The sequence below is a fragment of the Ceratotherium simum genome, chromosome 12 (assembly GCF_057802395.1).
Source record: "Ceratotherium simum simum isolate JZ-2026a chromosome 12, ASM5780239v1, whole genome shotgun sequence".
Lineage (NCBI taxonomy): Eukaryota > Metazoa > Chordata > Mammalia > Perissodactyla > Rhinocerotidae > Ceratotherium > Ceratotherium simum.
This window is the reverse complement of record NC_141911.1, coordinates 53,196,568-53,340,746: the sequence shown is the minus strand read 5'-3', so window position 1 is coordinate 53,340,746 and position 144,179 is coordinate 53,196,568. Positions and strand designations below refer to the sequence as shown.

At 41.4% G+C, this 144,179-nt stretch overlaps 1 protein-coding gene across 6 annotated transcripts; it reads left to right on the top strand.

Annotated features, from left to right (window-relative positions):
* The first annotated feature begins 81,354 nt into the window (after window positions 1-81,354).
* JADE1 (jade family PHD finger 1) lies at window positions 81,355-140,316 on the top strand. Of its 6 annotated transcripts, none has more exons than XM_087437626.1 (11): window positions 81,355-81,505; window positions 98,922-98,999; window positions 109,858-109,943; window positions 113,063-113,220; window positions 115,369-115,556; window positions 118,136-118,347; window positions 121,957-122,124; window positions 123,415-123,531; window positions 126,953-127,474; window positions 132,912-133,029; window positions 136,498-140,316. In XM_087437626.1, exons 2-11 carry the CDS (start codon window positions 98,948-98,950, stop codon window positions 137,403-137,405), a joined length of 2,529 nt encoding a protein of 842 aa, XP_087293752.1. In that variant the 5' UTR covers window positions 81,355-81,505; window positions 98,922-98,947; the 3' UTR covers window positions 137,406-140,316. The 6 variants fall into 6 exon arrangements, with proteins under 6 accessions (XP_087293752.1, XP_014640011.1, XP_087293750.1 ...); XM_014784525.2 differs by lacking the exon at window positions 81,355-81,505 and adding an exon at window positions 82,909-82,990; XM_087437623.1 differs by lacking the exon at window positions 81,355-81,505 and adding an exon at window positions 82,935-82,997.
* Window positions 140,317-144,179: the final 3,863 nt, after the last annotated feature.

Below are 144,179 nucleotides of genomic sequence, written 5' to 3'. Positions count from 1 at the left end.
AGTAAACATAGAATCAAAAAACTCACCAATCCAGTTCTCAAAGGGATGTTTTCCTTTGTAGTGGACACAACATATTTTCTTAATTAATTTGAGCTCACAAGTAGACAAACAGACAAACAAAAAGACTGACAAACTGGATTAGGTATCATCTATCGTCTGATAGAAAATAGATCCCCTTATTCATCTGACAGAGATCATCAAATGGTCAGATCATAAAACCAAATTCCACATAATAATCAGAGTTATATATGTACAGGGTCATCTCTTAACCATGGAATCACAACCCGCCTAGCAGTCCTGGGTCTGGCTCTAGATTGGGACATGGCCCAAACCACAAGTTTTATAAGGATGCTCTCTAGATTATGCAGTTAACCAGTCTAGTGGTTAGAGACAAGACATGGACTTACCAGTGCCTGGAACCAGTTGTGAAAAGAGACACGTCAGTTCAGATACAGCATCTATCCCCAAAACAAGATACAGCATCTATCCCCTAATATGTAGTATTTGCCTATTTCTATGGTCTAAATTTTCCCATAATGGCTGTTTTCAAGCCACCAACACAATGCCATCAGTGCAGAATTGGGACTGATGCCTGAGTTTGGTTCTTACCAACCAGTATGATCTGCTCCAGGACAAAATTGTGCTTGACCATAAGTTAATCAAAACACAGCCAGTCTAGCAGACTTAGCCAAGAAACAGAAACAAACAGGAAAAAAACCCACAAAATCAGAAAAAGAAAGAAAACCCATAGAATGCAGAGTTAGTCATTTGGGATTCACTCTGGGGCACAAGAAAAGACGTGCATGGGTTTAGCCAGACCATGAGGTACACTTCTCAGGCCGTACAGCTTAATGGCACCAATAAGTAAGTCTACTTCAGCATCCCAATAGATCTTCCAAAATGGTCCCAGTACTCAGTACTTCAGAAGACAGCTTGTTTTATTTGTGAACAATTCTCGTCATTATAAAGCTTCTCTTACACTCAGCCAAAAATCTATTTCCTATAATTTCTAACTAGAGAGCTTAGTCATGCTCTTGGGAAACGCACAAAATAAATCTAATCCTTCCATTATTCAATAAACTTACAATATTATGTACAGTTATCTTAGGATTTTAGAGCTAGTCCAACTCATTCATTTTACAGATAAAGAAACTGAGACCCAGAAAGATTAATGACTTTCCTCAATTCATACAGCACGATGATTTGTCACATTTGATGGAATCAGGGATGAAAAAAAACTGTCACAACACATCCCTATTGAGTCTTTGTTCCTTAGTTCTATTAATACCTTGTCTAAAACATTTTCAAGACCTCTTATCATCTTAGTTGCCTTCTTCTTGTAAGTCTCTGTTTAGACAATGTCACTCTAAAAGTGAGGTACCCAGAATCTAATCAAATGTCACAGACGTCAACTGATTAGTGCAGGGTACAATATGTGTTCTGAATTCTGATTTATTAATATTTTATTAACCATTTGGACAACCATTTCATTTTTTAACTCATGTCTTTGTCAAATATAGTTTTCAAAATTAAAACCATGACTTTCATAGAAATACAGAATGAACACAGATCAAAAATTTATTCAACTCATTAATTAATGAAGGAACCAGTAAGATAATAAAGCTGGTTTTAAAGATCTTTGAGAAACTGAGACTTACATAGATCATCCAGAAAGGCATATTACAATGAGTTTTTTTTATTTAGAAAAAAATCTAGTTAATTTCCTATAGGACAATAAAGCATAACTTTTGAGATGATCTTTCCCACCAAAGAGAAATCATTTGCATCTCTGTCAGGTAAAAACCTACAAGTTAACATGTATCTTCACAGTGGGCTCTAATCAATAGTAAACAACAAAGCCAAACAAGCACACTTTCCTAGAAAATTAAAAAGTCCTTAAGTGGGCCTCTTGAACAATGTCCTAGTATGACGTTGGGAGGACATAAGGCCCTCCCTTTCGCTTTGTCCTCAAGTATCACAGAACATTTCTTAACATCTTTTTTGTATGAACCACTGTTTTGCTAGTCTCCTACAACCTGTTAAAATATAACAATTCAGGACTTTACATTTATTTATCTGAAGTTATTTCTGTCTGTTATTTCAGTTTAGCTTCCTTCCCAGTGCAAGATTCTTTTCTGTAATGTCCACGGCAAGTGACACTCAAGGGGAAGGAGTTCTCTCCTTTACAAGGTAGCTCAATTTGTTGTTAGAAATTCTAGTTCTTAGTGAGGTACTGACAGAAATATGCCCCCCTGTAATTTTTACTCAGTGGAGAGTTGAATTAAGGAGTGGTCAAACCAAGTAGCTCCTGAGCATTAATCGAAAAGGGGTGTTAAAATATCCCTAAACTCAATTGGGAAATGGTGCCAGTTAATATCCACGACTCCTCACCTAACTGAGGTCGTGTAAACTGGTCCTGCTACATGGAAGCAGACAGTGCTTTCGAGGGGAAAATTTTAAAAAACATATATTCCTCATCTACACTAAGCTATTTCTGTTGAGTATTTTTGAGAGACAAACTCATAAGTAGCACAAGGCAACTAAGGGCTAGTCCCCCAGTTTCACCACTTGCTCACTGGAGTCTGATGATAGGGTCATCTGAAATTCCAAAATCCATTAATGCCATGATATTTGCTAGGAATGGGAGGTTTATTTTATGATCTAAATAACAAACCCTTTATTAGGCCATTTTCCACTGAGATAATTGTAAAGTAACGTAGGAAGATTATAATACATTAAGTATTGGATAAAAGAAGGAAATGTGGGCTAACATAAAAGTCAGATAAAAGAACTCTTAAATAAATTTGGACAGGATACTTAATGACACCCACGTAAATCACCTCTATTCTTTCTCAGTGAGTGTGACTTATGCTATCCAGTTGTGAGTGACATAAAAACTGGAAAAAATTTCAAAAGGTTAGAATTTTATTGTTAAGTCACCAAATGTAATAAATCCTTTATTTGGAGCATAAAGAACTACAAATTTTATTAGCAGAAAAAATGGTTTCTCCCCACTTTTGCCAATTATGTGTTTAGCAAATATTGAAGGAATACAGGCTTGTATTGTTGCCAAATTATGAGCCTACATGTCTCACTCTAGCTCTGCTGATTGGTTCTAGTCCTAACATCTGGAACCATGCAAAATAAGTTTAATCCAGTTTCCATGTGATTGACCTTCAAATACTTGAGAACAGTTACCCTATCCTCTTGCAGTCTTCTCTTCTTCAGATTAAATAAGCATGCTGCTCATTGGGCATGGCTTCAAGATTTGTCATTTTCATGATTACCTTCCCGCAAAGGTCTTCTAGTTCACCAGTGTGTCCAAGTGTGACTTCCAGTATGGAATATAACATAACAATGTCTGAGGCCACGTTTATATCAGGCAGTTATCTTGCTCAATCTGTTTTGCCAAGTCTGTGTTAAATAATGAAGGAAGTTAAGGGAAACTAAACATCCCATATCCCTTTAATGGAGTGGCTTAGTCTCTTAAACTTTCTGGAGCAATTTAAAGTTCTCACCAAGCCCAGGAGCACCCAGTCAGGGCCCAGTCAAGAGACGGAAACCACACCAATTATTTGAAAAGAAAGGATTTAATATAAAAAACTGTTAGCAAGGTAGTAAGTTGTTTACTAGGTAACTAAAAGGGTGAAGAGGAATACTAAAGCATCACAGAGTAGTAACTGCAGGAAGCTGCTATGAGCCTATGTTAGCCTACTTCAAGCTAATACTGAGACAGGATTAAACCTGTAAGGATTTCATTAGAAGAAGGGCCTATGTGACAGCAAACCCAGAGGGAGCCTGGGACTGTCAGACTGAGATGCAAATATAACCTGGGTAAAACAGAAAGGGACCATAAAATCTAAGGAAGTTTCCACAAAGCCGCAGAAAAGTCACTGAGCCAAAGTTGCCAGTCAGAGGAGCCCCAGGTCTCCCAGGAATCTGCCTCAGTATTTGGGCACACTCAGTCACTACAGAGAGCAGGCCCTGGGACACGTGGCCTCAGAGCAAACACAGCATGGATGGATTTCAAAGAGCAATAGTTGGGGCCCTTGGTCAACTAAGCTTAGGTTTGCCAGATAAAATACAGGACATCCGGGTTTAAATTTGAATTTCAGTACGTAGGATATTCTAATATTAAAAAGTTCTTTGTTGTTCAAATTTAACTAGCATCCATCCTGTATTTTCGCTTGTGAAATCTAGAACCCTAATTATACTCTCTAGAACTGAAGGTCTGTGAAGGGCATTCTCCTGGCTGCCACACACTCTTGGGGCTAGGAGAAGAAAGGTCAAGGGTTGGATTTCTTAAAACTTCAAAACTTAGAAGAGGGTCTTGAGACGCTGAAACTCAGACATCTAAGGAAAGGGTCCCTACCAGCTGGTGCTAGTGGTGGGGAGAGGATAAAGCTGGTTCTACAGGTGTTGGAAAACTACCAAGTGGATTCAACTGCTACTACGGGAAGGAACTGCTGCTTCAGGGACGAAGTGTTGCTGGAGTGATGCTCACAGGAACCACAAGCAGACAGGAAGCCAACAGGAAGCAAACAGAAAACAAAGAAGCAGCAGCAAGTCCCTTCTCCCTCCTCCAGCCTTGCGGCCTCCCTCAGCACCCACTGTTGACAGAGCCTATCAGCAAGCAGCTGGCGAAGCAGAAATGCAGAGCAGTGTATCAAAGACTGGGTTTGGACCTGAAAGTAAAAACTTAATAACTGGTACAGATGCAGAAGATTTCCAAAGATCACACTCGGTTAATGAAATGCTGACAAAAGATTGGCTATTGGCCCCATATGATTTCAACATGATCTCAGACTTATGAATTTCATGGTTTGCTGGTGATGGGGTTCAGGACATGGTACCCCCAAATATGACACCTTGGCATACTGAATACTTAGGCTGAAGGAACTTGAGAAACAGCAAGTGTTGGAAGGACTCTCTGACCTTCTACCACAAAGCAGATCATAAGAGAGGTGAGAGGTGCCCTCCCCATTCCCACAGGAAAGGAACATCCTTATCTCTGAAGATGGAGGGATGCTGGGAGGAATCTGAATGGACAGACTTTGCTAAGTGTCCCCCAGTTTACTACCCTTACCTCATACCATTTTGTCCTATTGAAGCCAGGTAACTGAGGGTTACTGTAAATATTCAATAAGAATATAGTTACGCTTCAACCTTGTTCCCAACACAGACACAGATGAAAAGAAGTTAATCTTGCTCATTTGCTGTTTTCTTGTTTAACCTGAGGGGTGACTCAATGGTCATATGGACTTATGAGCTTGTTTTCCAGAAGAAAAAGAATGCCTTTAAGGAAGTTACGGCCACCAGATAACCAGCCCCCAGCTGCCACTGATCCCTAGAAGTCTGGTTGCCCAAGGGCTTATGTGGAGTGAAAGGATCATGGACTTCCCCTTTTTTCTCTGAAACTCCACCTCCCAAGCCCCTTAGCTCTACAAAAAAAAAAAACGCCCTGCTTTCCTCATTTGTTAAGGTGGATTTGAAAGAAGCAATCCTCCTGCCATCTCGTTTTGGCCAATTCAAATACAGCTTTCTCCATCTCCAGGCACCAGATGCCTCAGTGACTGGCTTATCTTGCATCGGGCACATGAATTTGAGATTAAGAGGTTCGGTATCACAATCACATTTTCCATGACTTTCTACTCTTCATCACATGTAGTATAAAAATGTCCAGGTTTAACTGCCTCTTCAGGTCTTCATCTCCTTATGAAGGATCCTACATCATACAAAATTTGCATTAACTAAGTGTGTATGCTTTTGTCTTATTAATCTGTCTTTCATTACAGAGCCCCAGCCAAGAGCCTGGAAGGGTAGAGGGAAAAATATATTTCCCCTCCTACATTGTTTTACAGAAAGGTGTTAGTCACCAACTCCCTTCCACCATTTCAGATAGATTCCATTAACAGCTAACTTGACTAGAGATAGGTTTGCCTTTGCTTTTAAAATTCACTTCGTGAAAAAAACACGTGAGTTAGGATTTCCAAGCCCATCATGAAGATTCGCAGGGTGTCTTGTGTTATGTAGAAAGAGCAATGAATCCAAAAGACTCCATTAAACCTCATCACCAAGGAAAATAGGTACTACTAATTCCAGGTTGCCCGTGGATTCTAATCCCTTAGGAAATGGAAGACCTTAAGGTAGTATAGACCATTAAGGAAGAGAATATGTCATATGTCATACTTGTACATGCCTTACAGTTTATAAAACATTCTCCCAGACGTTATCTTGTTTTGAGCCCTGTGTATAACCACACATGGGAGGGGGGAGATGATGACTGACTTTAATCCAGAATATAATGGGTAACCTTTGAAAGCTTTTGACTGAAACATTGATATAGTCAGATCTGCGACTTAGAAGAAAATTTTGCCAGAGGGCAAAAGATGAGGACTTCTCAGTAATTCATTCAAGAGGCAATGAGGCCCTAAATTAAACTAGTACCTTGGAACTAACATCAATCTAAAACTGAAGCATTTTCTCCAAAACAAATAAGCATTTCAAAGGAGACAAAAGGTGTACAATATTTAATGAGTAATAGGGGAATTGTATCTAGCTTTCAGTTTTCTTAACCCTTTTTGGTGTTTCTGCTCTGTTCACATCCATGCATTCACATGCAAAAAATGCATATCAACATTTCAAATGTGAACAGATGGAAAGAAAAGTAGAGATTCAGAGCATTTTGGGTGGGATTTATGTGATCCAAATGAATGAGAATAAAATGTAAATAGCTGGGAAAAAAGTCTCTGATTGCATAATAATTATTATTTTCATTTCAAGAGTGTCAGGAATAGAACAGTATCCTCTACTAATTGCTCCCTATATTAGTTATCTATTATTGCATAACAAATTTCCCCAAAACTTAGTTGCTTAAAACAACAATAAACATTTATTATCTCTGGCAGTTTCTATGGGTCAGGACTTCTGGAGCAGCTTAGCTGGCGGTTCTGGCGAGGGGTCTCCCATGAGGCTAGAGTCAAGATATTAGCTGAGGCTGCAGTCATCTGAAGGCTTCATGGGGCTGGAGGATCCCCTTTCAAGGTGGCTCACACATGTGACTGGGTGTTTGAGGGAGGGCTCAGATCTTCTTCACATAAATCTCTCCCAGGGCTGCTCCAGTGTTCTCATGGCATTGCAGCTGGCCTCCCATGCCTCCTCCAAAGTGAGCCAAGAAAGTGAGAGGCAGACAGAAGCAATCCTTTTTAATGACATAGCCTTGGACGCATCACAGTATCACTTCTACCGCATTCTATTCATCAGAATCAGTTCACTAAATCCAGCCCACATTCAAGGGGAGGGGAATTAGTTTCCACCTTTTGAAGGGAGGTGTGTTAAAGATTTTGTGAACATGTTTTTAAAACACCACATTTTTTTACCCTGAAACAGGTTTTTTTACTTTGTGCTCCAAATGAAATTCCCAACTTACTGAATAGCTTCACAAAAGCAAGTGACCTGGGGACTGGTATCTCCAGTTCTTTGGTCAACAACAGCTTGTCAGTTTGCTTGGAGATGTCTAAGATTGTGCAGTCATAAATGAGAAAAGTGTAACTTTGTAATCCGAAGAGGAACAACTCTAAAATTTCAAATCACAGTAGTTTCATCATTTGAATTATTTTCCTTAAATTTCCATAGAAAGGACAATTTTTGATATTCAACCTTCAGTGTCAGAAGGGAGGGAAAAACTTGACTAGTTCCTAGGAGTATAAGCTATAAGTGATGGAATTACAACTTGATACTTATTAGGAATCAGGAAGAACGTCCCTACCTGGAAAACCAAAATATTACTACAGCCAAACAAGAAACATTTCTGCATTTATATCTTTGTCCACTTGGGCCACTATAACAAAAGATCGTAGACTAGGTGGCTTATAAACAGCAAACATTTATTTCTCACAGTTCTGGAGGCTGATTCCGTGTCTGGTGAGAACCCGCTTCCTAGACAGCTGTCTTTTTGCTGTAACCTCATATTGTGGAAGGGGTGAGGTCTGGGGTTTCTTTTTTATAAGGGCACTAATCCCATTCATGGGGGCTCTGCTCTCATTACCTAATCACTTCCCAAAAGGTCCTACCTCATAATACCATCACTTTGGGGGTTAGGATTTCAACACATGAATTTGGAGGGACATAGACATTGCAGTTTAGCTAAGTAGGGGGAAAAAAGAATCGTCAAGATTTTGAGAATGCTGCAAGAAGGCACAAAGACCAGTGCCCTAATGACTTGGGTTGCTTTTCATCTTGGGTTGCTTTTCATTTTCATTGATGTGACGTTTAAACTTGGAGCCTTGGCTTGTTTTGTTCTGTTACTGCTTTCCTTTTTGGAAGTTCTGCAACTGTAGCTATTAGACCTAAAAGATAGGTGACCTTTGTATTCTGCCTCTTGGTTTGAATCTTGGCTTGTCAGAATTTCTTTGCATCTGAGCTGAAATCAGGAGTTAACTTCAGAAAACAAAACCCAGGGTGTAAGGCAAGTGTAGCTAAAAAGCAAAATAACCCTTTGCCAATAGCAGCAATATTAACAAGGACTGTGTCAAACTGGTGTTACTCCTTTCCCTCAGGAGTAGTGGAGAAACATAAAATCCAATGGTTACTGCTCTCTTAAGAAAGAGGAGAGAATGTGCAGCTATGACATACAACTATCCACTGGGGCTTCGGGGGAAAAATAAATAAGTAAAATTAAAAAAAAAAAAAAGAGGAGAGAAATTGTGTACTGTGAATGGGGGAGGGGATAGGATTGGTGTCTTTGGGACCTTAAAAGGAAGAATGAAATGAATTTAGAGAGACCGAAAAGCAACCAAGATCATCCACATTGGCAGAAAACTGAATGTCTACTTGTAAATCATGGGACTTGATGTCAGAGGCACCATGGTGTTTGGTGTAAACTCGTAGGAGAGAGACAAAAAATGGAAAACAGAATACTAAAAATTTAAGAGCTTGAGAGTGTGGGGGGAGCCCAGAGGCTTCCTATCCCCCTTGGCTTCTACACCTATGTTTGTTCTAGAAAAATAAAGATCATATTGATCCAGGTCAAATTCATCTTCTGCCTCTGCAAACCAGACTGATTTAAAACTTCACACCGTCTGTTGGTGGGAGCGGTGTGATTCTCTCCTATACTAATTAATAGCTCATCAAGGGCTCCATATACAACAGAGGCCAACAACAACTTCAAGGATTGGGTCATGAATTTTTGGCAATTTCCACCATGAAGAAATTAAAGTTTCATGTTGATCTAAACCAATGTCCTTCTGCTTGTCGCCATGCCCTCTGGGATCTGCCTTCTGACTTTCAGGAAGTTCAATTTTCTCCTTTTTTCATCGTTTCCCTGCCCCTGCTACCATATTTCTACTGTATACTTCAAGAGAAAGTTTCAAGTCTGTGCCTCTAAGAAAAACTTTTAGAAAATGTACTTTTACCTCTGTTAACTTCAGTTAAGACAACCTCTCCTTTGTTAGATCCCTTCACACTGGAAAGGAAGTTTGAAAGTATTTTAAAAGAGTGAGAAATCCAGTGTGGAAAGAAGAGAAAATTAGAAAGAAAGAAATGTTAGCTTTCAGAATAACTGTTTCACAATGCAGTGTAATAACCACAGGAATCAAGAGTCTTGATTTTTACACACCTGGATTTACTGCTGAATTATGGATGGCCTTGTGAAAGTCACTTAATTTTCTGGGTCTTAGTTTCCTTATTTCTCAAATGAGAAATTTGGACCAATTACTCTAATGTATGTTATAATTCTAAAATGACATGATTATATATCAACACACCTCAGAAATTATTGACCATGTGATGTTTGCCACTATCTGCAAGGCCTAACACATTATGTTGTATACCTGGACATGACCCCTTCTAAAACCAGTGTGAAAACTGTTCCAAAATGTACTTGAGAAATAAGCGGGCAATTGGAGGGCAGCTGAATAACGGTTGCTTGTCCAGCTTCAGAATAAGACCACTCTTCCCCTCCTCGACCTACCACTACTTTCCCTTTCTACTTCCCTCAGTGCTTCCCCACGCCATATTCCTATTACCTCTCCAGGGCCTGGAGTCACAGAGAGAATCACCAGGTCTTCAGAGCCATCCCAGATTGTATCACCTGTGGGCTCTGCCTGTTAGGTGGTGGGGCTAGCAAAATATCTTACGTTTTAAAACTAAAGATCATCTAGTGGGAGAGGTAGAGATTGTTTCTGGACTTATTTGGTTAGTCTCTTCTCTTCTCAAAATAAACATCTTTATGCTCAGTTAAAAGCTTTCCAAGATGTTCACAAGAGAAGGGGAAATTCTTGCCAAAAACGTAAGCCCAGCCAGACAGGGATACTGAAATGTTGCTGCCTGTGGAAACACATGGCCAGGCAGGACTTTGGCATGAAAACAGTAATTTGTGCTTAAATGATGGCAGTGTGGACTTCTGGTGGTTCAGAGGCTAGGTTCGGGGTACCCAGGCACACTGTGTGGGGTCTGACAACTCCACTGACAGTTCCCTTTCAGTTACTGTTCACAGCACACTCCTGTCTATTTACAGAACTTACGACTCGGCAAACCTTGGTCCTTATGGTTGGAGGGGTAAAGAGAAACACTTCTCTCACTCTTCTCACAGTTTTAGTTCTGCTTCCAATTCTTAGCAGTTGCAAAACGCTTCAGAAGATATGGGCCCAAGAGCCCTGTCTGCAATTTTACAGCGTTGTGACCTTGGGCAAGACACTTAACCATCTCTGAGCTGCAACTTGCTCGTTCATAAAATGGTGATAATAATGCCTATTCCACTTTCCTTATAAGAATTTTGTGAAGATCAAATGAAATAACATAAATAAAAACACTTTGTACATTAAAAGGCACTGTGTAAACACAAGCTATTTTTAATTGTCAGGTGTCTCCGCTTCTCTGGTCTTTCCTTTACTGCGTCTGTTTCTCTGCCCTTTAAGCATCTTTGTGGTCTTTTCTTAGTCCAAGATTTTCAGTGTGGTTAATGCTCATCTTCTTAAACATGGGTTGGTTACCAAGCAGGCTAACTCGCATCTACAGGTCTATCTAGCTCCCCATTCAGAGACCAATCTACAACCTTTAGTAGAACCCCATTCATATCAGCAGTCATGTACGGAGCACTTAGTGACTCGGTGTCCTGTGTGAGGGATGCAAAACTGAATGGGCAGGTCCAGCCCTCAAGGAACACACCCATCAGATCTAAGCATCTCAGACCAGTCAAAGAGATTAATCAGGTCTATATAAGCTGCAGCTGAATCTTCTCTCTCTGGCCTCTGGTCCTGGAAGCTGAGATACATCTGAACCATTTGGGGCAAAAGATAAACTTTGAAGTCCCTCAATCCTGCTCTTCTGGAGAAAGCAGGTAACTTTATCCAAGTCTCCTTAAAATTATTTTGCACATCCCTGTGTTGACTGGCTCCATACCTCCCTCTCTTTTTTCCCTAATTCAATACCTAATTCAATGTTGAGGTTCTGCCAGTGTGGGATTCTATATTAGGCAATGAGAACTGAGTCTACTTGCATCTAGAAAAATCTTGCCCAGGAAGATAAACCTGTAGAGCAATAAATAATTTCCCTGTTTGCATCAGGAAATTCCCCCAAATCAATTTATTTGAACAGTAAATTGCTCATCTAGGCAAACGGCCCTGTTTTTAGGACAGTAGATTACTTAGCTGAGCATTGATTCTCTTGTTAAACAACTGTTTACTTATCAAGACTCACTTCAAGACCCTCTCATAGCTGTGTCCATCAATCCCAAACTACTATATCATAAACTTTTCCCAGTCCTAACTTGATCCCCACTTTAAAAGACCCACACCCCAAACCCCATACATTTCTGCCTCTGACTTCCCCTTCTGAAATATTGCTGGGACTCTGTCAAGGTGGTACTCTCCTTCGTTGTGGTAGGTTTAACAAATTTAGCCATCCTTAATCAACAGATTATACTGGTAGCTTCTTGGGGAGTTTGCAGTTGACAACTTCATGCATCAATCAGCAGAGCAAGAGAAACAGAGGAAATTTTTTTCTTAATTTAACATCTGCCATTTCTTTAAGAAAGACCTCTATAGTCATTATCACGTAAAAACTCAGAATTTTGTTGGAGTTCCTTATTCTTATTATATGATTTGGAATAGTTTTTATTTTGAATTACATATGAGGTAGTACATCATAATTTTTTATTGCTTGGAGCTTCTAGAGGGTTCCATTCAGTCTTGGGTACCTCCAAAGATCTTTCTGTCACAAAGCACTCTTTTCTATCCATTGCATTTCCATTGTATGTTAGAAAGTGATTAGCTAGTTGTGTTCATACTAAAGTAATTGGCTAATATTTGAGGAATTTAATTAAAAATCTTGAGAGGGGCTGTATGAGAGCTAGTTTGCTGTTCACACCAAGCAAAATGGCTTGTATTCTGGCTCTCTTAGCCAGTCTGAAACCTGGAAGTTTATCAAAAATGTCACACATGGAAATGAGCACTTGGGGCACTTGTTTAAATTCATGAAATCACAGTCATTTTAGAGAGAGGAGCTTCGTGAGTCAGAAGCCGCTCTTACAGTTCAGTTTGATTCCTGCTGAAACTAGCCTATTCTGAGTTTATAAACTGAGAAAGTTGAAACCAATACAGCAATCATGATAGGTATCATGATCCACGATACCATGGATCCTGATACCATGATATGGCCTATATATTTTCTAAAATGTTTTAGTCTTCAAAAGGAAATATTTAAATTCAGTGTCTATCTTTCATTGATTTCAAAAGACTTATAATCTTCCTTGTAAGTATGCATCCCATGGTAAATTGAGTCTTAATTTTCCCCTCATGGATACCTTTTATTTTAGGTTTATTTCAGAAAATCCAAAGGTTGTAATATTTGAAATTAGAGTATTTTGCCGGCAGAAATTCAACATAGCCTCATTTCCTAAGCAGGTAAGATAAGAAGACTAACATTTCTTGAGTACTTGTCTGCCCAGCAGAGACCAAGATACTTTCAAATACATTATGTTGATTTTGACAACAACCATGTGAGGTGGGTAATAATCTCCTTATTTTAAAGCAGTGAAGCCAAAGCTCAGAATTTAAAGACCATGCAAGTGGTAGTGTCAGGATGGAATGCAGGTCTACCTGATTTCAAAGCCTCATGTCATTTTTAGCTTACCACAGTGTCACAGATTTTCTCTTTTTTTTTTTTATGAGGAAGATCAGCCCTGAGCTAGCATCTGCCAATCCTCCTCTTTTTTGCTGAGGAAGACTGGCCCTGAGCTAACATCCATGCCCATCTTCCTCCACTTTATATGGGACGCTGCCACAGCATGGCCTGACAAGAGGTGCGTCAGTGCGCGCCGGGATCTGAACCGGCGAACCCCGGCCCCCCGCAGCGGAGCGCGCATGCTTAACCGCTTGCGCCACCAGGCCGGCCCCCTGTGTCACAGATTTTAAGTTCTAACCATTTTTGAGTTGTCTTTATCTTCCCATGCTATCATTAATAGGCATTAGTGAATGATATCATTTTCAAAGAACATATAAGGGTTTTTTAAAAGCAGGAACCCAACCTCAAATAATATATTTATTTATTTATTTATATTTATTTATTATAATTTTATTTATTTATTTTCCCCCCAAAGCCTCAGTAGATACTTGTATGTCATAGCTGCACATCTTTCTAGTTGCTGTATGTGGGACACGGCCTCAGCATGGCCGGAGAAGCGGTGCGTCGGTGCGCGCCTGGGATCCGAACCTGGGGCCCCAGCAGCGGAGTGCACGCACTTAACCGCTAAGCCACGGGGCCAGCCCTCAAATAATATCTTTATATACTGACGTGCTAATCAAGATCCAGGATCCTACTTAAGCAAGCAAATTATTATCCCAAGATGAAAGTATGAACCAAACTCTAATTCATGAATTTGGTAATTTATCTTCCCTGTTTGAAAACGTTACTCTCTGTTTCTGATATATATATATATATATATATATCCATCCTTACATATTTTTAAGTATTTCACCTATGGACATATTATATGTGTTTTTTATTTATCTTATCAAAAATTTACTTTTCTAACATTGAAGTTATAATTTGTATCCTACTACATTTTACAAAATGATCAAATGGCAAAACATAATTTTTCAAAAATCCACTTGATTCACAGTAAATAAAATAGGAAACTATAGCATCTTTATTTAAAAGAAGAAACATCTACTATATTCAGTACATCTGCATTTTTTTTAACTAAAAGTTCAAGATACTGAAGATATGAAGTTGTACTGGACTAGTATTTCTCTTTTTTAAATAATATTTAACAAGTTCTGTGGATAAATCAGAAGGGATTCTCTTCTGCTGCTTATTTTCATTTTCTGCTTTTTTCCTCTTGGTCTGTTTTCTATCCCATTTCATTTTTACGCCTTCTTACTTTTAAGGACATTTATCACACTCTGAAAATGCTGCCTGCGCTTCTCTATTCCGTTTATGAGTAGGGTAGTGTCATTGGCATTTTAATACTTCACAGCGGCAGTCATGACCAGACACTCTCCTCTTTCTTTTTCTTTTTTCCTTTCTCTCTTTTCCTCTTTATTTTTCTTAAACCTGAATAATAGAGCACATATACAAAATTGAAAGAAAGCTGGCTTTTAAAAAGGGATGACCATAGCTTTCAGGAAAAAATCCCATACGTACCACGACTGCTCCCCAAGTAGCCAGCTAGCAGGAAGCTTGGAATGTGAAGCCGGTGGAAAGGTCGCAGCTCTGTTGGAAGAGGAGAGGTTCTGGTTGGCTTGACTACTTGAGAGAGGTTATAAAAGTGTGGAAAACTTGACCTTTCTTAAAATGAGGAAAGTCCTTAGGGAATTGCCCACACACAACAAATAAAGCCTCAACAATCATCTGTGTGTTTCCATTCTACGTGCAGAGCAAGGCAGCAAATTCTTGGTTATTTTTGGTAGATTTTTTTCTACTATGGCAAAAAGCCTGAGCTGTTGACATTCCAGATGTGTATTTAAAATGGTGTCTCTGAATGGGTAAAATAACATAACTGCTGTCTCCAACTCAGGCATAGCGTAAAAGCAAAGAAACAAGCACTGACTTCTTTGTTTACACACTAGCACTTCAGCCTCTCTGTAGTTTTTCACTCACATTTCTTACCCTCTAACCATTAAAACTCTCAGTAGTAAATGTAGTAAGTGGTTTAATTTTTTAAATTTTCCCCCCACCAAAGCCCCAGTAGATAGTTGTATGTCATAGTTGCACAGCCTTCTAGTTGTGGGACACGGCCTCAACAAGACTGGAGAAGCGGTGCATCGGTGCGCACCCGGGATCCGAACCCAGGCCGCCAGCAGCAGAGCATGTGCACTTAACCACTAAGCCACGGGGCCAACCCCTGCAGTAAGTGGTTTAAAGGACATCCATGCTCTTGATGAGAGAAATATGTGAGTTATCAAAGCCCTAAATTACTACTAATAATAGTACTTTGTATGTGTGGAATCTTTTTTTATTTCACAGTACTATCAAATTTATCCATTCATTTGTCAACCATTATTTATTGAATACCTACTATGTGCCAGAAACTCTTGGGTGATGGGGGATACAGCAATGTACAAGACAGGCGAGGCTCCTGCTTCCATGTATCTCATATTCTAGAACAGTGGAGGATGGGAAGGAGACGACAATAACAAGTAAACAATAAATGAAGAGAATATTTTCAGATAATGAAGACAATAAAACAAAGTACTGTAAAAAAGAATGACTCTGGACTGTGACTATTTTAGATTGGGTGGTCAGAGTCTCTGTAAAGGGAAAATAGGGCAGAATTTCTTAAATTTTGTGAAGAAATTTAAAACCTATCTATTCCACCTTACCTTCCAGGTAAGGTATTTTCCTTACCTTATAGAGGAGAAAACATGGGTTCTGGGAATTTATCTGTACTTATGGATGAGAAAAGTAATAGAGGTTAAAGTCTTGTTGTCACAGACAAGTGCACAGCTATCCCATACAGCGTCTGAGCAGGTATAGCCCTGCAGGCAATAGGTTGGCCACCAGACAGCTCCTTGGTGCTTATTAGAAGACAGTGCCCCTTTCTCAGGGCAAATGCTCTTACGCAATGCACAACCTACACAAATGTACATGGCCTTCCTGTTCACGAAGCTGGTATATCTGGGAACCAGAGGTGACCCCCTGCTTCTCTGACTGGGTAGAATAACATCTAGGGTAGAAGTCATCTAGGAACAGATGGGCTTTCCTCAAAGAGCATGCAGGTGACTTACACCCCTTAGTTATGTAAGTCAGGATGAATAATTACTGACTCTCTGCGGGGGAAGATGTAGTGAAAATTTGAGGGGCCTGTTAAAATCAGGTCTTACCCCTTGGTGAGCAGAGTTTTTTGCTGAAAAGGATAAGGAAATCATCCTTAGGGAATTTCCCTAGAAGGGACTGACCTCTCTTAACTGAAATTTCAAATCAAAGAAACCTATTAGTATGGACCAGAGATCCTAACTAAGGCTCAGTGTCAGATAAGAGCAATAGCATACCTGGTATAAAATTGGCTTGAGGTGTAAAAAGGTGGAAGCAGAGAGTATTGAGGTACAAGGGAGAAGTCAGGGGTGTGGGTCCATAAGGTGGCAGATTATATCAGTTAGAATTAGGTTCATGTACAAGTAAGAAAGACCCCAAACAGTGGTTTAAACTACATAGCTTCTTCCTAGCTCATAAGAAAGGAAGTCTGGAGGTGAATAGTCTATGTCAGGGACCTGGGCTACTTCTATCTTTTTGTTCTGCCATTTTTAATTTCTATTCTTTTTTTTTTTTAAAGATTTTATTTATTTATTTATTTTTCCTCCAAAGCCCCAGTAGATAGTTGTATGTCATAGCTGCACATCCTTCTAGTTGCTGTATGTGCATGGGGCCGGCCCCGTGGCTTAGCAGTTAAGTGCGCGCACTCCACTGCTGGCGGCCCGGGTTCGGATCCCGGGCGCGCACCGACGCACCACTTCTCCGGCCATGCTGAGGCCGCGTCCCACATACAGCAACTAGAAGGATGTGCAGCTATGACATACAACTATCTACTGGGGCTTTGGAGGAAAAATAAATAAATAAATAAAATCTTTAAAAAAAAAAAAATAACACCATGGCTCAAGATTATATCCGCATTCTAGGTAGCACTAAAGAGAAAGGAGACAAAGAAGATGCATGGCCTCCAGAAAGTTCCACTTAGCTCTTCTGCTTACATCTCATTGGCCAGAATGCATTCATGTGACCTTTGTGCAAGGGAGGCTGGGAAATATAGTCTGTTAGCTGAGTGGTCGTATGCTCAGCTAAAATCAGTTTTGCTTTTAAAAAAGAAGCAGAGAATGGATATTGGAAGTCAACCAGTAGTCTCTGCCATGGCACGCAGACCCAGATCTCCTGTGTCAGATCTGTGGACAGGCAGTGTCAGTGTGTGAGAACTGAAAGAGCTGGTCGTTAAGAGTTGTAATATTTGGGGGCTTAGTCTACCACTTACTAGCCACGTGACCTTGAGCAATTGACATACTCTCTTTTAGCCTTAGATTCTTTACCTATTGGGATAAGGAAGACAGCATCTAATGTACAGGGTTTCCTGATGATTAAGAGGTAATATTTATAAAAATAAAGCATCTAACAGTACCTGGCATGTGAGAGGCACCTAGTAAATACAATTTTCCTTCTGTTATAAATAGTTTCCCCAGCTCTGCCTATTGAAGCTCCTTATTTTTCATTTTTGACTGATTTTTTTTTTAAAGAAGGTCTTGAAATGAACCTGTTTATTGCCATCTCTCCCTGCCCCCTTCTCCAACAATTCCAAACTACGTGCTCAAGGAGCTCCTTATGCTTCAAAATTCTTGCACCAGTCGGGCTGGCTGGAAGGTCTTGTCTGAGCCACTGGAGAAATGCCCCTTTCGGGGTGGGTAAATTGCAAGGCTGCCATGCAGTGATGGTTACAACCTGTGATTGTACAGGTGTGTCCAGCACAGAGCACCTGGCCCAGGGCTGGAGGAGGAGCTGACATCTAGCCTGATATTCTCTTGCATCAGCTGGGAAAGAAGAGTTCTTTTCTAAAGGGTCTACTCTGAAGGGGCAATTCCTATACCTGCAGGGGCCCTATTTTTCGAATCCCACAAAGGAATCTTCCCTGGGGCTTCTGCCCTGCCAGTATTGTCTCCCCCTCCCCCCACTCCGTTATCAGAGCAGGTGTAAACTTCAGCCATTCTCCTTTCTTCAGTGCCTTGGCCACCTTCCCACTCCATACATGACCAAGACGCACGGGACCTAGATCTGCTTGTTCAATATGTACCTTTCCCTGCTGCCTCCATTACTTACGAGTCATGAGTATGCATAGTGGTCACTTGGCTCCAAGTTTTTTTTTTTTTTTTTAAAAGAAAAAGGCAAAAACTTTGTGGCTTAAAAGTAGAAGTGTCAAGATGGTGTTACAATTATAGCACCAAAGTCTGGAGAAATGCCTCAGACATGGAAAGCATTAAAATATAGAAAGCTGGTTTTCTAAAATAGTTTTATGGCACTGATTTAAATGGTTTGGATTTTTCCCCTTTTCTTTTTAGGTTTATTTTAAAGTTTATTTTATTTTTTTCCTCTTTTGATTGTAATCAGTCATCTAAAAGACAACTGGGAGAGGCTTTTGGGAACAGTAGTTTTTAAATGATAAGATATCAAAGTGACTTTAAGAGGAAAAAAAATGGAAACTACACGCACAATGACTCAGAAAGTAGCTACATGCATGCAAGGAGGTATAAAACTTCAGAGCTTAAGTTCAAGGCCATTTCCCATTGCTTAAAGGCTTGAAAATAACGAAGTTGAAAATTCCACAACCCCAAACAACAGCAATATAGAAAATTGTCACCCAAAGTCTTTCTTCCCAGAGAAAAAATGTCGAGGGTATTTCTAAGTTAATTGAACAGACCATCAAGAGTGACTGTTCTTTTTAGATGTCTCCTTTCTTTGAAAAACTTTTGGGTTGATATCTCTAAACCAGTCTCTTCAAGAAGATATTTTGTCTTCAGCAAAAATGTGTAGCAAGTCATATGCTCTTTCTAATTTTTAACATTTTTAGAGCTAATTCTTTTAGGCTACCAACTCTGATGGGTCTCCTGCGCTAGATGATTGCTAATGTAAGAGTCGCATAATCCTAGACCCTGTAACACTCTGGAAGTCCACCAGGGTGGGTGCTTTGTCGGTGTCTGTAGCTTCATGAAGAGCTTGCAGTGTGTTTTTGTCCGGTTCCACCGTCTTCTCATTAAATTAATGAATGCCCCCACAATAAAAAAGTACCATTTTCTGAACTAGAGAGAGGAAAATAAGGTAAGATACTAATATGGCTAGCCATTTCTTTTGGCTACATATCAACACCTGTAGCATATGCCATAGCATTTTCCATTTCATGTAAATATAGCCTCCAAAAGTGCTCTTTTTTGTCCCACGCCTACACTGCAAAAAGATAAAAGTCAAAATTTTAGTTTAAAGTTCATTTTTTTAAAGTTTATGTAACCAACTTATGAGAGCTAGTATCATAACCAGAGATAATTCAAGTAAAAAAGCCTAGTTATGGTATACTGGAAAAAGAGTAGCAGGCAGATTAATGTAGAATGCAGCCTCAGTGATAAATGACTCTGTGTCATTTGGCTTGTCAACTGCCTGCAAAAGTGTCAGGCAGTTCACAAAGCAAAAAGCAAGCTGTAAACAGCACTAGGCAGAGAGCAGTCATGTTATGCATGTTGTTGTTTGAAAGGCCTGCGTGGCATCAGTCATTTCAGTTACAACACACAGATACATAATATAGAAAACCTCTGTGATAAAACCCAACTAAAAGGAAAATTGACATATGTGTATAAACAGAAAGATTTCAAAGACACCCCAAAATATACTACTTTAGGTGGCGTGGCATTAAGCCCTGAAGGAAAGATAATAGGCCACAGAAAGCATCTATTCATTTATTCATTTAGCAAAGATTTATTGAGTATCTACTAAGTACCAACTACTAGTATGTCCTGGGACCACAAAGATAAAAAAAAAGTACAGTCCCTGTGCTGTAAATTGCAGGTTTTATTAAAACAAATGCCCTCTACGTATATATACAACAGACACGCATTCATATGCGCACCAAAAGATAGTACAAGAATTTCATAACAGCTCAATTTGTAATTCCTCCAACTAGAAACAAGCCAAATGTCCATCAACAGGAGAATGGATCAACTATGGGGGATTCACACCACGAAATGCTGTTCAGCAATGAAAAGAACAGCACCCACAACAATATGGATGAATTTTCCAAACAATGTTGAGCAAAAGAAAGTAGATACAAAAAAGTCATACTGCATAATTCCATTTATTTTACATGGCAAAAATAAAATGTGGCAAGCGAGCACATTCTAGGGCTTACAGTGGGGCTAGGGGAGTACCAACTGGTTGGTGAACAAGGGAGGCTGCTGAGTGATGTTTCGTTTTCTGATCTGGGTGGTGGGTACACAGTTGTGATCACTTTGTGAAAATTTGTTGATTTATGCATTTACATGCATATTTGCACTTATGTTACATTTCTATTAAAAAGAATATTGAAAAATAAATGCCAGCGTTTTTAAGGGATATATCTTAATGTATATTAATTGTCGGTAGTGTTTCCATTCTAGAACCTATTCTTGGCCTCTCTGTGACTTGACTCAATTTTCCCATGCTGGGCCTTTGTTCAAAAGAGAATGAGTATTTTGAGATATATCATTGAAGACATCATTAAAGACCTTTAAAGAATTATTGCTTTTCTTCCAGTTTTGAAAAAAAGTAACCACATTGGTCCACTCATAATTTAACAACTGCTCTAGAATGTTTAGAATTCTGCCAAAAATTTACCCTAAGAGCAAATTAGTGCACAAAAACTCGGCTAATATTTTTTAAAATCAAGTTCAGATCTCAAATTAAATAGTTATTTGATGTCTTCTTCATATTAAACATCTACAAAGAGGACTTTGTCAGTATTTTAGATTCGGAGAGATATCTGGTTTGAGCACAAGAAAGTTATAACCCTGCAAACTACCGTTTTAGTAGCTTTTGCTTATATGGGCAGAAGCCCTAGATGAAACCAAAATTTGTTAAATTCTCGTATGGTGTTGGGAGAGCACCATAATTCATATTTGCCCAGGGCTAGGACTTGGAGTTGACAAGTTTCGCCCATCTTAACTAGTAAAGCTTAAAATTTCCACAGTGCCTTTTCACCTAAGTCCATGAGTGTGTTCTCAGAATGAAATGTACTTTATGGGCATTCTGGAGGTATAAGATCTCCTATTTCATCTAAGTGGCCCGGCTTGGGGACTCATTCAGTGTTTAATTTATAAATGATATTTCATAAAGCACAGAATTCAAGAGCTAGAAAATGTTGTCTTACACAGTGAGTAAGCAGGAAATAAACAGTCCTTCAAGAATAGTGAATTATAACATGAAAACAATGCTGGAATGAGCATAACCTAAATCCTGGCCACATGTGTCCTTTAAGTGCTATGATATTGTTTGTTTTAAAATAGGATGAAAAATTCTTAGCTGTAAATTCCAAGGAGCAGGTAGACGGACATCAATATCACACCCCACCAAATGCACCAAAACATCCATTAAAAAATACACTTAGTTATAGAAATGTTTAAACATACACAAAAGTAGAGAGAAAGCACAATGAACACCCATGTACCAATTACCCAGTTTCAATAATTTATTTTATCAGTAATGTTTCATCTATCCTCTCCCCACATACTTTTTTTCTTTCTTTCTTTTTCTTCTTTCTTTCCTTCCTTTCTTTCTTCCTTTTTCTTTTTTACTGAAAAGTTTTAAAGACAGTCAGATATCGTTTCATTTCCCTTGTAAATGCTTTAGTAAACATCTCTAATAAGACTTCTTTTAAAAAACATAATCACCATACCATTGTCATACCTAACAAGATTATAAATAATTTCTTAACATCCAATGCCCAGGCCATTTTCAAGTTTTCCCAGCTGTCTCAAAGATCTATTTTCCAGTTGGTTTTTTTGAATTAGGATCCAAAAATGGTCCATACAGTGCATTTGTTTGCTATGGTTCTTAAGTCTCTTTTATTCTATAAGGGCCTAACCCTCCCCATTTACCTCATCTTTTTCTTTTTATGCATCAATTTGTTATAGAAACTGGCTTATTTTTTCTGTAGGGTGTCCCCCATTCTGGATTTGGCTGACTGTTCCCTTGTGGTTATTTAACTTATTCCTCTATCCCCTGTAAGTGGTAGTTAAACCTAGATATTGATTAGATTCAGGTTCAATTTTTTTTTTTTTTTTTTAGAAATATAGCCATTTTAAACCTTAGTCTGTTCTAGTTTAATATGCTCTTGGACTCTGCGTAATTTTCCTCTACAACTTTTTTGTTTTTAACTCCTATTTTATAGGTACTTTATTCTGTTGGGGATCACCCAGCCACCTATCGGCAGAGCTGAGAATAGAACCTAGGTCTTTCCAGGCCTCATCCTGGGCCTTTTCCATCAGAGAATGCCTCTGGAAGGAGAAGAGCTCCCTTCTCCTATTTCTCACATCTGCCGTAATCTTTTGAAATTAAAACCTTGCAGCAGTCTTGGAAGAAGTTCAGTGCCACTCTACCCAGTCAGGGTCTCATAAAACCCCACAGTAAAGGCAGTGTTTATGTCAGTGTTTCAGCTGAAAATTTTCTTTACCATTCAGACATTACTTTTACAGTATTAAACAAAGCTGAATGCTGGGCCAGAGGAAAGCAAGTTTCTAGTAATTGACTACCATTCTTTTTGTTTTCTCCTGTACAATTTTTCAGATCAGCTTGTCATATTTCCATTGTGACTGTCTTAATTATTGTAGCTCTCCCTAGCATTAAAATTCTTGTTTCTCAAGACTGGCAAAACGTTGATAATTGTTGAAGTCAGATAATGAGTAATGCGGTTCACTATAATAACCTCTCTTTGAAAATAAAATAAAATAATAAAGCTAGAAAATTGTTTTTTCTCCTCTCCTCATGCCTAAATCAAGCATCCAGAAGATAGCAAAACCTTAAGCCAAGTTATTTGTCACATTGACTCAGAAGTTTTGAAAGTTGTCATTTGGCTCGGTGACTCAAACAAGCTTAGGACTTTTCTGGTATGGAAAGGCCACTGTGTTTGGTGCTATTTATTACAACTGAAGTCAGTTGTGTGATTTTAGCCTTGCCTCTGTGGAAGCCTATCTATTATCAAAAGCTGCTACACACTTTATGTTCAAAGACACCCAGTAATGGATATGAAGTCAGTGGTGTTCTAGATCAGGGGGATTACCGCATCACTGAAGAACTGAGGGAAGGAGATTACAAGGTACCTGTCTGAGCCCTGCATGGTCCTACTGAAGTGAAGCCGTAAAACACATCAGGCACATTTTTTCAAATGAAAAGAAATGTGGCATTTTGCATGCAATTATGGACTTTTAAAGGCAAATAAACTAGCATTAGAGAAGCATTATAGCTTCTTTACTGAAACTAAAGATCCTTAAGACCACTGTGGGAAGAAACTCTCCAACACCATCCCATAAGTGTAGCTGAATTTTGGTGAAGAATAATTCAACAAATAAAAAACTAAGTGTGGGTAATTAAATGTTTCCTATCTAAAGACTATATTTCTTGGATTCTGAGATTTCCTTCTACATATTTTTTGTTTGCTTTTAACTCTTATTTTATATGGTACTTTATTTTGTTAGTGGTCTCCTCCAAATCATGTAGTTTTACACTGAATGGGTTTGGGGCAAATTTTACCTTCTTAACCACATTCAGCTTCTGAATTTCTAATATTTAATTGCATAGATTAAATTCTATTATAACCAGCGTAGTGGCATTTTTCAGTTGTTTTATTGTAATGCTATGAAACCGTGAATGTTGAGCTAGAAGTCATAGTTTCATTTTAAAAGAAGTGAAGAAAACATTGAGAATTTAGGCGTAGTTTTCTGACTATGGTTTTTATATTTTTGAGGCGGAGAGAAAGGGAACAAGTTAAAGGAAAATGACATCTTGTGTGTTGGATGAAAAATGACAAAGTGCTAAGACAGCTCATCTCTTTTCTCTCCTTCTGCACATAAAACATCAACAGCATCAATCAGGGAATTCTATTGGTAAAGAGTCAATCTTTCCAGGATGGAGACCATAGAAAATGAACACTGTCCAGGATTACTTCTTGTGCCCAGAGCAGCAAAATGTTTTGATCTGCTCAAAAATAGAAACGTTTGATTAAATAGAGCTCTTATTAAAATTCTACCTGTATTTGTTTGAGATTTGAAAGAACTATACATTCCCATCATTTTTACTTAAATGAATATAAGTTTGTGAAATTAGATATTCAGGAATATGTTTTACATTTGGACAAGAGTTTATGACACTGGCTAACCGCAAAAATGTATTTTATGGTGTTAAAATATTCATATTAGGATTTAGAAGTGTTGCAACAAATTCCTATAGCTACTAATCAGCAGAAGTTATCATGACTGTTAATATTTGTGTTTCCCTCTGTTTTCACTCTTATCCAGTGCTTGTAATTTGACTATTGCTGGGCACGGTACAAGATGAGTTTAATAAATCAAAAAGCATGGATTTCATTGGCTTAGGTTTTAATTTTATATGTATTTTTTCTTTGTACCTGTTATGATTTTCAATATGCAGCAGCAGGAAACTATAGGGTGATTTTTTCCCGTGTAAAACAGGGAAATTTGAAATTACATAAACTAGTTCCTCCAAAGTGTAAATAACTTGAGTTTTACAGCAATTGAATGTTATCCTGTATAAAACTAGTACACGTGTACATGTGTGTATAAACACATACATATGTATATAAATGTATATATTGATATGCTTGCCTTAGTAAAATCATTGAGACCTCTAAGAAGGGCATCAGATGGAGAATTTGGGGATTCTTATCAGGAATGTTGAATCCTAGTGACCTTAACCCCTCATGGATAAAAATAATAGAATGAAAGTGTAGAGAATTGCTCTATAATATCCAAGAACAGAGGCTGGGAAGGGAAAATAGCAAGCCAGATTTTGTTTATATTTCAATAAACAGTAGATATTTTAAGAATTAACTAAAATCTTTACAGTATTTGCAATTTCTGCAATGTATGTTATATTATTTCATCTGTTGCATCGAAAACCCTTAAAATGAAAAGGACTCTTTGCAGGAGAGGAATCAGGAGAAATGGAAATATTTATTGTATGTTCTACCCCAACAGAAGAACTCTAAGAGGTAGGACAAGTGGTTATAGCTGCAGAAAGAGGCCCTCTAGCCAAATCTCAAGGGGCTTTGGGAAGAAAGAAAGATGTTAGCCTGGGATGAAAAAAGCAATGGAGAAGTGGGGGGGGAGCTTTAACCAGCCTGAGAACTAATGGTTTCCTCAGTAGGTGATGGATTTATGCGGTGGTCCTCAACTCTGCTGCACATTAGAACTACCTGGGTAGCTGTTTTCAACATACCTGTGCAAGGCTGCTATAGCTAGGTTGAGAGGGGCCTGGGCCTGTGCAGTTTTAAATGCTTCCAGGTGTTTCTTGTGTGTTATCAGGGTTTAGAACCACTGAGTTAAGGTTTTTCTCACTTAATATATTTCTTTTTGCAAGTTCAGCATCTGAAGATGTTTCTTTCTAGTTTATAATGTGCAATTACTCTATCCTACTATTACATGAGTAATGATCCCTTAGTTCTGTGGGTCATGGTCTAGTGAAGCTTAAGTATAAGAAACTGAGAAAAAAATATTAGCACACTCAAATTTTTTAAAGAAAAAGTAAAATAAATTGTACTTTAAAAAAAACAGCTAAATACAATTAGAATTACTATACGCCATATTAAGATAATACTTAAAATAAGATTTAAAGAAATAAATACCTAGAAATAATCTGGTATCTTTGTCACTAATCCCTACTTGTTACCAATAGATGTTTATTCTCAGCTTGGTTATTTATAATCAGACTTATTTAAAATGTTTCCTCCACTCTCTAAATCCTTCTCTTAGCAATAGACCTCTTTATATTAAACACTAGTATAGTCCTAAATGACTATTTTCATCCAAAAGAATTTTCTACTTTTTGCAAAGAAAATTGAAATACTTGTCCATTTTTCTATACCTCGTTAATTCCCTTATGTCTTGTGTGGGTCAAAAATGTAATGCACTTTATTCACATTAACAATCATACTACAAATTTATTTCTGATATATCTTCTATATAAAGGAATGCATTTATTTGCTGTAAAACACTATATTTTAAAACAACATTTGGTAAAAGAAATGATAGAGTTGGGAAATTACCATTTTGCAACCATGATAGAAATAACTGATTCAGGCCGGAATTGTCAGTGGATGCTAAAACCATTGAGTTCAACTTTGACGGGATATTTACTTAGTCTTAAAGTGTTTCCCCACAAATTACAATAACAAAGGGAAAAATGGTAACCTTATTGTGAAGAAACCCGGGGGACACTGCCTTAACCAAGAGAGAATGCAGAAGAATGGACAAGCTGGTGTCACGTGCCTCCTAATGTGATGCACTGAGGACACAACATCACCTGTGTAGTGTTCCTGCCAAAATTATAATTAGCCTGAAACTAATTATGAAAATGAGTCAGACCAACCCCAACTGAGGGACATACTGTAAGTGGCCTATACTCTTCAAAATCATTCATATCATGAAAGGCTGAACTGTTCCAGATTAGAAGAGACTAAAGAACACAACATCTGAACTAAATGCAGATCATGGATTGGATTCTGAATAGAAAAGATAATTGTTTTTTCTGTAAATGACAGTAAGGGGACAACTGAAGAAATTTGTGTATGCATTGTACAGTACTGCATCAATGTTAAATTTCCTGGATATGATCATTGTACTGTAGCTATGCAATACAAAGTCATTGTTTTTATGAAATACATGCTAAAGTTATTTAGGGGTAAAGAATCATGATGCCTGCAGTCTACTCTCTAATCTTTAACAGTTCATCAAAAGTAGTAATAAAATTATAATAATTATATATATATTGAGAGAGAGAGAGAAAGATAATGTGGTAAATTGTTAACAATTGATGAACCTAGATGACAGATATAAGAGAATTCATTGTACCAATTCTGTAAATTTTTTATTTTTTTCAAAAGAAAACATTTAGAAAACCCATAGAAACAGTATATTCAATAGCCTTGTAAAGAGATAGACTTAGTAAAGCAAAGGTCTCCAGTATATTTTATTTTTTTCTTCACCTTTTCCTTTTACTCACTTTTAATTGCTTTAACAAATGTTTAATGATTCGTGAAGAGACAGTAAAACTCTGGGAAAGAGTCTTCCTTAAAGAAAATCATGAAAATTGACAAATCCTTTTATAGTCCAATAACCATCTCCTGATTTATTGGTTTAATAAATTCAGGTTTTTTGGTAAAGTTAATTCTGTGTTTTTTATTGTAGTAAAATATACATAAAATTTACCATTTTAACCATTTTTAGTGGTATTAACAACATTCACATTGTTGTACAACCATCACCACTATCCACCTTTTTCATCCTCCCATACTGAAACTCTGTACCCATTAAACACTAACTCCTATCCACCCCTTTATACACCTTTATACATTCTGGATATTAATCCGTTATCAGATATGTGATTTGCAAATATTTTCTCCCATTCTGTGGGGTCCCTTTTTATTCTTTGATGCACAAAGTTTTTAATTTTGATGAAGTCCAATTTGTCTAATTTTTTCTTTTGTTGCCTGTGCTTCTGATGTCATATCCAAGAAATCATTTCTATTTTACTTCTTAAAGTGGTAAATAGCCATAGATATTTTTCTTTGTGTTTTAGAATAGGAATGATAATCCTAGTTATTTATAATTTCTGGAACGTGCAACCCATACATTTTGGCCTCAGCAGTGTAACTTCGAAATGAAGTTACGTTTCCTTTTTGCAACTAAATTATCACTGTTCTGTTTGTGAAATGTAGTGCTTTTAAGTCTTCCCTCTGCTATTTTTGGAAATTTCTCAGGGGGATTGCTCCAGAACAAATTGCTCAGTTTGGTTTTTTTTTTCCATTCAAGCCTCTTCCTTTTGCCTTTGCTGTGAGTGACCCTTGTGAGATGTCCATGCTGCTGGACACAGATGTCCTCCAAGTGTATCTGCCACAGAGGTCTCCAACTTGCCCTCTGACCCAGAGAGACAGGAAACTCTGCCTCTCCCTCACCCCTGATGCATGTACCTTGAGCTTCTTGGTGTAGACGCCTATCTTGACTTCTCTGCCCCCGAGTGGGCAGAGCAGGTGGCAGGAGGGGAAATTGGTAGGCCATGTGCCAAGTCTCAGGGTGGGAACCTGGAGTGCTGTTAGGAAAAAAATTAGTCTGACGCTTAGTAAAACAGTAAGGAAGACTTTATTCAGGACTGTCGCAATAGGTGTCAAGACTATGGCAATAGGGGACAGAGTTCAGGCTCAGCTCTGAAAACAGCAAAGACGAATGGAGATTTATAGCCAAGAAGCAGAGTGAAAGGGGTCAGTGGATGGAAAATTACTAAGAAGAGACATCCAGGGTAGGGGAATTCTGGTTAAACTGACTTAACAGCGTTCTTGCTGAAGACAAGCCAGAGGGATCAGATATCAGGGCTGAAGAATCTGATCAGATATCAAGGGTCGGGGAGTCTCTCCAAACTGACTTAGCAGGATTCTTCCTACAATTGGGCTATGCAGGCCCAGCAAGGGTGGGGGACAAGGCCAAGGCCTAGTCAAGAAGAGGGCTCAGAGGAGCCTGAAGTTTGGTCAATCCCTCCTCTTATTCAAGGGAAGAAGAGACATTCTTCCTTCCTTTAGACATATAAGTCCATTTCTCATTGGTCGCCTTTTGTTCATTAAGCACTAGCTGGCTGAACCATCTGTTGAGACTTGGTAGTAGGGCAGCCAGTCAGGAAGATTTCCAGATGTTGTGCTTGAAACATCCTTAGATGGTGGAGTGAGGACAGCTGTGGAAATCTGATGGATTTCCTGGTTTGCAGTTTGAACGTCTTTGATGACAGCATAGACATCAGCGTCATAGTCGTGGTTATTTCCTGAAGTAGAGCAGGGAAGATGCAGGTTTTCCATTGAACTTCCTGAGTGGCCCACACAGCAGCAGCTCCAGGTACAAAGGTTGTCCAACATCTAGCTGCAGCTTCCAGGGCTTCTCCAGATACAAGACAACCTAGAATCCCCATAAGGATCTGGTCAGTCAGGCTCCAAGGCAGGAGGGTGGAGAAAAATTGAAAACATTAATTTGGAGAGTTGTAACCAAATATTGGAGGAAGCTAGAAGAATTGAAAATTTGGTAAGGGACAAAATATGCAAGACTGCAAAATATATCACACAATCTGCAAAATATGCAGAATCCAGTCCAATTTACAGCTAGATAACAAAACCTCCAAGACAATGAATAGGACCAGAATCTGATAACCCACAAAGATGTGCTATAGTTTTCCTATAATTCATGAAACATAAATATTTCCTATAGTTTATGAAACATGAAATTTCTCTCTAGAGGCACCCTCCTTTTTGATTCTCATTTACAAAATAAATCTGGTCTCACTAGATTTGGCTTGATTATTTACATAAGTTCAGCAACAATGTAATTGACCACATAGGTCTTTTTAAGTCTATTTTGCTGGAACTTTTAATAAGGAATCTCAAATTAGACTTTTAAAATCCTCTTGAGGCTAGGAAGCCAAGCCAAGAAATTGCCACTAAATTTTACCTGCAATACCTATAGATTTGGGTGATTTCCTCTCTTCTCCAGGTTCCCAAAATATCCTAAGGTTCCTGGACCTGCCAGGAAGTGATGTTCCTTAATCACCTATAAGACCAGGAACACTGTAAGTCAGATACCAGGCTGGTTTTCCCAAGAAGGCGTTGTAAGCATTGGCTTCATAAAGTCAACCTTAGTTCCTTAAAACTGTCTGTTTGTATCTGATTCTATGCATGTCATTCTCAAGTATGACATTCCAGTCAAAGCTTGGTTATATAACTAATTTTTCCAATTGTGTTCCGTTACTAGGAGGACAGATTCTTATTGAACGCATGCAAATAATTATTTTGCCATGGAAATAAGAACACTCAATAAGAATTTCTTAATATTGGAGGGATCAGGCAGAGAAAAAAAATAAGTGTTCCATTTCTATTTATAAAAGTATAATCACTAAATGTTTGTGGGTTAGACATAGCTTAAGAGAAAAGATAAAGGGGTACATTATATCCAGAAAATAGAACATTAAAGAACTAGCAAAGTTCCAAAAAAAAAGCCATAATCATCCTTAATCAGATCATTCAATCCCATGTAATTAATTCTTGTTTGGCTTGATTTTGGGTTAGCAGTTTTATGAACCTGTCAGCTTCTCAACTAGAGTTCTGGAAATCCTTACTCAGTCCAGTGGTATGGTCTCAGAGTTATTTAAACAATACCACCAAAAGCCTGTCTCCCAGAGTACCTGTCATATTCTTTTAAGACTGTCTCTTTTTGTTGAAGATGAAGCACTCTGGCTGTAGTTGATGGCAAACACTTTCAGGAAAGTATCAGAGTAAAACAATAACTATCTGTGGATAACAAAGGACTTAAAATGGCCATGGTTAAAGATCTGATGTGAGTTCATTTGACCAGGGGATTTGGTTATTTCTGTGGCATACAACATTTAAAAATAATAACTGGAATTATGACTGATAACATTATACTGGATATATCATGGACAGTGAGAGTATTGACAAATTTCTGTGAACTTCGTACGATTTCTGAAATATTTATATTAATGACATTTACCCATACGACTATAACCTAGGGAAGGTCAAGCATCCCTTCCTACTTGACAATGGTTTTTATGCCATTCAACATACAAATAAACCTGATTATTTTTTAACACCTCTCTTTTACAAGATGAAAGAACAAATCCTTTGAGATTTCCCAGAGAGCCTCTGGAAAATCTCAAAGTCAGTTCAACATCAAGATTTCATTTAGGATTTGATTTTGGGAAGGCAAAATTGTCAAAAATTCAAAAGGTATGAACACTTTATTAAATAAGATCCTAGGTCACTGTGAAACAATACTGAGCTATGTATTTAACCAAGCTGACAACAAAAGAATTCAAAAGTAACTATAGGAGGTAACATGATTGCAAAAAACCTTAGTTCTTTTAAAAAGTGAGAAGATTTGGTTCTCTTAAATAGTCAAGGACATGATAAAGGTTAACAGAAAGCACAGGAAATTATTCTGATAAGGCACAAAATCTTGGTTTCCTAGGCATATTATACAAAAGGTAAAGAAAAAGCTTTACACTCTCTTATTAAGAGCAGGCCAATAATCCAAGAAAACTTTATCATTTTTAATGGAAAGAAAACCAAATTCTAGTTTGGCATCAGTGTACTTTTGAAATCAAAGTTCATTTTTTTAAAAAACCTTATACATAAACCCAATCTGAGCCAGCTTTGACCACATGAGATAAGAGTCCTTTTCCAAGATTCCTTTTCTGCAAACCTTCTACAACATTGTATATCCATTAAATTTTTGTCCTACAATTTTCCTCTTTCTCATTCTCGAGCAACCAGTCATTTCATTTAGGACAAAATTACTCTTTTTCCTTTAATAAAAACACATCCTACATTCCTTGTATTCTTTTCATGCAAAGTTGTTTCTCTTCACCCTCATTATTTGTAGTAGTTTAATTTACATATACTTATTACAATTTTTAGTCATTTGTAACTTTTTTTTACAGAGAACATTAGAAAGTAGACAATTGTGAATTGTCTGTCACATACTACCGCACTGTAGCAGACTAGCAAATTTTATGAATATACCATCTGTATTAGTCAGGACTCTCCAGAGAAACAGAACCAATAGTATATAATTGGATATATATGAGAGAAGATTTATTATAGGAATTGTCTCACACAATTATGGTGGCCAAGAAGTCCTGCAATCTGCTGTCTGCAAACAGGAGAACCAGGAAAGGAAGTGGTGTAATTCAGTCCGGGTCTGATGGCCTGAGAATCGAGGGACCAATGATGTAAGTCCCATTCTGAGTCCAAAAGTGCAAGAACCAGGAGCTCTGATGTCCAAGGGCAGGAGAAGATGGATGTCTCAGCTCAATTAAAGAGAGAGAATTTGCCTTCCTCCACCTTTTGTTCTATTCAGGCCCTTGTTGGATTGAATGATGCCCACCAGCATTAGTGAGGGCCATCTTCTTTACTCAGTCTACTCATTCAAATGCTAATCTCTTCCTGAGACACCTTCACAGACACACTGAGAAATAATGTTTTACAAACTATCTGGATATCCCTTAGCCCAGTCAGATTGACACATAAAATTAACTGTTACCCAACCAGGTTTGTTTTTGCCGGTTGCCCAGAAAGACAAACACTGAGATGAGGTGAGCAGCAGAGAGAGGGTTTAATCACAAGGCAGCCAAGTGAGGAAACGGGAGAATGAGTCTCAAATCTGCTTCCTTGAAAATAGGGACTCAGGGATATTTATGGGCTAGGGGGCAAGGTGGTCTGAAATGTGGAGATAGATGCTTGGAGGTGAGGAAAGGTGAGGTAATTGATAATCTGCACATGCGTAGTCAGACTTCATACCTCTTCATAGGACACGTGTTCACAAAATGGCAGCATTAGCATGATCTGAGGGTGGAGTTTTTAGCCTCTTGACGTCAAACAGTCACTTATCGGACATCTGCGCGGGCCCAGTTGATGGCTTGGTGGTCTCCACTGGCCTGAAGTGGACAAGGGGTTCTAATTTCTGAAAAACAGCTCAAACACCCATGGTGACCCAGGCTCCAGGGAGATGTTATCTATAGGAACCTAGTGGGAGTCAGATAGCATATTGCCTAAACAGCACAGTTAACAATGGGTGGGGGAACAACTAAAAGCTAGAATCAGCAATTGCAGAAAGGGAAAAAAACTTTGGTTACTAGCTATTTAATCATCAATGGCTCACTGTTTGCTGGTTTCATAACCATCACTCCATCTCACAATTTTTATAGATATATGCTTCCTCATGGAACAACTTTTCACTGTGGCAAAAAGAACATGTTTAACAGACCCAAATACATTTAGCTTCTCTGTACCATATAAAAATAAGAAGCCAAAAGTAAACTTAAACTTATGCTTAGTAATGAACATTTCAGTAGTTTATCTTACTTAGAAATGATCTAGATATTTAACAAATATCTATTACTTAACTTAGCGTAATTCTAAGGTTGCAAGTTACCAAAAAGACTTTGGAAACTATTTTCAGGCAGACATATCATTAAACAAAGCTGGCTATCATCTCAAGTTATTTCCCTGTTAACTATTTTTACAGCATATGCATGTTAGGCAAATATCACAAAAACAAAACCTATAAAAGGTTAAATACATGGGCTTTTTGTTTTACTGTTGTGCTTGTTAGACATGAAGTCGTGCATAATGGAGATCAACAAATTCATTTTTACTGCATGTTTACTTGTCCATTTGTTCTTAGGTTTAATTTATATCTTTTATCTTAAACATCTAGTAGATATAATATTACCTTATTTGCCTAGTAAACCCAAGTAAAACAACCATGTATGCTCACATTATACTTAATGCTGAAACTCTGAAGACATAGTCATTTTTATTAAACCAATAATACCAAACTAGTCTTATTTATCAAAGATTTACTCAAGTCACATGAACTTTAAAAACATTTGGGTTAGTTTCTGTATTTCTGAGAGTATTAGGAATATTTTCTCTATATAAGTGCTTATTAATCTCTAAGCCAGTTTGAATAGAGCTCCTTTATGGGATTTTGTAAATTAATTTGGTAATACCATCCAGAGGTAGAAAAATATCATTTACATGACATATTCATACATAAACATATACAAACATACAGACAGACACAAATAGAGACCAAACAGCTTCCATTCTAAAATTTTAGCTATGAGTCTGATAAACACAGTAATATAAAATTCACTGGTTTACACGACATATTGGAGCTTATCTTTGCTCCACATTATATTTTTACCTGAATTGTGCTTCTGACAAGTGGGACAAGTGGAGGTTACCTACTCAATAGAGGGCTGAAGGGTTTTTCCAATATTTGTGGAGAAAACTTGAATTTTCTTTTGCCCTGGTATGTAATCTTACGGAAGCTGTGGACTAAATTTTAGGTGAGAGACTGAGGGGCCATCAGTCAGCTGTCTGAATGTTTCCAAAGCTCATCTGAGTGGATAAAATATCCAGTCTGTTTACAATTAGGTTTTTTTGCCTTTTCAGCCTCAGGTAGCTGCTTCCAGGGGCTCCAGAGTCTCTTGAGAGGGCCCAACGGGGCCAGGGGGCTTAAAGTTCTGGTGACTGTAGGGAGTTGAGAGCCTGGAGTAGGAAAGGAAAGTCTGGCAGGGGCGGATAGAAAGATGGAGGAGGCAGGAGTTTGAAGGTGGACATATCAAAAGATTTAAGGGATGAAGGGAAGTTGAAGGTGGTAAAAGGAGTACAGCTGAGGGAAAGGGAGAGGTCTTAGTTTGGAGAGAGCCCAAGTTCCAAATGACCCTTTGTAAAATCATGACAACAAGAAAGAAAGTGGACAGTTAGTGCCAAAATGGTGGAGCATACGTGTAGTTAGCATGAGGTCGAGAATTGGGTTTCGTCGACTAAGTTCCCATGGGAGAAGCAGGATCAAATAGAGAGAAGAAAGGGGCTTCATAAGGAGCCAGGAAACAAATTTCCAGCCCAGGAGTCAGGGAGTGAATCTCCATTTGAAACAAAGAGCCAGGCAGAACTTCCAGCCTAGGAGGTACCTTTCAAATGAAAAAAATCTGAGACTATAACCTAGCCTCAGAGAATATACTCAGAATCCAAGGACTCAAAACCTGTCCTTACTGTGCTTCAATGGACTGTCATCCAAAGCACTGTCTCAGAAGTCAGACTCACCACAGCATTCCTGATCAGTCAGCCAGGAGTGAAGACAAAGGCTTCAGAGATGCACACTTGGGATCTTGAGTGAGAGGTCCAGGGGTCTGATGATGAATCTGATTCTATGTGAGTTGCAGCACCATAACTGTTAAAGAAAAAGTTATTCTGACATTTGTTAAAGCAGTAAGGAAGACTTTATTCAGGACTACTGCGATAGGTGTCAAGACTATGGCAATAGGGGAGAGAGATCAGGCTCAACTCTGAATACAGAAAGGACAAGTGGAGATTGATAGCCAAGGAGCAGAGTAGGGGGTCCAAGGGTGGAAAATTACTAAGAGGAGGCATCAAGAGTAGGGGGATTCTTGTTAAATTCACTTAACAGGATTCTTGCTAAAGGAAGGCCAGGCTGATCAGGTATCAAGGGTTGGGGGCTCTCTCTATACTGACTTAGTAGGATTCTTGCTACAGTTAGGCTCTGCAGCAAGGATGGGGATTATGGTTGAAGCCTAGTCAAGAAGAGGGTCAGAAGAATCTGTCTAAAGTTTGATCAAGGAGAGAGTCTTGTCAGTACCTGTGAGGGGATCTGCACTTGCCCCTGAGTATTCCGGTGCCAGACACAGAGTGACATTAAATAGCAAATAAAAAACACCTCAAGAGGTAGAGAAAGAGACAATGGAAAAAAGGAAAAAGCTTTATATTATAGTACCCTTAATGGGGTTTTTTTCTTGCTTTTTGAACAAGGGACTCCACATTTTCATTTCTCAGTAGGCCCACAAATTGGGTAGCTAGTCCTGTATACAGCCCAGGTAGCGTGAACACATACTCAACTATTTCCTTGGGATTCTATTTCCCCAGGCATAAACTGGAGACAAGTTTAGCCTGAACATCCTCTTGCCAGAGTCTGGTTTCCTGATCTCCTTGTGAACAAATGCTTGGACAAGACCAACCACACGTCTCCCAAGGAAGAAATAATTTTTAGGTATGGGGCAGTTGAAATTCAGATTATGGAGGAAAATATTTTCTGTCTCTGCAGAGGCAAGGTTCTGCTGATAATGAACTAATTTAAATGATTAAGCAGAACATTAACATGAGTTTTTGCATTTGTGTGACTTGGTTCAGGGCTTCCCTTGAGGGGTGATGCTAGGCTCTGTCAGTTTGTGTTTCCCCAAAATTCACATGTTGAAATCCTAACAGCAAAAGTGATGGTTTTAGTAGGTGTGGCCTTTGAAAGGTGCTTAAGTCATGCTAGTGGAGCTCTCATGAATGGGATTAGTGATTTATGAAAGATGCTCCGGAAGGACCACTAACCCCTTCCATCCTATGAGGACACCGCGAGAGGGCACCAGCTGTGAACCAGGAAGAGGGTCCGCACAAGAATGTGACCATGCTGGTGCCTTGATCTTGGACTTCCAGCCTCCAGAACTCTGAGAAATAAATTTCTGTTGTTTATAAGCTACCCAGTCTATGATATTTTGTTATAGCCACCCGAATGGACTAACCCAGGTGGAGACTAACTGGCCTCGTGTTTGTATTACTAAAAGATTTACCAAAGTGATACATCCTGAACAGAAATGAAGAGTTGACCTAAGGACAAATTCCAGTTCCCTGCCTCCAACCAGAATGCAGAAGCAATCCCCCAAATTGCAGATTTCCAACTTCAAACACTTGCAGATCCAGCCTCCACCTATTTTCCCCGATAGCAAAAGCTTTTTCTGCAGCAATTATTACACTGATTCCTTGATTTTATTTTCATCAGGTTTTATAGTATGCACTTTGTCTTAGAGTCACACTTTTCTGCCTTCTGAACTTGCACTTCAACTGTCTTCTTCACATCACTATTTGTAGAACAGGACAAACTTCATAGGAGAGGTGAGAAAGGGTAAATTATTATAGAAAATAAAGTTATTTTCTGGTCTCTCTTTTCTGTCTACATTTTAAATATTTATAAAAATACATCATATCTTAGTCTCTGATTAAGTAAAACAGGATAAGAAATGGATTGAAAGTCTAGTGTTTTCATTCTAAAAAATTACTGCTTTATGAAATCTTCATCTGCACCAGACAGACAGCGTACGGAGTGATTATTCACACTACAGTCTAATCTTCCCCTTTTCAGAATATTTTATATAGAACTGCTCGTTGCTCCAAATTCATGCCCAAACCTTTCCTTTCTTTCATCTCTACCAAATATTTTCCCATGTTATCAGGTCTTACAGTCTGTTGATAAAAACATTTGAGCTTTAGAATTTTTATACCTGAGAATGACATTGTGTCTGACATTTCATTTAGTTTTTAAGACTTCAAAGCTTTACCTCAGAATAGCAAATAATTTCTTCTAGAGATCTAACACTAACAGTTGATAGTGGTTCTCTGCAGTGCATTGAGAAGTAATGTAAGGGCACATCTGAGTTTAGCAAACAGAAAATCATGGTAGATTAGTGCTGAAGGTGGGATGGCGAGTGACGGCACGGGTGCTACATATTTTCTAACCTTTGTTAGCCCAAAGGGAGGGTAATACGACATTTTCATGATGGAAATGAAATGACGCCACGACAGAAACGGCCTGTGGTAGGAACCAATAAAGGAAGACAGTTTAGATTGAGAAGGCCTTTCAATGCCTCTAAAATCTCACTATGCCTTTGCTTCTAATTATGTATCCTCATGGTCTTGCCTCCTTCTGGTTGGTCACCTTTTGATGACTCTCCTGTCATTATATGTAACCCATGATGGAATGAGTGATAGAACATATTATATAAGGTGTAATACAAATTAGTCAAATGTGACTTTTTAACTGAGCCAGTTTCATTTAATAGGCCCAAATACCTCTTCAGGGTTATAAATGTTTCTAGAATTTTGTAGGGGAGGAGAAAGAATAAACAGATCAAGACCACAGGGTGGACTTAACACATGTGTTTGAACATCCTAGACTACTGAAATGCTCAAACTGCTGGTAGGTGACCTGATGATAGTGGCAGGGAGAAGGGCATGTCAGAAGACCATGATAAGTACAACTTTCGTGAGGAAACTAATAGAGGATGGGTTTAAAAGTTTGGGTAAAATGAAGTTTGTACTTTGTTTGCCATACCTATCTCTGATTATTGATAATGAGCTTCAGGATATTTCAAATGAACTTACATATCAATCTTCTCAAATGTCTTTGCTTATCATCTAGTTGTTACTTTAACCTATCATGACAGTGACGTTTTTTGACATATTTTCCTAAAATCTGGCATCAATCCTTTTGATTTGGAGACTATGTGGTTGCTCAGCAGTCTTTAGGTGGCACAGCTGCAATATACAGAGCCTGAGTTCATCAGCAGAGTTCTGCTGAGTTTAAAGATTTAAGAGGGATGGAGGAATGAGAGGTTTAGTTTTGCTTAAAGAGACCCCAGGAATAAAAACCTAGGTTACATTCTCTGTAAGCTGGTTTAGAATTAAAGTTCAGTTCTGAGAATTGAATTGGGTCAGATGAACTCTAGAGGACCTCAAGGTTTCTGGGATTCTGAAAAGCTACTCACTGCCAGAAGACTCAAATCAAGATAAGCCCGGAAGCTGGCCAACAAATTAAGGAGAATCCTGACTATAGAAACGGATCCTAAAATAGCTCTTCCCTCTCAAGGCAACCTCAGTTTCCTCCAGGACTAACACAGAAGCAAGCCAAGGTATCTAATTCAGTATTTTCAGCAAAACATGAGAGTGTATGTTGGGTTAAAGGGCATAGGGAATCCTTTTGGTCACATCGTGATGGCTCTTTATTTTATACTCTTTGAGTAGAGAAGAATCCAGAAGGAAACTCCTCAACACAAATCACAATGGCTTCCACAATGGATAGTGATGCTTGAGAAATATCATGTCACTTGACACTCAGGCTTTTTGAACTGTGCATCAAAGTATTTGTGTAAAATACTGCTGTGAGGGTCCCTCATGCAAAGATGTCTATAAACATTTTCATTTTCTTGTAAATAATTACTGTAGGAAAAAAAGTCCAAATAGAAGGAAGGAGTTCAGCATCCTAAGTTCTTGTGCTCCATCCAAATTTGCTTTATAAAGTCTCTGTGGAAGAGCCAGGAATATGATTTTAATGGCTTGGGTGAGTTCTTGCATTATAAGTCTACAAAGCAGTGCGTTGAGAAAGCTTAGTGCTCTGAATCACCCAATGTACTTTATACATTTATTTAGAGAAGAATAGTTTAGTTTTAATTATTTATGATAATAGCTCTCAGTGCACTAGTAAATGTCCTTGGGTGCATATTTTGTAAAAGTAATGAAGTCTTTGCAATGTGAGCTTTCTCTTCAGCTATAAGCTGCCCTCTCTTTGCTAAAGAACTGGGGCAGAGGAGAATGTGTTTTTGTATAAGAGTGTATATAAATTGCCGGGCTTGAAGTTTAGCAAGAAGCTATTGAACTTGATTGAGGATTTCTAAGAATTATTCCTGGATATACACACTACTCCCATCCTCCAATCACCCTCCCTCCCAACCATAACATTAGCAACTTGACCAAACAAAACATCACCAAGAGGGAGATGAGCAGCCAGTTAGAATATTTTTGTTGTTGTTGTTGTCTTTCAGTATTTTTCTGGTTGTTCTTCCTCTGTTGCTACAATATTATGGTATTGTAATAACACACATAGCAAAAAAGAATATAAATCTACTATATTTCCCTCTGGCCTAAGTTATATATACTGTAATTTATGGATAGGTCTTATTATGTCAAGGAATCTTCTCTCTTCTTCTTTTGCAATTTTCTTCTGCTCCTTTCTCCCTGTCTCCTCTACCTGGTATTAGCTTTTTTTTTTTTCCTCTTTGGGAAATTTTACACACCAAAAGCAGAGAAAGTGTCCAGAGAGCAATTAGCATACATGTGTTATCTATTTAGCTAACAATTTAAAAGGCTAAGACCACCAAAATTACAGATTCTGTTTTATAATTTTTAGTAGCCCCCATAGTGCCTATTTAGGAGCCCAAGAAATCTTGAAGATGATAATAATCAATATTCACATTACAGTCAATAGTGCAAACCCTTGGCACACTTTGATTTAACATCTACAGCTTTACTATTTGCAGATGACCTAAAAGGAGCTGGGGTGTTGTAGTTTGCAATAGGATTTCCTATTTCATAGGGGTTTTGTGAAAATTATGTGAGATGATGTCTGTAAAGTACTTTTCAGGAAAGAATCAGCCAGGCTTGAAAGCTGGTGGGTGAGAATCACTTAGCTGGTGAACAAATCTAATCATATCTTAATTACTGATGCTGGAGATTTGGAGACTCAAGAATTTTCTAGATATAGCCCTTAAAATTTTACTATAAAAATGTTACTCCATTTAGACTCACCATTGGTCCATAGGCTCCAATTTAGAGACTGATTATTAAGAAACCGTATGTAAGTACATCATTCTCAAATGAGATTCCAAACAAGTCATCGTCATTTGGACAGGAAAATAGTTCTAGTAATATTAAAATTATCCACCTACAAATTAGACATGGCTTCTGTGCAAGTGGAAGACTGATGAATTTTGCTTAAAATTTTTCTGTCTCCAGAAAAAGAGCCTCCTGGACACTGGATTTGAAATAAATGGGTCACCACTGAAGTACAAGCAATGGCAGAAACCAGATAACTTGGCCATGGACAGGGCACTGACTCTCAAGGGGCAAATGCAGTGTGTGATCCATGAAGCAACAATGCCAGACAAGACATGTAGGGAACATGTTGGACTGATGGGGCATCCTGTACACAGGGATGCGTGCAAAATGGGGAGCAGTTTCTAAAACTAATGGCAACGCACCTGCCCATCAAGGTTGAAACGCCAGCTCATAGATGCAACAGAAAGGACATTGAAAAATGCTTTAATTAACCCTTCTATTCACAAAGTTTTCTCTTTAAATGAAAGGAGACTGTTGCAGTTATCTATTGCCGTGTAACAAACTACTCCAAAACTTACTGGCTTAAACCACACCATTTTATTTATTTGCTTACAATTCATGTTTAAATCCATTAGTTCATAATGAGATTCCTCTCCCTCCTCCAAAAATACAGACACACAATCTTATTGATCACCTTTGGAGGATGCTGGGAATCAATTGGCTAATTTAAAATCTGGTTAATAAAGAGACAGAATTAAGAATTTATCCTGTCTTTCCCATATCATCTGCATCTAAGTATAACTGAATATTTGATGTGGAAACGTTTTCTCTACAAAAGCTTTTCAGCTAATAAACAAAGAGGCAAAAAGAAAAAAATCTCCATTTGTAACCCCTAATTAACTACTGATTCTAGGCAATGACCATCAGTGTCTGATAACGTCATAAGAAAAGGCAATCGGACATTATGTGCCTCCTGATAGATGTGTTCAATGTCATCCATGATGTCATCTTGCCAGCAACAACACACACACAAAGAAACAAAGCCTTGAATCTGATCAAGCCTTTAATCTATCTACAATTTCACAGGAAATAAAAGAGACAGTGGAACATGTTTTCTTAAAAAACACTACGAGGATGAAATCAGCAAAATCTAGACTGTGGGAAACTCAGTAGGTCAAAAAACCAAGTTTCTTCAATTAAAAAAGAATTACAAGATAAAACAGAGAAAGAGAAGGAAAGGAAACTGAGAGAGAGAGAAAGAGAGAGAGACTTAAAATACTTATCAACAATTGCAACGTATGGACTTTATTTGGAGACTGATCCAAACAAGTAAACTGTAAAAAAAGGATAAAAAATTATAAGACAAGTGAAGACAATTGGGGAAGTGTGAACACTGACTGGATATTTGATAATATTAAGGAATTATTGTTAATATTTTAGGTGTGATGATAGTATTATATATTTTTAAAAAGAGTCTTTATCTTTTAGAGATACATCTAAATACCTATACATCACTCTAACTAGAAACTTGCCAAATCATATTTCAAAAGTCTGTAAAAGACTTGATGCTCTTGGAATCGCGTCTTAGGGGTGGTGTTTGGTCACACGCATTAGGCTGTCCCTGAATAGCCACCACGGCAGCAGGCAGGCTGAACTTAGCTCACCAGGTTGGACCTAAGGGTGATGAATAGGTAAAATGATGTACTGTCTAGGATTTCTTCAAAATAATTAGAGGTGGAACAAAATTGGCTATTTATTTATATACCTGGTAAAGCTCGGCAATAGATACATTGGGAAATTTATACTATTATATCTATTTTTATGTGTTTGAGAAATCCCATCTTTTTTTTTTAGTTAATGGAAACCACCAAAAGAAATGAAACATTGTAGTTTCCAAACCAGCAAAGGAGGAAAGGAGGACAGAGAAGGCCAGGGTAAAAAAAGAAAATGCTATCAATCTAATAGAAGGGAAAGAAGGAAGGAAAAAAATTTGCCCAAATAGTAGTCTCCCAGTAAATGAAAGCTCTTTACTAAGCCTTCCGTAGCCATGTCTAGGTTCTGCAAATCCAGCTTCTGTAGTGAAAGTGCATTTTGAGGGCCGGCCCCGTGGCTTAGCGGTTAAGTGCGTGCTCTCCGCTGCCGGCGGCCCAGGTTCGGATCCCGGGTGCGCACCGAGGCACCGCTCCTCCGGCCATGCTGAGGCCGCGTCCCACATACAGCAACTAGAAGGATGTGCAGCTATGACAGACAACTATGTACTGGGGCTTTGGGGGAAAAATAAATAAATAAAATCTTTAAAAAAAAAAAAAAAAAAAGAAAGTGCATTTTGAGCTAGAACACCAGGTTCTAATCCTGGCCCTCTCTGCAGCAAGTCATAGAGCTCTCTGGGCTAAGGTGTGTATGGATCCTCGCGTTATATTAAGAGCCTGGACATCCTTTGACCATTGGCAGCTTTGTGACAGCTGGCTGGGGCTAGAGATTCAGTTTGCTGCCACTGAAGATAGCCAAGCCAACGGGTCACATGAGGAAGTAATTTAAGCCCTTAGCTCCAACCTGGTGAGCTAAGTTCAGCCAGCCTGCTGCCGTGGTGGCTATTCAGGGACAGCCTAATGCGTGTGACCAAACACCACCCCTAAGACGCAATTCCAAGAGCATCAAGTCTTTTACAGACTTTTGAAATATGATTTGGCAAGTTTCTAGTTAGAGTGATTTGCAGCCTATTTGAAAGAAAATAAAAGTCAAAAAGGGGGAAAAGGGGGTTGGAGGAGTGAAAACCACAAAGACAGCTGCATCCTAGTGACTGTATTTTCAGAGGGCACGGGAATTCACTCTCTCAAACATTGTTGTGAATTTAACCTCTTTTCTTCATTCCAGGTTCATCCTTTCAGCTGCTTTCTAGTTCTTTTCCCATACGTCCTCTGATTTTTCTCCCCTTTGATTTCTCTTTTCAAAGTGGAACTGTGCTTATTTGCAATCTACTAAGTACTGCATTCATTCTCACATTTCTCCCTGGCTATGCAACTTTCTTATTGCATTTCCCATCTCCGTTACTGTTCCCATTACCTCTTTGTCAAAACTTGCTCTTTTTTAAAAAAAAACTCTCCTCTTCTTTTTCCTCTGAATTTCTAGACCTTATTCTCTCTGAAACACTATGGCTTATGCTGCTCCTGCTCCTGTCGCCTCTAGTGCAGATGACATCCATGAAAGGATTAAGTAGCAAAAAGTGCTCAGAGGGAGGTCAGAATGTGCCGTGACGTGGACAACTTCTGTAGTAACTGTGCTTTATTGGTGGCGGTTGTTGTCCCTTTTCATCCTCCTGGAGCACTTACTAGGTATAATATCTGGATTTTTCTTCGTTTTGCTCATAAAATCTCTTAGGGCTCTGAAAGTCAGGTTGCCTTTTCCTTCTTAACTTGCTTCTCAGTTAGATTATCACCTTAAGTGGCGTCTGGTTGAAGGTGAGAAAAAAGAATTCAGAGAAAGAAATAAAATGAGAAAAAAATGACCTGTGTTACCTACCAAAACCGAGCTTGGGTTTAGATAAAGTCATAGCTAACTTTTCCTGTGGGACATTGAGGTATACCAGCAGAGGAATAATACATTTTGATGATGTTGGGGATCTAGAAATGTTCTAAAAAGGGAAAACTATGTTAAAGATAGTAAAAAAAAAAAAAAAAAAAAAAAGAAACTATTAAAAACAGAGAAAGTAAAAAAAGTCCCAGATAGCAGACCCACATATTATTTATTTGGGTAGAAACAACTAAACTTACTACATCAACACTGTTCTAAGTACTTTATATCTACTCACTCATAATCTTCTTAAACTTATGGGGTAGGTACCATTACTAGTCCGACGCTGCAGGTGAGAAAACTCAGGCACAGAGAGGTTAAATCTCTTACCACGGTTACACAGCTGCTAAATGGTAGCCCTGGGATTTGACGCCACGCTGTCTGGCTACACTGTCCACGTGATTAGCTACAGTAGCATTTTGGTATCTTACATAATTTGTATTTGCTTTCATTAATAAAGCTTTAAATGAACTTTATTTCTCCAATATTTCAGTAGAAAGATAAGTTTCAAGCTATGGACAACCTAAAAATTTTGTGTGAACCTGATCACATTCCAAATCTTTGTTCATATCCATGATTCCAATAAAGTTATAATGAAGAATGCTTAAAAATTTGTCACAAAATTTTCAACAGTAGCAGTAAAGAACACAAGAAAACTATCATTGTTAAATGATAGTTTTCAGAGAAAAATATTTTACATGGAAAATTCTAAGTAGAAAATAGAACATGACTCAAAATTTTTAAAAAAAGCAAGAAGAGAATCTGTTAAGATTAAATTGTAAGAAATCCGAATATATATACTGGAAGAAAATATGGGATTTTAAAAATCAATATGCAAAATTTAATTTAGAGGAATTTTAATATAGAAATATACAGCTGTGACGTGGATGTGCTATTGATGAATGTACTGCAGGTGAATTGTCAAGATGATATAACTTTACCAATGCTGGTGGTAGCAAGGATAAAACTCAGATATATAAGCCAAGTTAGGAATTATCTATCACTCAGAAAAAGAATTATCTCCAAAATGTAAGATTTTGACAATGAGCCAGAAGAAGGCTGTGGAGTTTTACTGTTAGTTCTTGTCCTGTGAGGCTACAGAAATGCTGTATTTCTTGTGTTGTTTACAGTGAATTGACTATAATCCTTTAATGGTTGGCAATGAATTTGCTGGGATAGCTGAATGATTATCAGTTCTTATACTATACAGATCAATACTCCATCATTAAACTTAGGACATAGATTTCAGTTGGCTGGGAGGAGGAAGAAGCTGACCAAGTTGCTTTTCCGACATCCTCATGGCAGGTGGTATAGGAAAGTAAACTGAGATTGCAGCTCGTCATTAAATATCTTATAGATTTTTTTAATAATTTTTATTTATTTATTTTTTCCCCCAAAGCCCCAGTAGATAGTTGTACGTCATAGGTGCACATCCTTCTAGTTGCTGTATGTGGGACGCGGCCTCAGCATGGCCAGAGAAGCGGTGCGTCGGTGTGCGCCCGGGATCTGAACCCGGGCCACCAGCAGCAGAGTGGGCGCACTTAACCACTAAGCCACGGGGCCGGCCCTCTTATAGACTTTTAAGTTTAGGAGATTACTCCAGAAGATTGCGGGTGACTTAGACCCACCTCTTCAGTAAATGGTTCTGGTTCTGCTCTATCCACATCGGCAGGTGTTATGTGTGGCTTCTAGGCCTGATAACAGACTTGGAACTTCTATCTTGGTCTCTTCTTTTTTTTTTCTTCCTAATATAGGGTTGAGTTAGCGGCATTGTGGTACAAAATTTTTTGATGTATGTGTATAAATATGTATATATGCATGTTTGTTGTCCCTATTCCATATCATAAATATTCAAGAAATTTTCTTTTCTGACCCATTAATTTTTAAGTTTAATTTCTTTAATTTTTAAATATATAATTTACATAATCCAAATTTTTAAAAATATAAAAGTATATACAGTAAGAAATCTTTCTCCCCTCTCTGTTCCCATTCCAACCAACCCGTTCCCATTCCTACAAACAACCAATGTTATTAGATATTGTGTATCTTTCCAGAGATATTTTATGTATATAGAAGAGAAAACTATATAGATACACTCCTTTTTTTTCCCTTTTTCACACAAATGGCAGTCTATTTTATACATGTCTTAGTTTACTTTTTTCAGGTAACAATAAATTTTTTTTTTAAGATCATTGGGGTTTATTCATTCATTCAATAAACATTTGCTGAGGGCCTACTATGTAACAGAGACTCTACCAAGTACTGAGGAAAGTGAGATTGCCAAAAATAAGACAAGACCCCCGTTCCCAAAGAGCTTATGACGAGGGACACAGCTCAGCCAAGTAAATCTATACAGCATTCTCTGCTGAGTATGGTGACATACATAGCCACAGGATGCTAAAAGCAACATGCTAAGAGCAAAATAATTCACAATTTCTTTTTTATTTCAACATGCCTTGGCTTAAAAGATGAAATTAAAGGGCTGGCCCAGTGGCGTAGCGGTTAAGTTCACACATTCTGCTTCGGCAGCCCAGGGTCCTCCAGTTCGGATCCTGGGCATGGACCTACTCACTGCTCATCAAGCCATGCTGAGGTGGCATCCCATAGAGAAGAGCTACAACTCTGCAACTATGATACACAACTATGTACTGGGGCTTTGGGGAGAAAAAAGAAAAAGGCAGCAGATGTTAGTGTAGGGCCAATCTCCCTCAAAAAAAAAAAAAAGATGAAATTAAACTGGAATGTCAGGCTCCAGTTGTGAAATAGAGAAAGATTCCTCTGGGGATCATTTATCAAATGATCCCAGGATCCCTGAATCCACAAGGTAGAGCTGTCCATCAATGTTCACAGAAAGCTTTCAGAAAAGATTCCAGTCCTCTGCTGATGGGGGGAATGGCAAAAACAAATTCTTCGAAGTCCGTCATGTGGTCTCATACATGTAGAGTCATGTGAAAAAATTAGTTATCCTGTGAAGTAACAATAAATCTTGATATCTTCTAACACTTTCTCCGCCCTGGCTGTCTCTCCTCTCTTTTCTACTCTCCCATTTCTCACCCCTAATATGCATTTACTCCGCACTTTTGTATGCTGGAAACACATTAGTCCATTCACTGATGAGTTTACTTCTTATTGTGCTAAATCTTATACGTGTTTATCCACTCAATATTGTCTGTTTCAATGTAAACCCCCAAATGATGTAATACACACACTCATGTCCTTTTTTGGCACAGAATCTGGCATAGCAACAAGAGTAATTAAGAGTTTAGTAAATATCTTTTCCTGACTTTGACTTCTGATTTCTTTGCCACCCACTTAGTATTTTGAAACCAGTTCTATCTACTGTTACTACTATTCAATTAAATTCTAGCTTGTTAACAGACAACATGGATTGGCCAGATTCTGATAGAAGAGATATGGGATCTTTCCTTTACTAAGTCAGTATGATAGGAAGAGAGACATGAAATAATTATAAACCTGTCAGTTCTTTTGAATTGTATCTATAAACTCAGTACAACCTTAATCAAAATAGCAGATTTTTTTTTAAGAACTTGAAAAATGTATCTCAAATTTATATGGAAAAGACATATGAATAGCTAACTTAATTTTTAAAAAACAAGAGTAACGGGATGTTAAAATATACTAAAAAACCTTAGTAATAAAACCAGGATAGTATTGGCACAAGAGAAAATCAATAAATGAAACAGAGTAGAATGGACAGAGATATACCAAATTACATGTGATAATTATTGTTAATTTTGTGGTACCACAAAATAATGAAAAGAAGATAGTTTAGTAGATGGTTTTGGGAAAACCTCCCCATTATATAAGAAAAAAAAAATAACTAGATCTCTGCCAAAAACCACATAGGTTAAAGAACCAGACATGAAAGTTGAAATTATAAAACTAATAAAAGAAAATGTAGAAAACTCTTTGTGACCTAGGGGGAGGAAAGAACTTGTTTTCATTTTTTCATGTTTAAAATTTTCAAATATGTCAAAAGTAGAGAGAATAGAACAATGAACTCCCATATAACCATCACCCAGACTTTAAAATTAATAAGATTTCATCATGTTTGCTTCTTCTACCTCTTTTTTCCATTAAAATTTTTTTTTTTACTTTGCCAAAGTATCTGAGAGCAAATCCAAGATTTCATATCATTTCATCCTATGTAGTGCACACTGTACTCTTAAAAATGTGGACACCTTTTCTGTACGTGTCCACAATGCCGCCATTGCAGCTATAAAAGATAACAATAACTAGATAAGGAATTTTAAAACAAGATTTCAAAATGTAAAATATTGAGGCATTTGATTAGATCAAAGTTAAAAATTTCCCTTCAAGGAAGAACACATTAAGAGATGACAATGCAGAGTGGAGAAGATATTTGCATTATCTAAAACTGTTAACAGATTAGTGTCTAGAATATACAAGAAACTCTTGCAAATCCACAAGAAAATGACAGCAAACTCAAAGGGAAAACAGGCAAAGGTTACAAACAGGCCACTTATAAGAGAGCACACCCAAAGGCCAAGGAGCATGTGAAGAGATGCTCAAAGTAACTAATAATTAGAGAAATTAAAATTAAAACAACAACAAAGTGTTACCTTACACTTACTAGCCTGGAAAAAAATAGCTAGCTAATGCCAAGTATTGGTGGGGATACGTGCTGGTTGGAATGCAGACCAGTATAATTTGGGAGCACAATCTGGCTCTACTTAGTTAAATTAAGTAAATAGGTATTCCAGGATCCAGCAGTTCTGCTTCTGAGTATATATCTCAAAGAAATTCTCACAGATCCACTCAAGGATATGTATAAGGATGTTCGTTGTAGGGTGATTTGTGGTTATGGGCAATCTGGGAGAGTGAATAGATGAAATGCAGAGCACCAATCAGCAGTTAGAAGCAAGGTACAGATGCACACATAGTCACATTAAAAATATAGTTGAGGGCCAGCCCCTATGGCCTAGTGGTTAAGTTCAGTGTGCTCTGCTTCAGCAAACTGGGTTCAGTTCCCAGGCACAGACCTACACCACTTGCCTGTCAGTGGCCATGGTATGGCAGCAGCTCACATACAAAATAGAGGAAGATTGGCAACAGATGTTAGCTCAGGGCGAATATTCCTCAGCAAAAAAGAGAAAGATTGGCAACACATGTTAGCTCAGGGCAAATCCTCCTCAGCCAAAAAAATACTAATATATAGTTAAAAATAATAATATAGTTGAGTAAAAAAAGAATGAAATATATAGTATGATACCATTTTCTTAAGTTAAGAACACCTGAGCACAAAACAATACACATTTTACAAGAAAGTACATATGACCAAAGCAATACACACTAAGTACATTAGAATGGTTTTCTGAGGGAGGCGGTGGGGGGGTGGGGGGAGAGGGAAAGGGAAATGGGAATGGAGTATGGAGATAAAAGAGAATAAATAAGTAGAATAACTGCAAAAACTTACATATACCAGTGATGATCACATACCGTGAACTGAGGAATATGGTTAACTTCTTTCTATGCCCAGGCAGGGGCAGGGATGGGAGGTAGATGACAGACAGTTTATATCTTTGGATTAGCCTAAAATATTGGGTGCCTTCATCACAAGATCCAAGAAACTAGACCCAGATACCTGAAAAAATATCTCTTCTACTGCCTGAATCTCAATATTAGAGACTGACTATTAAAGATTCTTTCTTAGAATAAAAAGGAGTCATGAGGTGCTCAAAAACAAAACACCATACTGATGGAGGTATATCAGAGGGTCTCAAGAACCAAGTGAAGAGCTCCCAATAGCCAAAGTTGGAACAATTTAAGCAACTAAATAACAAAGTAGTATTGGACTATAACCCAACATATAAATATCCATGAGTCCATACTAATATAAATAAATGATTGAATAAATTAATAAATGGAGAGAAGAGACAAATCTCTCATGTTCTCGTGCAGAAGAATTCCGAATAATTTATGTAGACACTCCATCCCCAATGAGGGGGAGCATAACTCCCCATTCCTTAGGTGTGGGCTGCACATGTGACTTCTTTCCAAAGAGCACAGTATGGAAAGGGAAGAAAGGAGAAGAGAGTCACTTTCCAGTGGAGAAACCTGACAGACACTACCTCAGCCGGGGGATCAAGGGAGCGTCAACAGTCACAAATCACATTGATGGTATGTACTCCAGATATGAGGTGACGAAAATGGCACTATACCCCAGCGATCTTCTTCCCAACACTCTGTTACCCCGGTCTAATCACGAGAACAACCCCAGACAAATTCCAATAGAGAGGTATCCTACAACGTACCTTCCAGGACGCCTCAAAACTGGTAAAAAACTGCCATTAAGGGGCCGGCCCGGTGGCGCAAGCTGTTAAGTGTGCGCACTCCGCTGAGGCAGCCCGGGGTTCGCCGGTTGGGATCCTGGGCACACACCCACGCACTGCTTGTCAAGCCGTGCTGTGGCGGCGTCTCATATAAAGTAGAGGAAGATGGGCACAGATGTTAGCCCAGGGCCAGTCTTCCTCAGCAAAAAGAGGAGGATTGGCAGATGTTAGCTCAGGGCCGATCTTCCTCACACACAAAAAAAAACCTGCCATCAAAAACAAAGAAAGTCTGAGAAACTGTTACAGCCAAGAGGAGCATATAATGTGGTATATGTGGTATACCATAATGTGGAACAGAAAAAGGATGTTAGGAAAAAACTAAGGATATCTAAATAAATGTGGGCTTTAGATGTTAATAATGTATCAATATTTGTTCATTAATTGTACCGTACTAATGTAAGCTGTCATTAATAGGGGAAACTTGGGGGTTGGAGTGGGGTGAGGATGCAGTATGGGAACTCTGTGCTATCTTCTCACTTCTTCTGTAAATCTAAGACTGTTCTTTAAAAAAGGGTCAGGAAGACAGTGGTCAATGGATCACCTTGTAAACATGTGCCCTGATTTGTGCCCCCATCCCCTTCTATGTATAACAAAAAAACTTTCCTTTACTCCCTTCTAGCTGGGGAAGTATTTTGTTTGTTTTTATTTTTTGCTAAACAAAGAAGAAATCTTTGCTCAGAGACACAGGAAGTGTCTTTCTTCTCCCACTTTGAGGTTATGAGTGAACTTGCCAAAGTTGAAGGCGGATGCCTTAGTACCCTTGACTAAATAATGTAACTACGTAAGTGGTTGAAACTTGGAGAGATTCCCAAGGCAGCTTAGAAATGGCCAGTAGTGTACACTGAAGGCCAGTAGCTTCTCAGTGTTAGAACAGCAGACCCATTCCTTTGCAATCCTCCAAGTTCGACCAAATACAATTAGAATGATAGTTTTAACTACTCTGAAGTAATATAGGTGATTCTAGTCATAGGATCTCTGAGCACAAGCGTTCAGACAGGATTACCTATTGGGGCTTTCATCCTCTGCTCCTAGCATGATGACTGGCACCCAGTAGGTGCTTAACAAATGTTCATTAAATAAATGGTAATGTGTTTCTAGAGTTTAGCGCAGTGTTACAATATTTCACATATGGTTCTAATAAAGTAAAGAACTATATAGCTTGGCTGGCAAAATAATTATCACCTAAAAAACATTTATTAAATATCTTCTAGTTCATGAAATTTATCTTTTGTTAGTTCAGCTACTGTTAGTTTCAAATCTCTGAGTGCAGAACTGTGTCTTTTACGATGGGGAATGTTGCACCCTATGTCACTTGAAAGTTATCTTTCCCTAAGTAGGTATTAACGTGCTAGCTTGAACTCAAAACTGGCCTAACAGGAATGGTTAATATTTTCCTCATGAGCAACCTTGAAGCCGTTGAATGTTGCAATTTTTGTGTGTATTTTATTAGCTACAGAACTTAGCCAATTCACTCATGCTAATCTGCAAGTCCTTAATTATCACAAAAAAGTACTCTGGCAAATTAACCCCATTTCTCAATGCAGGCTTAATAGGAAAGAGTTATTTTGAAAGCTGAATGGATTATAAGCACTACTTTACAAAACCACTGCAACACACTTGTACTTTGAGATACAGCCTTAAATAGTTAAATAAGTTCACTGGCATTGAATGGAAATATTTCCATCCTTTATTTTTTCCTATTGACTTCATTACTTAAGATATATCTGACTGGATGCTGGCAAAGGGCCTCTTGGAAGCATGCAGCCATGGTGGAGGGGAGCAGAGGGAGCCCTGTGTTTGTGGAGGAGAGAGGACACCATTGGGGATACGTGTGATTTGAACAACTAGCTCCATTGGAATATCATTGAGAGAGTAATACTTGGTCATAGTCAGGGGTTGTGCTGACTTTGAATCTATGGATTCAAAGTAACTAATAACTGCTTAGTATAATCTAAGACTCAGAAAGACCTACAATAAAATAACTACAAAGAAGTAGAATCAAAACGCAGTCTTGGATGTTTTGATCATTGAAGCTGGAACAATAGGGCTAACCATGAAAGCTTATTCCTAAAATAAGTTCTCGTAGGAGTCGGTGAGGAGACACCAGAAGCAGACTTTTAGAAGAACTAACTTCAAAAAAGATTCTCTATATAATAAGGGTCGCATTGTTAAACTAAAATGATCAAGACCTCCCAGGGATTCTAGGTCATGCCTAAACGTTCACTGTCAACTCGGACATTTCTTGAGACCTAGTGTATTCACTCTTCCACCCTCTGCCCCAGTCGTGTTCCAGGCTGGGCATTGAAGTCTCCCATTAGTCAGCGGGATGGTGCTATAGGACAGGCCTCTAAACACAGAACTCCCTGGAAACTGCAGTACACTGGAAGAGCTCTTGTGTGAGTGGATAAGTGCAGCCTGAGTGTCTGGTGAGATCAAACCTGAAGAGAGAGGGAGATAAGGAGAAAGCTGAGTCATTAGTCACTTCTTTTAACTAACTCTCTGAAGTTGGCTGGCTTCACACTAGACCTGGTGATTAATGGTAAAGAGATAGCTCTTGCAATTCAACTTCTGTAAGTAGAAAGAAATTTAAAGCTTCCCCTGAGCATTCGCTTCCTCTTTATAGGCTTCAAAACAAATCTCAGCATCTAGAGGCTGAGGTCAGTTCTCATCCTGCACACAATCCTCGATGCGGAAGGGGGAGAGGGCCAGGCGTGCCCTACGGGACAGGGACCCATGGCCCTCTGCCTTTCCACAGCAATCTCCCAAAGGGAGAAACATAGGCACAAAATCAGCGGCACAAAATGGCGGCCCTGAGAGGTCATTGCACTGTCAGAAAGCACACAAAACCTATTATTCTGAAGAGGAGAAAACTACTTGCAATTTTCTAAGAGGAAAATCTGGAATTTGTGAAAGAAGTGCTTTTTGTTCAATTATCCCTTGTAGAAAAGTATATATGTAAAAGTCAAGAAAATTCAATACTGAAAATAATTTTTTTTTCTGGCTTTGAAAATTTTCCTAGTTCTGGAGACTCAATTATTCAGTTATCAAAAAATGATACAGGGGCCGGCCCTGTGGCTTAGCGGTTAAGGGCGGGCGCTCCGCTGCTGGTGGCCCAGGTTCGGATCCTGGGTACGCACCGCTTCTCCAGCCATGCTGAGGCCGCGTCCCACATACAGCAACTAGAAGGCTGTGCAGCTATGACATACAACTATCTACTGGGGCTTTGGGGAAAATAAATAAATAAATAAATAAAATTAAAAAAAAAAATGATACAGATAAGATGACAAGCCCCAACATCCACCCAGCTGCTCAAACAGAAATCTAGGATTCATGCTGATTCCTCTCTTCTCATACCCTATCCATTAGTCTTATTAATTCTCTTTTCAAAATATTTTAATTCATTCCCTTTTCTCCATTCCCGTGGCACCATTCTTGTCTAAATCACAATCATGTCTCACCTGAACTTTTATGATAACCTCTTAAATAGAACTCACTCTTGCTTCTCTATCATCTATCTCATGGCAGTCAGAGAGATCTTTTTAAAACATTTGTGAGATCATGTCATCTTCAATGGCTTCCTTCCAAGGCCATAGATGATCTGGCCCCTACCTACCTCCCAACTTCATTTCATACCATGTTCTGCGCTAATACCATTGGCCTGTTTGGGATTCCTTGACTAAGCCAAATAAGAATCTGCCTCAGGGACTTTTCCCTCATATCCACTGGTTGTAACACTGACCTCCTCATGACTGATTCTTTCTTGTCCTTTTATGTCTTAGATAAATGTCATCTCCACTGATAGGATCTCCCTGACCAACCTGTCTCCTTCCCTTATTGTACTCCTTTTATTAATATCCCGTTTATTTTGTTCACAGCACTTATAATCTGAAATTGTCCTATTTATTTATTAGTGTATATGCTTGTTGATGGTCTCTTCTCATCCACAACAGAATCTAAGCTCCTCTAGGGCAGAACCATGTTTGTCTTGTGACATCACTTCATCTCCAACACTTAGAACAGTGCCTAGGACATAGTAGATATTCAGTGAATACCTGTGAAATGAATGAAGAAAAAAAGCTCATCTAGAGCATGGATCAGCAAACTTTTTCTGTTAAGGGCCAGAGAGTAAATATTTTAGCCTTTGTCACTTAAAATCTCTGTCACCTATTCCTCTTCATGTAAAAAACATTCTTAGCTCTAAAAATAGGCCACAGTCTGGATTTGGCCCAAGGGCCATAGTTGTCAAGCCCTGATCTAGACTGAGGAACAAGTTTATCTATGACCCTAGTTACCTCTAAGGTCTAACTTTTGCAGACTTGTTGGAGCCCTAGGTTGTAGTAGATAAATTGGAGTAGATGCACCAGTGGTTACTTCCTTGTCCATGATCCCTTCTTAGTGAACCCGTTCCACCCACAGTTCCTGGAGAGGCAGCTTTATACGCTACCTGATTCTTCAACACCTCCTAATTCCTACTCATGGCTGGTTGTACTAGAGCTGAACACTACCCTAATTAGATGATGTCTCTGTGGAATTTGGAATTGGGCCACCAAAACTGACTCAATTAGATGCTGATGGGCTCTTCAAATACAATAGTTGAGTAGATCCATGACAAACCAAAGCCAAACATAAGCTCATATTTTTGGAGAATAGACATGCCACAATAAAAGAGAGGTCAGTCTACTAATGACACTCGAGAAAGAAGGAGAGACACAGATAGAAGCATAGACCGAAGCTACAGGGTCCCAAAAGAGAAGGACTGGCCTTGGGTCCTGAACGTCCAGTTCCATGTCCCACATGGTCTAGGTATGCTTTGGCTATTTTCTTGGATATCTGTGAAGTGGTCTGCTGTTATCTCTTCTTAACTGACCTAATTTGAGAGAGCGTCTATTCCTGACTAGAGGAATGGTTGTTTCAAGTTACTAACAAAACTGTCAATCAATCTGTTATGTTTAAGACATCTGATAGACATGAGGGCAAAAAAATATGTAGAAGAAATTGTTATTGCCCTCACAGAGGGTAAATCTATTTGAGAAATGAGACAGAAATACATACAATGATAATTAACAGTGTAAGGTCGTGTGCGGTAAGTACCTCAGGACAGGATTCTATGTGTCTAAGACTTTTTAAAAATCAACTTTAATGGTATTTAAAGCAAACTAAAAGTAGATGCTGAGGACATAATGCTACTATTTCAAAAGAACTACACAATAGAGAATTTTGACAAATAAAATTGCTTTTATCAGAATTATACTTTTATCTAAGTATTCAAGGCATGTTTTAGCAGAATTTCAAAACTGCTAACCATGAGTCAAATCTATTCAGATTAACTGAGAATAAACTATTCCTGTGCTCTTTCTGAAAGAGATAATGACTATCCAAAGAGTATCTAAAAAGTGTTTGGTCTTAACAACAAAGGATAGATAAAGTCCTCAGCATGTCCAAAGTGAACTCTTGGGTATTTCATCAATACGAGCATCATGTTAGCAATTGCTTTAAAAATGCACTGCCTGATATTGCCTCTGTGCTGACAAAACATTCACTCAGAAAAGCAAGCTCCAGAGGCCTGTATCCAATGTGAGTATGTATAGGAATTAACTTCTCCTGAACCAAGATTTGGAGAAATGCCATCTTCTAGGGATGCTTCCTGTAAAATCTTCTCAATCTGAAGTGGAAATAAACTCTATAAAGCAACAAGTTCATCAGGATTTCTTTCTAGCTAAGTCTTTACCAAAGCATTGTTTTAAAAGGAAATAAAGGTGACAGATGGGGAGTAATAAATTGGTTGCCTGTGGTATCAATGCATAGAAATTCAGCACATGAATTATAATCTGCTATTTAGTTCCCAAACGGTGTTTTTCCTGATCCACTGCTTATATACACTTGATACAAAACAGAGTGTGAGTTACTAATTAATTTGTGTTCATGTGCCAGTACTGTGAGTACTATACCAGTTAAGTAATCAGTTTTTTCAAACTTAGGCATAGATCAGAATCACCTGGAGGCTGGTTGAAACAGATTTGCTGGGCCCCACTCCCAGTGTTCAGTAGGCCTGAGAATCTGCATTTCTAACAAGGTTCTAGGTGATACTGATGCTGCTGGTCCAGGGACCACACTAAGAACCACTGAACTAGAAATCATTATATTCACATAAGCTTCGGCCCTGTCAGTAGCCTGGACTTCCTGCTGGACATTCCCAGGGAGTCCACTCAAACCATATGAAGAAACAGTCTGAGGTGGTTTTCTTACGAACTCTGTGGCTCAAAAGTCATACAATAGTTTGGGGGATTCTGTCTACAATTCTGATTAATTTTTAATTTCCTCATCTTCATGTAAGGCCCAATGCCAACCGCTGATAGCGGTTGCTCAGGTAAAGAGGCACACGCAGCAGGCACCAATGAGATTCACTAGCAAGGAAGCATTGCAGGTGAAAATCTCACCAAAGTGAAACAGATTGGTTCACACTGATCGCTCCAGGGACAGTGCGGGGCCAGTCTAGTCTTGGTGTTTGAAAAGGACTGTCCAAAGGAACGGAGTACTGACACATGCTGCGACATGTGTGAACCTTGAAAACCTCATGCTGAGTGAAAGAAGCCAGTCCCCAAAGACCACGTATTATATGAATCTCTTCATATGAAAGTCCAGAACAGGGACGTCTGTAGAGACGGAAAGTAGATTAGTAGTTTTAGGGCTGATTGGGGCAAAGGGAAGGTGGGGTAGTAGAGGAGGAGGTTAGCTAAAGGGTACACGGTGTCTTTTTGAGGTGGTGCAAATGTTCTAAGATTGTGGTCATGGTTGCACACATCTGTGAATATACAAAAAACCATTCAATTGTACACTTTAAACCGGTGAATTGTATGGTATGTGATTTATATCTCAATAAAGCTGTTAAAAAAAATAAAGGACTGTCCGTGCACATACCTTTGTTCATCCTCACACCATGCTCACTGTCTTTCTACTCTCCAAAAAGCTTTCCTTAGTACTTGTGCACACAGACTATGTCTCACGGCAAAGTCAAACACATGGCAAGGCACTGACATTCATGGCCATATCTAAAGCAAAGAAGGGATTCCCAAAATATAATTAAGCCTTTGTTACCTATTATTTTTAACCAAAGTGAAAGAAAAAAGGTATGATAAAGCACAAAAGGTATAAGACTGACCATAGAGTTAGGGAAAAAATTTCTGGCTTCTTATAGAAGGCATTTTGTAAAATTAAAATTAAGTGCTCCAAGTATGAGAATTAGGAAGAAACCACGGAGGCCTCTACTCCAGGAAGCACAGTTTGAAAGGAGCATGAGGGGGGTGCTCTAGAAAGCATCTTCCTACTTCCCAAGGTGTAAAAATGGTGTTAAGAAGCTAAATAACATTTCCTTTCAAGGGCTACAGGAGATGCTGGAAAGAAGGTGTGAAGAGAAAGGCCTTGAACAGTCCAGGCCTTGGACATATAAAAAGGAAAGCAAATGCTTCAGACAATGAAACTCATCCCAGAAGCAAATTATCTTAATTCATTAATTAATGTGTTCACAAAACATTTTCCGAACACATAAAATAGCCTCCAACAATGTAGCCAGATACTGCCCTGGGCTCAAGCAATACAAAGAAAAGAGATGCCACCCAACTCTCAAAGAGCTTATTGTCTGGTGGGGAAACTGGGCAAGCCAGTGGTCACAGTACTTTCTGATGACCACTTGCATAAGCGGTACTTTGGAAGCACGGAAGAGGGACAGGTAAATTACACTGTGGGCTCAGAGACAGTTTCCTGTAGAAAATGATCCTTGAGCTGAATTTTAAAGGACAAGTAGGAGTTAGCTAGCTAGAAAATGAGGGATAGGGTGTGACAGGTTGGATTTAAGAGCAGGTGGGGAACCTCACCTTTGGAAGGCACTATTTGAGTGGCTTGGCTCCTCCATGGTCCCAACACCTGCAGAACAGGTCCACCATGGTTCTAGATTTCCCTGGGTAGCGCTAACCCTTGGGGTCTGGTGACCCCACTTCCTCCTTTTATTCCTCTAGCCCTAGAACTTGCTACTGGTGCTATTGTTACTAATCTTTGGTTGCCTCATCATCCTGATTGACTTCTTAGCTCTTTCATCACCTGCATAACCAATTCACTGTACTAAACGTCCTCTGCTCCAAAGACCAAAAAAAAAACAGGAGGTGGGAAGACCTGGAAAGAACAGTATCCTTTCTGATCGGAATCTGCAATTAACTGTGAATATCTGGGGTGAGTGATGTGTGTGAGAGGAGAGGAACAAAGAAAACAAGAGAAGTAGGGTGTTAGGAGCTAAGCTAAAAGCAACAGGGAGCATTTGAAAGATGAAGCAGGGATCTGATTAGCATTTAGTAAGACCATCCTGGTAGCAATGTAGAGAATAGGTTTATCAGGGTTGTCCATGGACAGATGAGCGGTAGACAAACCATTTAGGAAACTGTTCCAATAATCCTGGTGAGGGATGATACTGGCATGGACTAGGCAGCAGTTCTCAAACATTTTGGTCTCAGGAGCCCTTTGTACTCTTGAGAATTACTAAAGGCTCCCAGATGGCTGCCTTAGTTCTAGACAGCACATGCAGACACAACAAGGTGAAAGAAGAGAGATTATCTGTTGGTGAATATTTCTGTTTAAGAGCCAGGATAACTTTTCTCAAAAATCTCTCAGCTGACTCTCTTCCAGTGCTTAAACTAATCACTGAAAAGAGGGGGTGGGGGGGCATCATGTTTGGTTTAACCAGGGTTGGGGCTGGGTCCAGCCTCCTCTGAAGCTTAGAGAGGCACCTACTAGCAAGGAAGAAAGTGGGAAGGGTCAGTGCTCTAAGGTAAGCAGCCATCAGTGGCAGCTGTAGGATTCATCAATGTAGAAGTTGTCAGTTGAAGTCTCATGTCTTCTGGTGATTAACCAGAGGGGCAGTGAAGTAAGATGAGCTGAGACCTGAGGACCTGTAGGGAACACAGACACTTAAGGAATGAGCAAAGTACAAGGAAGCTCTGGAAGAAACTGTGCTGGGGCAGAAGGTAAGCGGTTAAGAGCGTGCGGCTCTAAGTCAGATGGCTGGAGTTGGGCACTGCTAACATTATTAGCTCTCTGATCTTGAGAAAATCACTTGGATTTTTCTAAACCTAAGTTTTCTCATCTATAAAATGACAGAAATAACTATGCCTATTTCGTTAGTATTGTTAAGAAGGAGGATTAAATAGATTAATACGTGTAGTTGGCACAGAACTCTTAACAAATGAGGGCTATTGTATTATTAGTGTTAGCGTTATTGAGGATCTATTTCAGAGATGGAAAGATAATCAGATATAACAGAAGCCAGGAGAGAAGAGAATTTTAAAAATATCTCCAGTGATAAATATTGAAAAGAAGTCAATTAAGGTAAGAATCATCATGAAATACTTAAGGGTTGTTCTAGTCACATTTTTAGCATCTACTATTGGCTTATATTAAACCAGCAGTCAACTAAGTCCACAAGATATTTGACACAAACTCCAGGCAGACTAGATCTCTTTCTTTCTGTACGTGTGTAGCTGACAGCAGGATTTACAGTTTATCCACTACATTGTATCTAACCTTTGGGTTAGTCCAGTGTCCTAGTCTGACAAGATCAGTTTGAATCTTTGACCTATCATGCTTACTTTAGACGGCTTTTCCATTGTTAATGTCATCTGCATATTTGACATGTATATATCTTGTATATTTTTATCTAATCTTATAACAGTTAAGAGGTAAGAATATTTAAAAGGGAACTAAATTTTCTCTAAGCTTCCTTTGGTTTCCTTGTCTGTAAAATGAGTATAATTATACTTATTTCACATAGGGCTGTAATAAATAAATATATGCCTGTACACTCCTGGTACTGTGTCTAGCACAAATAAGATGTTCCTAAATTCTCCCTCATTTCCTCCTCTCTTCCTCCCTGTGTCACTTCTTTCCTTCCTTTCTTTTCAAACGGTTTTAAAAAAATTGCTTTAACATACTGCCTTGCTTATAAAGAGAAACTACATATAGAATAGAACAATGTTTTGAAATCCAATTGGCTAGACTAGATTACACTGAATTTCATGCTTTGATTGGTGACAGCTCCCTAAAGTGAGGATAAACGCATAAATGTACTTCTGTCTCCTTTTCTCATGATCCGCTAATCCCCACTCACACACTATACCTCACACATCCTCTTCCCACATCCCCTCTCACCCCTCAAAGCAGATCAGAGTCACTTCACTGTCTTTGCGGATCCACAGTGTGCACAGTGTCAGATTACAGCTGAAGTTAAGATACCAGAAGCCAAAGACAACCTCACTGCCTGTTAGGATCTAATGAACTCTAGTGTCTAGGTTTAATCTCCTCAGGCTAGAGATTCTCCCTTTTCCCGTAAATCAACTACCTCATGCTAACACCCTGGGGAAAAGGAAGTTAGAAGAAGCCTTCTGGATTTTCGCCCTCTCTCCCAGGTAATATGCACATTTCATACACATATTCTTTCATGCTTTCAACAAATATTTCTTAAGCTTTTATTATGTGCCAGGCATGATTATAAATACTAGGGATGCTGTGGAGAACCAGGCAACCAGGTCCTTGTTCTCATGGATTTACAGTCTAGAGGGGAAGACGGACAATAAACACACAGAAAATGCATGAAGAAGACAATATTAGAAATAAGTACATATAGTGCATTTGTACAAGTGACGTGCTAGAGTGTGGCTACTTTAGACTGAGGGGGCAGGAAAAGCTTCTCTGAACAGTTGACATTTCAGCTGAGACCTGAATCATGAGAAACAGTCAGTCACATTAAGATCTAAAGAACATTCCAGACAGAAGAAACTCTAGTACAAAACTCCTGAGGTTGGGATAAAATTGATGTGTTCAGAGGACTGAATGGAGGCCATTGTGGCTGGATTAGAGCCCCCGAGGGGAGAGTGGTATGAGAAAAAGCGGGAGAGCCAGAGGCCAGGTCACTGCGGCAGGGTCTTACAAACCTGCAGGCCTGTTAGCATCTCCTGGGGAGATTTAAAAACTATGTGGGGCCCTCCTCCAGAGATTCTGACTCACTTGGTCTGAGGTGGGGCTCAGGCAACAAAAGTTCCCACAGAATTCCTATGTGCAGCCAGGGTTGAGAATCAGTGATGTCTGGGTTTCATAAGCCATGGTGGGGAGTTTGTATTTGCTCCTAGGTGGGATGGGAAGTCACTAAAGGGTATTAAGCAGAGGAGTGGTGGGATTTGAGTAATTTTTTTAAAAGATCCCTCTAGCCACTACATAGAGAATGGATTGTAGCGGATCAAGAGATGAAGCTGTCTATTATTGTCTTTTTGTGGACATATGCTTTCAGTTCTCCTGGGTAAATACCTAGGAATGGAATTGCTGGAAACAACCCAAATGTCCATCAGAAAGTGAATGGATAAACAAATTGTGATATGTTCATACAATAAAATACTACTCAGCTAAAAAAAGAAAGGACTGATACACTCAATAACATGGATGAATCTCAAAACCATCATGTGGAGCAAACCAGTCAGACACAAAACAGTATATACTATACTTCTCCTTTTATGAGGTTTAAGGAAAGGTGAAACTAATCTACGGTGATAGCAATCAGATGTGGCTGCCTCCAGGAGGTAGAGATTGACTGGAAGTGGGTTACTAGGGAATTTATCAGGGTAATGGAGATGTTCTACATCTGATTACATGGGTGTACATGTTTATCAAAACAGTGAACTGTACACTTAGGATCTGTACATTTCATTGTATGTGAATTTTGCCACAATTAAAAAAGAAAAAAAAAACTAGTATATATCTACTAGAATGGCTCTTGAAAAAAAAGAAAACAATACCAAGTGCTGGAAAGGATGTGGAACAAGTGGAACTCTCCCATATTATTGGTGGGAATGCAAAGTGGAAACTAGTTCGGCAGTTTCTTGTAAAATTAAACAGGTACTTACCATATGATTCAGCAATTTCACGTCTAGGGACTTACCCAAGAGAAACAAAATATGTCACATGAAGATCTGTATGTGAATGTTATAGAGAGAGGCAGCAGGGATTACAGTTAGGAGGCTATTTGCAGTGTTATGGTGAAAGATGATGGCATAGTCTAGGCTAATAGGAAAGGAGATGAAGAGAAGCTAACACATTCAGGGTATGTTCTGGAGGTAGAGTCTAAAGGATTGTGTGAGAAGAAGACAGGAATCAAGAATGACTCTTAGGTTTCTGGTACGAGCATCTGATGGGTGACGATGCCATTTACAGAGCTGTGGAAAACTGGGAAGGGTAGGCTAGAGGAGAGGAAAATCAAGAGTTCTTTTTTAGCCATGTTAAGTCCAAGATGTTTATTAAACTTCATGGACATTTTAGTTATGATGACAGGTGGCAGTAGAATGCTTGTCCTTTAGATTGTGATAGGAGAGTCAACAATAGGCTTAGGAGACACAGAATTAGATATACTTTAATGTCTCTGTGTGCTTGTGGACCTAACAGATAAAAGAATCGGAAAAAAAATTCAGGATGAGATAAAGCAATAGTTTAATCCAAGCAAATGGTGTAGTCACCTGAGTGGAGGTTTATAGGAGCTAAATAAGTTTGAAAATTAGATAATGATATGATTTAGCTTCACGAATGTGGGCTAATACGTCCATTTCTTATCAGTTATCTACTGCTACATAATGAATTACCCCCAAATTTAGAGGCTGAAAACAACAATAAATGTTTACTATCTCATACAGTCTCTGTGGATCTGGAATTTGGGAGCAGCTTACTGGTTTTGTTTTTTTTGAGTAGGAAGGAGTTGCTTAGTTTTGAGTTGGGGTCTCTTATGAAGTTGCAGAGTCAAAATGCTGGGCAGGACTGTGGCTATCTGAAGGCTTGCTTGGGGCTAGAGGATCTGTTTTCCAGATGGGTTATTCATCTACATGGCAAGTTAATGCCAGCTGTTGGTGGGAGGACTCAGTTCCTTATCACGTGGACCTCTCCTCTCCATAGGGCTGTATGAGTAGCTGGCTTCCTCCAGAGCAAACAATCCAAGAGCATGCAAGGTAGAAGCAGCAATGTCTTCTATGACCTAGCTTCAGAAGTCACTCTCCAACATTTCCACAATATCCTATTGGTTACACACATCAGCCTTGTTCAGAATAGAAGTGTCTCCCCTGGGGAGAGTGACTAACAGGAGGTGGGAATCATTGGAGGCCATTTGGGAGGCTGGAGACAACTCCCTTTTTAAGTTTTAGAGTTTGTTTAAGCATATAAAGGGATTCATCCTAGTAGTGGTATCATGAACAAAATTCCCCTAGATATTTGTGGCTCCAGATCGCATATGCTGTTCAACCAGCTTTGGAAGGCATGCTCAGAAGAATTTGAGAAAATAAGCTTTTTTTCAAAGCAATAAGCATTGTTTAAACACTGGGAAGGTTTACAGTTACATATAGATATATTTAAGAAAATTAAACATCATATTAGTATTTTTGTGTAAAGGAATGTGTATATTTAGTATTTTAAGTATTTATAATATTTAAGAGAATATGACCTATTAGAATAACATAAGTGTAGTACTTATTTAAAATGTGTAATCTAAGTAATTGATTTACATTTGTAATTTTAAGTGGAAATCTTTCAAAATGTAAATGCAATATTAGACATTTAAAAGAACTTAAAATTAACATATTTATAAGATTAATTTATTGGATATATATGAATTACTTAAGTACTTGGAAAGAGTTTCTGTCAGTCAGACAACTGAAGTACTTTAAAAAAATTGAACATATTAAATAGACAAATGCAGTTAAAATATTTAAAGTAGGTTAATTAAGCAGATTTGTAAATGTGACCAAATATTAATCAAAAGCCCCCTTAGAAGTAATTATTTAAATTTAGCTATACCAATAAAACTTACAAGTTGAATTTACAAGCTTACAGAAAATCTCCTTGGCTTTTGATTTTGTAAAGTCAAATACTAATTTCAAAACCAAAGTAACTTCTGAATAATCTTTCTATGCAGAAAAGTCACCCTTGAGTCAACAGATTCACTTGGATGGCTGACCACTTCGAATCACTGACTGTGGCTGACCACCACAGATTCACTTTGGCCTGACCCTTGCTTCTGCCTGATGGCTGAGCTGGTCCACAGGTGGAGCTCCTCCCTGCCAGGCCAGAGGGAGGGGGAAGGGAAGCAGGGAGCCCTGCCTCTGCCTGAATTGTCATCCCCCATCCCATCCCCTTGTCCTCACGTGCTCTGTGCACGTAATAAATGCTGCCCTGGCCTTAATACCAATTCACAGCATGACTCTTGCTCTATCCAAAGGAGCTGTGCACATGGTATAATGGTCTTTCTTTATTAACTTGCTCTTTGTTCAAGGGACTGCTAAGTGACCTGCAGGACTAATTGCAGTTGTATTAAGCAAAGAGTACAGTAAAAACCTGCAGAGGGTCCTCCTGGACATAAAACCTGCAAATTCACCACATTGTAGTTTTAGGACTTTGTATGGATACAAAACAAAAATATAGCCAAACGTTGATTCATATTGGGTAGCAGACTCGCACATTTAGTTTTTGCTTGTGATACTGAAATTTTAAATTTACTGTAACTGATCTTACACCTGAGTTCCTACCCAGCAGCAAGGGCAGAAGTGCTCTTAAATTTCCTATTACCTGTATTTTTGTGTCTTCCATCAAAGTTCAACTCCTGGTTCACGCTCTTTGCCTGGGATGGCATCCAGGTGCAGGAAGGGAGGGGCTGAAGTCCCCGAGTGGAGAGCTGGAGCAAGGGGTTGCACTTTGACGGAGGGTGGCGGGGTGGCCTGCTCTCTGCAGTGGCACCTGCCCAGTGCCCGGCCCTGCCGCCCTTCGCACGGGTTTTAGCATCCACTGCTGCTGACTGATGAGTCGCCACGACCTCCCAGTCCCGACTTCTCCCTGGAGACCTCCTCTTCCCCACCCAGGTCCGGGGCGCACTCCGACCTTCCCGCCCTGGCACAGCGCTGCCGCCTCCACCCTTGGCCATTCGGGGGGCAGGCAAGCAGGTGTGGCTTCTCCTGCAATTCCACCTGCGGGGCTGCCAGATCCAGAGGTTTCCAGCTGATCAACAGCTCTCTAAAGCTTTGCTTTCCTAACAGGGGATGCAGACCGTTCATAGAATCTTGGCTTGACAGGACCTACCCCCATTTCTCCTCCTCCCACTTCATCTTCCTGGCTTGGCGGTAAAACTTGTCCGCTCAGCCTGCCATCTTTGGTCCCTTAGCATTTTTCTCATTAACACAAGCAAAAGGCCCTCTGCTCTTGTCGTCCCTGACATCCTCCCTTCCTGGGTCCTTGGCAGTGTGCCCGGGCCCCCTTTTTTCCTACCTCTGTCTTCCCTCTCCTTCCTATAGTACTCAGAGCCCGCAGGGATAGGCTTCTGGCAAGAATGTCTTTCCTCAGGGTGGACACTAAGCTCCAAGTCCCAGTCATGATGGCAAAAGAAGGGTCTTCACTGTATTGTGCAAGAAGGTGTGATTTGCGTCCATAATGTGAGTGGAGAATGATCGAAACTAGGTCATATACTGGGGACAAAAATACGTTGGTGTTATATATGGACCTATATTTCAACTGAAACTAACTTTACATATTGTTAATTGGATTTTCGAGAGGGTAGGGATGGAGAATTATATTTAACAAAGAATTACTGTCTGACTGTTATGTGCAAAGTATTGGACCCTGTCTACAAGGACCCAGCACCTTAGAGAGGGGGAAAAACATGTCTACAAGTATCTTCAATAGAAGCCAGAAGACGGCAAATACTATAGAGGAAGTTCCAACAGACTACCACAGGATCCGGGAGAAGGGTAGCATGAATTCTGAATGGATAGATCCAGGAAGGCTTCAAGGAGCAGCCACAAATTTCTGAGGTTAGCTTAGGGAAAGAGGCTATAGGAAAGAATAAGATATATGGTTTCTGTTTCTGAGGATTCATGGTCTAGTGGCAGAAACTGACATTTTGTGGAAAAGGTGACATTTAAGCTGGACTTTGAAAGACATATAATTTTAACAAGCAGAGGTAGAGAATAAGAGAAAAAGAGATTTCTGGAAAAAGGGAAGCATGAGTATCAAGGACACCAATGAGACCTTTTCCCTTCCCTCTCCCAGTTCATCCACATGGTTTCTACATAAATCCTCTTCTTGGTACCATAAGATCACATGGTTTGTGTAAGAATCATCTTCTTACCATATAATGGTGGTTGGTGAATGTAGGTGGAATTCTCACCCACCAGGCTGATCAGTTCTTCCTTAGGAATTTTGGAACTGAAACTTGAGAAAAGAGTAGTGAATTCCTCTTTGGGTATCAGAAGGTAAACTCTGGAGCTATTGATAACTATGACCTTGAGAAATGTAGGAAGAGAGAGAGAGCGAGAGAGAAAAGAGAAAGAGACAGAGAAAGAGAAAGAAAAGAAGCAGATACAAAGGGAAAAAATGTCACAGAGTGAGAACCCTGGTGACCCTGTATCTCTCATTTTGGACATTCCTGAGGCTCAGCTGCATTTCTGTTCTTGGGTTCCCTGAAATACAGTAGTAACTTTTGTGATCAATTTTTCCTTAAGCTAAATTGAGTTTTTTGGATGTTCTTTTTGTTGTTGTTTTTTGCCACCAAATTTTTCCTTACCAATTGCGTTCGTTTCCTAGGGCTGGTAAAACAAATTACCACAAACTTGATGGCGTAAAACAGCAATTTATTCTCTCACAGGTCTGGAACATGTAAGCCCAAAATCAAGGTGTCAGCAGTGCCATGCTCCTGCTAATAGTTCTCAGGAAGAATCTTTCCTTGACTCTTTCTAGCTTCTGGTGGCTGCTGGCAATCCTTGGCATTCCCTGGCTTGTGCTGCATCACTCTAATTTCTGCCTCCATCTTCACACGACCATATTCCCTTGGTGTGTCTCTCTGAGTCCTCACATGGCCTTCTTATAAGGACACCAGTCATTGGATTTAGGGACCACCCTAATCAGCAAGATCTTGTCTTAATTAATTCTGCAAAGCCCCTATTTCCAAATAAGGTTATCTTCTGAGGTTCTAGGTGGACATGAATTTGGGGGGACAATATTCAGCCCGGTACAGTACACCAATTCAATGCACAAAGGCACTGGGGCTGCAGGTTCAGGCCATGTTTACAGTAGGTGCTTGAAGACCCGGAGTGTTGTGCTGAGGATGCTGAGGTTAGCTCTCTACCCACAGAGGAGGCATCAAGTGCTCTACACAGGAGAGTATCATGGTCAGAGTTTCGTGGAGGATTGCTTTGGTCACAGCGTATAATATAAATGAGCCAAGGAGGAAGGAAAACCAGTTATACCATTTGATAATTCAGGTGAAAGGTAATACAGTCTTGAGTCAGGAGAGAGGGTATAGGAATGGGAAAAAGGAACAAGTGGGAGACACATTACAGATTCAGAGTTGGCCAGACTTGGCAATGAATTGTAGGGTGGGGCGGGAGGAAGAGAGAGAAGAGTCTAGATGGACTTTACAATATGTGGTGGTCCATAAACATCATTGAGTGGTTGCCAGGTGAGAGATGGTATTACCCAGAGGGCTGATATATAAAGACAAGGACAAGGCTTGGGGATCCCACAGCAGTGGAGCCCAGAGAAACTATGAGTGGTCAGGGAGTTAGAAGTAAGCTCTCTCAGTTTGGATTACTTCCATGAAAATTATTCCGTGTTTGTATAAGGGGAATTCATGGTATAGTCTTTACCTGCTTTTGTTTTTGATTTTTTAATACCCTTTACCTACATCAAAGTGTTTGTCTGGATAACATATCTTTAATTTTCATAGATCTTGCCAGATTACTTTCCTAAAAGGCTATAACAATTCCCCTTTCCACCGGCATTGTACCGGAGTCCCTTTTCTTCCTTATTCCCACTATTAACAGGTATTTTCAATCTTTAATTTTTGCTATTTGGAAATGTAACTTCTTTTAATGGCTACGAAACATTCCATCATATCAACATACCACAAATAACTTAAACATTTTCCTATTTTTAGACATTATATTGTTTCCCATTTTTGGCTATAATACAATTAATAACCCAGAAATGGGCGTTTTTATATATAAAGCTTCGTCCTTCTGGTGATGCTTACAATGGTGTTTATCATTTGAAAGAAAATGACATAAGGAGAGTTCCCCCACGTTCTTTGCTTTGTTGTTTTTCTTCCTGTGTGCCTTTCTTTCATTTCACTGATAATATTTTTATGGGAGGGGTATGAGAAAGGGAAAGGGTTAAGACAAATAGATTTTTGATTGTCTTTGAATTCTATTTATATATGCTATTCCTGTCATTCATTACCAGACCAAGTGATCTAGAATTGGTATTAAGCCATTATCTAATTTTACCTTACGTATAAATGAAGTTTCTCATTTTATTGAGGGAAGAACAAATGCATAAGCATCCTAGCATTGTCTGTAACCTACAAAAGCAGCTTGACTCTTTCTTTTCTTAGACATAGAAATTCTGAAAAGCATCAACCTTAACTTGCCAAGGTGAAAAAAAAAGATGAGATTTATATCTTGATACCATGAATGGCATATATTATAATATTTGAGGGGCTAAATAAACATCCTTTTCTATAGTCTTCTCCCTTAACCTTTAGCTGTTAGAGTCAGAATGCTTCGATTGCAGAATTCTCACTTAAGCAAGGTTTTTCTATAACATTATTCATGTTCTTGGCCGTAGATGCCAATTAAGACTCTCAAGTCTAAAATTGCTTTGTTTGCTTTTTAAAGAAATCTGCCCACCTTACAGACCTACAAGTTAACTAACCAGTCTGTTTTTCTTCCCTCCCAGAGGACTTTGCTCTGTTGGTTTCCTGCCAGCTCTTACTTGCAAATTGAAATAGTTCAGTTTCTCTGTTTCTAGAACCTAGAATTCATTATGCCTGGATTTTTGCCAACAATGTCCCTCTCATGTTTTTAAAACTAAGATGAATGTTACAGAGTGACCTAGTGGGCTCAATCCACGATTAGAAGTCAGGCAGTGATATATTGGTTGTCTGCATGGATGCTCTGTTCTGGGTAGTGGGGCTGCTAGGAGAATGGGATTCTGGGAGGGCGGTGAGGGCATCCAGGGTGAAGCCTTGGGACTGGAGCAGAGAAATATGTGTGCAAGATTAGGTAAGAGGTGGCTGATGTGAGGCAAGACTTAGATTCTTTCCCTGCCCTCAGGGCACTGCTGAGTCTCTACCATAGAAAGAACATAGTCATTCATTCCTTTTGGCCATTTGGGTAGAAAACAGAAAGCCAGGTGACAGAGAATATTTATCAAGGGCTCTAGGAAGAACCATTCTATTTTTTTTTCGATTTTCGAAATATATAAAGAACTTAAACAACTTAATATCAAAAAAACAAACAACCCGATTAAAAAAATGGGCAGGGAACTTGAATAGACATTTTTCCAAAGAAGACATACAGTTGGTCAACAGGCACTCGAAAAACTGCTCAACATCACTAATCATCATGGAAGTGAAAATCAAAACCACAATGAGATAGCACCTCACACCTATCAGAATGGCTATTATCAAATAGAGAAAAAATAACAAGGATTGGTGAGGACGTGGAGAAAAGGGAACACTTATACGCTGTTGGGGAGAATGTAAATTGGTGCAGCCACTATGGAAAACAGTATAGAGGTTCCTCAAAAAATTAAAAATAGAACTACCATACAATCCAGCAATTCCACTTCTCAGTATTTATCCAAAGATAATGAAAACACTAATACAAAGAGACATATGCACCCCTATGTTCATTGCAGAATTATTTACAATAGCCAAGACAAGAAACAACCTAAGTGTTGTTTCTTTATCCATCAATAGATGAATGGATAAAGATGTGCTATGTATGTATGTGTTATATGTATGTATGTGAATATTACTCAGCTGTGATAAAGAATGAAATCTTGCCATTTGTGATAACATGGACGGACCTAGAGGGTATTATGCTAAGCGAAATAAGTCAGACAGAGAAAGACAAATACCTTCTGATTTCACTTATATGTAGAATCTAAAAAACAAAACAAATGAACAAACAAAACAAAACAGAAACAGATTCACAGATACAGGAAACAAACTAATGGATACCAGAGTGGGGGAAGTGTTGGGGGACAGGTGAGATAGGTGAAGAAGAATCAGAGGTACAAATTTCCGGTTATAAAATAAATGTCATAGGGATGTAATGTATAGCATAATAATATTATAATAACTTTGTATGGTGATAGATGGTAACTAGACTTATCATGGTGATTATTTCATAATGTATATAAATCTCAAATCACTATGATGTACACTTGGAACTAATAGGATATTGTATGTCAATTATATTTCAATAAAAAAAAATCACCAAAGAAAAAAAAAAGGAATGTTATATAGATGGAATCATACAGCATACAACCTTTTGGTATCAGCTTTTTTTACTCAGCATAAGTTTCTGGAGATTTGTGTATGTATCAATGGTTTATTATTGTTCATTTTATTGCTGAGTAATATTTCATGGTATGAATATACTACCATTTGTTTACTATTCACTCATTGAAGGACATCTGGGTGGTTTCCAGTTTTTGGCTATTATGAGCAAAGTTGCTACGAACATTAGCACAGAAGCTTTTATGTGAACATAAGTTTTCATTTCTCTAGGATAAATGCCCAAGAGTGCAATTGCTGGGTCTTGTGGTAGTTGCATGTTTAGTTTTACAAGAAACTGCCAGTTTTCAAGAGTTGCTGGACCACTTTACACTCCCACCAGCAATGTACGAGTGATCCAGTTTCTCCACATCCTTGCCAGCATTTGAGGTTGCCACTATTTTTTATTTTAGCCATTCTGATAGTAGTGTAGTGATATCTCATCGTGGTTTAAATCTGCATTATTTTCCAGATGGCTAATGATGTTGAACATCTTTTCATGTGCTTATTTGCCATCTGTATATCCTCTTTGGGAAATATGTTCATGTTTTTTGCCCATTTTCTAATTGAATTGTTTGACTTTTTTCAGTTGTTGAGTTTTGAGTGTTCTCCATATATTCTAGATACTAGTTCTTTGTTGGATATGTGGTTTGCAAATATTTTCTCCCAGTCTGCAGCTTGATTTTTCATCCTCTTAATAGGGTCTTTTGGAAAGAAAAATTTTAATTTTGAGAGATCCAACATATCAGTTTTTCCTTTTATGGATTGTGCTGTTGGTATCAAGTGTAAGAACTCTTTGCTTACCCCTAGATCCTGAAGATTTTGTCCTATATTTTTTTCTAAAAGTTGTACAGTTTTACATTTTACATTTAAGTCCATGGCCACATGTTTTTAGGTAGCTGTTTAGCTCTATGCTGTCTGAAATAAGGCTTAGCATGTGTAGTTCTTTCTGCCCTCATTTTCTTTATCAAGCATCTACTGAGCCCCAACTATGACTCAAGTCACTGATACTAATCAGGGATACAATTTCTGGTTAGGTACATGATTCTGACTTTGTAATGACTTGGTTGAGTGATATACTTAAAAACATGAGCTTTGGAGCCAGACTGTTTAGGTTGAAATCCTGATGCTACCTCTCAAAAGCTTTGTGATCTTTAGCAAATTACTTAATCCCTCTGACCATCAATTTTTCACATCATTCACATCTGGATGAAAATAGTAATAATACCTATTTCCCAGGATTGTTGTGAGAAGTGAAATAATGATGAAATATTACGTGTAAAATGCCTAGCACAGTGCCTGGCACATAGATAGAAAACATTCAATAATTGTTGGTCCCCCTCCTTCCTACTCTCTCATGCAAAGATTCTCCAGGTTCCATCCTCAACTCAGAGTCTCCTTCCCCACAATCTCCATTTCTTCGTCTCCACTTCTCCCAGTCCTAATTATTCTACCTCTTTTATGAAACCTTCTCAACCTACTTCAGCATTTGATAGAACTTCTTATCTCCAAATTGTTGTTGTATTCATACATGTGGTTAGGTTAGCTTTATTGTTTCATGGATGTATTATACGCCTCCCCCACTACATATCTCCTTGAGGGTCTGCTCCTAACCCTCCATGGAGTCTTGTGCTATGCTGGGCAAATGCCAAATACTCAAGTCCTCAATACACTGATAGTGGGGATCTCAATTACAACATGTTTTGAAGAAAGCAATTTGGCAAAATGAATCCAAAGCCTTAAACTCTTTGACCCAGTAATGTACCTTTTTTAGAATGGTCAGATGCTTGAACAAAAATTTATATATGGGAATATTTCTCACAGCCTTATTTGTAAAAGTAAGGATTTAGAAAAACAAACATAAATGTATAATGGTAAAAAAAGTCAAGAATCAGGCAAATTCCATTTATATGGTGAAATATACTGTCAATAGAATTCTGTTTTCCTAGTTACGGATTATATAGCTATAAGGATATTCACCAATGCACTCTTTATAATAGCCAAAAATATAGAAATAGTCCAACTATATGGATAAATTAAATAAAAAATTGTCACAAAATAGAATTAGAGTATGACCCCATTTGTTTAAAAAGTGTCGTGTATATAGAGATACCTACACACAAGCATACAAAAGACAGGAAAAATATACACCAAAATTTTAGTGGTGATTGTCTCTGAGTAATAGCTGTTTGGTGACTTTAATTTTGATTTTAGCTTCTTCAAATCATAACATTTATTGCTCTTAGCATACAAAAATAAGAATGAAAGTTATAATCTGTTTTTTAAATAGTGTTTTGGAGACTAATTATATGAATAAAATGGTCATTCATCCATTGCATTCAAAACATTTCATAATGGCCTACCAACTGTTAAGCCCAGTACTAGGAACACAACGGAGAACACAATTAACAAAGTCCTTGAATCACAGATAGTCTAGTGAGGGGTACAAAAAATTATAAAACAGTGAGAAAATGTAGTACTGAGTATATACAGCGATAGTACTGAGTGTCATGGAAGCTTAGTATAATATAGAATACATAGAGAGTATACTATATAGTATAATATAGTGATAGTACTGAGTGTCATTGAAGCTTAAAAAAGGATGGAGGTTAGGGAGGTAGGATAAGGCTATTTGGTAGAACTTAAGTGAGTTAGAGGGAAAAGAATAGGTGTAGATAGGGAAGAATGATCCAAGCTTAGGGATGAACATTTTCAAAGGTTCTGATGGGATGTCATTGAAGAAATGTGAAAAGCTAGCGGGGGCAGGGGAAGGATTTGGAAGGAGAACTAGAAAAAGTAAGTAGGAATTGGAACTTGAATGTTCTTATAGGCTACATGGATGACATATCCTATACTTAAGAGTAAACAGGAAAAACAATGACAATGAAAGGTTTAAAAGGGAATGACATGATCATATTTTTGCTTTAAAAAGATTACACTGACTACTGAGTAGGGAATGCATCAGAGGGAGGCAGGATGGGAGACAGGGAGACCAGGTAGGCAGTGGCTCAGGTAACTGAGATGATAGTGGCTGTGGGGATGGAGAGATGAGACCTGAAATAGAAGTGACTTGGTGATAGATTGTATTTGTGGTGGTGGTGAAGGAGGTGTCAAGGAAAACCAAGAGTCAAGGATAATGTTTTGGCTCCAGGGGTTGGCAATCGTGGATGGTGGTACCACTATTTGAGATATGGGACAGATGAGGAGGCACAGAGTAGGAGGGAAAATAAGTTCAGTTTGCAATACACTGAGTTTGAGCTGCCTGTGGGAAGTCCAAAGGGGTGTTCAGGAAGCTATTGGAGATATGAGTCTGAAGGTCAGGTCTGAAACTGGCTGTACAGACACGTGTTTTGGGGGACAGTCATGAGAGTAGATGAGATCACTCAAGAGATACATGTAGAATGAGAAGAGAAGAGGGCTTAGGACAGAACCCTAAGGAAAACCAACATTTAAGAGACTGAAAGTGAGAAAGAAAATTGACTCAAACCTGGTCTGGGACAGAAATTTTTTGTGTGATGTAATTTACAACTCCTTCTGGGAAGCAATTAGCATTCCTGATAAAGTGCGTGAACAGTTTTCTGACAGACTTTAATAAGACTGAGAACTCCTTCTGGGAAGCTAGGGTTACCCATCCAGCTGATTGACTAGCCTAATAATCTTTAACCAGATGTTCTTTTTTTGTATCCATTCTAAACATGGTTGGTGAGCCATTCTTTTTTTCCTAAAAATGTCTCAACTAAAATTACTCCTTCAGTTGAATTTTTCAAAAAGCTTCTTCCCAAGTACTCAAAAACAATTTGTCTGAGGCATTGCTTTAACAAAAGAAAGGAACCTGCAGATAATTAGAAGAGGCCAGAGAGGTAGGAGAGAAACCAGAAGACTGTTGGTATCTTGGGAGCCAGGTACAAGTAGTTCAAGAAACAGGGCATGAATGGACAACAGTGTCAAATGCTCGTGAGAGGTCAAGTAACACAAAGATGGGAAATTACCACTGGATTTAGCAATAAGAAATCTAGTTAATGGTGATATTGGTGGGATCAGTTTCTCTGGGGTGATTGGAAGAATAAGTCAGATTTCATGGGCTTGGGTGAGGGCAAAACATGCTTTCAAAAAGTGTGACTGTAAAGGGGAAGGAAGAGGAAGAGAGCTTTAAGAGAGTTTCTTTTTAGAGGAACACAGGAGTATATTTAAATGTATTTGGGAAGGAGTCAGCAGTCGGAGAAGTAGAGGGTACCTCAAAGAGAGGGCTAATCTTGAGTTAGAGACCAGAGAAGGTGGGCCTTCTCACCTTCTCAGGGGTTTCTGATCCCAGGTGGAGGGAAGGTGATTTCCCTCCCATTGTGACAGGAAAGAAAGCGGAAGATGGGCCTGCAGGGAAGACTGTCTGCAAGTTTGGTGGTGGAAGGTCAAAGGTGTTCCTGTCCAATGACCTCTAGTACTTCTGTGATATAGGAGGTTAGCAGCTCTGCTGCAGCAGAAAGTGCAAAGGTCAGTGGCAGGATGACAAACTGAGGACCGGAAGGAAGCTCTAAGATCATGAGGAGAATGGGAGATTGAACTGACTGGGGAAATAGTAATTTGGGGCATTGCAGAGGTGGAGGATAATGAACATACTGTGGAAGCAATCAGCACGAGTCTGTGATTTTCTCCAATGGTGCTTAGAAGACCAGATTTAGGCATATGGAAGGCTAAAATGTTTGAGTTAATCTGGACTGTCTTCAATGAAACCACTGAAGCTTGTAGCTTCCTCTGCCCATCCTTTAAATATGACTTAGTTTCGAGCCTAGGCTCTGTATTCTTCTCACTTCACAGACACTTCCAATTGATCTCCTCCACTCCTGTGGCCTCAGTTAATCCTTCTGTGCTGATAACTCCCAAACCAATACTCGCAATGCAGCCTTTCTCTAGAGCACCAGACTGCTGGTCCCACCTGCCTTCTGGGCATCTTCAATTGGGTATCTCCTCAAACTGAACTCATCATATTCCCACTCTTGCATTTCCTGTCCTCTGAATGTAGACTCCAGGAGGGCAGAGGATTATTTGTCTTTTTTGCCATCGCACATGCTGCACTCAGTGCTCAGGGAATGTGTGTTGAATAAATGAAGGAACCCATTCAGTTCTCTAAGCCAGAGAGACCTGAGAGTCATCCTTTACTCCAACTTCTCCTTCACCTCTGACATCCAATCCATCAGGTCTTGTCCACAACGAAATATGTCTCATGGCAGGAAAAAAAAAAGTGAATTTTCTAACAATTTTTAACACGGAAACTTAAGTGTTGCCTCTACCTCCTTTTCTTGCTTCATTAACACTGGAAGAAACCAGTGGGAGGGCACCTCCCTCCTTGCTTCCCCTTCCCCTCTGCACCCAGCCCTATCTCCCTTAGAGAAAAGGGAGCCAGTTTTTCATTTGCTAATGATTTGGGCTCCGGTTATAATGGGCCATTAAGGTGTATTGTGGAAGAAATGAGGAAAAGGGAGCTTTCCGGTGAGGGATAAAGAGACTGTGGGGGTGGCGACCCCCGGGACGAGAGGCAGGAAGGGCCTGGGATATGATCCGGGCTTGTCGGAGAAGGTGCCCCCACCCCATCCCCGGGAAGGACCCCTGCGAGGGGCCGGGTCCTCCCAGCCGCAGTCAGGGAGGCGGGCTCTCTCCCCGCCCCGGGCCGCGCGGCCTGAGCCTCCGCTCTGAGCGCAGGGACAGGCTCGGACCCCTCGATATGGGGCTCCAATTGTTCACTGCCTAGAAGGACCTTCCTTAGGTTCCTCTAGACGTTGCTTTCTCCCCGTACGACTGCCTCTACCTAGTGGGCGCCTTCCTGAGATCCCCAGGGAGCCCGTGAGCCCCAGAGACATCCCCTGGGCGCCTAACTGGTTGGGGGAAAGAGCTCTCACACCCTTTCCTGGAGAGGGTGCTGAACTGGGCGAGCTGGAGACTCGGAAGAACTGGGACGGTGTCAACCATGCCGCCATCACAGGCTAGGCTGTCTGCATTCCATATTCAATGACTGTGGTCCAAGCCTTCTTCATCTCTCACCTGGTAACTACAGAACCCTTCTAACTGCTTCCCTACCTCCTGTCTCACTTCCCCGCCCCATCCATTCTCCACAAAGAAGCCAGACGTTTTTTGTTAAAAAAAAAAAAAAAAAAAAAAGGCACAACCCTGGACCTCCATGCCCACCTCACCTAACACCTATAATCCTTAAGATTTCAGCTGTAGGGTCTCTTATTCTGAGAAGTCTTCTCTGACCACCTTCCTCCCACTACACACACACACACACACACACACACACACACGCGAATTAGAGGTCCATGTATATGCTTCCCCCAAACTCTGTAGTTTATTGTTATCACTTGTTTATATTTTTAACCCACCTGTGGGCAGAGAATGGGCCTCCTCGCCTGCTTCCTTGCCTCCTTGTCTGTGGTGCCCAGCCCTGTGCCTTGAGTGTTGGGGTGGGAGGAAGCTCTACACAAGTGGTTCTCAAACCTAAGTGCAGATCAGAATTACCTGATCTGCAGGTAGGCTTATTACAACACAGATTGCTGGATCCCCCTTTCTGATCCAGTAGGTCTGGGGTGGGACTGGAGATAATGCATGCACCTCTGTTTCAGCGCAGCTGCCGCTGCTGGTTGGAAATCACGTTTTGAGTTACCACTGCTCTGCACCCAGTTAAGAAGAGAAGGCGGGAGGAGTAGATTGGAGTGACTTTTCAGATAAAAAGAAAGTTCGAGTGGGAAGCATAGGGTTTGGGAGTCTTGGAGGTAGCGGTCAAATGGGAGATATTTGAATTTGATACTAAAGACAGCAAAACTTTCCAATAGTTGACAAGATCCAGGGAGTAACTGAAAGAACACGAGGTTGAAGTGGCCTGTAGATGAAGGTATGGTATGGAGGCACCAAAGACCTGAAAATTAAAAAAAATTGGCTTAAATAAGTACAATAATAAAATAAAAAAAAAATGAAAGAGGTAAATGAAAGGGAAGATTGTAAAATGGAATGTATGATATCATTTTAATTTTATTAAAAATGCCTAGAAAAAAGACTGAAAATACATGGCAATGTTTATAATAGTTATCCCTATGGGTGAGTTTTATTACCTTCCTTCACCTTTCCAGATTTTCAAAATTCTCTCCATTATCATGTTTTCCTTTCACGATTAGGGGAGAGTTTTTCTTATTTTGCACCTCCTCAGTCTTGGACATTTCCAACTGGTTGAATTAAACTATCTCCTCTCCTGTCCCCCTGTCAGACTAGTTTCACTCTGACATCTTAACTTGTGCTAAAAGTGTGAAAATCAACAAAATTAAAACAACTAAAATCAAAAACAAGCAAAGGAAACCCCCCGCCCCCCCAAAAAAGAACCTCAGGAAAAAAATAATTTGGTTGATACTGACACCATCAAGAAAGTACCTCAGGTATTGGCCTTTCAATCATTCCATATATTTGAAGGTTGTAACCACCTACCTGGAAGGGTTACCAGGATGTTCAGGACTGGTGACCTCACCAACTGGTCAGACAGGGAACTCTAGTCCTAATCTTTTACCCATCACCTCCTGTTTCTTCTCATGGAGTTCAGACTTGTGCTGAATATGGTTCCCAACTTTACTCTTCTTGTTCAGAGTTATACCTAATTATCCCTCTTTGAACTAAATCCCCTCCCACCCAAATAATATCATTCAAAAAAGTTAATAAAAAGTTATTCTTTTCTGTCATTTAGTTATTAAAATTATTTTTGAAGAAATGACTTGACAACCTAAGCCCTCTTTATATACAAAGTTTATTTGGGGCATAAATTCAAAGTTCCAAACAAAGTACAAATAAACTTTTAGAACACAAGAGAGAGTACTTGTGCAATAAAAAATTCTCTCTCTGTGTCGTAATATATACCAAGTGGCAATGATATTTGCCAGTAAGACTTTCTTGCTTATTTCTCTAAAGGAATGAGAGATATAAGACTTTAGCATATGCATCTACTTCATTTCGAATAAGAACATTCTTGTCAAGGCCTGATAATTCTTTATCTACAGAGTAGACACCAATGAAATGACTAAGTAAACATTTAGACGTTTAATCATGTATAGTTTCAAAACCAGGAATATGAAGATAAATATCCAAATTTTTGTTCCATAAATACCCATTATTATGGAAGAAAATAAACTGTATATGACTACAGCAAAATGTAGAGGATATATAGAATGATCATGAAAACTGATCAGATCAGGAAAGACTAGAAGCTTGATATTTCAACTACGCTGACTACTTCGTAGCTATTTTCTTGAATGTCCTTTCATCTCTGATGATAAAGTGTGAATTAACAGAACCATTCTAGAGACTAGGAAATGGTGATCCTGAATGATTTGGTAAGGTAAGATAGTAAGTGACAGAGTGGAACCAGAAACTCATTTTCCTAATTGCCAGCTTAGTACGTCTTATTCTAGATTGTATTATCTGTGCTGCCGCAAGGCAAACCATGTCATTACCTTTCCCATTTCAGAAATAGGTTGTATAAAACTTTCCTTTGTGGTCTGATGGCAAAAGACACTTATTATTTAAAAAATGTCAATGGCTAATCATTAATGACAAAATGTTTTTACATGTTCCTTATGGATTCAAGTAGTCTTCCATTTCTTCAAATAATCATCACTTTCTAAGTTTGGTAAGAACAATCAGAAATTACTGAATGTTAAAGAGAAAAGGGGCATTAGATATAGACAAGATGCTATCTATCATTCAGTGGGGAAACTAAGGCCCCAAGAGATTTGTCCAGGGTCCAATTAAGAGTTGAATGGAGTCTCCTGACTTCTAGCTCAGGGCTGTTTTAGCACATGGCGCTACCTCAGTCATCAGAATTCTGAAGCAGTGGCTAACTGAGAGGATGTTCCTGGGACCCTCACTCCTGACCAATGTCTCAGCGTGGGGAGTATGTGCAACATTTCACCTCTTTATTTTTCTCATCTGTTCATTCAATAAACTCATTTTGTTGCCTGATATTTTGAGAGTGGGGATAGTCAGAAAAAAACAAGTAAAATGGTAAGTGGCAAATGTGATTTAATTTTTTTTTTAGGGAGTATGAGTGAAGTAAGGCTGGCTAGAATTTAGAAAAGTTGCAATTTTCCATGGAGAGGAGACCAAGAGATATGGGAAGGGATGGCCGAGGGAGCTGATAACCTCCTACTGCCAGGGCCTCTGCTTGGCACTTTTATGGGGTTATCTCATTCCTCTTCACAACCCTTTAGGTCGGGCTGTTAACCTCATTTTAAGACTCATGAAGAAATTGAGGCTCAGAGAAGTTCTGTAATTTACCCACCGTCACACAAGCTGGTAACGGGTAGAGCCAGAGTCAACGCAGAGTCTGTCTGGCTATGAAGCCTGTATATCTTTACTTCTCCAGGAGGGTATGTGTAAGGCGAACTGATGAAAATAACAATAACTGCAGTGCAATACTAATAATAAATAATAGTGCTAGTCAGCATATTGCTTTCCAGGTGTGATCTCCTTGAGTGGGATTGAGTGAGCACATTATAATAGGACTGATAGGGTCTTTGTACTCTTCATTAGTGAAACAGGGGAGGAAGACAGAGGACACATACTTAAGATTTCCTTTGTTTTCTGAAAAATAATTGAAAGGCTCAATTGGTTTCATTTTGCCACGTTTATCAGATTAATTGATGTTCTTGATGTGGGTGGATGGGTTGCTGTGTGACTGTGAAATCAAACCTGATATATGCAGAAGAATTCTTCCAGTGGATAAGTATGCCTTTGGGTTCGATAGTCAATCTTGTAATTAGTGATCACTGTTCCTATTTACTGAATGCTAGTTTTTATCTGTACCCAGGTCTTTTTCTTTTTGAAGCCAAAGGTCATATACACCCTTATTTCTTTAGGGGGTCCATGAAAGAAGTATGTTAACCCCCACAGGAAAAAGCAAGTTTGTATTCTGTGGAAAATCAGTAACCACTCATTTTTACACATAAATACCCCAGAAATGAATCTCTGATGAGTAGTTTTACATTATTCTGCAACTCCGGTTTTAGCATTAGGCTGAATTCTTATATCTGGAAGGCAATGTCCAGTTCTATAATACCGTGTAACATAAAAGTGATGACAATTTATAAATAATCACTGTCTTCTGATGAATTAATGCTCATTTGCAATTATCAGTTCGATACAAACTTAGGTAAAGATGTGCTCCAGCTCCAAAATTGGAATTCTCCGTATTTAAAAACGTCATTCTAATTCACAACTCCTTAAAATCGTTACTACAAAAGAACTATTTATTTTGTCATGCAGCCTAAAAAATAAAACCTTTCACTCAAATTACACGCCTTAATAGCCACATTTTTATCTACATAATTTTAGACTAATTTTCCATTAGTTCAGAATCCATTTCCAGGTGCAGTGATGTCAGACAAAAGTTGGAACCGGGAGAGTTTGAAGGGGATAATTTAAAAGCCCACCTTCCTGCTTGGAGACACCTCAAGAATTTCTAGGCTTACAAGGGAGGTGAAGGAAGAGATTGTAAAAGCTCAACAGAGCCTCTCTTCGCAAGCCCCCGCGGACGCAGGCCGAGCCGGCTGCAGCCAGGGCCGCCAAGAGTTAACTAGGGCCCGAGCCCCCCGCGCCGCGGACTCCCCGCGCGCTCCCTCCGCCCTTCTGTCCCCACCCTCTCGTTTTGGCAAGGGATTAAAGTGCTCCCCCCTGTGGCAGCAGTGACCCAGAAATGAGTTTGATTCACACAGTCCTTCCTCCATAACAAGCCAAACGCCCGGCCCAGAGTGCCTCCCTGCGCGAGCGCTGGGTGTGTGCGCGCCGGCGAGAGCAGCGGCCCGCCCGGCTCCCCACCCGCCCGCCGCGGCCCGAACTCATGCGGCGCGGAGCGAGCGGCGAGGAGCCCAGCGCCGCGGCCGAACCCCTCCGCAGCAGGTACGCGCGCGGGCCGCGGGGGGCGCGCGGGGTGGGCGCGCCGCGCGTGTGTCCGCGCGTGTCCGCGTGTGGGTCCGTGTGCGCGTCCCGATCCCGCGGCGGCGGCGGCGGCGGCGGCGGCTGCAGGACGAGCCGAGAGGCTCAGCCATATTTGATGGTTTTGTTGCTTTGCTCGGGAGTTCTCGGGAGTAATTTAATGCCGAAGGTCGCTGCCTAGTGGAAATAATATAGTACGTCATTAATATGGCGCCAAAAGATTGGGTTCTCGATATGTAGCGAGGAGGGAGGGCAGGCAGCCGCCGAGCGCAGCGTTACTATCCCACCAGTAACTTGGGCATTGCCGGGGCGGGGGCCAGAGGAGGAGGAGGAGAGGATGATTTTTGGATCCTGAGAATTGATCTATGTTGGATCAGTAAGTTTTATTATGATTATTTTTCAATTTTGGGGGGCTGAAGACTTAGAGCTTTTTCTTCTTTTGGATTTGCGAAGAACATGCGGTTTTCAGGTGAATCATCAATTAAACGCGTTCAGGAGCAGAAGCACAGTTAGTTGGCTTTAGTTTATAGAATTTTTTAAAAAGCCCAAGTGCATTAGGCTGCATGAAAATGGAAAGCATAGTAGCAACTTGGTAGACAGATGGCAATGGCAGAACGCAGGTCCGAGAACATATATGAATCCAGAGTGTGTGTGACCGTGGTGGTGGGGGAAGAGGACTATGTTTGTCCAAACATAGGTGTGTATATAGGTACATCTGTGTAGTGTGGCTGCAGCCCTGGCTCTTGTCACCGCGTCACCACATGTCCAAAATATTCATTGCATCAATTCAAGGGCAGTGAGCAGGGGGTGGAGGGACAGCTTGGCAATTAGATTCTTCCAAATTGAGGTTCCAATGATCAGACCTTTTACTTACAGCGAGACTGCCTGTAAAGTGTAAAACCCTTCATCGGTGCAATTAGGAAGGAGTTGCATTGGTAGAGCAAAGTACCGATTAACCGTGAACTTAAAACGGATTGCAAATTGCAACCTTTGGCACCATCTGCAAATTGTGGGGGTGGGGTCGCTTGGTCTTCGCTGCCTTAAATGAACGTGCAGTGTGTACCCCGGGACTGCAAGTTGCAAAGCCCTTCAGTGCACGTGTCTTGTGCCTGTGAGTGTGTGTTTGTGAGTTGGGGGCTGTTGTTCAGTAGCCAGCAGGCTTTCCGGGTTGTTGGCGCTGGCTTGCAAATGCGGGAGAGGGATGGAATGTGGAATGTTGACCGGGGAACCGAATCCTGTCGGAACGGTCCCATTTGCTGGAGAAATTCGATCCCTTCCACCTCCTTCCCGCTCCCCCCGCCCGCCTGCGGGCAGGAGGCGGGGCCGGGGACGCGGCTGCTGCTCAAAGTGGCGGAGCGCGGCGGCGGGAGGCAGGTGCACCGCACCCGCCAGTGGGGGTGCTTCAACTTCCGCGGGCGTTTAAATAGCAGCCTCTCTCCCCTCCCACCGGTAATAGGTGACCTGGCGGCCGAGGGCGGCGGGGGGAAGGGGACGGGGGAGACCCGGGAGCGCGCCTCCGCGGCACGTGGGCAGGTGCTGGGTGGCCCCGGGGCCAACTTTTGTAGCCCGCCTCTGGCGTCGGAGGAGAGGCGGCTCCATGTGGGAATGGGGGCGGGCGGCGGCCGCGGCGCTGCTTTCCCGGCTGCGGCCGGAGCGCTACCTAACGGTCCCCGCAGCGCTGCCGTGGCCCGGGGTGGGGGTCTTCGGGGGCGAGGACGCCCGGCCCGCCGCGCCCGCGCCGCGGGAGCCCCTCACAAAGCCCGCGGTGTGGGGGCGGCCGCCGCGCCCCCGCCCGGGGAACGGTCCGCAGCCCGTCGCCGTCCCCGCGCCGATTCCGGCGGGCGGCCGCAGGCGTTTGTTTGTTGGTTCCGCGCCGCCTTCCTCGCCGGATGGCTTCCTGTGACAGAGGTGATACACAGTTTCCAGAACTGTCTGGGGGCGGGAGCGGGAGCCGCGCCGCTCGGGGCTGCTCGCCGCTGCTCCCAGCTCGCAGCCGTTTCTCGCCGGCGTGCCCGCCCTAGCCCGAGGTGCCGCCCGGGAGGGCCTCGGGGAGGGGGACGGCGCGGCCGTTTCCAGCGGCGCAAGTGGCTTCTGGACGCGAGGGAGCGTTTGATTTGCAACTGGGGCCGAGCGGATTGGTGCAGCTGGCGGCGGCGGGGCGGGAGGAGCGGCGGCGGCGGCGGCGGCGGGGGGGTGGCCACTTTCAAATGGAGAGGGCGGCGGCGGGGACGCCGGGCTTGGTTGCGCCGCAAGAAGGTGTCATCACTGCACCGGGGCTAATTCCGGCGGAGGTGCCGGGAGTTACTTTCCCCTCCTCCCGCGCTGTTGTTTCTGTCGCCTCGGGAGGAGGAGGGGGAGGAGGACCGGGAGGGAGGGACAAGGGTAGGGCGGGAGGGGGCGGCGCCGCGCGGAGCCGCGGCCCTGCGCACAGCCCGGCGGGCGGCGGGAGCCGCGCGCTGCGTTCTCCGGTGCGGGGCGGCGGCCCAGCTCCCCCACGCCGGGATCCCCCCTGGGGTCCGCAGCCTGAGCCGCGCTCCCCCCGCGGGCCCCCACCGCAGAGGGCTCCGCCCCAGCTCTCCTCGGCCGGCGCCCCCTCACCTCAGCCCCCGGCCCCGGGCTCCCCCCCCGGGCTCCCCTTCCCAGGCGCGCGCGGGCGGCCGCAGGCCCGGCGCCCGGTGAATGCAGCGAGCAAACAAAAAGCGGGCGATTTAAACGTGCCTTCGAAACCCGTTAGGAATGCGTCGTCACCCGGAGACCGTTTAAAAGCAGCTTTGACTGGCTTTCTAGTAACGCGGAGGCAGGCGCCCCACCTCGCCTCTGCGGGGCCAGGGCCTGTCGCCCTGGTGAGCCTGGCCAAGAGGGAATTTAAATTTTTTTTTTCTTTTTAGTAAAAGCTGCAGTTGAATGACTTTAAGACAGCGACATTTTTAGGAAAGTGGGAGAGAATCTAATGTTTCTATTAATAGGAATGCTTAGGGGCTTCTTTCCCAAAGGTTTTTATTAGGTGAACTATTTTTCCTTGTTAGAAAACCCCATGCGAAAGGGTAGCTCTCTAGTTACTTGTAGCTCAAGGCTGGTATCTTTCAAAGCCAATGAACTAGTGTTAAGATACAGAGAAATTATTTCCTTGAAAGCTGTTTTAGGTAATGATCCACCAATGGTTAGAGGTTATTATTATAGTAAGTTTCATTTTGATCAAATCACAGCTAATCAAGATTTAATCACTTCTAGGTGGGGAAGGGAAGCGTTCAGTGTAACCGTGCTTACACTGACTTAACACTTTTGATACAATAATTTGTTGTACTAGAGTGGGGAACACATGTTGGAGCGATACATAGGATGATCTGTGGGTGACACTTTCTAGCAAATACCTGCAATCCAGAATTTTTATTGCCCTTTTAGCCCAAATATTTCAGTCTCATTTAGTGTCACTTTTAAGTGAGACGAATTTCTGATTGTTTGGTATTTTGCTTTCTTCCTTAAGTTTGTGTATTTTTGTATATGTGTATGATCTGGCATTTTCATTTTGACGTCTAGAACAAATAGAGTTTTCAGCTATTTAAGTGTTATGTGTCTCCATATCTCCCTTCATCCTTATGCTAGCCACACACAAAGGGAGCTGCATGACGTGCAGTGGAACTTGAACTTGACTCTATCTAAAGATCATAGGCTGCTTTCTAGGAAGAAAAGTTGCATGGGTTGCCACAGAGATTTTAACTTTGACAAAGCTAGATATATGTTCATTTAAAAGGAAAAAAAAAACCCCACCTTATTAGTTCCTCCTCCATCCCTTGACAGGTTTTCAGCCTGTAAATGAGTGTTTTGGTCTTATTAATTGCCACAGTTGGAAGAGTGGCTGTAAAGGGGGAAACAGTGGGAAAAAAGTGTGGCTGAGAATGAGACCAGAGAAAAAAGACTCTTTGGAGTTCAAGGAAATGTTGTATTTTAAAAACAACTGTTGCTTAGCCGAGAGGCTTGGGAAGAAGGATTAAGTAAAAAAAACTTGGAAGACTTGGTGAAAAGAAAGCAGATCTCCATGTGTCTCACCCATAGTAGGCACTTCATAAATACTGATTTTTGACTTCAAGGAGCCCTTAGTGGCTTAAAGTATTATCACAGAAGTGGTGTTACATGTACATTGTTGAGAATTAGGCAATACAGAGAAGCAAATATAATAAGATATTCCTGCCACCCACAGATCACCACCATATCACTTTCCAGATAATTATCTATGCATATGTGTGTATGTGTTAGTCAAAACGAGATCATACTGTATATACAGTTCTGTAAGGAGTTTTTTTCCCATCAGCTAGCTTGGTAAGTTTTCATCTCATTACTGGGATGTATTCAGATTTCCTCAGTTGGCCCCAAAATATAACAGAGCAGCTTTGTCTAAAACACTGTCCACTCGAGGAAGATTTATTGCATCTGATTATTTCCCGTAAGTAGATTTTTATCTGTGGTAACTTTTGACAGAACCTCCGACATTGAGGAGGCAAGCCTTTGGAATTAATCATGACTGGATTTAAAAAAAGGAGGAATCAAAGTAGCATTTTACTGTACTTGGAAGTTTTAGATTTGGAGATTATCTGTTTGAAAAATACTGTAAAGAAATTGCCTGAGACTTGGAAAAAGAATTATCAGCTGTTTGTGTTTCAGTATTGAGGTGGTTGGTTGGAACAGCAGATATCAAGACATCAAACGCTGCTCATAGCCTGTAACTTGAGGATTTGTCAGGAGTGAGGAGGCGGCATATAAATCTCCCAATTTGCTTGCTTGCTTACTTGCTGTTGGTGAAGCTCTTCCCTCGTTTAGTATTATGGGGCACCTTTTACACCATTACAGTTAATGATCTGTCAGAATTTGCATTATAAACCCAATTTACCCACAAGGTTAATAAAATAGATGTTCTCTGGAGGAAAACATGACATCTTAGCCAATACATCTTACTTTTTATTTGGATCGGTATTAAAAAATTCATCTTGATTGTTCAAACAGAGAAAATTATACCAGTGTTAAACTTCTTTCCTCCCCTCTGTCCAAGCCTATAAGATAGAATATTGGCACCATATTCAACAATACTTTTCTTTTTTTAAATTTTTTAAAAGTTTTTTTAAAACTGTTACTTTCTTAGATGGTGTCAGAAGCCTGGTAGGAACCTTAATTGAGAAAGTATTTTAATTCCTGAGACAGTAAGTTGTTTCCTTGAAAGTTTCAGTGTTCAGTCCATTTTCTCCATTTTCAAGATCTTGCAGCACTATATGTGATCATATATTTTAAATTTGGATAATTAATGTTTATTATTTGTAGTATATAACATTTCAGAAAGTTCAGACTTAATTGAAAGAGTCTATTGTCATTTGCCTGGTGTCCTTATACAAAAATACTGGTCTGTGATTGTGAGGGTGTGTATTTTGATGTTTTCACAATTGGTGGTCTCTAATGGAATAAGTTACTCTGCATTCCTAGTGGATGTAAGAGTGGCCCCATTGGGCCTTTTTACCTTGGAGTGGAAGTGGTATCTGGTCTGTGAAGTTTAGCTAGGGTCCAGTTTCATAGAACAGAGAGAAAATCTAGTCTTAAGAGGGTATTGATCTTAACTCTGGCCATGTTATTGTGGCCTTATCTAGCCTAGACCTTGAGTGATTACTAAGGATGTCTTTCCTCACCTGAAAGCAACAAAAATAAAGATTGGGAGACATAGAATGAAAAGGACTGGGGAAGGGACTGTATTTCCAATTTTTTTTAAAGCAGTTTTTTTTTTTTTTGAGGAAGATTGGCCCTGCGCTAACATCTGTTGCCAGTCTTCCTCTTTTTTCCCTTTTCTCCCCAAAGCCCCAGTGCATAGTTGTGTATCATAGTTGTAGCTCTTCTATACGGGACGCTGCCTCAGCATGGCCTGATAAGCAGTGCGTCGGTGCGTGCCCAGGATCCGAACCGGCGAACCCTGCGCCGCTGAAGTGGAACGTGGGAACTTAAGCGCTACGTCACCAGGCCGGCACCTGTGTATTTCCATTTTGAATCCTTTATTAGCTCTAGAACAGTGGTATATGATGTGCACCTAGCAGATGTTCAAGGAGTGAACTTATGATTACTCTAAAACCTGTCTAGTACTTACTTTTTGCTTTTGGTTCTTCAAGTAGAGTCAAGACATAATAAGGTGATTGAGGACAGTTGAAATAAGTTTATTTTTAAAACCTTAGATTCTTTTGGGCTTATTTGTTGAAGGAGTTAAACTATAGTTTTCTCTGGTTTTGAAAGCACTCACAGTTGAAAATAATATATATTTTTAATATATTTTTTTTTTGGTGAGGAAGATCAGCCCTGAGCTAACATCCGTGCTAATCCTCCTCTTTTTGCTGAGGAAGACTGGCTCTGAGCTAACATCTATTGCCAATCCTCCTTTTTTTTTTCCCCAAAGCCCCAGTAGATAGTTGTATCTCACAGTTGTACATCCTTCTAGTTGCTGTATGTGGGATGCTGCCTCAGCATGGCCGGAGAAGTGGTGTGTCGGTGCGCGCACAGGATCCGAACCTGGGCCGCCAGCAGCGGAGCACACGCACTTAACCGCTAAGCCGTGGGGCCGGCCCTGTATATTTTTAATATTGATCACTTAATGTTTGTACAGGAGATTTTATTAATTTGAAAATTCATGACACTTTCTAAGTTAAGTCAAGATTTTAGTGGTGAGGGTCCAAACTGAGGAATAAAATGAGCGTTTGTTTTCTTTACTCCGTACTCCAGGGTAAGGAGCAAGAATTGGCAAGGTTAACAAGTTGCTGGAGTTTGAGCTGCATAGTTGGCTTTTGTTTAGCACAAAGTACACTAAACGTGATTTAAGATTTTTGTTGATTACTCGTGCTCATCTTTACGAGCATCAGTTATTTCACTGTTGAAATGTAATGATGCACTTAATATGTGTAGGCTGAGGCCTGGTGGTGCCTAACTTTTACAAGTCAAGGGCACTTTTGAGATCTAAAACCTGTGGGATCTTGCCCCCAGAAAAAGGGAGTTGCACTGAAATTTGCATGTCATTTAAGGGATTCAATGGATACTTTTAAGTGCTTCCTTGGATTCCAGTTTAGAGTTTAAATTCTGGTGTCTTTTTATGATTTCTCTCTGATCCTTTTACATCACTGTTAACCATGTATTGTAGTTAAAATGCCTGTCTAGAACAGTCATTTTTCTGCTAATTGGTTATTGGCTTGAAAATCAGATAAGAAACTTGTTAGAAGTTTTTATAACTTAGTGTACACTGGCCCCAGGTAGAAGCCTCAGGGGTTTTTCTTTGAGAAAAATTCATGGATTTCTAGCCATGGCCTTTGTTTAAGTTGCTTAGAGCACCTGCTCCCCTTTCCTTTCCCCTTTTGATTTTCGACTGTTCTGGTTAAGGACTGAGGGGGTAAGTGTGTCTCTGATCCTTAACTTTGTAAGCTGTAAGGTGCTTGTCAGTTGCCCAGGACCTGGTAATTGAGTCACATTTCACTAAACATACATAATGCTGGTTTATAAACATCATACTGCCAGTCTGTTGATTTATAGCAGGGATCAGTAAACTTTTTTTGTAAAGGGCCAGATAGTGAATATTTTAGGCTTTGTGGGCCTAACAATCTCTGTTACAGCTGTTCAACTCTGCTGTTATAAGTGTGAAAGCAATCAGTGGACAAAAGGTAAATGAATGAACATGGCTGTGTTCCAATAAAACTTTATTTATGGACAGTGAAATTTGAATTATGTGTAATTTTCATGTGTCATGAAATGTTCTTTTGATCCCTTTCCCCCAAACCATTTAAATATGTAAGGACCATTCTTAGCTCAGGGGCTGGACAAAAACAGGCTGTGGACCTCTGATTTCTAGTGAGAGACAGCATTACCTGGTCACTGGGTTGTTTCTGCTGGGGGCTGAGTTCCCTTTCTGGTAGGAACCTGAAGAAACAAGTTGAAATCAGAAGTTTCTTTGATAAATATGGAGGGAGTTGGCTAGTCTGGAGGCTGTGGCTCTTAACTCTTTGGTTCCTAGAGCCCCTTTGAGGGTAGGATGTGTAACAAGGGACCCTTTGTACCTAGGAAAGCACACCTAGGCAGTGATACCCTCCAAGGGGGCCAGGTCAAGAAGCCCTGTATAAGGGGCTGTGCATTATAAACTGGGGTTCCTTGCAGAGGGACATAACCTCTCTCCAAGTAGGGTGTATATGTCACACCAATTGGAAGTTAATGCCTGCTGTACCCCTGTGATAGTGTTCAGGGAACCCCTTGCACGCTTTTCTTCCAGCTCTACGTCTTGTGTGCTCCACCAGGCACAACGGCATTTGCAACTGTCTTCACATCAGCTTGCCAGGAAACCATGTTTCAATTTCCAAGTTAACAGACTATTGTTCATTGATTACATTTTAGTTGTCTGCTTCCTGATAACATATAATGCACGGCCTTAATCTTTCAGATAACCTCTTTCTAAATCCCAGTAGGCATTCAGGAGGGGGAAGCTCATGGTCTAGGCACCTGGGAGGAGGTGGATGGCACAGGAGTGCCCACCCGCCTTGGGAACTGGTCTTTGGTTTGGCGACTGGCTTTACCCTAGACCTATCTGTGCATCTTTGCTCATGGTGCTTAACCTCTCCAGAATTCAATGTACTCGTCTTTAAAATGATGAAAGGTAGATTAAATTATCTCCGAAATGTTCTCTAGTCACACAGTTATGATTTTGTGGGTTTTTTTTGGGAAGATTTGCTGTAGACACAATCCATGGATGAGACTTTTCAGCTTTAGCCTCAGAGAGGACTCTCCAGACCTTGCTGCTAGGTTTTGAGACCCTCTTACATTTCCATGACCATAATGACAAGATTTGTAAAATTGTGACGAAATGTTTGTTTGCATATGTAACTCAGATGATGTGTAAATGCGGTTTTTGTTAAGTATGCCATCTAGGTCTCAAATATACAACATTGGGAGTCTGTTGTTTTTTTTTTTTAAACAGTACTTTAAAAATTTTTAGTGACTTAACATTGTTAGTCATAACTGATAGTTTCTGACAACCGGTTATAATCAAGGAACAAAGTTCCTCAAAACAGCTGCATTTCAATCTGTGTGCAGTGTAATTGTCATTAGCTGGTTGGTCTGGTTTCTGCAGAAGCTGCCTTGCATATCCTGTATAAGAACATCTGGTTTGAGCATTTAAAAATCTTCTAAAATTACCCTGTAGACACTTTGCATTTATTGACTTATTCTTCCAAGGGTAGATTTATTCTACCTTAAGTCTACTTATTCTGGACTATTGACTTATTTTTCCCATCCTTAACCTTACCTGGGTTCATTCAGATACTGTTAACTTTTGGTTTTTCTAAAGTGTTATTCTTCAGTGAACTTTTAGAGTTTGAACCTGAAGATTTGCCTCTGTGTGTGTGTGTGTGTGTGTATTATATAAATTAGAATTTGGTTCAGAGACCCCAAGGCAGAATAGAACACTAACTTCTGATTTCAGTGAAATGCTTTAGAAAAAACTTTATTTTCATGTATTTTGAAGAGATTGGTCTTACCTTATTAGTTTTCCCTGGTGTCAAAAAAAGTGTGAGAAGAGGAATAGAACCTATAGGAATAGAACCTATAGTCAGAATGCATATTCTCACTGAGTGGTAGCACTGTGTTAAGGAGGATTCTGAAGTCATGTCTGGGCTTGTAGAAAAGAATGACCTAATGTATTAACAATGCCTGCCACAGGTGGAGGCAGTGGTGTATTTGCTAGCCATCTCTGGAATGTAGCTTTCTTATTTTTATTTATTTTTTCCAAAATAGTACTACTCTGGAAATGGATAGGAAGTTGAATGTTATTCTTTAAAGGTAGTTTAAACCTTAATTTTCCTGTCTGGGTTAGTTTTTTTCTGTTCTTATTGTGTATATTTTTTAGTGACCTGCCTCTGGCATTGGCTATTGAAAACTTTTGATTTTGCAGTAAATAATGAGTGGGTGATGTATAGCATTATCCTATTACCTTTTTTTCTCCACCATTTCATCAGGTATTCTTTTTTTTTTTATGGTGAGGAAGATTGGCCCTGAGCTAACCTCTGTTGCCAGTCTTCCTCTCTTTGCTGAGGAAGATTGGCCCTGAGCTAACATCTGTGCCCATCCTTCTCTATTTTGTCTATGGGATGCCACCACAGCATGGCTTGATGAGCAGTGCGTAGGTCCACATCCAGGATCAGAACCTGGGAACCCTGGGCCACTGGAGCAGAGCACACAAGCCTAACCACTATGTCACGAGCTGGCCCCTCATCAGATGTTCTTTTGAAGCAAGACAAGTCTCTGACACCCCATCTCAGGAAAGATCTGGAATATACACAGTGTATACTGATGGCTGCTCGTTTTACACTGGTGCTTTGCATGGGGCCCAGAAGTTGTGCTCTCAGTGTCTTCTGTATATAGTGAGGAGCAGGGAAGAAAGGTTTTGGATTTTAAATCTTTACCATTATAAATGTATTACAGGATCATGGTGAAAAATTAAAATCATACCAAAGGTCATAAAGAGAGGTAAAAGTTCCCAGCCTATTCTCTCTGGAACACTGTGGTCACATTTCTCAGAGATAAACACTTAACCTTTATGTTCTTCCTGAAATTTTCCATGAGTATGCAAGGAATTGGTGTATGTATTCTCTTCCCTCCTCCTTTTTGTATATAGATGGACTTATGTTTCAATTATTTTTTTCCTGCAGTTTGCTTGTGTTTCTTAATGTCTTTGGTATCTTTCTATATCTGATCGTACAGATCTAACAGAAAGGAACTCTGCGTAGATGGAAATAGAGATAGAAGCTCAAGATTGGAGGCCATGCTGACTGACTGCCTTTATTGTTTGGGTGTGAATTCATTTACTCCCATGTCAAAGGAAGTTAAAAAAATACATTCCAAATACAGATGATTGGAATATTTTGTCATAGCTGCTGTTCAGTTGCTGACTCAATTAGAGTCAGCAATTACAGAGACCTGGGAGGGCTTTAATAGATTGTTTTAGGGCTCATAAGCAGTGATTGGATTATTTATAAATTGGCAATTGGCAGCTGCTTGTGATTCATTTAGAGCCACTCAAATTTATAAATTCTTTAAACTCTTGAAAAATACTTCTAATGACTTTTAAAGTTTGAGTTTAAAAATAATTTATAAAGAATTTACAGTGAACTAATGTGTTATAGCACTTGGACTCTTAGTAATGTTCATAGGAGTAAACATTGCAGTTATAATGATCTGGTCAGTTCTTATAATCTTTTCTTTTTTGGAAGAGGTAGTTAGTTATTGCTAATATAAACTCTTTTCAGGTGAATATTTTCAACTGTGACATCTTTGCAAAGGCTCTGTAGTAGCTTGGGCAGCATTTTCTTTAAACAAAGTTTGATGTATGACATTATAAAGGACACATTTTCAAAAGTTCCATTTTTGGGGGTTGAAATATTTAGACAAAGTTAAAAGTTGAACACTTAACATCTAAGCAGTTTGTCAGTTAAATCAAATCTATGACTGTTTTTTTTTTGACCAGATATAAGCCTTTGGTTAAAGTGAGAAATCTGAGTTAGAGTTATAGTCATGCTAGTATTTTTAGATTCTCTTTGAGCATATGAATTAGATAATGTTGTCAGTTTGAAAACTTCCTATCTAGGCAATTAACGTTTGCTTTAAAAACTGAAGTAATCAGCTGGATTTCCTTCACATTTAGGGACAGGAAATTGCTGTGAAGTATAGGTCATTATTATATTTGGGTACTTTGTTACATTGGGTGCTGTATACTTCACAGAAGACAAGAAAGTGACCTATAAAGAAAATGTAAATCTTTTTATGGGGGGTAGTCTGTGATTAATAACTTAGGAATCAAATTATCAATTACATAGTGTTTAAAAATAATATTCAAGTTGTGTGACCTTAGCAAACAGGAACAGAAAGGAACACTTTTTATCTTTATGTAAGACTACTTGGTGTCTGAAAATACATTTTTATTTTACACATTTGCTAAATACACTTTTTAACATGGTGCACTTAGATATTAGATTATTAACTTTGACAGAGAATGGAAGGACACTGATAAATTTAAAATAATGTAAGAGAAGTTACTCCAGCTAAAGGTCAGTTAGATATTAAAGTGAAAGCATCTCAAAATCTGTAGAGCTGAGCGAGCATAGGATACAGTTTATGTACGGGAACTCAGTCATTCATCCAGGATATTTTAATATGTAGCGTTGCATTAGGTGATATATAGAGAAGTATGTAGAGGTTTTTAATTGAGTACCTTCTAGAACTTCTTGAGAGTGAAATAAATAAGAATGAAAACATAGTGGATAAAATTGATACTTTGAGGGAGAAACCAGTCTATCTGCATATGAGCCATAAGATAATTAAAATCACTAGGGTGTAATCCTTGTTATAGCTGTAGAGTTTATGGCCTGATAAATGGTCCCTGTTCCACCACAGAGTAATTCTAGTCACTGGACAGTTTGTTTTCTTCAAATGGGTCCTTCTTTCCTAGGAATAGCATTGAATAAATGTCCTTAGATTCTTAATCATCTTATTCTTTTGTAAAAGCCCTTTCTCCTGTCCCTGAGGTCATTTCTCGTTCTTTGTTAGTTAGGATCACATACCAGTCATGCCTCCCTGGGACCGCACCCGTCACCGAACTTGTTCACCGGACTTGCCCACTCGCACATTCCTGAGCCACCTTGGGGATGGGTTCCCTTAGCTAATGGCCGCCCTTAACTTGGTGCGTGCTGATCTTTTCCCCCAGTTTCACTCCAAGGAAACTTAAATTTCAAGGTTTTGAGGAACCTTGCTATCTCATGTACACATCCCATGTCCCGCCGTAATCTGTGAACAGTAACCTTGGAACCTTTATGGTAGTGATCACACTGAAGCTGCTTGTCTAGGTACTCGCTTACTGTGTCTCCCTGTGGGCTATTCCATATCTTGTTCACCGTCTCTCAGGCATTTAACTTGATACAATTTTAATTGAATTAATATATTAGCTAATCTACTACATTTTAACCCTATAACAGAAGATATTGAAGGAGAGTAATCTGCATGTAATCTAAACAGCGATTTGGGCCAGTGAGTAGGAAGATGTCTGTGCTTCCTGAGGGGATGGTGCCCTGAGCAGCCACCACATGTGCCTGGTTGTCTTGGCACGTCCCTCCCTACAGTGGAGATGGAGGTGCCAAAGGATTGTCACTTGACTGATCCAGCCGGGGTCTTTGGCCAATGACCTCCTCTTACTTGGCTTTTCCAGTCGATGTTCTGATTATAATCAGCCTTCCTAGGTAGTCTTACTCTTCTTGGGCAAAGATCCAGATGTCCAATACTAAATAATTAGTATTTTTGTCTGCCTACCTGTTGTGCTTCTCATGGCAAATGGACACTCCAGGCTCCTGTAAATTGCATCACTTAGAGTCAGTTTTGATGAAACCAGTTTGATGAAACATCCAGAATGTCAGGATGAGCCGTGTCAAGGACTGGACCCAGAGTTCTGGGGACATCTGTTGTAGCTCCCTTGTGAAGCCTTGTTTTGCTCAAGACCGTTCTCTGTGATGTCGTTTAATTTAATTTCATATTTAATTTGAGAGGGTGTCCATTCTCCAGAACTTACTATAAGCTTTTAGAGACAGACATATATGGGACATTTAAGTGATGATGCAAGGCAGGAGTTGGCTGACTAGTAAAGAAAACAGTAAATTAAAAAGCAGGGTGAAAAAGTTCTAAAAGAAGAAAAAAGCTGAAATGAGAAGTACAGAATATAAATGCTTTTAACTGGAATGGTGGATGATACTTAGTGGCTTTGAGTTGATCCCCAGAGAAGAAGTGGGATTGGGGTAGGTTGGGAGGAAACGGCAAAGGAGCAACATTAGCAGAGGTTGAGAACAGAGAGAGGGGTGTTTTCAAGGGCAGAGGCCTGGCCCAGCCGAAGCAAGCTGGTCGTGGGGGCTTGTTAGGAGAGGTGCTTGGGCAGAGCTGGGAGGGGCCAGGGAGCAGAAAACCTCTGAGTTTGTACCTGGACCCGTTTGCAGTGTGGAACAGAGGGAGAGATTTGCATAGGGACTAGCTTGAGGAGGTCACCTCATAGGGAGGATTGATTTGTTGTAATAGTTGGAAGGGCTAGGAGATCGTAGGCATGGAGAATGGAAGGGCGATGCTTAAAGCGATCTGGGTATAGGTGGTTGAAGACAGACCTGTGAGGCTGCAGGGGGACTTAAAAGGGTCATACATTATGGATCGACAAGCCTTGGTGATTGGCTATAAGGTAAGAAGCAATGTTTATTAGTAAAGAAATGAGCAAGTAGTAAGATTCTGAATGTGAAGATGCTGCGCAGAGTAGCATGCTAGGTTATATATATGTTGTTAACTGTTACAGTGCTTTACCCAATATGTTGTGCTGCTGCTTCTGGTTATCCCTCGTTTGTTCTTCAGGGCTCTGCTTAGAATCTTTCCTTGACTCCATCAACCTCTGTTCCTGTAGAGCCTTGCGTTGATTGCTGTCAGGCACTAACCATGTTGAATTCCTGTTGACTTGTCTGTCTCAACCAGACCAGGAGCTCCGTGAGGTCAGGGACCGTCATTTTCCTCCAGCACCTCCTAATATATTAGTGTTTGTGGTATGCGTTCTGTGCTGTTATATCTTCCTGCTGCTTTCTCTGGAGTGCTGTGAGTATCCTTTTTAATTGATTATTACTTATCCTCCTACCATCTAGATAATAATCAGCCATTGTCCTAAAAGAGGCAGCAAAGGTAATAATGTGGAGGGCCCTCTGCTTTCTCGCACTGGCTCTATTGGACAGATGTTTTCCAGCATACAACCACCATATTGTGTATCTTAGAGTAGCGTGTACTTTGATTTCTTGATATCGTAAGTAACCCTGAGTGACATAAATCAGCCTGATGTCAAGGTTTAAGTACATTAGAGCCACAGAGGAGGGAATTCTGCAGTGCACTAACCCCCATCACTGCGCCAGGTTCCCTGCAGAAGTACAGAGCAGTATCTCAACCTTCATTACTCAAGATCTTTCGGGGTGGATGAAAATGGAATTCATTAGAAGGAAAATACTATTTTTACTTGCATAATTTTGCTTGAGAGTATTTCTGTGTGTTTAGAAGCATCGTTCTATTTTGGCCAATGCGTGCATTTTTCATTTAGTGACTGTTGAAGTAAGTGCTTTCTCTGGGAGTTGTGGTTGAAAACTAGGAGGAAGGCATTCTGATTCAAAAAGATTCTAAGTTCTCTAAGCTCTTCTATTTAGGTAAATTTAAGTTGTCCGAATCAGTGAGGATGTTATCCGCATTTGTTTCCTTGTTTCCAGCTGGGGAGTGTTTTATGGGCTTTCTTAGCCCCTTTCTCCTCATGGTTCTCACACCCACCCATGGGGTGGGAACTGCATTTTTCTTGCTCTGTCACATCATGCTGTTACTTTTAAGGAATTCCTCTTTAGGTAGCATTTTATTTATTTATTTTTTAAGCTCTCTTGTGACATAGGCTTTGGGGAGCTGAAGCTCTTGTTAGGAATGCGTGGTCCGTTGCCTTTCCCTTTTCTCTTTGTAACTCCTGTTGAATCCAGAGGGGAGCAGGGGTGCCTGCTCTGGAAGGTTGGAGGAGAGTTTAGCTGTCAGCAGTTGGTATTTTGTTCACACGGTGGGTAACAGGGCGGGGAACACAATCATTTCAAGTGGTGAGTGAGCCACTCCCCACTTGGGGAGTGTTGGTCATGGAAGTTTTTGACTGGAGTGGGCCTGCCCAAGGCTGAGTTGTAGGTTGCTGGGTGTTAGAGTTACGGGTAAAGAGGCTCTGCAGAAAGGGGGTAGGTGGATTTTAGGACAGTGACTGCCCCAGAGTATGAAACCTTAGCCCACAGATAGCTCATGACCCAGATCAGGACTCATGTCCGGCTCCTACCTGGTAAATTCTTTTAAAGATTTTTTAAGAATCAATTGGTAAACAAAACCCCACAAACTATAATTGGGTAGGTGTCTCAGAAAGAAAATATAAAATTTTGGAATTATTGATTAGGGGCTTGGATATTTGAATGACTCTTATAGGTCTGTTTTGTAGGTGGGAACAGACTGCATTGTATGATGTGCTTTCTGCGTTTTTTGACTTCTCTTTTATAGGTCCATTTAGAGTGGGCCTTCAGGTTTTTAATTTCTGTCTTCTCCTAGCACAGTGGTTCTCCAGACTTTTCTCCACGCTATTCTTGTGTACTGCTCTCTAGGCAGCACACCGCATTCTAGTGCTGTGATTCCCAATGAGGGAGAGGTTGGAATGTACTTTTCTAAGGGGCTGGATAGGTACTTCTGACTTGAAAAGCCCTCCTCCTTCGTTGGGAATCGTTGGTCTGTGGAATATCAGGGCCCTAAAGATGTCAAAGTGATCAATAATTTTAGTTTGGAAAAGCTTTTTGGATTTGTTTAGAGAGCTGCCTTGTGTGAATATTACCGTGAGTCCATCTTTATAGGTTCAGTGACTGGCCATTCAATCTTGGTCCACTGCCCTCCTTCCTAAGTGCAGTCTTTCTCTTACTTGGTGGTATCACCAGCTACCTGGAAGGAGTTGGCAAAGTGGGCCGGGTGTCTGTACAGACTGTTTCTTAGTTTCGCTGGGTTAGGTTGGACCAGGCTTGAAAGGAGTTGGGGTGCAGTGTAGTGAAATTGGATTTGAAATTAGAAGCTCCCTGCCCACGATGTGACTTTGGGCAAGTCGCTGCTTCAACCTTTTTTGGCTTCAATTTCCTAATGAGTAGACGGGAGGGGTCTGGATCAGAATTATATGATGTCTGTGGTCCCTTCCTGTTCCAGCTGTGAATTGCTGAAGGGTTGGAGATGGCCAGAGGAGGCATCTGCAGTCCCATTACCTCATTTGTTTTGTTCCTAGAACTCTAGGTTATTTGGCTTTTAGGATTCTTTTAGCAAAATTTGCCTGAGAAGCATAATCATGCCCAGTGCAGTGTAAATATTCACACATTCAGGCAAAGCCCCACCCCCACCCCCACGTACACGTGGAAAATATGAATTTCTCTCTAGTGAGGAAGCCCCGTCCGTGTTCATTGCCTTGGGTTGTTTTCTGCAGTGCTTGCCGCCAGTCAGTTAGAGACTCCTGGAGTAGTTGTAGTGATAATGTCACAAGAGGGAGAAACCAGGCACCTTTGGGAGACCTACTGATATGTGACTTCTCCACCTCTCCCCGTCATTTTTGAACCTGTTCTGTTAATGATTGCACCTAATTATGTATCTTTGGTTTTTTATTTATAATTCAAATGCTACTTAAAGCGATTGTTTGCTTTTGTGTGCTGTGAGTCCTGGGCTGCCATCTGAAGCACAACTTGATGATTGTGTGTTATCCTCCTGGGTTAAGTGCTGTCTCATTGCTTTGCAGGCTGCCTGCTGTTTCCCGGGGAGACCATGAAACGAGGTCGCCTTCCCAGCAGCAGTGAGGATTCTGACGACAATGGCAGTAAGTCCTGCTCTGTTGTTCTTGGAGCCTACCAGGGTTTGGGTCAGTGTAAAAACATGATTTTTTAATGTAATGCTTTAAATAGCTGAGGCCCTTCGCCTATCAGGCGGGTCAGAGACGGCGAAGGCTTGGAGAAACCATGTGAGTGTGATGCTGCAGGTCTGTAACCAGATCTTTCTGGGCAAGGTTGACTGCAGGCGGGCATTCCTCAGCCTTCCTGTTTGTTACCCAAGGATGAATAATCTACTTCCAGGAGCTCCTGGTGAGTCTGTTTTTCCTAAACATCATTTATGGCTTCACAGTTGCTCTTTATGAAAAGGGAACTTAATTGAAGCCAGTTAATTATTAGCTAGTCCAACCTGATACAAAGGGAGATTGAGGACTGCCTAGTGTGACGTGAAGATATTAAGTACAGGTTTTTAGTAGGTCAGGAGTCAGCACCCTTCACTTGGTTTTAACAGGACTGTATTTAATACTACTACTGTCTGCATTTCTGCTCTCTGGCATCCTCATATTTTCACAGTACAGCTGAGAACCAGAAGTTAGTTGGCTTCCAGGCAGTCAAAATAAATGTCACACAGCGTCTGTGTATTGAGAAGCTAACAGACTACTTGGGGAAGAGTCCCCTCAGATAACAAGGAAGTTTTGTACCTAGCACAGTGCCTGAGCTCCAGCCATTAGCTCATGTTTCACATTACAGATTAAACCCGGGAAATTGTGAAAGAATACTTGCTCTGCTGAGTGCTGGGAAAGATTTTGGGCCTGCTTTCAAGGAACTCTGTCTTAGACATACATAAAATCGAGCTCTGATACATAAAATCGAGCTCTGATAGAAAGTCATAAGGGCATTAATGGAACTGTCTTTTTGACACGCTGTGGAAATGTACATACGTAGGCACAACTTCAGAGGAGAGGAGGGCCAGGGAAACCTATGGAGGAGATGCAAATTGGGCAGGTCCTGAAGGATGAAATAGTTTTTAGGCAAGCAGGGTGGTTTTTAGTTTTCTGGTCTCTTAAGTTTTTAGCAAATTAAAAGCTGCAAATTAGAAAGCAGGGCTTTGCTGCTACAGGTGACCACACTGACAGCCACGGAAAACATAGGCGGGGACCAGAAACGTGAAACAGAAGAACTCAAACACTGCCTTGGGATTGGAGCTTCGGGTACAGGCATGGAGCAGTGGGAAGTAGAATTGGTGGTTGTGGGAGGGGTGTCAGTGTTTGGGGATATGTGCGAAGGTAAGGTGCGACCAGATCTTGAAGGGCTGGGATTGAGGAGCTCAGGGGTTGGGACTTGGGGAGGAGACGGTGGGAGCTGCTGATGTTTGGCACAGGGGTAGAGTGAAGTGGGGGAGGGAAGGAGGATCACACAGGAGGAGGGGCACCAGAGAGAAGGGCTTTCCTTTTGTTTCAGGAAGAGGTATTGGGGTCTGTGCCCAAGCACAGGCAGTGAAAGCCCCCCGTCAGAGCCTTTGGGAGGGCCTTCTGAACTTCTTAGCACTTGTCCTTTCACTGCCCTCACTACCTGTTTTCTGATATTGACTTAGGCTTTTTACTCCTTGAGGCAGAAACATGCCTAATCAGTGTCCTCAGGAGTTATAAGTACTCAATAAATGCTTGCTGCTTGCTTGAGTACACAGTTTTGCCCTGCAGCAATTACAAAAAAAAAGGAAATCTTGATTTTTAGGTTGAGAATTAATGAGAAGAAGGTTTCATGAATTACCTCCACATACTAATAGTGCCCAATAAAAGGCTGAGAGTCCTATTTTAATATTTTTTTGCATTGAGCAACAGGTTTATGCTCACTGCTCTCATCACCGCTTCATTTCCTCCCTGGGAGAGCTAGGTTAGAAAAGGTTCTCCAGGAATTTCTCTCGGGCTTAGAGTCTTCTGCTTTCTGGACTGGAGCTACCCAATAGGTTGGAAATGTTCGAATCTAGTGTAATTGAGAACTGAATTTTTAAATTTTACTTAATTTTAATTTAATTTAATATTTAAATTTAAAAAGCCACACTTTGGCTAGTAATTACCATATTGGACAGGAACTTCTGGACTATGGCACAGTCTCGTCCTTCTCAGCTGTCCAGAGGCTCCAAGTAGCCCCAAAGGACCTTGTATTAGTCTTGTTGGGCTGCCGTAACACATACCACAGACTGAGTGGCTTAAACAACAGATAGTTATTTTCTCACAGTTCCAGAGGCTGGAAGTCCAAGATCAAGGTGTCGGCAGGTTTGCCTTCTTCTGAGGCCTCTCTCCTTGGCTTGCAGATGGCTGCCTTCTTACTGTGTGCTCACATGGCCGTCCCTCACATGCATCCCTGGTGTATCTGTGTCTAGATGTCCTCTTATAAGGACGCCAGTGAGATTGGATTAGGCCAGCCCTGATGACTTCATTTAACTTAATCACCCCTGTAAAGGCTTTATCTCCAAATAAAGGTACTGGGTACTGAGGTACTGGGGGTTAGGCTTCAACATATGAATTTTGGGGGGACACGATTCAGCCCTAGAAAATCAAATGCTTCAGCTCAACATGTATTTCCATCCAGAACTCTGGTTAGAAAGGAAGGAGGAAGAGAGTGCCTGAAGTCCCCACTGAAAGTGTGTCCATCAAAAGTCACCTTATTGGTGATGGGCCTTTTTCTTCCTCCTCCTGATATGCTCCTGTCTGCGCTGGCCTCCCTGAAGAAGGTAGGGGCAGAGGATTAAGGTAAATATTTGTAGGGTACCGGAGGGCTAACCTAGATAGACCAAGAAGCTGGGTTCTACTCAGGCTAGACATGGAGATCTGATGGTGTTGGTAGAGGACGGGAATGATGGCTGTTAGTGGAAAGAAGGCAGGCCATCCTTTTGTCATACAATTGGTTCAGAATAAAGCACGTGTTGATGCTTTATGGCTGTGCTGTCTGTCCAGGCTTAATGATTTGGTAATTATGGTGGATGATGATACTGGTAAGCAAACAACTCTCATTAAGGACCCTTGGAATGCCAAGCCTTATAAAAATATGCTTATATCCATGCCATGGAATGGCATGGATATACCCCCTCTCTGAGGGTAGCTGCTTCACAGTGTAGGCCTCTGCCACCAGCTTGCCTGTTTGCATTGGAGCCCATCCTTTTGTGTAGGCCCATGGTGGTCTGAGTAGGGTGCCTTCTGCCCCTGCAGTCAAGTCCACAGAACTGAGCCTGCCCTCAGCCACGGCTGGGTACGTGGAAAGCCCTGCTTGGAAGAAGGGCTGGGGCTGTGCAGTGGCCACTCCCCAGCTTCTCCAGCCTGTAGCCCTGACAGAATTTTGGCAGCAGCTCCCAGCCCAAGGCAGAGCACGTCCAAGTGGAGGAGAGGCAGCTGCAGACGTCAGCACGGGGCCCCAGCACCAGCCGCGGCCACTGCTGGGCCCGGCTGGCCTCTGGGTTGGAGCCCTTTGCTTTGATTCCTGGCCTGGTCCAGGGGAATACCACTGTGGTATTTACAGTCGGGGACAGATGGGCATTTTCTGTGCCAGTGCAAGCCTTCGTCCAGCTGCAGTCATAGTTGTGGAAGCCTTTCTCCAGGTGCCCTTGAGGGCCGGCCCTGCCGTTGGATGAAGTCGCCTTGGGGTGTTGGCAAACTTCATCTGTAATTGCTAGGCTCCTGGGACTGGGTGGCCCACCCAATCTGTGAAGTTACACATCGTGCCAGAGTGTGGCCCAGGGAAACAAGCCCTTCATTTCCTGCTTCCCAGCCCAGGATCTTCTGTCCTTAGGGGGTTTGGCAAATGTGGGAATGGGATCCACCAGCTATTTTCAGTATTTCCAAACGTAAAGGGGATTGCATCTTTATCTTCAATAAAGCTACAGAGGGTAATGAAAACATCATCTCCTTGCTTTTGGCAGGAATTATATATTATTGGTTATCCCAGGCCAATTAACAGCTCTGATCAGCATCCTTATATTTTTCCCTTTAAAGTAAGACAAGAATTAAATAGTACTTAATGAATACTGTTCATTTGGTAAGTTTTTTCAAAACATAGAGTCTTCCTCTAGGAAGAAGGAGCTGAATGTAAATAGTGTTTTTGTTTTTTGGGTTGTTTTTAAATGTGGTGCCTCTCAAAGACCCCGAGGGAAATTGGTTTCTTTACTTTCCAATTGAGAGAAGTATGAGAGAAGTATGCTGATAACTTTAAAGTTTTTCCTAAAGTTGTGAAGCAAAGTTTTTCCTAAAGTTGTGAAGTGGGGCTTCCTTTTCCTGCCTAATGTCCTAACGTGTTGACCTCCCTGTGGGAAGGCCTGGGGTGTGGCCGGGAGTCCAGAACCAGGCACCTTGTGGGAGGCCTCCCTGGTCTCCTGGTTTCCACACCTGCTTTGACCCTGAAACAATTCTGACTTCTCCAGTTATCCAGCTGAGCTCTGCTCCATCACCTGTGATAATGAAGGTGCAGAAAAGAGCTGAGTAAAATGCAAACCTACTCATTGTGCACTTGGAAATGCAGGTTGGTGAGTGGCAAAGATGAAATTATGTGAGGACTTCTGTTTTTCTGGGTTCTCTCCAGCTTACAGATAAATAATGAAGAGAGACCAAAACTTTTAGTGGTTGAAACACTTTCTGCTTTGGACCCCTTTATGTCTCCTGCATTTAATGGATTCCCTTACATTTGTTGATAACTGGCTCTCATTTTCTTGTTTGACTGGCTGTGCTTGCTAACCTTCATGCAAGTCTCCCCTGGTTTCTCTTTTGCGTGAAAGTTAACTCTGCTTCCATTTCTGTTCCTGTTTGACGGTACCTTTGATTTGCTCATTTTCCCCCATCAGTTGCATCTTGTGACACCAAGGAGTTGTGTAGGAATTCTTGAAGTTTAGAAATTTTGGCTCAGATACCGCAGACTGTGTAGAATTGTCCCTCAGGTATCCGCGGGGATTGGTTCCAGGACTCCTGCGGATATCAAAATCCGTGGATGCTCAAGTCTCTTATAGAAAGTGATGTAGTATTTGCATATAATCTACACATATCCTTCTGTGTACTTCAGATCATCTCTAGATTACTTATAATACCTAAGACAATGTAAGTGCTATGTAAATAGTTGCTATACTATATTGTTTAGGGAATAATGACGACAAAAAAAAGTCTGTACATATTCAGTGCAGATGCAACTATTGTAGGCCTTTTGATCTGTGGTTAGTTGAATCCGTGGATGTGGAACCAGCAGATATGGAGAGCTGACTGTATTGTACCCATGTCTCCTCAAGGCACGTGGGGATGGGGTTGCCCCTTTTCAAACCTGACTTGTGGCTTGGCTTTGACATTGACAGGCAGAGCATCATCTTGGGCTCAAGGAGCAACTAGCACAAAATGATCTAGTCTAGAGACTAATCTTCTCTGGTCCTTGGACTTGCACCTCAGCAGAAGTGCTGGGTGACTATGAAACATTTGTGTGTCAGTTGGTTGAAGGCCCAAGTGTATTTCAGTATGTTGAAACATTCCTGGGCCAGTTGTTTGGATGTATTGTGTTGAGCTTTTGTATTTCGGAAGGTGGAAGTGAGTTGGGCCATGGCATTGAGCTATGCTGGGATGGAAGATCTGTGGGAGGTGTGGGTCAGCCCCTGATAGAAACGGCAGTTGTATTAGAGGCGTGTCTTCTGTCATGCAGTTAAGGCACATGGGCAGTGACTGCAGTAAATTTGCCTACTTTCAGATGGGAATTTCCACGGCCCTGCTTTGCTTGCACAGGGCTAGCCTTGCCTTGAAGTAATGCACAGGTGCGTGTCTCAAGTCTGCACTATTGCAGCGACACCGGCTGGCCTGCTGGACTCGATAGTTGCTGGTCCCAAGCCCCTTACTTTGTTAAACTGGTTTAACGCTCCTAAAGACACTAGCATATTATTTAGTGTCTAGAATGCAGGATCTGAGACAGGAGATTCGCCATTTGCTCAGTGGTGAGGCTCTTTCGTAGTCTGCGTTTTGTGGTGGTGTGAACACCCAGCGTCTGCCACCATTCATTCTAACTTTTGAACGTTTCACGTGCTGCACAATCTGGGAGGCTTAACACACACGAATTACCAAATATGGGAGGTGTGTGCAATATATATTAGGTTTACTCTTGAGATTTTTCCTTATTTTAGATCTAGGGCAAGACAGCATGGCTATTTTTACTATTTCAAAGGAGAGTGAGATATCTGCATAGTAGGACCAGAAAGGAGGGTTTAGAATGCAGTGCATGCACAGGATCCGTACTCACGATGCTGCAATCTCTGAGCCTTTTATAATTTTTATTATTACCCCAAAAAGATCTCTTTTAATGGAAGTTGTGGATAGTAAAACAAAACAAGACATTTTTTCCATTCATTCTTTTCAGTGTTTAATATAGAATTGTTGTTACTCAAACAGTGTACATGTCATAATTTTTAAAGTCGCTTACACTTGTCACTAGGGTGGACTTAACTGTAGGTAATAGTATCTTGTGTGTGAGCAGTAAAATAATTTTAGTCGTTATTGCCAAATTTTTAGAGTTCTCAACTCTTTTCCTGAAAGCAACAAGAAAATAAAACAAAATTTTACTTGCCATATTCTTAATTTAGTTTGTCATTAAATGTTAGCACTCTGAAAACAAAAACTAAATGCAGCACCAACCCAGCATAATCTTAGCACACGGTTTCTAGAGCTAACGAGTGGCTGGTGTTTTGCTATAGCATAAATCACTGTCTCTCAGGCCTTTTGGTGTTTGAAATACTCTCATTTCTGGTTTAAATTTTTTTTGCACTCACAGACTTTAAAAAAACAGTTCTATAATATAAATTTTTTAAATTAAAAAGGATGCAAATTATTTTTGTTTGGATCATATTCCGGGAGCTTCTTGACCATCTGGGACGTACCTGGAGGAGAGCATGCTGTGGGGAGGGGAACTGGTGTAGTAAGGTTAGGACACTTGCTTTGTGTCTCTTGCCTGTGGACTTTGCGTGAGTATTTCTGTAGATGGAGGTACATTCCAGTCAGGAAGCAGTGTCCCCCCACGCGTCTTTAAATGCATTATTGCTTCATTTTCCATGACTTCATTTACCATGAGCTCAAAAGCCTGTCTTCTAATAGGTAAACCAGGAGCATATTCGTGGTACCTGCCACCTTCAGTTCTTGAGTTACAGTGATGGTTCTTGTTGAGCACGACTGTCTGTCTGTCCTAAACAACTACACTATATTTTTGTCCACTTAAAAAAAAATTTATTGAGACTCTGCTGTGTGCACAGCTCTGACTTAGGTATACTGTATGCTGTAAATAGTCATTCTGGGTCTTGACATAGTTTTTGATGAGCAAGTAAATGAGGAGGAGGAGATCACCAGCAACGGTACCTGCTGCTCGACATGGATGAGTCCTCTCGTCCCCTGTCCCCGATTCTCACCTGGGTCAGCAGCAAAGTCGAGGTTTTACACAAACCACCTGTGTAAAGTAAAATGGAGCATTTTTTTTTTCCTTTGCTATTAATGGATGATAGAAAATCATCACTTATTTTCTGCACACATTTAAAGTGTATACTTTGATACACTGTGACATGTTTACACCCATGAAATTATAAAACTCAAGATAATCCTTCCTCTCCCCTTTCTCCAGTCAACCACTGATCTACTCGCTGTCACTCTAGATTAGTTTATCTTTTCCAGAGTTTTATATAAATGGAATAATATCATATGTACTCTTTTTGTCTGGCTTCTTTCACTCCACATAATTATTCCAGCATTCATCCATGTTGCATGTATCAATAGCTTATTCTTTTTAATTGGTGGGTAATATTTTGTTGTATGGATGTACTACAATTTGGGTAGTAAATTGTATGGATACACCACTATTTGTTTAATCATTCATTCTGTTGGTATATGTTTGGGTGGTTTCTGGTTTTTGGCTTTGATAAATCAGCTAAGAACATTCCTTATGTCAATGACAATTTAAACTTAGCTTTTCCCCAGTCTTTCCTTTTCTGCAAAGTGAGTTAAGTGGGATTAATTTTTCTCTTCCTCCTTTTGCATTTGGTAAATTAAAAGGAAGAAGGACAGACTATTTCTGGGTGGACCAAAGTTTCTCTTGCGTAATACCATCAGATACCAGATTTTAGCATCTTTGGATATCTGTTTTTAAAGCAAATCTGGTGCAGACACCATTTTTCAATAATATAGGAGCAGTCCTAGGAAAAGTTTCTAAATGATTGCCATTACTTGGGTTGTGTTTTATGCCAGCAAAGCTGCAAGCTTCCTGGGAACCTTGGAAACTACCCTGGAGGGATCCTGACAGATCCCCAAGAAGAGGCAAGAGGGTTACAAAAACCAAGAATGCACCAATTTGTTGTTTCTGCTTTAACTCTGCAAGTGTTTGACTGTAAGGTCTCACCTCCCCCCACCCCATGTTAGTTTTTAAAGTACAGCAATGAAGTGATTCTTTTTAATTTATTTTTTCATTTATAACCTTTTGCACAGTAATTCACAGTACAGGGGCCATCACTTTCTGCCCTGCGTCTTTTTTCCCCTCCCTGAACCCTTGGGCAATCCCATGTAGAGCTGTGTGCGCTCTTCCCATCTCTTCTTTCAGCCTGTGGGCTGGCTGAAGGATGCCCTGCAGGACCAGAGGGTGAAAGAGGGGCCTAGCTAAAGACAGGAGCCACCCAGCCGCCTTCCTCTCCAGGTTCCTAACTTAGCTTCTGTCTTCCTTTTTCCAGTGATGACCAGATTTAGAACTTCTGCAAGTTGGGCTCACCCCAGTGTGCCCAGAATATTTCTTTCAATATGGGAATGAAACTTTTTGTTCATTTGGAGTCTAAAGAGACGTACTTGCTATTATTATTATTATTATTATTTTTTGCTGAGAAAGATTAGCTCTGAGCTAACATCTGTTGCCAGTCTTCCTTGTTTTTTGCTTGAGGAAGATTAGCTCTGAGCTAACAACTGTGCCAGTCTTCCTCTACTTTGTATCTGGGTCACTGCCACAGCGTGGCTGAGTGGTATAGGTCCACGTCCAGGATCCGAACCCGTAAACCTGGGCTGCTGAAGCAGAGCGCGCCAAACTTAACCACTACGCCCTGGGGCCAGCCCCAATATTATTTTTTAAAGAAGAATTTTCTAAAATATTACTGAACAATACAGTAAGGCCACCTGTAGGAAATCTGATTCAGCTGGCCTGACAGGGGACAGTCAGTTGACCCACTAACAGGCCTCAGAACTGATGATCAAGGCTAGTGCTGACCTCTTCCCTGTCAGAGGGCAGCTTGGCAATCCCATTTAGTCTTGGTCATTGCAAATCTGATAATAGGCTTATGGACAGAATCTATTTCTTAATGTCTCCAAGGTCTTAAGCATGCTTTGATTCTGTGTCCCTCGTTACTGGAATCTATAGAGATAAGAACTTCCTGTTTGAGTGACAAGTGATTTTCCTGATAGAATGGTGGTTCCCTCAGGTTTTGGCTTTTATTTTTTTGGGTATTGTCAATTTCTGGGACAGGGGACAGTTGGTGTTCAGGGTGGAAGTGAGTTTTTAGGAGTTAGTCACACTGCAGGTGGTAGTGAGGGTAGTTTCAGATATCGGGCAGCAGTACGGCACCTGCAAACAGGAGGCCATTGCAGTTGTCCCGATAACAAGTGACAGGTGGCAGCAGCAGCGGCTGAGGTGGAGAAGAGGGGCTGGGATTCTGAGGTATTAGGCAATTAAATTGATGTGACTTGGCCATTGATTGGATGTGTCTTGAGTGAGGAGAGCCTAGTCTTGACTCTTAGATTTCTGACTTCTAAGTAGAAGTGGTGATGATATTCATCAAAGTAGGAATAGAAGAGGAAGAACAGGTTTGGGTAAAACGTTGAGCCCAGTTTCTATAGTGCTGACTCGACCGATCTAAGGAGCACCCTGGGCTTGACGTCTGTCTGAAGGCCCTGTGGACCTGGTGCTAGGGAGGGAGCTTGGGGTGGGAATGCAGGTCTCACAGTCTCCTGAGTGTGCTGGGTAAGACTGTGAGGGTGGATGAGAGCTCCCAGGAGAGCACGTGGAGCGAGAAGACGCGAGTTCAGGGGAAACACTAATGTTTCTGGGATGCACAGAAGACGAGGGACCCACAGGATGGGGACACCAGGGAAGAGAATTGCCACCAAGGCCGAGGGAGCACCGCAAGCAGGATGGAGTCAGTGCTGCAGAGAGGTCTTCGGCCTGAGAGGAGCTCAGACTTGGCGGCAGTTAGGAGCCGCGGGTGCGCTGGTAGGCTTCCAGCTCCCGTGGCCTGGTGGCGGAGAGGCTGGACAGAGGATCAGAACGCCGCTGGAAGAAAGACAGAAAAGAGCCGATTGGCATTTTCTTGGGAAAGGGGAGTAGGCAGTTTCAGAGGTTATTTGGCCATAGCACCTAGTCTGTACTGTAGGTCTGAGCTTCCCTGTTCTAGAGAATGTATGTTTTTATGTTTTGTGAAGTCAAAAACTTCTTTTTAAAAAGTTTTGGGGGATGACTTTAAGATTTAGCATTTAGAAAGTTTACTGAAAACTGAGTCAAATGTTGTTGATTTCATATTTATTAGTGTCAGACTTTAAACCCCATCCCCTTAGGAGTGCAGGCTTAGGGACGAAGGCTCCGCCTGCATGGTCTTCTTAGAAGGCCCCCCCTGCCCTGTGTGCTGTGCCTGCGACACAGCATCCCTGAACCCAGCGCCGGCTGGAGGATCTTGTGAAGCCTGCCGTGAGAAGTGAGGGTTTAAATAGGTAACGGGAGTAGAGGAGCTCTGTCCGAGAGGATGGCTCTGGCAGAGCATCTTGGCTCATTCATGGGGTGGTGCTGAGGTGAGCCTTGCTGAGTTTGGTAAAAAACAAGACACCGGTGAACACTCAGTGATTTTTGCACTTCTCATTGTTCCTTTTTGGATGTTTGTTCCTTTAGGCCTGTCAACTACTTGGTCACAGAATTCCCGATCCCAGCACAGGAGAAGTTCGTGTTCCAGACATGAAGATCGGAAGCCTTCGGAGGTATTTCCTGAATGCTGGCATGCCTGTGCATGTCATACCTGTGTGCATGAGTACATACGGTTGACACATACACCTGGTTGATTGATATTGACATCTATCCGTGCAATCTTGGGCAAATTACTTAACCTCTCTGTGCCTCAGTTTCCAAATCTGTGAGATGGGGATAACAGGTGTGTTTACCTCATAGGATTCTTGTGAGGATTAAATGGGTTATTACACAGAGATTAGTACATACATAGCACGTAAAAAGTGCTCAGTAAATGTTAGCTATTATTATTAATTATATTCTTTTTTTCCTTTTCTGTTCCATCTTCGCTGGCTCCTAACAACTTTTCCTCTGGCCAGGAGATCAGCGGGTTCGGCTCCTGCCAGTCACTGCCAGCCTCAAGTTAGTTTTGGCCATGGATTTGTGGCTTATTTGGCAGCAACCCAATGTAATTCTGGGAGTTTTGTTTTGGGGATTCTGCTTAAGGCTTCTTCCCCTTTTTTTCCAATTTGTTTCTCATCTTATGTTTCCCTGCTCCCCCACACTTTATCTATCTATCTATCTATCCATCCATCTGTCTATCATCTATCTATCTAGTTATTTAAATTGTTTTTAGGTGCATTTCTCTGTTGGCCTTTGTTGATTAGGGGCCCCTACCCGTCCTGAGATCTGTTTTCTCGGAGAACTTTTGCTGGGCTCTGAGGATTTAAATCATTGAAGAAAAGGCATTTTAGTTTATTGCAGTTTTCAAGTGAACAGGTTATGGGAAAGAGAGTTTTTGGTTCAGCTGCTTGGTTCTGAGCTGCTGCTTAACAGGATGGCGTCAAAGACAGCCTCATCCTGTAGCAGCAGAGCAGAGGCCGACCTTCCACGAGGTACTGCTTCCTTTTCCCCAACTGTAATGGGAATGCGGGGAGGTGATGTGTTGAGGAGTCTGGAGTTATTTAGTTGTTGAATAACATCCTCCACGAGGAAGGAGTATATGTCTTTTAGAAATGTGGAAAGCCATCCCAGGAGACACCTAAACATTAGACCAAATGTTCATGAACAGGTGGCCATGTTATCACCTTGATTTATTCCAGGCCTTTGTCCTTTTGAACCTGCTGTGCTCCCTCCCTCTTCTGTGGTATCCGAGCGGCTCTGCTGCCCTTTAAATTCCCTGTGCTGCCTCCACAGCCCCCCGTACCTTTCTGATGTTCACACTAGACTCCTGTTATTTCAGGGCAGGAATACAGGGGACTCGAATAGGGCGCTGGTACTCGGTGAGACCAGGCGTAGTTGGAACCCCCTCCAGGGAGACTTCCCAAGCAGCGAGGAGGGGCTGGGGAGCATGAACGGTGCCAGCCTTGGCCCTCACCCTTTGTCCAGATTGTTTCTAAAATTTCTCTGAGTTCAAACTACTTGATGCTTAAAGTGCTAATGTTGAACTCCGCCAGGGACTCGGGAGTCCTCCATTTGAGGGCATCTGTTTCCGTTCTGACCTTCCTCATCTGAGTCTTCCAGTAAAGGAATGGCAGGTGGCCTCATCTCAGTTTGTTGCTGTAGTTTGACTTTCCTTCTTTGGCAAACTCCCTTATTTTTTACTTAAAAGACTCAGTTGGAATGTGTTTTTAACTGATTTGCTTCCTGAAGATGTAGACCTGTGACTTTGTGTTAAAGGACTTTTCTCTTTGGGGGCGGGGAGGGCACAGCTGATAAAGTTAGTGCACACCTGGGGTGGGCACCTGCTTCAGGAGCTCAGTGCTGTCAGGGGACCTGACCTTACTCCCGCTTTTGTGGAGGGTGCACAGCCTGGTTCTCTCTCGCTTGCTCCTGGGACTTTAGAAACAAGGAGTAGCATACTGGGGAAAAGGCAGTGTTCAAAATGGCAGGCTGGAGAAATGGTCTTTTCATTCAGATGCTGCCTCAGACTTTATTATGGTGAAGTTTATTAAAGTGATCACCAGCCTGAAAAGCTACCAGGAAAAACAAATATGGACCTGTTAGCAGGCATATAATGTGAACTGTGCTTAGCAGCACAAGAAAGAACTCCCTGTCCTGAGAAGAGAGAGTTCGGCATTGTGTCTTGTGTAAACAGAGCATGTAGCGTACAGACGCAGGCACGCTCCGTGCCAAATACAACTTTGGGCCAGCACTTATGCCAAGGTCAGAGCTTCCTTATGGAGCCCTGAGACACCAGTGAAGTGAGGACGAGGCCCCGGCTGGGGAACAGTGCTGTCTCCTCTCCGTTTCCCCCACCCTAGTCAGGAGGTGCAGGCGCGCGAGTGTGTCTGTGCTGTGGTCCCTTCTCGGCCTGTGATGAGGGATTGAGGAGCTCTCTTGGCAGAGGGGTACTTTTGAGTCCTGTGGATCTGTTTTTGGCCGGGTGAGGGGAGGGTAGTAGCTTGCTTTCTTCTTTCTTCCTCTCTCTCCCTCTCCTTCCCCCACCTCTCCTTTCCCCACAAATACCGCTTCCCTGTGGAAGTTACACCAGGCAAAGGTGTGCAAATAAACACGTTCTTTGCAAGCCCATTCTCTGACTTGACTCCATTGGTCTGTCATTGCTTCTCTCCCAGATTTTCCCAGCCTATACTTCTGCCTGACACTAGCCAATCAGGACCTGAGCTCCCCAGGCACCTTGCCGTAAGGCCTGGTGCCCTGGGAGGCAGGGGCTGGCCAGTGGCAGTCTGAGTATAGAAGAGGAGGCCCTGCTGGTTCTGAGTTTTGGCTTGAAGTTCTTATGTGGTTAGTGGAGTTTTATTTCTTAAACATTTACCAAAAGAGCACCCTTGAGTGAAATGTCTCCCTCCAGGGATTTTCAGGCGAATGTTTTCAGCAGCCTGCTTGGTGAATTGAGAGTTCTTAGAACTTTTTCAGGGGAGGACAGTGAGGTTTCTTTCTTGCTGTTGCTCTTGTAGACATTGCCGTTTCGTGGAGTTGAAGAGTGAGAGGGCACTGTGAGCTGTCGTCACCCCCAAGCCTGAGAGAGGCCAAGGGCATGGCAGGCTGAGGGGTTTCCTGTAATAGGTCAGACTGGTTCTCTGTGCATACAGTGACCTTGTTACATGGCAGCTCCATGGTTACCCTGCAGCTGCCAGCGCTCTGAACAAGAATGCAAATATCAAATGTCAGTGACCGTTTGTTTCCTTTCCAGGTGTTTAGGACAGACCTGATCACCGCCATGAAGTTGCATGACTCCTACCAGCTGAATCCGGATGAGTACTATGTGTTGGCCGATCCCTGGAGACAGGAGTGGGAGAAAGGGGTCCAGGTGCCTGTGAGCCCTGGGACCATCCCTCAGCCCGTGGCCAGGTAGACATGCCCCGAGGACAGAAGTGCTGCCTCTTCACCCACTGTTACCTTTCTGCCCTGACAGCCAGGTGCCTGGGAAGAGCAGTGTTTGCGTTAGCAGTGGAATACTGTGAGGCCTCAAGTGGAAATAGAAATGTGGTAGAAACACACTTCAGGTCCAAAGGGTGGGGATTTTGAGGGCCGTGGGCCTCCAGACTTAACGCTACAGCCATCTTGGGAAGGTGCTGCTGCTCTCTTATGAGAGGAGGGCAAATTCCAAGATGTTCTGGGAAGTGACTGGCTGGGGGAGGGAAATTTGTATGTTGAACAGCTGCTTCCTCTTTTTTTCTGCACTTGCACCCCCTCATCCCCTGCCCCTCAGTGTGTTCATTCTGGAGAGCAGCTCTACTGGGGAGAACTTGTCTGGGCTTGTTGGGAACCAGCAGGGGTGGCTTCTTGGGTCCCATGGTGGTAGACTCTACCTTTGAGGAGGACAGGTGTGAGGAGGCCTGCCCGGTTAGATTGTGTGGAAGGGGAGCTTTAGAGGAGGAGTGATTTGATGCATTCTTCTACGGATGGACTTCGCCCAGTTGCTCATGCGGAGCTTTCTCTGGATTTACTTAGACACCACTTTTCCCCTTAAGGTTCTTGGAGGGTTGGGTCCTCAAGGGCACACCTCAGGATAAAGCTGCAGCCGGTCACCCTCCAGCTCCGCTGACCTGGAGGCTCCTTGAAGGGAGAGAGGATTGAGCACCCTTTGTGCTCATCTGGCACCTGGTTTCTCTGCTGTGTCGTCAGTCCGCTGCCTGCTTTGTGCAAGAGCCTCTTTCACCATTGCTGAGTAGGCACTGAATTTACCTCTCAGTCCTCACACACTTTGCGTCTCGGCAGGCACTCAGGATGATTGAATTTGGTTATTGTCGTTTGGGGATCTCTGTGACAAATGTCCACATAAATATGCAGGCTTAAATGACCAATCAGATGCCTCCAGAGGCCCGACTCTTGGCCTGTGGAGTGGAGAGTCTCACTGGGCTCTGCAGGATAGACACAGTGTGTTTGCTGTAGAGTCTGCATCTGGGGCACACCACCACTGTCTCAGCCTCGGCAACCCCAATCCAAGAGTTGCTCGCTGAATCGTTCCATTTCATTAGGGAGCCCAGCACAAGAGAAGTAAGTATTCACACAACGTATGAAAGTTTTCATCTGAAACCTTGCTCTTGGTTGAGTAGGAGAAATACTCCCTTCAGTTTGCCCATTTCAGTGTCATGTAGACAGAATCACTGGTAATTAGAAGGGTGGGGAGAATACTTTGACAGACTCTTTGCACAACTTGTTGACGTTAGTGCAGACTGCTGACACAGAGATGTGGAGGAGTTGTGTGGGCGTGTGGGGCCTCTGATGCTGGGCCTTTGTTTTTAGGAAGAGGGCCCTTCATTCCAAGTTGGGAGTGATTTGGGCTTCTCGTCTGCTGTTGTTTCTCTGGAGTGGGGTGCGGTGGAAAGCACTTCTCCAGGTGTTAGTTTGGGGGAGAGGGTGGCAGAGGGAACTTGTCTTCCTGTCCTGGGATCCTAAGTACATTTTGGGAGAGTCCCCTACTTGGCTCAGACTAATTCTTAGATTGCTTAGTAATTGGGAAGGCCTGGTTTTATTTTTAAGATCAGAGATGACGAGTTTCTCCCCTTGGGTCCCCAGCGTTCTGCTGTGCATGCCCTGCCTGTGTGGCTGCTCTCGCCTCCTCTATGTTCTTGAGAACCCAGTGCTTGGCCTCCAGCAGCGGGGGAGCAGGCCTGGTTAGTGGAAAGTGATTTAATCGTTAACCCTTGAAACTTAGGGGGTCAGAGTTTTGGTGCTGCCAGCAGGCCAGAGCAGCTGCTGCCATAGATGGTGGTAGGGCATGGTGGTGTCCCGGGAAGCCAAGTGGAAGAAAGTGGAAGAAGCTGGTTTTGAAGACTTCTGCAGTGTTTTCACTTACCTGTTTCCTTTTTGGGGGCCTCAACGACTCCTACTTAGTTTTATATTAGCAATGACATTACAGTTTTAACCCTACTAACCTGGTGATGACCTGGGGTTTGGGAGTTTGGAGATGGAAGCTAACTTGGGGCCTTCTAACAGACTTTCTTTTGTGTGGCAGGAACAGTAACTTGGTTGCCTTGTTTTCTTGTTAACTAGGGTTGTGTCTGAAGAGAAAGCCCTCATGTTCATCAGGCCCAAAAAATACATTGTCTCGTCAGGCTCCGAGCCTCCAGAGTTGGGCTATGTTGACATCCGGACGCTGGCTGACAGTGTGTGTCGTTACGACCTCAATGACATGGACGCTGCGTGGCTGGAGCTGACCAATGAGGAATTTAAGGAGATGGGTGAGAGACCGCCTTGTATTATTTTATTACTGAGTGATGAAGTATTTTAGGCCTATAGGGAGTAGTGGAAGCTCCTCATCGCCTGGTGAAGCTGGATGCATCATAGCTTCAGTTTGTCTCAGAATCCCGGGCTCTCTTTTGGAGATCAGCTTGTCCTGCTATGGCAGATGTGGTGAGATGGACTCCGAGTCTGCGAGTGGCTCATGGCGACAGTGGTGGGGTGGATGAGGGATGTTTTCTATGGGCCTGGAATCGGGCTTCTCCACCCCTGCCCTGGTCTACCCCTTTCACTTATTCACGTCAAGGGAACTGAAGCCCAGAAAAATGAAGTGACTTCCCCAAGATCACAGGAGAGTCTGGCCCACATAGCTTCCTGCTCTGGTGGTGTTTTCCTGCAGTGCCATTCAGATCCTTCCTTCAGCCATGGCCTGCTGTCTCTCACAATAAACTCCACTCCAGCCATGTTCCCCATCTTGTGTTTTCACCTCTGTGGTTCTCCTTAAGTCCTGCTCCAGACCTAGAGTGCTTTCCCCTGTCACCTGTTCGTCTCCATCCTGGCTTTCCTCCTGAGAAGCCACACCTTGGCTAAGTGCCCCGCCCATCCTCATCTCTTTTCCATAAGTTACTCTGTTGTGTACGCACAGCTCGGAGCTTCTGTACCTCATTTACTTGCACCTCCCTGTGTCGAGGCCAGGATGGCACATAGGTTTCATCTCACATGCCACTTCTGATTGCTGAGGGTGCCTGAAGTGTCTTGATGAGCAAGACTCTGAGGTCAGGTGTGGCCTCGGTGTGAGACACCTATGGGGATGATTTCGCATTTGTCCTGGGGGTCCAGGGTGGGAAAGTGGTGGCAGGGCTGTTTGTTTGCAGTCTAGCACAGGGTGAATATTTACAAAATGTTTGGTGGTAGATTCAGAGTCCTGAAGGACAAAGACTGTTTTTGTTTTGTGTCGACCTCCTAGCCTAGCACAGGGCCTGGCACATACTAGATGCTTCTTGTGCTTCCATGCCGCTCACCAGCCTGCAAATGGCAGCAGTAGTGTGGACTGAGCCAGCAGAGTGGTTATTTTCTCCTTGTTTGATTACTCGGGTGTTTTGACAAGTAGATCTCCTTCCTCATGGTCCTTGCTTTTAGGTATTTGTGGCCAGAATGTCAGCAAGCCAGGAGGTTGTTTTACGGAATCTTTTCAGAAGTTTTCAGAATACTGTGTTTCATCGTCAAAAAATATCAAGTTCTGCTTTGTGGCAACTTTGTAAAGACCAATGTAATGGCACCTGACTGCCTAGGTATCCTGTGTTCAGCCAGAGGGGACAGCCAGAGACACTGGCGGCTTTTGTGGATGGTTTAAGTGATGAGTACTGGGGCCAATGCATCATATTGAAAGGTAGTGCTGAATACTTTGGCAAGATAAATTACACGTTACAGTTGTGTAACGTAAATTGAACACATGCTTTAAGACATTTGTCTTAGCTTTTATTGGTATTTTTAATGGTAAAAATTAATTATAGGGCATAGGAGTGTATTTTCAAAGCCAATGGTGTTTTCAAAACTGGTGGAAGGAATTGAGATGAAAGAGCCTGGCCATGCAGAAACTGTCTTATAATGAAATAGGGTTTGAGATGATTGGTGGCTTTTTTGAATATGTGTTTAGGGCTTATCACAGTGTCAGCTCTAATGTGTTCTCCAAATTTTTAAAAACTTGTGTTAATTTGATGGTTTTAAATTTATGAGAATGCATAAAAGTTGTTGTTGGCTCTAATGACATTTCTGTTGTTTCTAGCCACTTAAATATTCTGTTTGAATATTTTTTATAACGTGTTTTTTCTTTCTGCATGAGTATTTTCATTGTAGGAAGTTTGGAAAGTATCCACAAATGGAAGGAAATAAAAGTCTTATCCCACCACTAGCTATAACCACCAGAACCACTTGAAATTTATTTTGGTCATTCTTGCATAAGAATGCATCTTATTTGATTCACAGTGAGCTGTTTGCTTTGCTTTAGACATTCCTTTTGTTTTGGTCTTTCGTGTGTCTGATTAACTATGCATCTCAACTTAGTAAATTCAGAGGGCGAGGAGGGATAAACCAGTAAAAACACTGGAGTGCTCACAGTGAAGTCTGTTCTCAGAGCACCATTTTAAGCAGCGAGAAAGGAATGTTCTTAAAAAAACACACCAAACCATAATATGTTGTCGTGGTTTTGAAGACACTTACATATTCGTTGTTATGTATAATGTAGTGAAATGACAATTTAACAATATATGTATTTAATATCCTTGACCCCCTCTGGGATTTATCTTTTGCTTTTCTACTTACAACACGCCATCTTCAGTGCCTGACCGTGAGAAACAAACTGTTGCTTGGAAGACTCTTTCTGCCTTTGGATTTGAAGATCCTTCATTGGAAGGTCTGAGAGGCGTTCAATAGAAAATATGTGGGCACTTAGGATGGATTTGTTTATAATACTATTTATTCATTGTAAATTATTCATAAATATAAATAACCTAATATTGTATTATTAAAGTATTTATTAATATGGATATAATAAAATGGATTTGTGGCATTTTTCCTGCAGGAATGCCTGAGTTAGATGAATACACTATGGAAAGGGTCCTGGAGGAATTTGAACAGCGATGCTATGACAATATGAATCATGCTATAGAGACTGAAGAAGGCCTGGGGATCGAATATGATGAAGATGTTGTCTGTGATGTCTGCCAGTCACCTGACGGTGAGGACGGCAATGAGATGGTGTTCTGTGACAAATGCAACATCTGCGTGCACCAGGTATGTGGGCAGCAAGGCCCAGAAAGAAGCCACCTGGGGCATGAGCCAGTCTGCTGCTAGGGAGCCCAGGGAGGCTGGGGGTCTTCCTCCAGATGGCGTCCATTTTCCCATTGTCCTAAGTGAGTTAAAGAAATGTGCCCTGTGGACAACATCTGTTTCTTCCTAATAGGTTCCTACAGTGTTGGAGGTATTTCCTGCTACTTTTACAGCCGGAAGAATAGGATCCTCGGTGGAAATCTTCTTCCTTCACATATTGTTTTTATTCCTATCCATAGAAGTCAAGTGTACTTAAAAAGAATATATGAGCCCCCTCTGCCCTGCTCTAACACCTGAGTTGAGGTATTAACACTGGAAAAAAACCCAACAAACTCTTGAAAAGGTCTGAATTAGTTTGTTAGGGCTGCCATAATAAAATACCACAAACTGGGTAGCTTACAACAACAGAAATTTATTGTCTTGCAGTTCTAAAGAGTAGAAGTCTGAAATCAAGTTGTTGGCAATGCGTGCTCCCTCTGGAACCTGTTGGGAGTCCTTCCTTGCCTCTCTGGCATCTGGCGGTGTGCTGGCAGTTGTGGTGTTCCTTTTCTTGCAGCTGCACAACTCCAGTCTCTGCCTTTGTTGTTACATGGTGCCCTCCCCGTATGCTTGTGTCTTCACACGTGGTTGTGTTCTTATAAGGACGTCAGTCATATTGGATTAGGGGCCCACCGGACTCCAGTATGACCTTGTCTTAACTGATTACATCTGCAAGGACCCTGTTGCCTATTTGGTCACATTTTGAGGTGCTGGGGTTAGAATTTACATGTTCAACCCATAACATTTGCTAACATGTGTTAGCGTATAAACTGAGTTGTTAAAGAAGAGGAAAGAGGCCCCTTAAAAGTTACTTCCTGTCCTCCCTGCTGCCAGTTGGGTTTGGCAGGTGCTTGTGACCATCCATAGAAAGGTAAATCCTTAGACTTCAGTAAGGATGGGCACTAGGTAATTTTAAAAGCTTGGGACAATCTCAGTCTCTCTCATCTCTGATTTATTTATTTATTTATTTATTTATTTATTTATTTGTGAGGAGATCAGCCCTGTGCTAACATCCGCCAATCCTCCTCTTTTTTTGCTGAGGAAGATGGCCCTGGGCTAACATCTGTGCCCATCTTCCTCCACTTTATATGGGACGCCGCCACAGCATGGCTTGCCAAGCAGTGCGTCGGTGCGCGACCGGGATCCGAACCAGCGAACCCCGGGCCGCCGCAGCGGAGCGCGCGCACTTAACTGCTTGCGCCACCGGGCCGGCCCCTCTGATTTATTTTTTAATGCGATAATGCAGTGATTTGGATTTCTGTGAGGGCACACGTGCACATGCACGCTTATGATTTAAAAGGCTGTCCTGAGGGACTTTCTTTGAATTCACCTGTTGATACTGAGATGTAAAACAAAAGCAAGACTCGTGTGGAACAGTTGTTTGAGTGACTTCTTGAGAAGAATCAAATTTGCTCTGTGACATTCTTGATTGTCATTTTCTTTATAATATGTGTCATTTTCTTTATAATATGTTTCCTCTTGGGCTTCCCCTCTGTCTGAAGACTGCCCCGCTGTGGCCTTGGCCCAGCCTGTTCTGACCGGGAGACGTGGGACCACTGTTTCTCGCTTTAGTCATTTGAGAGCCCATCTTGTAGTTCTGGATTTTCAAATTATCTAGGAAGTTTCCTTGGGATAAGGGCGTGTTCTTGTAGTGGTTTTCTTGTGTCAAGATCCTGAGCATTGTGGGGCCGGCCTGGTGGCTTCGTGGTTAAGTTCACGTGCTCTGCTTCAGTGGCCTTCGCAGGTTCACATCCTGAGTGTGGACCTACACACTGCTCATCAAGCCGTGCTGTGGCAGCATCCCATATACAAAATAGAGGAAGATTTGTACAGATGTTAGCTCAGGGCCAATCTTCCTCAAGCAAAAAGAGGAAGATTGGCAACAGATGTTAGCTCAGGGCCAATCTTCTGCACTGAAAAAAAAAAAAAAGATCTTGAGCATTGTGTCGACCATTGTTGCTTTTTAGTTGCTGGTGTTATTTACTTGGATGATATTTCCTTCTTTTTCCAGCCATTTTACTTTTTTTTCCCCTGAGGAAAATTTTGTTTGAAAAAAAGAGTTCTGCTTGAAAACTAGTTGAACCCTGTTTTATAAATGAGTTAACAGATGTCAAGGTGGGCTGTTGAGGGTCCCACTGTGGGTTAGTGGCAGAGCTGGAACTGGAGCTCAGAGACTCTGGACCCCCACGCCCACCCCCACCTGCACGCCCCGTCTTCTGTTCTTTCTCCCAGACCATTGTTCTTTCTCCCAGACCATGTTCTCTCTCTTCCTTAATGTTGACTCCATTTTCCTTTTGAGATGTTCTTCATGTCTTGTCTTTAAGGCATATTTTATTTAATCTTTTAATTTAGCTTAGACTTGTGTTTCCAGTAAAAAAATTCTCTCTTCAAACGTGACTTTCTCTAGAATGCCTGATATAGATCTTGTTAGTGTTTGAAACCTTAATAGTGTCATTTAGCTCTATTAAAATTTTTTTCGCTGTGAGTCTGTGTTGACAGTGGCTCATTCATGGCACCGACACAGTGCTCCTAAGCTCCTGTCTTCGTATTACTTAACTTCGCTCAGCTCTCATCCTTGTGGTTTCCTTTCTGCGTCCTGGATATTCAGATTGCAGAGTGGCTGTGTTTTTCCTGTTTGGAGAGTTGGAGCTGTGTTACTCTCTCTCTCTGGACTTCCTGACTTCTAGTTCATTTAAGGATAAGGTCCTGAACAGCCTTTATAAAAAAAAAGGCTCTGAATGTGCTCCCGGTACCATCAGCGTTTTGTTTCTTCACTTATTTAATGTTGGCTTTTTCTTTCTTTGAACCATCTTCGTAACTTTAGTTGTAAAAGTCTTTATTTCTGCAGTTTTTGCCGTTTTGTGTAATTTTGTCATCTTGTGCAAAGCAGGCTTTAACTATCAGCTAAAGAGACCAAATTCTCTCTTTGTCTACAGTGTCTCATTTTTTCTGCCACTCATTTTTTGTGTTCGCTTGGGAGCGTGTCAGGATCTAGTTAGCAGAGTTTGCTTAGCCCAGGGCCTGAGGATGCTCCTTTCCCGTTTCCCGTTTCCATTGCCATCTCGTATGATAGCTTTGGGAGACGCTCAACTGCTCTGTTTTTTGTTTCCTCAGTTATATCCCACCCACGTCAGAAAGCAGAGAGGAATAGCTTCCCCCCACTTAGCCCTGTGGAGCGTTTTGAGGATTTACTGCTCGATATTTAGAAACGTGGTATAGATGGGTGTCTGTAGCCACACAGCAAAGCAGACTTTGCAGACCTTTCTGTCCTGCAGTAGTTTTCAGGACCACCTGTGGTAAATAAGTGTGTGTTGTACTTGCAGAGCTCACACGCCTCCTGGCTGCTGCTGGGAGGGTGCCAGGCTTTTATCCTGGAGGGAGAGGGTCTCAGCTAGCTGGACTTTGGGAGTGCCTCTGTTTTGGTGTTGGTTCTGTTAAAATCTTTCTAGGTGTTTTAAAGTTAATAGATATAATGGCAAAAATAAATCTTTCTTTTGTCTCTCTCTTCCTTGGGGCTGTGCTGTGGCTTTACAGGCCTGTTACGGAATCCTCAAGGTCCCAGAGGGCAGTTGGCTGTGCCGGACGTGTGCCCTGGGAGTTCAGCCAAAGTGTTTACTATGTCCCAAGAAAGGCGGAGCTATGAAGCCGACCCGGAGCGGAACCAAATGGGTCCATGTCAGCTGTGCTCTGTGGATCCCTGAGGTGGGTGTGGTTCTTGGTAGCAGCTTCGCTCAGGAGGGCCTGGCTTGTAGCTTGGAGTGGGGGAGGGGAGGGATCCATTCAAAAATGGGGTGGCATTGTAGGTTATGAGTAAAAAGACACCTTTTAATTGCTACCCTTTTTTTCCCCTTAAACTGAGTCTCAAGCATACTCTCATCTTGTCATGGTATGTGAATGTGTGGAACTGTGAACTGGAAGCAGCAGTGAGTCAGACTCTTGGGTGGTGGTGTTCAAACTTCGCTTCAGATAGCCATCACCACTACTCTCCCCCAGCTGACACACGCTTCCAGGAGTGGACCTGCTGCATTCCTGGCTGTGGCCTGGGTGCGGCTGTGTCGGCTGTATCCTTCCCCGGGGATCGGCTGTAGGTCTTTGGGCCTGGCGAGTTGTACACATGGTTCTACCGTGGTTAAAGAACCACTGCTCTAGGTCACATTTTTGTGATTTTTTTATTAAAATTCTTACTTAGCCTCAACATTTTTAATTTCAGATCTGGTCTAATTTATTTCAAGTCCCAGACCTTGACTAATTTAATTTGCATGGATCACTATGAGAATATCATTTGTGATTCAAATGTCAGCATTTTTTGGTGTGATTTTTGGTGCATTTTTTCTCCTGAGGAAAATTATCTGGGGATGATTTGCATTGAGGTTCCAAGACTTGGTCTTGGTGGCACCGAATCTCATGGTTTAGTATTAACAAGGATCCAGTTCAGTGATCCAGGCCGAATGCCAAGAAGACACCTTATTTATCTTGGTAGTTTTCCATTGTGACTGTAGTAATCTTTTCTGACTGAAGAGAATGGTTTTCTGTAGTGAGAGATATTAAAAGCAGTTTATATTGACTTACTCCATTGTTGACAACCTATTTAAATGTATTTAAGATGGATTTTCAGTCTTGAACACTTCACTGTGGGCCAGAGGTGTAGTAGATTGCATTGTCCTGACACATACACGTCTTTGCTGTCAGCCACTCGGGTGAGAAGTGTTTTCACAAACAGGGATGTCTGCGTCAGATGACCCCCAGATGCATGGAGGGTGTGTGGCATGGGGACTGGGCTCTGGGCTCACTACTGCTGCAGGCCCAGAGCTGGCCCCCGTGCTGTCCTGATGCTTAAAGTGGGGGTTTGCCTGCCCTAGGAGTGCGAGAGCCCTTTGCCACTGTCTGGTAGGAGGGCCGCGGAAAGTAACGGATCTTTAAGTTTCTATGTCCACGTTCAGCCTTTGTCTGACAGCCTCTGCCACCTTGTCTTGCTATTTCTTGGGCCTTTAGGTGAGCATTGGCAGCCCAGAGAAGATGGAGCCCATCACAAAGGTGTCTCACATCCCTAGCAGTCGCTGGGCGCTGGTATGCAGCCTCTGCAACGAGAAGTTTGGGGCCTCCATACAGGTAATCAGCTTAGTCAGCATGGCTTTATTTTCCTTCCCTGTGTTGCAGAGAGCAGGACGAGCGAGGGCTCTGCAAACTATTAGGATTTGGAGGTGGGACTAGAATCCAGAAAGCAGCACGAGGTTCTCACAGCCCTTCTGAGGTTGCTGAGAAATGACTCCAGCCTGGAAGGAATACCTGTAGTTGGTGGATTGTATCCATTGTAACCAGAACCCCTGCTTTAACAATCACAGGGCAACTTGGAAGTCCGCCTGAGCTGTAAGGCAGTTCGTTTGTCTCTGGTTTCTCCCTTTCTGTCCCAAGCCTGGCATTCCAGCTCTTTCTACAGGCAGATACCTCCAGGGAAGAACCAGGATCTTGATACTGGAGGGTCGGACACCCTCCCACCTGTACTTAGAGTGCCGAGTGGCAGACCCACCTCTGTGGCTGCCTCCTGACACTGTTGGTTTCCAAGGTGTGCACATGGGTGTGTCATGCCTTAGGTATACACTGTTTGAAATCAACTTGGTGTGCTGATGCTTCTGCATTTGGTAAAACAGACTTCCTTGGAGCAGCAGCTGGGGAGAGGGACACCCACGAGGTGCTGCACCAGGTGTTCTTTGCAGAAGCTGTTACCTGAACACAGTCTGGGTATCTTATTCTTTATGGCACCGTGGGTGTGTGTGTGGGTGTGTAGCGTGTATGTAAAAATTTTGCCTGCATTTTCCGTGTCCACACACAAGTGTAGAAAGTCATAAGGCAGATAGAATTAAGGAGAGATATAGATGGTGTGCTGTCTGTTTTTTCATGCTGTCTAAAACTGTACTTGAGAAGTTAATTTCTGGGCCTCACCTTATTGGCATCTAGACAATCATGACTGGTCTCCAAATGCTGTGTGTGGCTGACATTAGCCCTAAAGGTCACGTCTGGCTCTTCCTCTGGGAGGTACCAGCTCAGGGCTCTGGGCTCCGGGCTCTTCCTCAGTCTCTGCGTCACATTCTGCTCGCAGACTGCCAGTCGTGGGTTTTAAAGAAATAACTTCATCTGGTAAAATCAGTTTGTGTTTTGGCTGATAAATATTTCTTTTGGTAAGGTATTCACTGACTAGTGGTTTTTAAAATTTTTCATTTTACACACCAAGTAGTTCTGCTTTTCTTCGTTGATCGCTTCCATTGGAGTTCAAGAATCCAAAATGTAACAGAACTATTCAGAGGGTGAGGCATGAGACAGCTGGTGGGATTTGGCTGCAGACCTTGAAAATAGTGCAGATTTTTGTATGGGAATAGAATCTGTTTAAAACTAAAACATGAACAAAGCCTCTGGCCCAAGAGTTGCATTGGGAGAGAACAGAGGAGAAATGTTTTAAAAGCCTCAAAATAAAAAATGGCATAGAGCTGTGTGTGTGCCTTTGTGTACAGACATACCTGTGTGAACACTTGCAGGAAACAAGCTGTGGCAAACCAAGGAAGATGGAATTATTTTCTCACAAGTTAACTGATGTTCTTCTGAGGATAGAATTTATGCCCTTTCCTAAGCTCGCCAATCCTGGTCCTTAACTGATGTTTACAAGAGGTGGGCGAATGGGATCTTTGTTTCTCTTTTGAAGAGAGAAGATAAAATGACTTTTTTGTTGCTGTTGACCTCTTTTTCCCAGAACATTAATTCAAAGGAGAAGAGGCCAAGGAAGGTTGATGATTTTTCATATCTTCACAGAATGGATTGATTTTATTAAAGAATTCCTCTCTGAAATGTCTGCAGCTGTGAAGGCTCTGGTTTACGTTTCTGTAACATCTGTTTGCTGAGTCAACCTGAGAAGGAAAACCCAGAGGAAGGCCATTTGGCGCCTTTACAAAGTCCTGTATAAATATTCTGCCGCAGCTCATTCCTCTTTAAGGTTGGAGCGCTTGGGTTAAGTGTAGCTTAAGCCAAACACAGATAGTGTCTCCATCATCTGTTCCCACTTGGCTGCGTGCTAACAGGGAGGAGCACTTCGTGTTAATGAAAGTGGCCAGGTGTGTGTGTGTGTGTTCTGCCACTAAAGCTGGTTTCACACATTTCTTGGAATTGAGGTTATTTATAGATAAAATTATAGATTGATGTTAATGTGCTTTAAGTGTTTGTAATGGGGGACTGTAAAGGGAGCTGGATTTTCTGTACTTCTGGATAAAAGAGACTTTATAATAATGGAGGAAATCATGACTGGCAGTGAGTCACCTCTTAAATACTGCAATGATTCGGGGGAAAAAGCCTCAACTCAAGCCTCTGCCATTCGTGGTTATTCGATTCAGGGTCTGTTGAATGAGTTTAATTAAGCTTTTCAGCTGGCCCGGAGCCACCGGGTTCTGCTGCTCTCTGCAGCCCTGGCGTGCCCGGGGATCACTTGGCCTCACACAATACAATGTTGCTTTTAAGGGACTGGCTTCAGTCACCACAAGGAACCTCCTTCCAGGGATTCGCCCAGCAAGATCAGGGCGGAAAAAGTTAATCACTTTTCTCCTGCTAGGCACCTGGCTTGCTGTCTGGATCAAAGGCACTGAATTGTAGCCGTAATGAGGCAGTGAGAGGGGAGGTGTTGAGCAAGGAGGGAAGGCAGAGCTGGGTGATGCCTGGGCTCTAGGTTGACCTTTCTGTGACCCACAGGAAGCAGGTCCCTCATGGTTCTGCAGTCAGTCCCAAAGGACGCTGGGAGCAGGTAGCGCTGCCAGGCATGGCACACACAGGAGTTAGTGCTCAGCTCCACTGGGCGAGGAAGCCTTTCTGCATCCGACGAAGCTTCTTCACGGGTGGGAGACCTTTACCCATCTTTCCTGTGCTGGAATCGCCTTGTCTGCTGTTCTTTTTCACTCTTGGGGAGTTTTTGTTTAGTCTTCTCAGTCTGGAGCAGCCCGCGGCTGCTTGGAGGAAATGTACTATTTTCCTTCTTGTGTTAGGACTCTTCCTGGCTGGGCGTAAGAAGGAGGATTCACGATCCTTTAAAAGCTCTGACTAGTAGTCATTCTTCCTGAGGAGAGTCTTACCATTCAAGCTTTTTATATAAACAGTAAAAGAGCTCAGATCTATAAGGAAAAACAAAGCCTACTCTGCATACTGAGCACATGTTCTTTTGAGTATAATCTGAGTGCCAGACCACCTTTGTCTACATGTGCCATTTGTGTGTTGTCTCTCTTTTAGGAGGTGGTTTGGGTGCAGTTACTTTTCTAAGAGTTATGGTTTGGTGACGAAACCTTTCCTCTGATGAGTTTCCTAAATCCCAAGCCTTACCTTATTTAAAACACGACTAGGTCTGCCAGGGTTAGTCCACATAAAACTTTTCTATACCAGCACACGCTTGAAGTGCGGCTCTCCTTGTGCGTGTACACGTGTGTGCGTGTGTGTGACTAGCACCAAGGGCTTTAGTCTCTGCCGTTCATAATCGTCTTTGTTGTCTGTGTGTTCCTACCAGTGCTCTGTGAAGAACTGCCGCACGGCCTTCCATGTGACCTGTGCTTTTGACCGGGGCCTGGAGATGAAGACCATCTTGGCGGAGAACGATGAAGTCAAGTTCAAGTCCTACTGCCCGAAGCACAGCTCACATAGGAAACCGGAAGAGAGCCTCGGCGAGGGGGCCGCTCAGGAGAATGGGGCCCCCGAGTGTTCCCCCCGGAATACGCTGGAGCCCTTTGCCAGCCTTGAGCAGAATCAGGAGGAGGCCCACAGGGTGAGCGTCCGTAAGCAGAAGCTGCAACAGCTGGAAGATGAGTTCTACACCTTCGTCAACCTGCTGGACGTTGCCAGGGCCCTGCGGCTGCCAGAGGAAGTAGTGGATTTCCTGTACCAGTACTGGAAGTTGAAGAGGAAGGTCAACTTCAACAAGCCCCTGATCACTCCAAAGAAAGACGAAGAGGACAATCTAGCGAAGAGGGAGCAGGATGTCTTGTTTAGGAGGCTGCAGCTGTTCACTCACCTGCGGCAGGACCTGGAGAGGGTAATGATTGACACTGACACCTTGTAGTGACTTAGAGAAGAAGATTGCACAGAGGCGACCGCTTGCCCAGAGCAAGGAATGGTAGCCAGTCCATTTACTCTCAGACCCTTGTACATACTGCAGCATGAGGTTGTGTTGGTTAAATATATTTATGGGCTGGTAAACTCATTGTACATATGTGCAAGACTGCCACAGCGTGGGGAGCTTCTCTATGATTTATTTTTAAACACTTTCCCATTAATCCTTGTTGTTATTCTGCAAGATCAAATGGGGTGTGTCTTTTTTTTTTTTTTCCCCTTCATTCTAGAGCGAGAGGGAACTGAGCCCCAGGAAAATGACAAAGGGCTTGGCTCAAAATTGTTTACAAACTGCGTTAGAAAATCAGAAGGGAGTTAGTTAATGGTGAGGGGGGCGGGCAGAGGTAGGAAAATCTTTTTCAACCTGGGGAAACACTAGATGCTGGTGATGGGCTCATTTAGGAGAGCTAAGCACTGCCTCTCTGGCCCCCTTTGTTTCTTGGCTGATTCACAGGGGCATTCCCAGTGCTGTCATGGAGCGGAGCAGGCCGTGGCTGCTGGGGTGTGTGCGTGGACTCACACATGTGTATCTGTTACAGAAGGTGCTCCTGGCAGTGAGGTGCTAAGTCATCACTGAGGCTGTGTACCTAGATCGTGTGTGTGTGCGCGCATGTCCGTGTCCATGTGTGTCTGTGTGGGTGTGGGGTGGGACTCCTGGTGCACAGGGCCGTCAGATCTGTCTGAGGAGCTCCTAGTAATGCTCAGCACACTACTGTATCACACTATTGGATTGCTGAGTGTCGTGGCTGTTGGCCGCCTAGAGCCCCGGCTCATGGCACCTGTGTCAGCTCTTTGCTGCTTTGTGCCTTCCCGACTCTCCATTACCTTCGGAGTCCAGTCTGGACCTCCCTTCCTGCTACAGGAATAATTAGGAGTGGGCTCTCTTCCCCCCAGGGCCTCCTGCTCCCTGTAGGTAGTTTCTGACTGAGGTTTGCTAATTGGGGATGTGTCTTAGAGCACCTTCTGCGTCAATTCCCCCGACTGTGGCTACGATTAAATTCATTAGTGCGCAGGAGATGGGAGCCAGGCTTTCTAGCCTGAAGCAGCCTGCACTGAAAGGCACCCAAGTGGCCTGAAACAGTTAACGCATCTCCCCCAAGCACCTAACTTATTAGCGGGGAGTGATTCACCTGCCTGGGAGAGGATCTGACTCATAGGTGATTTGAAATGAGTGTAGGCAGAGAATAGGGATAAACCGAAGTATTGAACCTAAAGACCCAGATCTCACAAAGAGACCTGCATGGCCCTGTTAGAGATGGCATAGAGGTGAGCACTGGAAGTATTTCATTAGAGACCCTTTTAGTCCATGACGGAGTGCTGGCTTGTAATGACGCCCCTTCCGGGACCAGGTTAAGATTCCGGATTCAGGCGGAACCCAGGCGGGAGCGGGAGGAGGGTTTGTGAGGCTCTCGTGCTCCCATACCCCCCCTGGTGGTGAGTGTAAAGAAGACCTCGCTTTTCAACCACATGCATGTGTGGCATTTTTGTTAAGAGATGAGAAAGGGATTCAGAAGGATAAAGTGGAATCCTGGTGAGAAGCCATTATCCCAACCCGCCAACTGCTGTACTTGGGGTGCATGAGCTATGGAGTCAGATAGTCCTCAGGAGGGAGGACGAGAAGTCTAATGTTTGGACTGTGTTTGTCTCAATCACCACAAAATAAAAGTGTAGAAAATGCTTGTGGTGTACTAACTCTTTTCTGTACTTAAGTTACTCAGATTAACATGCACTTAAAATTAAATTCTAAATATTTTTTTGGAGTCATCACTGTTGCTTTTTAAGTAGAATGATACCAATGATGTATGAGAAACAGGGAATAAATCAGGATTTGTGTGTGTGTGTGTGTGGCATTACTTACATTTACTTTATTAAAGAGCCTAAGAGATTTTAGGGAATTTAGTGTCAGTTTAAATTGGGTTTATTATAATGAAAGATGTGTTTTCCAAAATTTGCCATGAGGCCTGTGATGTTGGAGGCTTTAAAAAATTGAAATCTCTGCTGTGCCCCAGAGAGTTGCACAGTTATTTGTAATTATAAGTGTGTCAGGCCAAAGGCTCGTCAGGGCAGAGGTGACAGTGAGAACAAATCATAAATTACTACTTTGTTTTTCAAGGAAGTTAGAGCTCTGCCTTATTCACGCAATAGCAGTTCACAGCAGGTATGCAGAATCATTTACTACATGGGACTATAATCAAGGCATTTGGTTATTCCTAGGCTGACACATGAGTAAGCTTCATTAGAAATGCAAACCACTCTGATGAATGATAATGGTAACTGCTCTTTCCTGCAAATACACATCTTGGGGCAGTTTGCACACCTCGGTACCACCAGTTCTGGATCAGCAAGTTAGAGGACAGGAATGGATTCAGGAGGGTTTGGGAACCTGAAGATGCGATTGCTGATGTGTGACGGGTGGCCATGTCAGGTGTCCAAGGCCACTTCACTCTCTGGTGGGATTCCTTTCCCCTAAACATTATCTTCTAAAAGATGCAGTGAAGATGAGTTCAGCAAATGAGTACTTGCTCAGATGAAGACATGCCACCTCTGCACTTCTGGCTAGGGCATCGAAAGGGGCCAGGTCCTGGGCGACTGTCCTACAACACTCAGTGGAATGGTCACCTTTGAAAATCTGATAGAGGCTACTGTTGTCCCTGAACAAAAGGCACGTTAAGCTTTAGTGTTGCAAGCAGTGTTTGGGATTCAAGAAAACCCCTTGAAGCCATTCTTGGACTCCTAAAACAGTGGTTCTCAAAGTGTGGTCCCCAACTGGCAGCAACATTACCTGGAAACTTAACAGAAATGCAAATTTTTGGACCCCACCTCTGACTCCAGAAACTCTGGGAGTGGGGGCCAGCGTTCTATGTTTTAGGGGCCCCACATGTTTCTGTTTGAGAACCACTACTTTTGGGGGAAGCAAGAGTGCACTCAAGAGTGGGTGGTTGTGGGTGCCGCCTCGCTGGCACTTGGGAGAAGGTGAAGAACAAGTTGGGTCTAGCTGGGCACAGGAAGGGCCAAGCAGGGTATGTTTTGAGGAGAGACCCTCAGTTCAGCTCTACATACAGGGGCTGCTGGTGAAAGGTGTCCTGTGAGGAGTGTTTTGTGTGTGAGGGAGGTAAGGTTTAGGGTGCTCACTATTAAATGTGGTCAGCCAGGCTTGGGGTATTCAGGGCTGATTTTTTTCAATTGAGAATTAACCCTGCCCTTTGCTTTTTGAGGTTATAGTTCAATATTCCTCATCAGAGATCATGGTGAATAGAAGTGGGATTTTCCCACTTAGCCAGGGTGAAGCATTTGCAGAGAAAGTGGTTGAAGCTACCAAAATTAAATTTGAATAATATACAAAGTTCATGTTCTCTGGCTTCCCTATTTTCTATTTCTATGGATAAGTTTATCAAGTAAGAGAGATGTAAGTGTCTCTATTGTACATCTAACTTGAACAGGAGAGTAACCTGTCTACTCTTAGAAAGTCAGAGGATTTGTTTCCAGTTCCTATTTCCAGAAGTTGTATTCCCTGTCTTAATGTAAAAACTGTTCTGTGTTTGTTTTTCCAAAAGTTCTGAATCTGTGATAAGGATCTAGGTTTGGCCCCTTCCTCTTTCTGAGCCTCAACTCTTAATCTCCCCTGGGTGGAACAATATTTATCTAAGAGAATAGCCTGTTAGCCACCTCCGTCCCCAAATTGGTCAGGATTTTTGTAAAGGACACCTACTTCCTAGGGGTGTGAGGCTGTCAGAAAGAATGTGTTTTAACCAGGATGAATGACACCAAAATAATATTTATTTTGAGACAGGGAGAGTGGTTTTCTTCTCTTTATTTTTAAGATGATTTTTTTTTTAATCAAAAAGAGAAGTGTTAGGAAGATCCTAAATCAATAGTGAATCAGTTAGGCTCAGGAGAAGCCTGACTTGGCATTCCTGCCTTAGGCCAGGAAATTACACCATGATGCAAATGTGAGAGTCAGCCAACTTGTTCCTCTTAATGTCCCACGTCCTCTTGCAAACAGGACTGCCTGGAACACAACTAGGGGAAGAGCAGCTGTAACTGTTAGGGTTCTGAAAGGACTGAAGACCTTAGGGGAGGTGTCTGTACATAAGCCCAAGTGCAGCCTTCTGCGTATGGCTTATTGCCATCCTCACTGCCAAAAGAAAAGGTTAATGACCTTTGACCTTCCATTTCAAGGAAAGTGGCAGGGGAAGGGATTTCCCAAGATAAGGAAGACGTGGCTCTTAGGAGATGGAGTCGTGCCTTTGACACAGGAGCTGATGGGGAACACGTGGTCACTCTTCACTCCTGCCCCTGGGCTTAGTGGGGAGGAAATGTCCACGTCCTCCTGAAGAAGGGTTTAATTGTATATCTGGTGTGTTGCATTTGACATTTGTGTTTTCATGTAATCTAGTCAGGTTTACAGTAGGCTTTAGGACTGAAGGATTTAAGGGGGTTTATTGACTAAGTCATTACATTTTGTTTCTGTATTGACTGATCACAGGTGGCTTTAAAAATGGGGAATGAGTTTAAGTGGTGATAGTATTGGTTAGTGAGCGTATGCGTGTCGTTCCCGAGTGGTTGCACATCCGTGCAAAGTGGAGCTCTCGCACTTGGGTCTTTTCAGTTACTTACAACTGAAGTGGGAAGAGGGCAGCTTCAGTGTTTCAGGTGGAGAGACAGAGCTGGACTTAAGATGTTGACCTAGCAAATCAATGGCAAAGCAGGAAGGATGTTTCCCAGGCCTTCACATTCTATAGGACACTTGAGCTACCTGTCAGCTGCAGGCATTTCAGCAAGTTCAGTGTCCAGTTGACACAAGAACCTTACATGGATTCTTGGTGACTTCTTGGTCTTCTAGTGGGCCCTGTGCAGGGACATTTTGGAGGGGCGGCTCCTCTGACGGTCCTTGACCCTGTGCTTACCTAGTTCAGTCTTCAGAAGATGCTTGATAAAGTGAGCAGAGGTGGCTTCGGAACTGCTCTGAAGCCTTTGACAGTGGAATTCCTGGGAAGAAGATAGTGAGGGGAGATCAGCGGCATCCTGTGGCAAGTCTGGACTTGGACACCAGCGGTCTTCTCTTGGCAGGGATGAGCCGGCGGCTGGGTGTGTGGAGGAGGCAGGGCTTTTGTCCGAGTCCTGTAGGTGTTCCTCCTACAGTCTCTCTTCTGTGTTGTGGCTCCTACATTGAGGGCTATATGTGGAATCCTTCAGCCCAAAAGGAGATTAGAGATTAGATAAAATGTTGAAAGTATATTTTGATTTCAAATGTCAGTCAAGGCCCTAGTAGAACAAATTTCTCTTAGATAAAGAAAAAAAGCATCAAAGTACTGTTCTCATGTATTGCTTACTTAGAATCTTTATTCTCTATATTCTAGGTTCGGAACCTCACTTACATGGTGACCCGCAGGGAAAAGATTAAACGATCTGTGTGCAAAGTCCAGGAACAGATATTCAATCTTTACACTAAGCTTTTGGAGCAAGAAAGAGTTTCAGGTATGCATTAAGCCCTCGTAGGTTAAACGATAGAGCAGGGGTTTGTAAGCCTTAACACTCTAAGAAAAAAACAATAGTTTCTTTAAATTTCTTTTATCTATCCTATAGAAGAATCTAAGAAGCACAGACTTTCATATCTAAAGAAAATCTTTAGGCATTTGAGGCATCGTGGTACAGGGGAAAGGGCTATGAATTTGGCTTCAAAATAGGGGTCGAATCTTATATCCTCACAGGCCAAACACGAGCAAGTCATGAGTTTTCTGAGTCTCCTCCATTTCCTTGGATATAACATGAGGATCAGGTCTCAAGCTGCCTCCAGGGAACTGTTGTGAGACTCAAATGAAACAGTAACTTATGTATTGCAAAGCACTGATAAATGTACAGTATCATGGAGATACCTAAAAAGATTTATAGATTATCTAGTCTTTGGACCTACCTGTAACATAGGGTAAATATAACTTAAGACTGTGCTTAAGACACATGTCCATGTTTAGATAACATTCACAGTGGACTTCTGTGGTGTAGGTGGAGTTTTGAATATTTTTGAGATTCCGCACAAAGTACTTATTTATTTAGTACCTTATATTTGACATGGCTCTGGGCTAAGCAAAGAGGAAAAGAAAACAGCTGTATGCTTCCTCCACTCTGGAGAACACGTCTGTTAGTTGGAGATCAACTGCACAGTTGGGCAAGTTGTGTGACTTCTCTGGGACTCTGTGGATCTGTAAAAGGGGTTTGGTGCGGAATCCTGAGCTCCAGAGTGCCTTTTAGCACTGACATTCTGTGACCACAAGCCTGGAAAGCAGGTTTTATAAGGACTTCAGAGAAGGAGATGTGTTGAGTCTGGATCAGGCGGAATCATGACCCATGGAGCAGGTAGGTCTCGGGTGAGCTCGTCTCTGCTGCCCTGGTCCGCCCTTCAAAGTTACAGCAGCAGCATTCGCACTGCGTGGTTGTAGCGAGTCACAGTCAGCTCCCTCTCTTTATTTTTCTGCTTTTGTGGCTTTTTGTCTCTGTAGATTATTGTGACACACAGAAACAAGAAAGAAATTGTTGTAACCTATTATGTTGAAATCCAAATTCTCTTTTATTTAAAACTAACCAGATTTATGTGACTAGAGGTAAATTTGTCAGCTGAACAAAGAGAAAAAAGCTTAGGGAGTTTTACACGATATTCTTGAAGTGTTACATAGTTTTAATGGCATTAACTTAGGATAAGTTAGGATAATAATATTATCCTAGATATTTTCTTCCCAAGAGTAAATATTTTCCAGATGTGTCAAGCTTACATCATTAGCTAGAGTCTAGAGATTAGTTGTAAAACTTTTTCAATCGTTTCTTCTAAGTAGGGCGTCATACGTAAAAGCAGTGCGATGCAGATTCTTTAAAGCGAACTTCTGTCTCATTATTCCTCCCTGACTGCAAATAAACGGGACCTATTTTGTCACTTGCCTTCGTGTCCCCATGTAAACAGCCACACGGAAGGCTGTCTGGTGCAGCTCACCCAGCCTGCAGCCAGCAGAGGTCGAGCCGCTGTTGCCTGCGATCATCGATGCAGTTGTGCCTGTGGAGTTTTGCCATTGGAGGGCTTTCTGTGCTCTTGCTAAGTCGTTATGTAATGAGTGATTACTTATAAAAATAAGCTGTAAAGAGCATTTTCATCTGATTTCACTTAAGAGTCATTTTTCATGGATATTACAGGCAGCTTTTTGCATTTCACGGCTGAGGTTTTTACATGGGTAAGTGAGATTCTTAACAAGGTTAGGAAGTGTTTTGTGTAACAGAGCTGTAATGTAGATCTACATTCAGAAGTCCTACTGCTATTCCAGAAAAGGAAAACAAATCCTGCCTTCCCTCTGAGATATGAACCATACTAGGTCTGATCGGTTGAAAGCAACATTAATCTTCCTGTGGGATGCCACAGGGAATGAAGTGGAAACCCTTTAGGATGCCTTTTCTTTTTTATTTTTTTCCGGTTTTAGGCTTTCAGTTGTGTTCTTACTCATGCCTCAAGTCAATGTGCTGCCTTGTAAGACAGATGATTCCAAGTGATGCAGAGCAGATGGCTGTGACTTAGACGTGTCATTCAGGGTTCCTGGTTTAAACTCTGTTGTGTGATTCTGAGAATGGGTAGGGCCATTTTGCTGGAGGAGGGCGTCCTCTATGGAGACAGTGCTTACAGGAGACCATGAGTCGGAGGCTCTTCATAGACATGGATCCCAAGTCTAGTAGATAGAAATCAGAGTTCCGAAAATGTTAGTTCCCCTTCCCTTTCTGTTTTCCCACAGTAGGTGATTGAGAAATATAAGTGTAGCAGGAAGCTTGACCCTAATGTTTGATTCTTGAAAAAGCAGGCATTTTCAAACCAGCAGATTGTAAAACACTCTCCCCTATGGTCACGACAGTTCTACGTTTAGGGTCGCTAGCTCTGTCCTGTTTACGCATGGTGTCCGAGTCTGCGCAGCAGGAGGTTCTCATGGGCTCCTGCCTGGTATTCTGAGGTGGAGCCTTGTTTTCCTGGTGGTTCATACCTTATGGGAGACAGAAGCCATTAAAACTGCCCTTGTAGATGCTCTGGAGGCTCTTGAAGAAATGTGGTCCTTCTGATGAACTCCACTATGTTATGAATTCACCCAGTGTTTTTCAAACTGAGGGTTACCATTTATTAGTGGGTTGTGAGATGAATTCAGTAGGTCATCACCAGCATTAAAACAAGTGAAATAGAACAGAAAATGGTCAGGGTGTAGATCAGATGACAAAGGCTATTTTGATTCCGTGAAAAGTGAGCTTCTACTAGGTTACATTGTAAAATTTAGCTCTGTGATTTGCATCAAAAATGGTTGAAATACACCAATTTAATTTATCCTCATGTTGGATGACAGTTCAGTTTAATTTCACAAATGGGTTTTACGTATAATAGTAAACATTTTTTTTAAACATTTACTATGTGTCAAGAATGATTTTAAACACCTTCCTTTATTCATTTCACATATTTACATGTATTTATCCTCATCATAGCCCTGCGAGGGTACAGATACTCAGAGACAGAAGCTTGAAAGCCCCGGCCCCTGCCCTTGTGCCCCGTCTTGGGGAGCAGGTGCCTGGCGCTGATGTAGCACATGGTGCCGGTGCTGCTCTGTAACCACATGGCGGGGGAGGCGGTGCTTGACCGTCAGGAGGATTCTGCAAGGATTCCCCTTTGAAAATCAGATCAGTTATTTTGTTTGAAGGAAAATGTATCCCTTGAAAAGATGTTTCATGAAAAATTACATGAACGTCAGCTGTTTCAGAAAATATAGCATATTGAGTTGAGTATGCAGATTGAATGCACGTACACACCGGGTGGCGGTATGTTGTGCTGTTGGGTGTAAGTTTGCATTAATAGGGCCATGCTAAGGGTCTAGAGTTTTATTCTTTTGGATTTGCTTCTGCTGTAATTTTTCTTTATTTGTGGTTTTATGTTCATAGGTGTGCCTTCTTCTTCCTGCTCCTCCTCCTCACTGGAAAACATGCTTTTGTTTAACAGTCCTTCTGTGGGCCCTGATGCTCCCAAGATAGAGGACTTGAAGTGGCATTCTGCGTTCTTCAGGAAGCAAATGGGTACTTCCTTGGTTCATTCGCTGAAAAAGCCCCATAAGCGAGATCCGCTGCAGAATAGTGCTGGGAGTGAAGGCAAAGGCCTGCTGAAGCAGCCAGACCTGTGTGGGAGAAGGGAGGGGATGGTGGTCCCAGAGAGCTTTTTGAGTTTTGAAAAGACCTTTGCGGAAGCACGTCTCATCTCGTCACAACAGAAAAACGGTGTGGTGATGCCAGACCATGGGAACAGGAGAGACCATCGTCTTCATTGTGATCTCAGTAAGGGAGACTTAAAGGACAGACCTTTTAAACAGAGTCACAAGCCTCTCAGGTCCACAGACGTGCCCCAGAGGCATCTGGACAGCACAAGAGCTGCCACCTCCCCTGGAGTGGGGCCGTCAGCACCCGGCACACGGAAGGAGACGGTGCCCAAGTGCAATGGCTCCCTCGTCAAAGTGAACTGTACCCAGCCTGCAGTCAAAGTGCCTACAACTCCTGCCAGCCCCGTGAAAAACTGGGGAGGATTCCGGATTCCAAAGAAGGGGGAACGGCAGCAGCAGGGAGAGGCCGAGGGGGCCTGCCACCAGCACTCAGACTATCCCTATCTGGCCTTAGGCCGAGTTCCAGCCAAGGAAAGGGCAAAAAGCAAATTAAAATCTGACAATGAGAATGACGGGTATGTCCCTGATGTGGAAATGAGTGACTCAGAGAGTGAGGCATCGGAAAAGAAATGTATACATGCCAGCAGCACTATCAACAGGAGGACAGACATTATCAGGAGAAGCATTTTGGCCTCTTGATGAAACAGAGATGGTGTGGGAGCACTGCGGGCTTGTCACTGAGTTGCTAGACATGAGGGACAAGCAGAAACCCATCACTCCTGAGCTACACAAACACATTTACTTGCAATTCAGATTGAATTTTTTTTCAGTCATTTGTAAATCATTGTTGTGAGAATTGTGTGTTATTTGCAACTTATTGAGGAAACACAAGAGTAGATTGTAACTGTAAGACACTGCTAAGACTCTAGAGGCTGAATTAAACACTAAAATAAGAATGAAATAAGTTTTTAAAGAGGGCAGGGCTTAAATAAGCCTCATGAGTTTTTATTGCCCTCTGTATTCTTCCCAAAGCACAAACTCTTGGTTACCTGAATATATGGAATCAGATATGGTCCTTGAGAGACCCTCATGTACCATTTAATAGCCCATAAAACTTACTTTCTAGGACTGTGATAGATCTTGAAATCATATTTATACTTTGGCCCACAAGGCTGTGTTTTTTGCATTATAGTATACAGGCAGTAGCTCTGAAGCTTCAGTAACTTAAGGGAATTCATGTGTAAATATAGCAGATGGGGAAGAGAGAATTTAAAAAAGGTCATTACTGGAAGATCTGAAGGGACAGGGTAGAGCTGCTGCAGCTTGGAGATTTAGGGTAAATGTAGCAAGATCCTGCTGCCTGAAGCCCTTGAATGTGTTGTGGGTATAGGACTGGTGGAGAGTGAAGCCATTGGAAAGTTCTGTCTATGAGAAAGGCAGTTGAGGTCTCGTTTCTACCAGTCCTCTTGACCTTCCTCTTCCCTACCTTACCACTGCCTTTTGGGCCAGCTTGGGATTTCCCTGGCCATTGGCCATACCTGGCCATCTGGCTTCCAACAAGACAATGGCTATTCAAGTTCAATCGATGAACTTCCAGACTCTGGTGACTCATACTTCCCAGAGCCAACCACTAGTGCAAATGTTGGGGAATCCGGGCTTCCAACATGAACGGATTCCTTAAGAAAAAGGAAAAAAAAAAAAGGAAAAAAAAAAGGAAAAAAAGTGAAATAGGTTATATTCTAAAAACAATAGAAAGGCAATAAGTTGCGATATAACCTCTTACCATTGACCAAGGTTATAGAGGAAAGAGATTGAAGTATAATAGGTTTTCTGGAGTCAGAGTTTTAAGCTCTAATTCGTAACTTGGACTTTCTAATTGCAAATGGCAATAACTAGTAAGTTATCAGCAATAATAAATTTAGCATTAAATTTGAGTACAATGTTCTTTTTTGCACTCACTGTAGTGCGTATGTATTAAGACAGTGGATAGTGTTAAGGTCCTGTTAATTTTCTTTGGAATTCAATGTAGTTGTGAATCAAACTAAGAGAAAGAAAGTTTAAATAGCAATGAGATTTAGAATTATGGGCACTTGGAACAAGCCCAGCTTCCCCCAAATTACCCCTTAGTTTGTTAATATCAGTATTCAGATTCCTGATTCATTTATACATCTGTTTCCATGTGGCAGGGACATTCTGATACTTAATGAATAATGCTTTGAGTTCTGTAGTTAACTTCCAAGTCTTCCAGATGATTGTCAACAAAAAAAAGGCTTATTGAATTCCATCTTGCTATGCAAGTTTTATCAGATGATCAAATAGTAGATCTGATGCATCTCCATTGTATGTATGACATTTTCAAACCAAGTCTTAACTTTTCAAATACATTTTAGTAGCTAATTCAGGGGAGGGGAAAGAATGACCCAGGTTTGTAGATTGACTATTTTTGAGCTATGGGGCTCATTTTGAAAGACTGCTGTCCAGATAAGCTGTTGCTACAGATATTAGAAGTTTCTTATGAATCCAATTTGTACATTCACGAATAGCATAATTTAAAAATCAGATATTTTGCATATGAACAAAAACCTTTTGCTGGATACAGAAGAAAGTGGACTCTATCTATAGTTATCTTTTGACTGCAGCAACAGCTCTGAGAGAATATATAGAGGGATAATTTGTCAAGCCATAGAAAGAAAAATCTAAATTCTAGTAAGTGTATGACCTCTCACCATTTTAAGAGGTACCAGATTCATTTGCACTATTAGGAATGCTAGTTTTGTGCAAAAATAATGCCTTACCTGTTTTTTCCCCACATTTAGGTTGAAAAGCTTTCAAACGTTCCAAGTTATGCTGAACCAAAAACCAAAACAAAACAAAACAAAAAAATAAAAAAAAAACCCACACAAAAATAAAAAACCCACACTTTTTATTCCTGCTTTGAGATGCAAATGGTATAGAGCACGGTTTCTCTGACAGTGTAATGATAGCTTTGTAAGTTAGTTCCGTGTCCTGCTGGGAACTCTGTGTGAGGTGGCCCTAAGCAGCAGCCCACCCGACCTTCCCACTTGCACTCGGTTAGTGTGGAACCATTTGCTCTTCTTTTCTTTCTTTCTTTTTTTTAAGCTTTATCTTTCCTTGTGCATCCTGACCAAGAAATATCTTTGATTATGATCAATGTATTATGTCAAAAGGTAGGCTAGTAAAACTTTTGTAAAGTTGCCTGGAATGTCATTTGTTAGGTTATAAACACAAAATCTAAATGAAGGGTTATATGTGTTGTGTACAAATCTTAATTATTTTGAAATGGACAAACTTGTCATTACATTTGTAACCTTGTACAGAGGATTTTTCACTATGTGCCTAGCTTGGTGTCCATTCAGCTAAAATTGAGAAAAAAAAGGTGCATGAAGAGTTCAAAATCAGAAATTAAACAAAGTATATGTAGAGATGACTATTTTATATTACATGGCCCAATCCTGTATTTATTTCTATCCCCTTTTTGAAAGTATTTATAAAACTAGTTGAGGACAGCTGTATTTTTTTGTTGAACTATTTAGTAGAATTTGTGCCTTTTTGTCTGTATGTGAATAAATGCTGTACATTTTGCAATACATTTTTAAGTGTCTTTTGAAATCTGCTTTTTCTAAATATTTAAAGATGTATATGACTTAGCAGTCCTGAATCAGTGTATGTTGACTGTCTCACAGTTCAGATCAGGAGTGAGAAATGTTGGGAACATAAGACTGTGAAGAGCACAGATTCACTGGGCTGTTTTCTGTCTCAACTCTGATGGTGAGACACTGAAAAATGATAATGGTTTGAGTTTTGTCTTCCCCACCTGGAGTTGTTTCCAGGATACAATTTTAGATCTGAAAACAACCAGTTGTTGAAGCAACTTAAACTTTAGGATCAGAGAGACCTGGGTTTAAAGGCTGAACTATAGTTTACCAGCCATGGGACCTTGCCAAGTCACCTAACCTTTATAAGCCTCATTTTTCCCTTCTATAAAGAGAGGATAACATGCACTATCTTTCTGGGGTGGCTCTGATAGTTAAAGCAAGTTCAGAAAGCATCACATCTAAAGCATGTAGGAGGCAGTTAGTAAATGGTAGGCTATTATTTTTGTGATTAGGAACAAGACATTGATTTCTCCAACATGATGTTGACTGATGAGCCTTCTGAGGCAGAAAATGTTATTCCTGAATGACAGGAAGATTGTATTTATAAGGATCTTTAAAAAAATAATTTTTCAAAAGACAGTTTCATTAAATATGTTCCTTTAATCACAATTCTGGAACAGTAGGGCAAAGAGCTATTACCTGCATTCTACAAAGAAGACATGTCTGAGATCCTAGCATTAGGCATAGGCAGAACTGGCCTAGGCCCTAGTTGTAATTTCTCCTTTGGTGTTCTCCCTGCCTGAAACAGTCTTCATTCACCCAGCACTTGGAGAAATTAGCATATCATGAAATGCACCTTTCCTTTTGCTGGGAACAGCAAAACTGGCATGGGTTATGCATTCTCACGTAGATTACGATGAACAGAAGCCACAACAGGGTAGTGGGACTGTCCCTAATTTATAATGTTTGTAAAAATTTGGCCAGCGTTTTTTTTTTTCATGAATTGTTCATACATTTGGCTAAAAGCTTGTTTATTTCTCCTTGTTCCTCCTTAGTGACTATTTACTTCCATATTGCTTGCTCTAAGGCCCCAGAGAGAAATAACTGATTGTTCCTATAAGGTCTTAAAGTTGAATAACCACAATAGTTCCCTAGGGAAATTAAGACCCCAGGAGCCAAAGGAAAGGCCTATGGTTGGCAATTCTCAATATGTGATGGGAAATGTGGCACCAGGGACTCGTGTTCATGTTTTTACCCAGATCACTTAGAAAACAGTTTCTACCTTTGAAACATTAGCCATCTGCAGCAAACTTCGCAATTAACTTCAAGGTTGAAATTGTCAATATGATTTCCCTTTAATGCTCAGAACTGCATTAGATGATGTGTTCTAGTCTGGGGTAGAATAGAAGAGCTTTGATTGCCTGGCATTGAAAAAGAGGATAAAAGCAAGTATGTTCCCTCATCTACTTCCTTGACTGCAACTATCCCCTGTGCTGCTGAGTTTGGTATCTGGCTTTTCCTGAGTTCTGATGGACTGCTATTGGGCATTTCCTCTTGGATGCATGCAGGCACTTACCCATCCTTTTCTATATCCTGCCTTAGAGAATGTCATCCAAGCCTGAAAACTGGGAGTCCTTTGTGATCCTTTCTTCAACTCCCACTGACAAATGGTGACCTAGGTCTATGTATTGTACTTGATATCTCTTCAGTATTTTTCACGTCTCTTAATCCCACTACCACTTGCCATATAGTTCAAGCCTCACCATTTCTTGCCTGGATTATTGCAGCAGCCTCTTATCTGGTTGTCTTGACTCAAGTCTTGCTGAAATTAATCCCTTCTCCCCCCAGTTAGCTGCAACCTTGCCAACGCTATCTCCATACTGATAACTTCTGCAATAAAAACTGATGTTATCATTCCACACAGCCTTCAGGGGACCCTCCAGACTTTTGCAGATAATTACAAAGGGCTTATCAAATGGCAGGCACTGATCCGTATTTTATACATATTTGTTTAATCCTCACAACATGTGAGGTAGGCACTATGTTACCTAATTTGCAGGTGAGGAAACTAAGGCACAGAAACTGAGTAATTTGTTAAGGTCAGTAGGTGGCAGAGCTGGGAGTCAATCCCAGCCAGGCTGTGACTGAGCAATACTGCCTCAGGACATAAAAATAGTTCACACTCAGCAGTTCACGTGTTTTTGAGTATGAGGATTATACATGTGAACTTTAGTTCAACGAATTTCTATAAAGTAAAGCTAATAATCCTGGCTTAGAATATTATGTTAATATACTGGTTGAACGACTATGAACATAACCTAATGGATAACGAGCAAGAAGGCCAGCTTGTGGTCAGTTAGGCCTCGCTTTCTTCTAGTGAGAATGGAATTAGTTAATTTAGTGTCGCTTACGTTTATGTAACACACACATACACATATTTACAGATCAAACAGATGCATATATGATCAAAGAAAATGACACTGCTATCGAGAACTCAAAGGATAACTAATTCTCTCTATATCCTGACACATTGCTTGGAAAGTTAAAGAGAATTATTTAAAATCACATAGTTTCTTGATGATGAATTTGGAATTAGGACTAATGTCTTAAGATTTTAAATTGATGCTATGCAAAACCTTCAAATCAGTATTTTTGTGATATAAAGTATAATAAATCTGGTTAGCTTTTACAAACAAATAAGTCAAGCAATGCCAAATTAAGTAGTAAAGATAAAAGAAAAAAATAATGTGTACTGTCATTCCTAACATATCACTAAATGTATCCTGACATTCTCACCACTACTCAGCTTATACGGGGCTGAGTTTTAAATAGTACATTTATAATTATGGGTTAATTATGGTTATTTTACTCACTAATCTGGCTGATGGTTCTAATTTCAGGATTATTACCAGTGTGAAACAATTTCTTCATGAAGCAAATCTTTTCCTCTGGTGTTTCCCGCCCCCACGTAGCAGCCTCAAAGGGCGCTTTCCTCCTCTTCTCGCTCGTTTTGGCTCTGTTCCATCTTTACTGTTTGAATTCTCTGAGCTTCTCTTTTTTGTATCAAATGCTTGTGATTACATCTTTGCCTCAACTAGTCCCAAGCACTCAAAGTGCGTAAATACCTTCAAACACCGTGCTTTACAATTATGCTTACGCTGGCACAGGAACTCAGAATCTTCTATCAACCACTTTACAATTGCTAAACACAATTTAACATATGTTTATAATTTTTTGGGAGATATGATTTTTGGGGGGTGAAATTGTCACCACCCATTAATCTGGAAACCTTCAAAGGAGGTAACTCACTAATTATTATAACTTTCTTTGCTTAGATCTATACCTATTTTCCACTGAAGTTAGTTGGCTTTTTAGGTTATGGCTAGTTTCTTTTTAAAGTTTGAAAAAAATTACCAAATTCCACTAGATATGAAGATGCTTTTCCTAGGAAGTCTTCTACGTAATGCATATAATTTGACAACCAAAATGGTTTTTTGGGGTAGAATCAAAGTCAGAAAAGACAAGGAAAAAAAAAAGACTCCCAGCTCAGACTTGTTATATAATAAGGTTGAAGAATGAAAAAGTGGAAGAATTTTTCGAATCCTCTTTTGTGTCTGTATTTTCATCAAGAACACGAGTCCTTGAATTGAAAAGGACAGAATGGACGCTGGTAAGAGTTACCTGAAGTCTAGGATGTGCGAAGCTCTTGTCCGGGAGCATCCAGCTGTTTACAGTGAGTTCAAGCCCCCTGACCCAGATGACTGACAGCCCAGGCACTCAGAGAACCTGCGAAGGTGACGCACTGTCAGCAAATGGGAGAGCTGTCCCGAGCATGGATTCTGCAAACTCTAAAGAT

Excerpts from the sequence above, each read along its gene's own strand:
- JADE1 (XM_014784524.2), top strand. Across the intron at positions 109,944-113,062 it reads AAGATCGGAAGCCTTCGGAG|GTGTTTAGGACAGACCTGAT; the intron begins GTATTTCCTGAA and ends TTTCCTTTCCAG. Across the intron at positions 118,348-121,956 it reads GCAACATCTGCGTGCACCAG|GCCTGTTACGGAATCCTCAA; the intron begins GTATGTGGGCAG and ends GTGGCTTTACAG.